This window comes from Tyto alba, unplaced genomic scaffold (assembly GCF_018691265.1).
Source record: "Tyto alba isolate M040663 unplaced genomic scaffold, T.alba_DEE_v4.0 Super-Scaffold_2, whole genome shotgun sequence".
NCBI classification, from domain to species: Eukaryota; Metazoa; Chordata; class Aves; order Strigiformes; family Tytonidae; genus Tyto; species Tyto alba.
Window position 1 is genome coordinate 17353000 of NW_024881282.1, and position 112932 is coordinate 17465931.

The 112932-nt window shown below is 38.9% G+C and overlaps 1 protein-coding gene across 3 annotated transcripts; it reads right to left on the bottom strand.

Moving 5' to 3' along the window:
• Positions 1-10109: 10109 nt before the first annotated feature.
• On the bottom strand, positions 10110-89449 carry CWF19L2 (CWF19 like cell cycle control factor 2). Of its 3 annotated transcripts, XM_042792176.1 has the most exons (21): positions 89339-89440; positions 88052-88232; positions 86152-86267; positions 84716-84754; positions 75737-75847; positions 74909-75025; positions 73396-73503; positions 70896-71015; positions 69254-69347; positions 67998-68113; positions 65704-66422; positions 59912-60005; positions 56877-56966; positions 44078-44203; positions 42677-42814; positions 28332-28544; positions 26064-26180; positions 23136-23291; positions 21668-21748; positions 18608-18709; positions 10110-17732 (listed from the first exon to the last, which is right to left on the bottom strand). In XM_042792176.1, the coding sequence occupies exons 4-21, from the start codon at positions 84722-84724 to the stop codon at positions 17592-17594; spliced, it is 2652 nt and encodes an 883-aa protein (XP_042648110.1). In that variant the 5' UTR covers positions 84725-84754; positions 86152-86267; positions 88052-88232; positions 89339-89440; the 3' UTR covers positions 10110-17591. The 3 variants fall into 3 exon arrangements, with proteins under 3 accessions (XP_042648110.1, XP_042648112.1, XP_042648113.1); XM_042792178.1 differs by lacking the exon at positions 88052-88232 and having other exon boundaries at positions 89339-89434; XM_042792179.1 differs by lacking the exons at positions 84716-84754; positions 86152-86267; positions 88052-88232 and having other exon boundaries at positions 89339-89449.
• Between the last annotated feature and the right edge of the window lie 23483 nt (positions 89450-112932).

Sequence of the window (112932 nt, forward strand, 5' to 3'; positions counted from 1 at the left end):
CCTGGGCCCACCTTACCCCATATGCAGGTCTCTTCCTACCCACTGGTTCACCCAGCTTCATGCTCACTAGTGAAACATACATTCACTTACAGGCTCATCTCACAGGCACCCCACACCCACCGGCCCCTCAAATATCAGCACAGGCTCTCAGTCCAAATAACATCCATGTCCAGACCCCAGGACCCTTCCCCAGTCACCAACTCAGACCTTGAGTCTTTCCAGAGGCAGGTTTCCTCCAGCTAGTCTAGTTCGGTTTGCTCGGCAAATATATGCACACAGGATTAAATTTACCATGGAAATATTAACGCACTCAGGTTTTTCCATTTAGGTGTCTCATATACGAGCTGGTCTCTCCAGTTGCTGACAGCTAGACCCCCAGGCCCTGGGACTCACAGCCCCTTCTCCAGCTGCCGGCACTTAGACCTCACAGCTCTCACACACAACATAGCAAGATTACAAAGAAAGAATGGTTCAGGAGAGGATCTAATAAGAAGATAGGATGGATGTGGTGGTCAGGTGCAGGGCTCAGTCCAGCTGGCCCAATTTATCCCTCCTTCTGTCCATTGCCTTATGCTTGTTCCTCACCCGTCCAGATCAGACCCCATCTCCTAAACTTCCTGTAATAAATTTTACATAACCCTACAAACCTCTCCTTATATCCCATAATAAACTTCACATAGGCCCATAAGCCCCTCTCAGATATCCAACAACACTCACAATAATCATGTTTTCCTTCTTTATCAGTCAGAAATCTGAGCTTGATATCTTCAAGGCTGTGCCAGAGTAGTTCCTTTACTGGCCCACTGATCAGCGACCAAAGCGTTCTGGTCTTCACTGCATTGGATTGGCTTGTGTTCCAATAGCTGTCTCTGTCTCACCAAAGGAGAAACCATAGTTTCTAAGTATAGAGCTTTTGATTGAGGTAGTTGAAAGGTGTTATGTACATGCCAATACTTCTTATGCTCAAATCTGAAAGAATAGAACACCCACAACAATAATGTTAAATACAAATACCCATAATCACGGCTGTAGCGTAACAGGGAAAGTTATATTTTTGTACCTCAGTCTCCAATCTCTAAATAAGAGGCTAATAGTCCTTCCTTTCCCACAGATGATGATGTATTTGGGTCAGAAACAGGTCTTGTTCTGTATATTTAGAGCATTTCTTGTCTGATCCTGTTAGAGACCCGAGTAGCAATAAAATAATTTATTTTTTATTCTGTTCTTCCAAGTCACTTTTGTTTCATCGAAGAAATAACTATTAGACAATAAAATAACCATGCTAACAGAAAATTGAATTAGGAGTTTGAAATCTATACAATCAGGAAGGAGCAAACTAAGACAGAAACATCACTGCATATCATTTCTGAAGTCCTGAGCAGTTCCACCAGAATAAAGTTTTCAAACAACAAAAACAAAACAACAAAACCCCAGGATACATAAACATTCCCCTTTTATAATTGCAATTGCAGTGGCAGTCAAGATTCAAATAACAACTATATAACCTTCCCAAACTTAGTGAAATATCTGGGCTACTTCTTGCTCAGGGAACTTTGGAGGACAGATGCCACATCCTGGGCTGTTCAGTCTGGAGCCAGGGGCTCTTCTCAGTTCCTGAAATAGCGATTAAATAGAAGAGAGATTGTTTTGAAAATGTAGGCAGTCATGAATCCATAGCCAAACTCCTGGCCTATACAGCTGTATGTTATTTTTTAAAAATCTTCTATATCTTGCTGTATTTTTATATACTACTAAACTGCTGCAGCTGATATACCAAAAACATCTTCCAGAAGTGTTTATTTTTGTTTACTATGTTTTGTTTCTTGCAGTGCATCCAGAAATATGAAACACAAGGAACACCAGATCCTCCAACAATACATAACCTATCTGAAATAGTAGGTCCACTGTCAGCATCAGACTCCAGAGGTCCACACCAGCAACATATCTGATGACTTGGCTGAAAATGCTGTATTACCCATAATGGCGTGAAGCAAGAGTTGTTACGTGTTCAGAGGCCTGTACCAGGGAAAGCAACAAAAATCCACCTGAAGTCATTAAACAAAATGGTTAGTAAAAGACAGCAGGAGTTAAAGACAGGAGGGCTTAAAGATGAAGAAGCTGCTGTTGTAACCTAGGCAATACACAGCACCATTTGTGCAAAAAGCACGTGAGAACTGGAGCTCAGCAGAACACAACTGACGTGTTAAAATTTGGCCTAATTAGGGGGAAAAAAAAGACACAAAAAAGTATGCTGCTCTTCCCATGTTCTTTTCATTAAGTCCAGGGAGACAAGGAGGGACATGACTGCTTCTGTACAATCTACATCCTTCATTCTTTTCTATCATCTCTGGTATGTCATCATCTTGTTTTTATGTGAAAGGCTGCAGAACTACACTCCTGTAGCATCACATGCTGCTACACATAGTGCCTCATCCCATCTTGAGCAAAACAGTCTTTTGAGGTCTTTTGTCTCAACTGGGGATTTGAACACAAGTTCAAAACAATTGCCTTTCTGCCAAAATTACCTCCTTGCTGTTCTTCGCATTTTCAGGGTTGTGCTGAGGCTTTACAAATTACACATCCTAAACCTAACAACTACATGACATTTAACAACATTGTAGGAATCATCTAGATCCCAGTGCAATATAAGACCAAAGAGATGGATTGACTAGTGGAATGAACCAACATTTTCAGGGTTTCATTATCCTCATAGGTTGCTTATGAAAGTATCACACGCAAGTTACAGAAGCATTGAAATTCCACGTATATCATATCTATTGGTTTCTCTGTAGACCACTTAAAGAAAAAAGTAGTCTTGAGAAATTTTCAAAATACTTTTTTTTTTTTTTCTTTTTCTTACTTGTGTATATCACCCTTAGATGTTACCTGCTTTCTTCCCAGTTCCAAGGTAAAGGTTAGAAGAATATAGGTCCCTGGGTTCTCGTCAGTCTGCTTTTTGAAATATGTTTTTCTTCTGCAAGTCCTCTGGGATGTTGCTCAATGCCTTTGACCTCTGAAATATAACCACTAGTTTATGTGAAAACTTACCCGCAGTTTTTAGGGACTGGCCTCAGTTAAGACCCTGCTGCTTCAGAAAGAGGAGTCCTCAGTTCTCCCCACAGTCCCCATCTCTCATTAGAACATTAAACTGTATTAACAAACATTAAACATTCAATGCATGAAACATATGAAAGTCTCCCATCTTTAATAAGGCACAATTTGGCTAATATCTTAGAACAAGAAAATTCAATACTATTATGATGGCTGCTGCGAGACTCACAGAAGAAATGTTTTATTCTATAGGATATAAAGCTCCTTTACAGGAGAAAAAAATCATGACGATAGTTTTCTGCATAGAGATAGAGGCTACAGTCCAGCCTTGCGGAATTCAAGTTTCTACAATGCAGGTGTCTCCATGTGAGGCAGGTATCCAACCTCCCGCTACAGCCCATGGAGCGCCAGTCAGGTCACAGCTTGGAGTCCACTGGCTTATCCCAAAACCAACACCCACACTCAGTGGGCTGAATCACTCTCGCAGCTCCACTCACTGTACCAACCGTAACAGAAGTTTAGACATCTTCCCTATACTAGTGTTAAACTACTTCCCTAAATTTAAGGTGAGATATATTCTACTCCTTGCATCTCACCACTGAATAATGAAAAGCCCACACTTTTTTCTGCATTTCTTAGTGAAACTGCAGAATTAAGTTCCAATAAAATTCTGAAGGTTATAGAAGAAACAAAGGCTGAGGGTAACTTGCCAGCATGGATAACACTGTTTTCATTGGCTTTGCAGAGGAGGAAAGGTAAAATGTTCAACATAAAAACTGGACTTGAGAGATATAAAGGGTCTTGGTTGAAATGCATCTACAACCCACAACTGCATATCAGGTTCTCTTCCAGAGAATGCTGATGGACATTTGAAAGAAGTTTATTTCCACATACGGACAGTGCATGTACAAAGTTTCAAGCAGTTCTGTGATTTAGTTGGGAGCAAACAGACAACTACTGAGGTATTCAGACCTTCACTGTCTCTCACTGATGCCTGCCTTGGAAAGAATACATAAATTGTTTCAGTACTGGAGCAATTTCTCCTCTCTGAGGTCCTGTCCCAACAGAAGGAAGAAAGATATTTGAAGATACAGACACAGAACTGCAGCCTGTTTTTTGAATTCCCAAGGGCCATTTTTCTGTGATATTACAAAGCTCGTCAAAAGTGACAAGAAAGTACTGTAGGACTCCTGTCTGTCTGTGGTAGCTATTAAGCATAAACTAACTGTCACAGGTGAGATTTCTTTGTATTTAATTTTTCAACAGTGCTAGAGCACTGTGGAAGGAAAGAGAAAAAAATTGTAAAAATGAAGTCACTTGAATATATTCTTTTGGAAACAGATGTGGATTACTTGGCTATAGGGAGAAGGCATACAGATGACTTTCAGGATCTGAACATTTTGCTTCTTGCAGCAGGAATTTAGGACTAAAAAAGGAGCCTCAGGACCACAAGAGGGTGCAAAATTACCCAGCACAAAGAGCAGGATTTGTGCACTTCAAAACAACCTTCCTGCTGCACAAATCACCAAGAGGATAGTGAAAATTATACTATTTTTCTTGGCAGTAAAGCTCCACCTGAAAGAACTTTTTCACACATTAATTTTATTTGGACTACATAATGACAGAAATCTCAAAGTACAAATACTGCAAGCTTTGCTCAGAGGGAAAGGTAACTTTTTAAAGAACTGTTAAGTTTCCCACAGAGTGAATGTAAAATAAATGTATTCTTTTCACAAGTTTGCTTAATTTCTTTTTTTTTTTTTTTTTTTTTTTTTTTTTAAGTAAATGTCCTTGATAAAAGGAACAAAGCTATGGGTCATAGGTCTAGGTGAATTTATACATGCTGTAACATTATATTATACTTGAAAATCTCTGTAAATATTTATTAGTCTGCAGTAGTAGTATTTTCACATCTCTCCCAAATACTCCAAGCCTTCCAGATAGTTTATTGCCAATTTTTCAGATTGGTATGCATGCAAGTTAGCAAACATTCTGTTTTATCTCTTCTTTCCTTATTCCTGATGACTATTTTCTCCTTTGAAAACTTAATTGTGTTTAGCATCTGGTCAAAACTAATCTTTTTTACAAAGTTAGAAGCCAAAATTACTTCATCTATCTTTTGCACCATCAGTTATTTCCTGTTCTTCTTGACTCAGCAATGATGCCATGATTTCATTGCCTTCCTCTCAGCATAGGTGTAGAAGCTTCTCTCCTTGTCTTTTATGAGCCTACAAGTCACTAGATCCATTTCACATCTTAGCCCTTCTGATTTCATCCCTACACATTCCTATTATGTCCTTACATAGATCTCTAATAATTTTCCTTTCCATAATTTAGAAGTGGATTATCATCACCCCCACACACACACTGATTGTTGTCCTGTACTGACCACATCTGAGCAGGAGGTACTGCACAGTGTTAAGTGGAAACCCCCACAAGCTCTTATCTTTCTGTGGGTCATTACTCATTAGCAAAATGGGAGTGAAAAGTATTAATTTTCCTCTATTCTGAGTTTTTTTTGGCTAGAGCTTGAACTCCTTATGACATGGGTGGCCTAGTTATGTGACTGGGCAACAACCAGCACGACAGCCAGTTTGGTCTGCAGCATGCTGATAGCAATAAAATATTCATAAATTCTAAACCTTAATGTATTTATTGTATTTGAGAAACAGTTTCAAAATGCCAATGCTAATACTATCCCTTTCCCATTATAATGAGTAGAAAAACATATCAAACAGAGACCGGTGACAGTATGTTTTTGTTAACAGTTCTCAATCTTCACTGCAGCCTGCAGATACCCAACTTTTCTAAGCAATCAAATATTCCAAAGTTCAAACACTATGAATATTTGCTAACTTTAAACTTCAAGATCAGCTTGTTCAAATTTAAAAGATTCTTTCCCATCTCCAAATTCTGTCTACACATCTTTGTATTCACTACTTTAAACAATAACCCATCAGGCAGACATCCTTCATAAGGATCAACCCCCTCTTTATGACTACTTGTTGCATTGGCCATTCATGGCTAACAGAGAGAAACACAGTCAACTTCTGGCCAATACAAGCAAGAAGCTGGGAGTAGGTCTTCAAATATACAGATCTGTGCCCCAGCATGGCAGTAAGAAGGATTTTACCAAGAAACATGACTGCTCATTACCTTTACCACAAAACGGGATCTTTACAGCTTCAAAGAGCTGGAGAGAGAATGAATCCCACCAGTGACTATCACTGGGGACTATGAATCAGTGGTAGAGTCAGACCTTGATATCTCCAAACAAAATAAAGCTCTGGATTAATTAATTTTTTTAATCAAATAATTGAAATGAATCGAAATTTTCTGCCAGGCATGCTGTCAAACTGACAAAGTGACTCAGCAAGCAAAATAATTGGTCTGTAATGTGATTATATTTGGGGATTCAGGTTGGGGTTTAGACATGCTGTTAACAACTAATCTGAAATAACAGATTTAACGCAAAATTGTCAGGCCTGCAGTTTTAAAAGGTCCTGCTGTCTGTCATTAAACAAGCAGGAACACAGTGCAAAAAATAATTGGCTGCTGTGTCACCACACTAGAGCTTCATTAGAAAATATCTTTAATAAGCTGATCCAGATGTGGAACATTTGTCCCTGAGAAGGTGAGAGTGATCACATTTAGATTACTTCCCCAGACCTGTCCTCTTGCACAACACCCTTTCTTCAGAAGAGGGAGACAATCAATAACCACACACCTCATCTCCAACAAACAGATCCTGTCCCCAGGATCCCCACCTATTAGGAAAGGGAACAGCACAGGTTTCCAAGGACTCCCCAGGACCAGGCAGTACCAGTCTACTTAACTAAGAGGAATTAACACACAGAGATGCTAAGCGTGACACCACACGGGAGAAGCATTCTTGTTGGCACCCTCAAATCAGCAGACACACTACAGGCAATGTACCTGCGGGGGGGTGTGTGTGTGTGGAAAAAAAACACAAAAAAAAACCCGAAACCCACACAATGAAAATTGCATAGCCAGAAATATTCTGTGACCCTAAAACACATTAACCAGAAGTTGTACAATGACTGTGTTACTCAAATAGGTTAATTTAAGAAAATTAAACATCACATTTCTATTGCCCTAAATAATACAGCTGTATGGGCAAAACACTACAGGACTGGTAGTGACAAAACTGAGGAATCACCTGATTATAAAAGCAAAGGAAACTATATCAGCAGTAGAGAAAGCAAGATTTCTTTTAACAAAAGCATTTATTAAGAAAATTTGTATTGTTATTAGCAAAACCCTTGTTAATAAAATGGTCTTTCATGAAGAGGACAATTCATTTCTGGATGTTTAAGGTTGCTGACCTTTTTTTCCCCCAAAGTAGTCATACTGAATTTAGCCTCATTTGATGTAAAACAGATTCCTGGATTACTTTGTCACTTTCCCATGAAACACCGAAGCAAGGCTACAGGAAGAGTTGGGATGTTCTTTACCTTTAAGTGACACTGGAAACCCTTACAAATGCTTTTTTGCCCCCATATTCATGGCTAGCTGTAGCCTGACTTCTTGCCTTTTTATAGCACGAGTCATACTCTACTCCCAAGTAGCATCAGTTCCTGTTACTGGGGGGAAAAAAAAAAACAAAAAAACAAAAAAACTATTTTAATTTGTTTCAACTGCAATTGTTTATAGCTTTTCTGGATCTCTGCTAATCACATTTTGTTTAGACTTACAAATCTGAGTAAGTGGCCTGTAGTGTGGACACTCAAGACCAATCCTTGTAGATCAGTCCCCTGAAATAGGTGACAAAAATATCCCCTTCCTAATCCTACACTCCCGTGACAAAATAACTGAACTGTCAAGCAAAGGAGGTGCGCAGATTCCCTAGAAATCACAGGCCATGGGCAACGAGGGATTCTGAGGGTGATTTAGTGAACTTCACTGCTCCAAATCAGAGGCACCCCACCTATGCCATTCCAAAAAATGCTCTTCAGCCTGTTCTCAAAACCTCCAGATCCCAGAGCTGTGGAGCCCAGGCAAGGTATGCCCTAGCTGAAGATGTCACACACATTCATATATTCTACTATAATATATCCTAGGCAAATGAAGGAAGGTGCAACTACTGTCAGCATTACTTGTCTGGGTTATAACAGGGCATGTAGCTGCAATATGGATGCATTTTGTTCATCTTTCAGCATCTTGCTTCCAGCTCTTCTGAGTTTTTTCCAAGGAAAAAGAAAATCTATTTTTCAGAGTCCCGAGTCTCCTTGAATGCAAACATGTACCATACTAATTTCATTCTGTTTCTGCCTTTTGTGCTTCTCCCTGTAGAGCCTTGCAGACTAAGGTTGCAGACAAGTGGGAAGGCAACATTATCACTCATGTCTGGTCTCCAACACAAATAAAGTCAGGATTCTGCCACCAGATGGCCAAACACCTCACAAATTAGCTTATTCCTTCTAGTTTAGAAGAAACCCTTATCATCATCTTATATTTTCATATCTCTGATACCTTAAAAGTAGGTATTGTTTAAATTCCAGCAATTCATGGAAACTAAATATAATAAACAGACTTGAAGACAGGTGGGAGGAGTATCCTCACTGCACAGCAAACTCATTCCTATTAATGCTGTGCAACTCTTCTGTGAAGCAAGAGCAAGAAAATGGTGGAGTCCTCACAACCCACTTGCATTTTGCCTCCTCCCATGATTAAAAGACAATCCAGGCTTTCTAGCACTGCTGTTTTGTTAGGCAGGGACTCACTGACCTTTTAAAAGTTAATTATTTAATATACCAGAATCATATTACTGTTCTCAGCTACCTGTATTCCTGTTTGATTTGTATAAAAACAGACTAAGGAAGACAACTGCACCGTTTAACTGCAAGACTGAACTTGTTTTTCATTAGCAGAGAGGAAGACAACAAAATTATCAGACACAGCAGTTCCCACCAAGATTTGATTTGGAAGCTTTGCACAAAAGCTAAAAATAGAAGACAGTGCAGTCATAAATCACTTAAAATAGTGTTCGTGGACAAGGAGCACTTCAAGGAGGGTGTGATCAACTGCAGTGAATGGAATCTCGGGGGTGCACAGGGAACTGAGAGCAGAGATGACCTTCTGGGCGCTCTCAGCAACCCAAAGCCCCAGCGCCAGGTTGGGGCAGGGGATGTGCAGAGGCATGGGGGCAAATTCACTCGGTTCAAAGGGACAGCAGTTTCACAGCTGTCAGAGGGAGCTATGTTGGACAAAGCCTTCAGACATACGAAGCTAATATTTGTAAAGAGCTGTGAAGGTGAAAGTCCTGAGGATCAAGATTTTCTTGGAGGGATTCACTCTTTTATTCACTTTTAAACAAAGTTTTTAAAATGTTTGATATATAAAATGCTATTTATCTACGCAGTCTTCCAGACAGCTATATACAGAGACAAGACCTACTCACACAGATGTGAGCTGTATTCCATATCATCTGTTCCTGTTCTGATACTGGCCAAAATATTTTTGCTATAAAGGGAAAATAACCTAAAAGCTTCCCACCAAAGATTACATATCAGGAAAAGTGGAGAGCTGGTTCACAGAAATCTCTCAAGAAGCATGTGCTGTTTGCAGAAAGAGATAATAGCTAAATTCTCTGTCCATTCTCTACCTTCAAAAGCATATTAAGTTGTTTAGGGCATTTAAAATCCTGAATCTATGTTGTAATTACAGATAACATTTTCCCCAGAGCTCTCAGGAACAGCCAGCAGTATATGCTTTTATTCAACCAACCTGCTTGGAAATCACTGCAAGTACTCCATGGCACATAATTTCAAAGAAGTTTCTCAAAACTTCTGCTGAGTGGTGGTCCTCTCACTATCTGCCAATAGCAAAGGGCAAAGAAAGTAGGTAATTTACTCCACAACCTGTATGGGCCAAACTAGAACCCAACCTCAAGTTTACCAGACATGGTTTATTTGGGCAGTCACTTTCCACTCACTCTAAATGAAGTTAGCTAAAAATACTAAATATGGGAAAACCACATTAATTTTCAACACATAATAAGCAACAAGAGAGAATTACTGAGAACATCAGCCACAAAGTTTAATTCAGTAAGTTGTTTTAATAAAGCTGAGACATTTAGCCAAAATGCATTGATTTCTTTGCTGACAGACTGAGGTTTAGTGCTCTGATCACTTCCGACTACAAGATGAAAAAACAGGCAAAAGAAACCTCCGATTTCTGACTGTAAAATCACTATTTGACATAGAGGCATCTCGCAACATTGGAAAGATTCCTTGCATCCACGCGGAACAAAGGCAAATACTATACAGGGATAGCCACACTGATGGCTAAACTTCCATTAAGCACTTCTCTTGGCTAAGAGAGTCAGGGACTTTTGCCAAACTTAAACTGCTTTTACATTATAAAATAATAGTGGGTATTGGTCCCTAACCAACACAGTCACTAGAGCCTAGTGAATGATTCAATTAACCCATCAGGTCACCTACAGCAGTGTAAGAGGAATCACCCTCTAAGGCTCCATTAACTTTATTGACTAGGCCAACACTGAATATCATGTGAACTTAGACACGCATCTCACAGTGGGATACATAGAAGTGTTTTAACATTGTGCTGAATCCCACCTGCAGTGTGTAAAAAAGATTTCTTCCCATTTCAATAATATCCACGAACAGCAATAGCTGGAAATGGAAAAAAATGTTGCTTTGCAGCAAAGGGGCACTCGCTTAAGTCTGAGAGAGAGAATCTAGCACATCCTAAACCTGCTGAAATGTAGAGACAGTCTTTAAAGAGAGAAAAACAGCTCAGTGATTAGAGATTTACCACCTTATCTTCTAATCCTATACAATTACCAGAGAGTCAAACATGGTACCAGTCTGAGTAGAACCTGACATTAAGTCTTCTGTATCCTGTATCTGTGTTGGTTTTGGCTAGTATGGAGTTAGGTTTTTTCACAGCAGCTCTTATAGTTCTGTGTTTTAGATGTGACAAAACCCATGCTGATAAACCACTAGTGTTTCAGCTATTGCTGAGCAGTGTTTTCACAGCGTCAAGGCCTTCTCTGTTTCTTCCTCTGCCTCTCCAGTAAATAGACTGGGGGTGCACAAGAGGTTGGGAGATGACACAGCCAGGTATATGGCCTGAATGGGAATGGTATTACAAGAATGTCTGATTTTCAGCCCATTTTTTCCCCAATGAAACACAGAATACAAGCCTAGAGTTCATTTCCACCTCACCTTTCCCAGATGATACTGGTTTCGGACTCTTCTAAAGCCACCCTTCCTATTTCTTTTTCTATTTGTGATGTCTACAGCACTCACACCCACAGCAAGAATAATAGTATAAGAAGTTGCAGTAAGTCCATCAGCAACAGCAAAAGTGATAGCATGGAAACAGTTTAGCCAGTGTACACAAATATTGCAGGGCACACAAGGATGTGGCATCATTCTGTAGTCACCGCAATACAGTATTGATGCTTAATTTTGTAGATGACTCAAGGGGCTGTAAAACAACAAAAAAAATGTTTAAAAGCAGAAGTAAAATTCAGAAGTATCTCAGAAAAATGTAAAAAAACAGTCTATGGAAAGAAAACAAAGTCAAAAAAGACAAGAGCAAGAACCTAGGCTTGGGCAAAAAATATTCCGTTATAATAGCAAACTGTTGACTTGAGAGCCAGAGAGGATCTGAAGATTGCAGGAAGTCATGGGCTTTGCCATATCATACTCCTCTGATCTGCGTTGATGAGAGGGAATGAGTAGGAGGATATTCCATCAAGAATGGCAGCAACCCTTTCACATCAGCCACACTGGTAACACCTCACTGAGATATCCTATCCATTCCTGAGACTTGTGCCAGAGCACAAAAGAATAGAAAAAACAACCTCCAGGATGACATTGAAAGAATATACACAGTTTAACCTGAGCACAGTTTAATCTTCTGTTTAACCTGAAGACTACAATTTGTAAAGACAACTTAATGCAGTCTTCAAACATGCAAAAGGAACCTCCAGAGAATGAAAGAAACTACAAGGCATACACCTGGAGTTGGCTATAAAAAGCATCTAGAGCAATGAAAGATCAGCTGGCATCCTCAAATGAAGCCTTGTAAACCTGTGACAACAGCAATGGGGAAGCTGTACAGTGACAATGTGCATTTATGTCACATTAAATACATGTCAGATCCGTTAGCTGTTCGTATCTTGTCTTACAAATGCTACTCCAAGCAATTTTCACATAAAGTATCAGAATTAAGGACTTAAAATCACAGCAGAAAGAGCTGGGGGAGACTTTGAAAAGTCTTCTTCTCCTGTCTCAAGATCAAACTCTACCTACCTATCATTCCAGATCAATGGGTGACCAGTAGTTGTGCATAAATGACAAAAAAATCTTGAATAAAAATATTGTCCTCCAAGACGCTGGTCTGTGAAGAATGCCTTCAACTTTACTATAAAAAGTTATTTATGCTTGTGTTGTTTGCTAAATTCATTTTTACTGCATGTGTGCTCTAGGGTACTTCCTTTGCAAAAGCTAAAAATTTTAGAAGAATCAATTGATGGACTTTCAACTCTAAGACAGAACTTAAAGCAGGTTCATCAGAGCCATTTCAGGCCACCAACTGCCCTCAGACCACACATACAATGGCACATGAAGCTTGGGCACTGGCAAATTAACTTTTTACATCTACCCACACATCAAGAGCTCAGACTGTGCTTTCTCTAAAGTAATCAACACACTCCTTTTGTGTTGTGTGATGTCGCTCCAGGCTCTCCATGTACAGCGCTTAGGTCACACCTAGGAGGCAGAACACCAGGGAGGGTAAAGATGCTTGTAGTTAAAGATGTCTTGTACTTATAGTCATTTAAAATATAGTTCTAGTACTTCACAGACACTTACCATAAGCCTCAGAATAAACAGAGATAGCAGGGCAGTTGTGCAAGACTGATCACCGAGCAGGATACTGCGTTTAAAACTGCAGCTTCATCAACTTGTACAATGGTAGATAACTCTTTTCCAAAGACAGTCTCTTTTCCTGGGACAGTCCTGGGGCTGTATTACTAGTTTTGAAATCTGGGACCCAAGAAAAGCTTAAATGTTCTTTTAGAACCAGCTTCCAGTGGTTCTTAACTTGGGGGCTAAAATTTACACCAACTTCCCTGTAAAGGGTGCAGCAGCATGACCTTCTTGAAAGAAACTTGTTACCTTTCTTTCTCACTTTTAACAACATAAATGCAACATCTAGAAAAGTAATATCACCACACAGCTACATCAATATGCACACAAGACTTATGATCTCAACAAGCTTGGATTTCTGAAGTTTGTTCCTTCATACTGGATTAGATTGTCTTGATTTGTGAGGGCTAAAAATGGCACTTCTAGCTAGAACATTATGGAAATTGTTTCTGAAACAGCTATGCTTAAAGTAAGATTATAGCAGCCTGTGCCTCCACATCTTTTCATTCAGTAGCCCAGCTGGAATTAGAAAGAGAAAACATGCTTTAATGATAAAAATACAGATGCAGAAGACAGGAAATGCTGAAAAAATTTTGATCAAATACAGAACCCTTAAGGGACCCATCAAAACGTTTCTTCTTTCACAGACTGCAAGAGATTTGTGATCTCCTGACATAAGAGTTACTATTTATTTTAACATGTTATTTTCCAATCAGAATTTTTATGAAATTTAAAACAAGTTGGTTGAATTCAATATGTAAAATCCCACTAAAACACATCTGATTATGACTCTAGGAGTAACTCATTGATTGGATTCATGAACAAACTGAAAAAAATAAACCCAAATACCCCTAAGATTGAATGTTGCTATATTGACTTTTAGCAAAGCAACGAAAATCTATGCTGTTCTCTTCCCGGTATTTTAACAAAAACAAAGCAACAATTCAGCACTGTTACAGCCAAACTGCACTAAATGCAGCATCTCACAGTCTTACTCCAAAGGAAAACACAAAAGGAGAAGGCAAAAAAAGCAAGTGGAATATAGACATAAATGAGAACTACCTATCTGGAAGAACACCAATAACTGGCAGAAAGCCTTGTTTTTCATTTTAGCTGAGTTTACCTCCATTTACATCAACCACATTTTACATTACCTCAGTTTACATCAACAGATGACTTCAGGCAATCTCCCTGACATCAACCAATCACTGGTTATGCATAAGAATAACGATACTGTGGCAGCTTTTGCACTTCATTTTGTAGCTAATGGTGTGATACAAATTCACAGTGCTTTCCTCCAATTTGAGCAAAAATAATAACTTCAAACCGTGGGTCCTTAATATGAAGACAATTGCCTCATGCTTCAGACAGCTTTCTACAGCAACTGCATGGGCCTGGGGAATAGGAGGTTGAATAATACAGCTTGAGAAAAAGTGAAGAGGAAAGTGAATGTCTCACAGGAGCCTGTTTAGTTCACTTTCCCCAAGACAGACCCAGGCTGGGAATCTTCAAGGTATCAAGGCCTGGGGCAGATGATCTGCTTCACTACAGCATCCATTCTGGTTCTCTCTAGAGAACTTAGTGGCAAACATAATTGAATGAAAAGTTCTGGAGTCTGAGTTCTGGCTCAAACCGTACCCAGGGGTTGATGGAGCAGCAGTAACGGTGCTGTGCTGGTGCAGCACACCTTCCCTGAAACCGCTGGAAGACCTAGAATGCAGGTGAGAGGCACAACAGTTTCAGCATAGCAAGGAAATACGAAGGAGGGAAGTACTACAAGTTGGAAAAAGCTGACTTGATAGCAGGGAAACATTGTATTTTATGCCAGGCACTGAGCAGAAGAGTAGCAGCACATATTACATGTAAGAATCTTTCTGCTACACAGGGGAGGACATGAATATGTTCTAACACCTGTTAAATGACACACATAGATTCACTTGAGAAGTCCTTTTTCCTCCCTGGTTACACAAGAGTACAGAGGAGCACATCTACAGCAATGTATGAAATCGAGCTTTCAACCCTTGTTCTCCCTAAAGACACCTGAATTTACATTTTCCACCCCTTAGTACCAAAGAATTTGGGTATTGGGTATTCTTGTGGATGAAGGAGGTTTATTTAAAATATTTTAGTTTTTGTAAGTGTGAGGACTGGTCTAAGCACACCATGCCTTCCACACAAATGTCCTAACAAGCTGGTGTTCACCTTCATGGCCTTACAGATATTTATGAAGAGGAACAGCTTAACCTGAAGATACACATCTGGCCTGTGACCAATTACAACAGGATACTATTCTAAGTGTATGTGGTAACCACAGTTTTCCATTCTGAAAACTTATAGTAAGGTAAGACACATTTTCCTGGACCACTAGCTTGAGATTGCTACCCTTACTCCATATTTGAGTCCTTTCTGGTTCAAAGAATATCAGTAGTTTTGCTGAAATCAGAATAATAAAATATGCACAGACCATGAGTTGGAAAAAAACATTTTTCTATATACAAGTTAGATATCCTTTGTGAAACACAGCACTTCCCTTGAGGAACACGAATTTTGAAGGAAGTGATATAATTCAGAAAAATTGCATCTCCAGCACAGCACTGAATAAAGACTTTTTTCACAGCTTTAAAAGACAGACACTTCTGCTGCTTCCTGGCTATCTTCCAGGGGGGCAGAGGGGACTGGAGCCAACATACACTTTCAGAGAAAACAATTATTAAGTCATGCTTTATACCAGCAAACACCGCACTTTACCTAAACTTGCTTCAGTGTTACCACAATCTAAGCAACTACTAGCAGCTACTATTTCAAGTCCTATTTTCTCTGTAATCTCCCTAGTAGTCTACAGAAGATCAAAAATTACTGGAGAACAGCAGAACTGGCCCTTTTATCCACGGCTTGCTGGTGAAAAATAGTACAGATCAGACATTAAATCACTAGAATTATCATGACATCTTATTTTTAAGTTATCTCTCTGGCAGTGACACAAATCTACAAAGATCCTACAGAAAATCATTTCCAGCACAGTAGATTTCTACTTCTACCAGCCTTATTTGCCAAAATGGAGGAAAAAAAAAAAAAAAAAAAAAACAACAAAACAGTACTAGCTCTTCAGGAAAGTTGCAAAAGACCACCAAGGGACTAGAAATGAACACTTATTCAACTGTGTAATATTTAGTGATTAATTTCTTAATCAGTTCACAATGGTTAACAGAGCTGTACAGGGCAATGGTACAGAGGAACAGGAAGCGCGTTGAGACACTTACACAGTGCCTTAACCTCTCCTGTGCTCAGGACCTTCCACTTGCCTGTTGGAGCCTCTCCCTGTAGCACTGCAGCCCTTTGTCTGTAAGTCTGCACCCTTTCCCTTACGCACTGGGAGGATGGTGTGGCAATGTTTTCATCCGTGTCCTGTCCTTGTCCTGTTCTAGCTCTGCACCTGCTATGTCAGGTTTCTCATGGAAAGTGATTGACACTAATGTGAAAGTCATCCTTTTTTTTCCCCTCACGCCTTCCCACCCCCACTTTGTACCTTTTTAGACAAAAGAAAAAACAAAACCTAGTGAATAACACAGTAGATAGATAGTAGTCCTTTAAAGAGCAGACAGGTATTTCCCAGTGACATCCATACAAAAAGCTTAATAATCAATGAATGTGCAGCTCTTGCCTCTGATCAGAGCGTGTTCCAATCAGCACTAACAGCATCACAAGCAGGAACAACCAGCAGGGAGTTTGAGCAGATCCTGATGAAAATTACATAGTTATTATTGTAAAAATATTATGGTGGGTGGGATTCCCAGGACAGAAGAGTCACCTGGGGAGATCCCTGTGGTGATTTTCTTCTTTGCTGGCCATTGGAGAGTGTTTTTCCTTAAGACTCTTCCATCCTCCTCTCTTTTGATTTTTGGTTTTTATTGTCATCAGAAGTAACTGTTACCATTAAAGCTGTCATTTGCCACCAGCTATGGACTGTCTCATCATCCCTTCTGCAACAGGTCAGCTTGAAAAATACTACTTCACGTTGAAATAAAGTGCAAAAGACTGCATTAATTCTTGTGCGGGGTGGGGGTGGGGGGGGCAGCAGCAGGTTTATCAATCACGTCCTACGTGAATGTTTATATTACTTCAGTGACCTCAAGTTAAAGAACACAAGGACTCAAAATCATAAAACGACTTTCCATACAGCTTCCTTCTGCAAGTGTCTTTGGATTAATCAAAATGTTCTTAAAATGTATACCATTTTCTACAAAAAATGGTAATTAAGCACTAGCTGTATGCTAAATACAATATAAAAAAATCAGTTGCCTCAAAGATTATAAAAACTCCATAAACAGAAGCTACAGCTTGAAGAACTCCAATAGCCACACGGATATTATTCTTTTGGATCAGATAAAAAATGGAAAACTAAAAGCACTGTACAATTCTGGTTTGTCAGACTTGCAAGTTCATGTGATCTACAGTGTCCAAACCAGAAACGGGTAATCAGCAATTAAACAATATCCTTGGTTTTAAAGTATATTCATAATACAAAACACACTGGTGTTATGTGTTATTCTTAACATATGAAATATCATTTAATATAATTTACGGCTTATATAGTCTTTGACTGCAGGGCTGTATTCATTCTTTCTTTTTGGTAAAGTCATATGGTTTCCACCACTGTGCAAACTGCAACACTTTCTTCCTCTGATCCTCAAAGTTCTGTCTGATTCCTTTTCTCCAAAGCCGTGGTTCCAAGTCCAGCATGCCACCAATAATTTCCTTTGCAAGTAGAAGAAAGATAATGATAAATGTAAAATTACCTTAACATCATTTTACCATAGAATAAAGAAATATATGTTTTCAAATTATGAGAATATTTGTCACTGTTTTCTTCAAGTGCTAGTTACTAAAATTTGAAATTCTGAAAAACATACCAATTCAAAATTTAGGACTGTAGTTGTTAGATAGTTACCTCGGCAAAATTCTTTTAAGTACAGCATAGCACTCCACTACATAAATATCCTAACATTGCAAGATTGTTAATATATTAGTACATTTATGACTAAGAAGAGAAAAGTTCAGAAAAAAGAAAGCTGCCCACTTTGCTCTTAACTCCTTTGGAAGTAAGTTATATTTCACCCCAATCACTCTCAGTGTTTTTGCAATATTGACTCTTTCAATAAATGACAGCCGTGACATAATAAAGAAAGGAAAAAATTATTGCAGCTCTTCCTGTATATTCACTCTCTATGCCACACAGAGTAATTTAACCACACAAGTATTTTACTAGGAGTCATCTGTGAGTCTGTGTGTGTATGCACCCTAACTGATAAAAGCAGAAGTCAGTGTACTTATATAAGAATACTATGGCCATGAAAACTCCTAAATAGATACAACTATTTTCCATCTATTAGATTATATGTCAAATATCTAGAGTTCCTACTAATACAAAAGAAACATGGATCTGAGCATCAACCAGTGAAGAAATCAACTACTCCTTTATTCAACAAGCCAAGTTATAATGACTTGCCAAGAAGTCAGCTAATAAACTGGGATAAGGTACATCAAAGCGACTGTTCTGGCAGCATCTTTCAATTATTTAAATTTTACAAAACGGAGTGTAAATAGTAAATTGATCTTTTACATGACAATACCTTTCCAAAGTAATGAGGGAACTCGTGCTGATCTTCAATGACATGAGCAAATCCTCCTTGAAGGCCAAAGTCCACAGAAAAGTATGGCAATCCTTTAGGAACCTATACACGCAAAACCACTTTTTTAGATGTTTAACAGACTGTAGGCATTTAGTTAACCTCCCCACAACTTAATGAATTTCCAAGTGTTTTTACAGTTAATAGCCTCACATTTTATTTTAAACCACCTCTCAAATCAAGATTGTGTAGTATAAAATTGCAACAGAGAAACAGTAAAATAAACAGGCAAGGGGAAAGAACAACACACAACAGCTAGATAAAAAGACGCTGAAAACTGAAAAGATGATTACTGAACCTCCAGAGACCGCTGCTGCAGGACCAGGTAAGAGACAGGGAGGGACCAGGCAGCAGCAGGCACACTGAGCAAATGCCTTCCTGACTCCACACCTCTGAATTACATGGGTTGAGTACAAATTTTAAGACAATCACCAAAAAGTTGCATTTATTAAAGATAAGGGGTTGTTTGATAACAGGAAATATTTACCCAGTGGAAACACTGACACTCAGGGGGAAGGGGGAACACCTCTATAGGGAATACACTACCAAAAAACCCCACTACATGACTGGAAGTTATCATTAACTTGCCGAACTGGTTAATTTAATAATTTAGTCAGCCTACAGAGCAGACACTGATTATCCTGCCACTAGGAAAGACCCTTCAGTCTGACAGAGTAAGAAGTGGATTCATTTATTGCTACAGCATTGAAAGTAATTTCTGCTGTTTCACTGCAAGAAGTTATTTTCCACTCTTTTAATTGTTGAGGATGTTCCTGTACAGATAAGATTTACAAAGCCCCAAATTCACAAGCATTTCCTCTGCTACAGTCCAAATGACTGTGCAATTTTCACAAGGCATGTTTCATAAATTGCTTGAAAATTCACTCTAAAAATAATTAAGATTTAACACAGAGGGGCAATGTAGCATAGCAAGAAACATAAAACATTTTAAATGAACTAAAAAAAATCCTTAAGTAAGAAAAAAATGGGTTGGCAGGCAACACCTTAAGAAAAATGTCAACTTTATCTTATTTGTTCCTAGCAACGTATCGGTGTCTGGCTGGGATGGAGTGCATTCTTGTCACAGCAGCCCATGTGGTGCTGAGTTTTGGACTGGCGACTAAACCAGTGTTGATAACATGCCAGTGTGCTGGCTATTGCTGAACAGTGCTTGCTGAGAGCTCAGCTCTCCTGGATGTGTCCCCTCCCAGCCCACTGCCCACCCCAGCTCCCTCGCTGCGGGGAGCAGAGGGACAAGCAGAGAGGGCCTTGATGCTGTGCAAAGGCTGGATGCTTAGGCTCTGTCTCTGGACCCCAGTTCCAATTTCTGCATACAATCTGCCCATTAGATGATGTCTCAGCCCTGTCTGACCTTCCTTCCACGCACCACCATCTCCAAATACAACCCTCCAACTTCTCATACCTCAGAGCTCAGTCTCTGAACACCCTCATATCTTCCTGAAGGCTAAAGGCATTCTTCTACCCTAAAATAATGTTAAAATCACACAACTGTGAAGCAATTTACATTCAGATGAATTCTACTAATGTAAAGAAGTGTTGTGACTTAATCTGAAAACTGGCCTACTTTCAAATGGGTATAATAGTCACAAAAATGCATGGTTAAGGAGGTTCTTAAAAAAAAAAAATCAAATGTCCTGATGTCCTACTATGTGCCAAGAAAATTATAATTATTTGTGACAGTTCTTGGTTTTCCCTGTTCTGAAACACTAATAAGCAGAAGATATCCAAAACATACCTATTTTGTTTTCTGTTTACGTCCACCTTAAGTTTAAAGTCTTCCCTAAGTCCTTGCTACAAATTAATTGACTTCCTTCTTGTTTGCACCCATTAGTGCTAGTGAACAACTAAGTACTATCTTCTTTAAAACAATCTCCCATATACAGAAAACTACCATCACATGCTATTTCAGTCTTTTCTTTCCTAGATTGCATAACCCCTAAAATGGTTTCTATAATTAAGTTTTCTAACCTATGCTCTCCTCTTCTGTAACTGTCTTAAAACACTGCTGCCAAATTCAGACACAAATTTTCCAGGTGAAGCCTCACCACTTTGAATAAGGTGACCCATAACTGACTCCCATTACATTTATATGACATTTCAGCTTATGTGGCAGAATAAATTTCTTCTTTTTGATACATTTGCTATCACTGTTGGTTTAGTTCAAGAGTTATTACAATATACAAAAACTCTCCTACTATACAACCACCCAATCCCTTATTCTTCAGCATTTTATTTCCCTCGTTGTCATGTCAGCACTTCATGTCTCATTATTAAAACCCATCTCCTCTTTCCCATATATTAGGATTTTTTTTTAGTGCAAAGGTGCTATATTTACTAAAAGACACTTAAAAAATTAAGTATTATTACTACATAGTAGTAAACTACTTGCGGTAAAGTCTATATACCACACATCTTTCACTTTAATATTAAAAGATGGAAAAATCTTTGAACCCAACAGTTCCAGCGTTATTCCTTTGACATCTGTATTTACAAAGACGTTTCAGTTTAGTATCCAGGAGACAAATAAAGTACTGTTCCCTTGTTTTAGAAAAAAAAAAAAAAAAAAGACATAAAGCTATTTCTGTTTTCACTTCATAAACTTAGCAACAGAAAAGGCTGTTCTAGGTCAATGAAAAAGACACCTCATATCTTATCCCGGGAAGTAATTTGCAAATCTTTGATCTAACTTAATTCTTAAAGTTAATCAAGAAAATTATGCTGGTACATGTCCTCAAAGTGCCAGCTTTGTTCTCAACCAATGCTTGCAGCTCAGCCCGCCAATTGTTGAAATAAATAGGGATCTTTTCCCTAATGTCAGTTAGGAGTTCTGTCAGACTCTTAATTCTCATCATACCTATGCCATCTCCTGACGCACTAATCTAATTGTGTTCCCTTTCTTCTCTCTTTGAAACAGTTAATAATGAAAAAAAGATAAGAAACACTTGCTGAGAAACAAAGTGTTCAATACATCTCATTACTTACAGATTTCCGAATATCTTTTGAAGAAAGATCAATTAATTTCTTATTCATGGACCACTCTTCATCGGACTCCATTATAGCTTTCTGTAAAATTATTTTATGTAAATGTGAAAGCAGACCTTCATATACCAAACAAAGAACTAACTTTTCAATGTTGTGAAGTACATTGCACTGCAAGTACCATTTCTTAACAAAGTAACTATTTTTGGCAACCTTTCCAATTTCCACAACTTACATACTTTATACAGGCATTGTATAATATCTTCAAACTTACTTAATTCTACTGCTTTTTTGTTTTGGTTTGGTTTTTTTGTTTTGTTTTGTTTTTTAATTTAACTTTTGCCTGACACAAATTTTCTCTAACACATTTCAACTAAGAGGTTACATTCTCTCTTTACTAAGCTCATAAAAAAACTTTAATGAATTCATTATGCTATATTAGGTTTTTTTAAGTACTAAGAGGAAAATCCAGCTTAGAAGGCTGACTGTGCTTAAAAATCTTTAAAAGTGCCTCTGTATCCTCCACAAGATAGCAGTGGGTATAGTGTATTTTAAGTGCCTTTTAAATTTCATTTGCTGTGTTTTTTAATGGTGGAAACTTCTGAAAGTAAGTTTATGCAAATTACATTGCATTAAATCTTATACTTCATCTTTCGTTTAGTATTCAGACAAAACACAAGTTTTACCATCACTTGAAGCATAGGAATGAAATCAACCAGGTGGAGAGTTACAAATGTGGTAAGTTACTGCACTACTCTTCATCATATGGACTGCTCCACTTCATCAGAAACCAATCACATTACTTCCAGAAAACAAAAATAATATTTCAAAGAACAAATAAAATAATTTTCTTATAAAAGGCAAATCATGACCCAGCTGCTGAAAGCCAAAAGGCCTCAGTACCAGGTAAAAGCTTCAGTGAGTCTCTCTTTACAGAGTCAAGGGAAAGACACCACAAAAGCTATAGAAGAACGTCTATCATGCTGTCTAACATTCATCAGAGACCTAAAACACATGTAAAATTTGGGCTTACTGAAATAAAATGGGGATGAAACATTATAAATTGTTATTTCTTAAAACAGTTGGCATTATTTTCTCATTTTATGCTTGCCAAGACACATGTACAGGGTTTTAAGTTTATACTACAGGACTAAGTAAGAATTATTGCAATCCTTACAGAACTTCAAGAAACTACAATTCTTTCATCATCTTCCAGGATTTGTTAGTGCAGTCAGACTTAAGGCAACTGTGCAGTGACATACAGCTCTTCTACTGACTACATGAAAAAGAGAATTATCTCACAGGGCTTGTTTCAGGATCAAGTAATATGATCAAAGAATGGATCAAGAAATAGGATCAAAGAACCCATCTTTTCAAAACCAGTACTTGAATGTCAAAAAAAAGTTTTCCAGAAATAGAGGAATTATGATAAATACATTCAAATGACCTAAAGAAAACCATTTTCATGTACCTTAAAGTAGATTGGAGCCATATGTCCTACTTCTTTCGGAAGAGGAATGCATTCATATACCATGTGATATCGTTTCTTCATACTCATGTTTGTTTCTAGGAACACACAGTCCAAATCTTTAGCTTCAAACATTTTCACCAATGCATTTCGGAACATCTGTTTAAAGAAAAAAAAAAAAGTGTAATTTGAATTAACTTTTCAAAGCTTTCAGATATAATAATTTATATTATTTCAGTAACATAATCATAATAAACTCATAATAAATTGGATAACAGCAGCAATCGTATTAGGAAAATTCTGTATTATTCAACAATTTAATACGAGCTACAGTTCTTATGATAGAAACATAGGAAATCTAGAAAACTATACTGAATTATGCATTATAACTAACAGTTCATACTTAGTTTTAGTAAATACCACATATTTTTACAGTGGAAATTAAAACTGCGTTGAATTCCATAACTGCTCCATAAAACAACATGGCTTTAACAGTTGGTCTCAAACTTGCAGTTTTTAAGAAGGTAATGTCTTGGCTTGTGCTGACTATAGATACCATTATCCTTTCACTACTCCTTTCAATTATACAGTTTAATTAAATAAATAAAACTACAATTCCACTAGGCATGCTTGACCTTGAAGGAAAATATTAACATTGCCTCAAAAGAAAGCCATGGCTATAACCACCATCTTCACTGTACGGAAGCTGATCAAATGTAATGCTTAATACATCTGGCCTCAACGTACACTTAACAGTTCTTCTTCATAGGGATTAGGTGCTGCACCTATTCAAAGTGTATTTCAATTTATAATTCTGCTAGCTCCAGTGTCAGGGCCTTGCATACATTCAAGAGCTTCTTCTACCTGCTGGGGCTCTGGCTGCCCACGCAGGTGGTCAGCTCTGACATGCTGCAGCTGTAACTTGGGATCAAACACAGCAGAAAGAGCTGGGGAAAAACACTGTAAGAAGTGGGGGCCTGGACCCCCATCACTGAGGAACTGCAGGTAAATTCAGGCCTTTTGGTTCTTGCCTGAGCTAAGTTTCAGGGATGCCTGTGTCTAGCTGTGTACCTGGCACATCTTGGCCCTGCCTTGCTGACTTTTCCTTAAAGTTAAGACACCACTGCAGACTTGCCTGGTCATCACTGGGCCATGGCTGACCCTGCCTACCATCATGGGACCTGCTCTCTTCTCCTGGCTTGGGTAACATGGGACTGCATCTTGTCAGTGAGGTGAATTCCCCCACCTGCCTTGCCCATCAACCTTCTACCCTTGACTTGCCTTCCTCTGGAGCAGCCCGCTCTTGCTGCTCCCTGACTCTTGGCAGTTGGTATTTGCATCCAAAAAAACAAAAAAGCATCATTCTGTAGCTTACAATGTAGATGCTGAACTAAATTATCAAGCACAATGTATGATTTCTGAGACTCATTCAGACTCATTTTCAAATGCACAAAAGAGATGTCTTTGTGACAGGGTGAATTGTTTCAGAAAGTATCTCAAGATCTTGAAAATTGCTTTTTAAAAATGAAGATTTTTTTATTATACATGCTCCCTATATCATTTCCACCGTGTAAGCCAAGAAATCACTGAAACTGTATAAGCTTCACAGACTGTAGGTATCATAGCTCTATAACTCACATAACTCTTAGGTTGTCCTAATGCTTAGAAGTACAAATACCACCATTAAAAGGCTAATCTCATCTAAAGGTTTAAGATTCCCTATCTTAATGTAAATAGAGAGTTGATGAATCAAACAATCATAGGCAAATACACATATTCATAAATATCAGCAAATACTTAAGTAAATCAGATAAAAAACAAATCACTAACAGGTTTTCAATGCAATGGGACTAGAAATTGAGCTCTTCTCCCCACCCCTTCGTCATCTTGCAGAGTGTGAATCAAAATAAAAGTCTAAGAAACTTGGCCAAATATATATTAACCAGGTATTTAAGCTCTCAGAGGAGGCCCTTGTGCCCTGAGTTTTTCCTCACAAATAAGCTCCTCCATGCTGTCACAAGAAAATGCTGCCATCATCCCCCTAACAGAACTGATGAAACACAGCTATAAGATATTGCCCAGTGAATACATCATTGCACCATGACTGATATGGGACTTTACTGTTCAGAGTGACAGGCAACTCTGAATTAATAGCTCGGTGTCTTCTCCCCCTCACCCCTGCCCCCAGACCTCTACTTCCAAAATACACCAAAGGCAAGACCAATGTTACTTAAACCATTTCATACTCATGAATTAACATGTCTTTAAATATAAACAACAAAGCCTTTCTGTAGTCTGAAATAGTCTACAGTATTTTGACCTAAAAGGTTGCAAGTTGTTTTTCCCTTCAAATAATCCTGATGGAGGGGGAAGGAGAGGGGAGAGGCAGGGATTGACAATCACAGTCAATCTCTTTGGCAAGAGCTTGTTACATTCCTCCCTTGATTTTCCTTTTCCAATGAAAACAAAACTCAAAACCTTCAAAATGTCTTCATAAGAGAGTTGGAAAGAATGACCCACCATGCTTGGCACTTTATGATAATAATTCTTCTCAAAAAAAATAGGAAATTGGATTCTAACAGGGACCTCACTGATTTGAAGAAGAACGAGATAGTCCTCTCTCAGTTGACATTCACCCAATAACCTCGTTTCAAAGACCTCCAACAACAGAGGTTCTGCAGCATTCCAGGAAACTTTCTCTAGTGCTTATAAATGGGAACTTTTCTTTGGTGTTTACCCTGCGTCTCCCTTTCACAATATCTGACCACTAATTTTCATCCATAATGCAAGAATGTTCTACCTCTTAGTGCAATCAGAAAAAAGCTGCCAGATTGGAAATTATGAAAATAGGTACTTATGACAAGTATATTATTATTCAAAACGACATTATTTTACAAAACTGTTAAAACATGACAGAGTTTCTCAGCTGACCTGAATTTCTTCCCAGATGTCTTCATCCAACAGAGTGGCTGCAGTATGGTGCTGGAGAGGGGCAATCAGGCAGTGACCTTCAGTAAGGGACTGGTTGCTTGGTAGAGACAAGTATACCTATAAGAAGTGAACAAAAACTGAAGTGCCCATTTTTCTAGCATTAAAAGTCTTCCTGTTGCTGATGCTAAGAAATACATTGTTTGCTAAATTCAAACCGATAGAAGCCATTACCTTTCAGTTACAGCAAGGTACTAGTAATTTTAGCGTTTTTAAAAAGGTCCCATTATCCATCATTAGCTCTAATGAACAAGTAGTAACTAGAAAACAGTTTCACAAACAAGGCAGTAATATCAGCCTTACAGACCAACTGGTATCCTGTTATGAAAACACACTGTTTAGTTCATAACAACACTTTTTTTTTTAATATAGATATATATCTGTATGTGTTTTAATAAATTATATATATATATATATAATGCATGCAGATATAGATATATCTCTGTATATTATCTGTTAGATGTATGAACACATATATGTACACAGAATCACTGGCTCGATGTCCAAGTGGAGAGCAGTGACAAGTGGCATTCCTTCAGGGTTAGTGTTGGGACTGGCACTGTTTAACATCTTTGTTGGCAGCATGGACAGTGGGATTGAGTGCACCCTCATCAAGTTTGCCAACAACACCAAGCTGTGTGGTGTGGTGACACGCTGGAGGGAAGGGATGCCATCCAGAGGGACCCTAAGAAGCTTGAGAGGTGGGCCTGTGCAAACCTCACAAAGTTCAACAAGGCCAAGTGCAAGGCCCTGCCCATGGTTCAAGTCAATCTCAAGCACAAATATAGGCTGGGTGATGACTGGATTGAGAGCAGCACTGCGGAGAAGGATCTGGGGGGTGTTGGTTGATGAGAAGCTCAACATGACCCAGCAATGTGTGTTTGCAGCCCAGAAAGCCAACCATGTCCTGGGCTGCATCAAATGAAGTGTGACCAGCAGGTCGTGGGAGGGGATTCTCCCCCTTTATTCTGCTCTCCTGAGACCCCACCCAGAGTACTGTGTTCAGTCCTGGGGTCCGCAACATAAGAAGGACACGGATCTGCTCGAGGAGATCCAGGGGAGGCCACAAAGATGACCAAGGAGCTAGAGCACCTCCCTTATGAAGACAGGCTGAGAGGGTTGGGGTTGCTCAGTCTAGAGAAGAAAAGGCTCCAGGGAGACCTTATAGCAGTCTTCCAGTACTTAAAGGGGGACAACAGGAAAGATGGGGAGGGACTCTTTATCAGGGGGTGTAGAGGTAGGATGGGGGTTAATGGTTTTAAACTGAAAGAGGGTAGATTTAGACTAGGTATAAGGAAGAAATTCTTTCCTGTGAGGGTGGTGAACACTGGAACAAGTTGCCCAGAGAGGTTGTGGCTGTCCCCTCCCTGGAAGTGTTCCACATGAGGGTGGACGGGGATTTGAGCAACATGATCTAGTGAAAGGGGTCCCTGCCCATGGTGGGGGGCTGGAATGAGATGATATTTGAGGTCTCTTCCAACTCAAACGATTCTATGATTCTATACACAGATATATACACACAGATATACATCTGTTTGCATTTTTTATATCTATCTATCTAAGAAAAATCCAATGTAGCATAACACATATCTATGTATTTAATTCCTTGGCCTACAAAAAGTCTCAAATCAAACTAAAACCATCAATAATAAATTAAAACTTTGGAGAAAGAATGACAAAAAAGCCTATACTGAAGCATTTCAGGTATTATAAATCCAAATATTTATATAACTTTTAAAAGCATTAATAGAAACAGGAAAGTTCCCTGAACCAAACTTCTGCCTATTTGAAAGCATTTTAGGTTTTAAAATGGAATTCTCCACTTAATTTTCTTTTCTATCATTGAGATACAATTCTTTACAAGTTCAAATTTCCTTCAGTGCAGTGTGATTTAGTTTTCCACAAATCCACCTACAGACTAATCTCTGCACTCAGGTCTTTCATTATGGCTCCTATCTCCCACAAATCCACATATGTGAAGTTCTGATATCAAAGATTACCTTTAAAATTCATGTCAGATTTATATCTTTTTCTCTCTCACCCCTGAGGAATTTGTGAAATCTATTGGAAGGGCAAGGAAAATAAGATACAGAAAAATAAATCATTTCATAGAAGCAATTTAATTCTTAATCTTAGGTACTCTAACATCAACACTGCCTTCCTTTATTTCTTTTTTATTTTTACATTTGTGTTAAATTGTTATTTTCTTACCTTGGTGCCAATTGCAATAATAAGATGTTTAGAAAGTTCACTGCTATCAAAGCAGTATGGGCACTTTTCCATTCGTGCAGCAAGCTGCTGGTGCTCATGTCTTGCTTTTCTTCTTTGTATTTCTTCCTCTCCCCCACTGTGCGCTCTTTTGGCTGCTTTGGAAACAAACATGTCATCCAGAGTGTAGTAGTCTCTGTCAGTTTTTTCCATGAGCTGAAAAGATATACAGAAAAATTGCATGTATATATAAATAAACAAGAAAAAGTACTTAGCTCTTTGTAATATCCTTTATTGAGGAAAGCATAAAGTACAGAAGCAGTAGCATTGACTCCTTCCACATGGTATCTGCAGCACATGCAACCATCAGGGTCATCTCCCATATTAAAATAAAGATGTGTGACAGCAATGAGAAAAGTGCATTGCTATATTCCATCTCAAGTTAAGAGCTAGGTATTTCAATATTACATTGACATAACTTCAGCTTTAAATAGGCACACAGTTTTTTAAATGATATATTATCATAAACTTTACTTCCATCTTCTCTCTCCTCCTCTCCCATTACAACTATCACTATCCATTGAATCATCTCTTGTGAAATAACTAGACCATGACTCTGCACCTCATATTACATTCTGTGAAAACATGCCAACAGCTATTCTTACCAAGTAAACAGTACTAAGTCGTTTTGTGAAGAAAAGAGTCTTTGTCTTCAATATTTAGACTTTCTTCAGTGCAACTGTTGCTAGACATGGACAACGAACATAACTAGCACATTATCAGAAACAAGGCTGAATGATCCACAGGTTTTTTGTTTGCTCAATAATTACTACATTCTAGTTAAACGTGCCACATTTAAAAGGAAACTCTGAAAATACTAAATTTGTTATGAAGACATGCATGAGGGTCAGCGGCATGTTACAGGATCTTAACAGTGAAAACCCTACTTGTGTTTAGTTTAGTAGTGGAAATTCCTGGTTTGTTATGCATGACCTCTTTTAAATAATAGTACTTTTCAAAACACCTTAAAAATACTCTACAGATCTTCTTGTGATGAAATAAATATTCATCTTATTAAACAGGTTGTATGATGCCTTTCTTCAACAGTGAATGAAGTGCTGTATACTACGAGACATCTGGGACCCAAAACAGAATGATCACCTAAAAAGCAGTAAACTTTATTAAAGCGATGTCTGAAGACCAGATTTGGTTTCTCCTGGTACAGTCATGACCAACAGAAGATCACTACACTTCAAATGGTAATTCAGTAAGACCAAAAAGAAATGATGTTGCTGTTCTTCAGGAATTGTATTTTTCTGCATCATGTTCAACACAATATGCAAAAATATTCAGAATTCAATGACTCAAACCAAAGAGTAGGTCTGAAGCAATATAAAATCGAACGCATGACCTTAAGTGGAGTCAGTGAAAACAAGCACAATTCAGGAGACTTAAAAAATAAGCTACATATGCAACAAAAAAAGGACAAGGAAGAAACAAAACTAATCAACCAGCCATTAGCAGAAGTTAGAGTCACACAAAAGAATGGTGAGAAATATTCTCCAGAGAGTTCACCTGAGAGTTGTTCTAGTGCTTCCTGGAAATGCAATGGTAGTATTTTAGGATTTAAATTTAAGTCCTCAAAGTGAAGGCAAATGGTGGAAAAGATTAAGTAATACCTTCACGTCCAGTATTACTAAACAGGATATATATATGTCATAGAATTGTGTGCATACATTATCCATTCAATGTAAGCTCCTAGTGCAGCCTGGATCCCACCTAAGTTCTGTGCATCAGACTCGAGTAAGTCTGTGGAGTCTTAAACAAAATTTTGTATTTTTCCTGGAAATAAAAACATGTGTAGGAGAGTTCTTCACACAGTTAGAAGCCATGGGAGCCAGGCACCACTGCACTTCTGGTTTAAGATGTAGTATGTGCTGGTCAACAGAATCAGATGAAGCACATTGGGGAAGGAAGTAAAATAGACATAAGATTACTTTGGAGAAGTAAAGGAACAAGAAAAGGTAGGTAGTAATGCTGCATTTTGGAGAGAGAAGCCATAGTAAAGGGATATTTAGAGAAGGAGTATTCACAGATCAGGTTCAGACTACCTCTACCACAGAGTCTCTACCAGCAACAAAATTATAGATCCCATTGCAATACTAATGAATAACAGAAAATAATAAGGAATGCAAGGCAATTCAAGAAACAAATACCCCAGCTTCAAAGGCATTAAATAAGTGTTTGAGATATGCAGGGTCAAAGAAAAAAAAAAGTTATTTTAAACATTTCAACCTGCTGGTGCAATAAAAAAAAGCCTAGTCATTAATAATTCATGCCCTATTGGATGCTGTTCAAGCACTATACTCTTCCTTTTGCTGAATTAAGACAAGGACATAGTGGAAAAATGAGCGGTTATTTTTTTAACTCATTATCATACTTTTAAGAAGTTTACAAAACTTTTATTCAAATTGTAAATCTAGCGCATCAATGCGAGTGCCATTATCTTGTAGTTCTGAGACAAAGAGACCAAGTTACAGATGATCACCCTGTCCCTGAATATTCATTTCCTGCTGTGTTTTATCACATCCTTTAGATGACTTTTAAAGAGTGCTAAAAGGGGACGTATTTTCATCTCTAAAAACAACAGCCATGAAAGGAATAAGAATTTCTTTGCAACTCCCCTATTGCCATAGTGTCCTTCCATCATACCTAAAAACAGTTCAGGAAGTAAAAGAAACCTAAAACCAGAAAAAAATATCATCAAGAAAGAATTGTGTACTCCTGCTGAAAGAAGGTATGATACGAATATAAGTGGGAAAATCCATTCAACAATGTTTTCTGCCTTAAAAACAAAGAAAAAAAACACTAATGATATTTTGTCTGCAATATTGGAATAGTAGTAATGAACATCAATAACACATTCATTACCCATAACAGTGAAAAAGAAAAAACACTCTTTCTTAAGGGCGTAATTCCTTAAATACGATTATCCCTTCAATCCTGCAAATACAAATGTCAATGTGTCAGAACTGAAATAAAATGTAGCTGCTAACATGGCAGACTAGAGAGTACTCTTCATCTGCTACTCTAAATACTGGCCTTTTTGAAAATTTGCTTGGGAAAAAAAATGGAAATTGTATTTCAAAAAATGTATACTCTTACTTTTACAATAAGGTGCCCAGTGTGTTCTGCCAATCGCATTATTTGTCTATAATGAAATCTCTCAAAAAAAGTAAAGGGGAATTAAATGAAAAAGAAGAAAGTGTTCTCCAAAATGCCAGATAGAACGCAAGTAATCATTTAAAAACTGGTTTCTTTCACACAAATCTTCTTCCAAGACAGAGCTAGTACAAATCCAGAGAAAGAATTATGCTGATGTATTAAGAGTTACTGTAAAGCTGCTGTTCTGCAACAGCTGAAGCATCACACCTGGTAAACTAGAAAGTCAATGCATTCCGGAGGTGTGCATTTAGTTCCCTCACCATGCCTGATACTACTCAGTATTACCCTTGCTGTATTTCAGGGGCTGCCCAGAGATCAGAAACAAACAGGAAGACACTTTGATAGATCAGTTTTACATTGGGATGTCCTACAAAATGTCATTAACTGCCTAACGTTAATATATGAAATTCAGACATCTATAAAGGCAATGCACCTCAAGTCCTTGTTTCTACCAGACACTGGCCAAAACCAACAGCTGACCTGAACTGGCATGCTTATAACACAGGTCATCTCCACAGTCCCTCATCTTCTCTTTCCCATTTCACTTTTTTGTTCTGGGGTCATCTGCCACATTCTTCCTTTGCATGCACCCTCTAAATTCCAACTTTCCCTTCTCTTTTGGCAAGCACTGATTAACCAGAGAACACACAGGCAGCTTTAGAACTCTTAGAATCAGGCAAAATGACATAGCCTCTTATACCTCTTAGCATAATTGTGCAACTGTGAAACTTTTACCATCCATCTGACAGGGGATCTATTTTCCACAACCAGGATGCAGTTTTGGTTTAACCAACAGAGACAGCATCACAGTTTTGCTTATCCTGGCCAAGAAATGCCTGTAATACACAAACACTCAAACAGCAGTCAGGGAAGGCATCCAAACTTCTCTCAGGAGCAGATAAAAATCACCCTTTGGGCTCTCATTTGGACAGCTCAAATACAGTGCAAATGTGGCCAAAACCCAAGAAAAGGAGATCTCTAATCGTTCAGCACAGGAATTCAGAAAGAGATCAGCATCTGACTATGCATAAATGAGAATGATTTGAGAGGGGAAAAATTAGTGTTGTATTTGCTGATGAAATCCTTAACTTGATAATTACCATGAATATATTACATGAATAATTTCATTATATAAAATTCTGTTCATAAAACAATTGATGTCTTTATTCAGTTTTTTTGTGTTACTGAGCCATCAGGCACCTTGGCACGGGGCTACCCCCTAAACTCCTGTAGATCCATTCAAGGCACACTCCAGGGTCAGCCTCATTTTTCTGCCAACATGTGTTCAGATCACTGGAACAGTATCTCATCGCTTAGTTTTAAACTGATTCTGTTTTTCTTATTCCAGAGTAAAATCCCTGGAGTCTTATATACTGCTGGCTGCCTACGCACTATACCTGAAATGGGCTGCATGTTGTGTCTCTCATCTCTCTTTCCACTGCTATTATTTGGTCTTTGGGTGCGCCCTTTGAGAATAAAGCCCTACTAAAGAATTTAATATCATTGTGATACTGAAAGGAAACATCAAGAGACAGAACTCCTCATCATCGGGAATTATTCTTATATAATACCCTGAGTACACCTTTTTCCCACCTTTTCAAATTTTCTCTTAAATTTGGGGATGAAACAGGAAATTCCATTAAACACAATTAGCACAGTAACAAAATATACCTGCATCTTTCTAGTGTGGGTTACTTCCAGCTTTCTTGTAATCTTACTTTTCTGTATATTTTCTTGTTCCATTTTCTATGCAAACTATTGAATTTCCGCTTCTCCTCTTTCCTTGCTAACACAATCACAGTTAAAGGTACTTCCGTATAAGCTAATAAAAGTACATCTGCTCAGAAAATTTGTGAAAAAAAGTCTATAGATTGTATAAAACATCAGTTTGGTTTTAAATTGTCATAGCAACACTGACGTCTAACTTTAAATGACAGAGTTAATATTTGTGAAATGTTGTATTCATAATATATTTTGGGAAGCTGCAGTAAAGAAGAATAAACTATTATTTTAGAATATAAACCTGAGTGACATATGAACACATCTCATCACATTTAGTCAGCATTTAGCATCTATTGTTTACAAAATTACCTCTGAAAACAGTCTTTCTGATCTCCAATAGCATTTGCTTAAACTAAATCAAAGCAGAATTTTACCATGTTAACTTTACTACAACTCCAATCTCCCTACAAGCAGAGACATCTGAATTTGTAGGTTTAATTCAACATATAATTCAGCATACAGGCATTTCCCAAACCTATCATCCCAGTTAAATAAACAATATTTGAAACACATAGTATCAGAGGATTTAAAGATATCAACACACAGTCTTTTTCAGGCCTGTGTCACTGACAGAAAAGTATTACAAATCATGTTGATGAGCAAGGTTGTTCAGGACTACCTTTGAGCAGCAAAAGTTGAGCAATAAACAGCAGAGTACTGCTCATTGGTTAGGGATTGTGCTCCTTTTTCTTTCAGTTATTTGAAATGAAAACTGTAGATTTTCTGTAATTAGTTATTAGGACAGATAAAATTTTATATGCAAGTCAATGAAACTAAACTTAAGACAAACAAAACACCTTCAGCCACAGAATTCTGCTATTAAGTGTGATCAGCATTTAACTTTACAGTTATTCCTGGCCATAATTTTAATGCCTAGGAAAGACTTTCTTGCACAAGTCTTCATTTGCAACATATCTTTTAATTTTAACGTAATTCAGAAGGAATGCCAAATGCTTATGCAGACATTTAATATGGGCTGCATTTACACAGTTCCTCCTGTTCCCAGCTTTTCTTTCCTAATCCAGCTGTCGCTGCTGTTGATGTGTTTCCACATGCACTGACAGCTTTAACATTGTGTCCACACAACATACACAGAAAGTTGTTTAGTGCATTGAACTGAAATGTAGCAAAACACAGAACAATGTTGTCTGAAGTTATTTTCTCTTGGGTTTTCACATTATTTATTTACAGCAAATCATGCAGATGCTTAGATCTTTAAGTGTAAAACTCAACAGTGCATCACAGCTTTGTTATTTGTCAGCTTTATCATATCTATTAAATACTGTGTTAGAACGGCTTTACTATGTGAAGAAAGAGAAGAAAAAGGTTTATTACATAACAGTAGCAGCAGCAACATTCTGCATTTTTCACTTTAGTTTTTAAAGTGTTTCTAGACTAATATTTTGGCTGATGGTGATGCAAATGCAAAAATGTGCAACAGGTAGGTTTGCACAGCAAGTGAAAATGATAAGGCTGAAAGCAATTTTCCATTTTACAGACTTTAGAACCAAGGAAAGACAACATACAAATTCCCTTTTTGCAAACATGTAATACCAGCATACCTCTTTACTAAATCAGTAAATGAAGGTCAGCATTTCTAACGTAGTTCTGTATTTTTCACTCTTTAAATTCATGTTATGGATTATTGCAGAGATTTTTAAATAAAACAAGTTTATGGACAAAATTTAAGTGGTCTGATGAACAATACAAATTAATCTTTCTCACTTTCTTTTAGTAAAAAGTAATCAAAAAGAAAAAATAATGCGTTAGTAGAATTTATGTGTACAAATAGAAAGTAATTTCTATTGAGGTAATGTTCTAGAAATCAGTCTCTATACACCCACAAGCGTCTATTGATGTTAGTGAAAGGATTACATAAGTCTTAACTGCATGAATTTGGGAAAACTGAACTACCTAGAACAGTCTAGGGCAGAAGGATCTACAGACAGGGTACTTAAAGCTGTCAGTAGTGAAAACCTAAAATTTCACACATATTTTGTACTCTAAAACTGGGGGAGGGGGGGGATCATTTTCCAAATATTTTGTTAACTTCTTGTATCCTATAGTCATGCTTCTGTAGCAGTAAGAACCCAATCTGCTTTCCAAGCTGAAGAAAGTAAAAAGTAGAAATACAGTAACTTCAGTGTTTTTTTTCTTCAGGTGTAACAGTGAAATATGAAAGAATCAGACTTTAAGACCTGCTTCTTTCCATATATCAAAGAGATTAGTGTTGGGGTTTTAATTTTAGTTTGAAAAAAAAGCTTTTTCACCACTGAAAATTAAAGATTGCTTTTTCATGATATTCATAAATTTGACAAAATAGCATGCATGGGATGGCCGTGGGAGAGGTTGTATTTCAAACTGTCTGATAACCGCCGTCCCCATCAGCCTGCTTCAAACAGAAACCAAAAAGCAACAGGAGGTAGGAGCCTCAAGTACAACAGGGTTGTATTAGAACCCTGACTAGAAAAAGAAGAATGGGAAATAGGGAAATGGTAAAATGGAATTTGCTTTTCATATAAATTTCAAACATAGGCTCAAACAGACAAAGAGATGGTAGATTCGCTCCATCTGATCTCATGAAGCTCTTGAGAAAAGCAAACTTTACAAGTGGGAAAAAAAACTTACAAGGACAAGTACGGCTTGACCACAACAGATGTTTAGTCTGTGAATGTGAGTCACACTTGACATAACATTATATAGACCTTAATTTGCCAATGGGATTAGACAGGTTTCATGGATAAAGATTTTGGGTCTACATATTGACATTTCTTCCAAGTCCCATTTAAGAAAGCAAATCCTTTTATCAATTATATCTTTCTAATTCAATAGCCCCATCTCCCTTTACAAATCTACAATTATGTCATTATCTTCAGAGATTCATAACAACTAGCCTGTATATAATTTGAAATACCATTAAAACACTAAATATCGGGAAAGTAACATTTATGTAGAGTAGAGCATCTGGCTGTGTAAAAACAGGAAAATATGCTGGTCTGTCTTTCTCAGTCCATTCCATTTGCGAGAGCAGAGCCCATTTCCTCCACCTTCAACAGCCATGCGGCTGGAATTTTCTATTTGGCAAAGTCTGGGAAAGTGATAAAAGCCCTGGGAAAATACATGAAGGAAAGAAGAGTGCTGTAGTCAATATGCTTAACAGTAACTACAGCTGGCCACAGCCACAATTGCACAGGGAATTACACTGCTGGCTCGTCCAACACATCACGGGAGTAGGAACAAACTTGCTGCACAAGACTGAGGTGATGAAGACCTCAGAGGAGTTAAAAGGTGGCAATAAGGGTGATCCCACTGCATAACCAAAGAGTTGTAAGGACTGGAGAGCCACCTTGCTGCCAAACAATGAACAGTCACCACACTGAACAAGATATAAACAATGTGAAAAAATATAATCTGACCATAAAATGGAAGATCTAAACAAAAAAAAGTCAGACATATTTGACCACATTATGGCAGAAGAAGCTTCTTAAGCTTGTAGTCTAACTTTTCTTATTACTTGGCTGAGCAGCCAGCAATTAAGACAACTAACAAATGCAAGAGATTAAAAAAAAAAATAATAATTTTATTAACTCAAACAAATCTTGGTTTGTTTTCCATTCAGCTGAAAAGAGGCATCCAACTGAACCTAAGGATGAGCCATCCATCAAACATCTGTTTTCCTGCAAATTATGTTGGCATCAGATTTGACATTAGAACTTACAGAAGCCAAAACACCACTGTAATGAGAAGCAACTGTACAGCAGAGATCCTTATAGGAAGGTTGTGGTAAAAATACACACTATATTTCATTCTTCAAAAGCAATTGCCTTGTCTGTAGTGGAAAACTGCTTCTATCCCAGTAGCCACTCCTAGGAAATCACAACCACCACTCAACAAAAGCAGTTTGGGCTGATGAGGTGAAAAAAATTATTCAACAGAAGTTAAGGGATAGGATCTCCTCCCATCCTAGGCAGGATATCATTTATAGACTTTCAGCAATTTCCTCCCACTACTCTTCTGAAAGATGAAACATTCAAATATCTTCAAAACCTAAATGTGACATTGCATGGGACTGGAGAACTTCAGTACCATGAATTAAAATCTGGACAACTAAAAATCCATTGCAACAGTAATTGACAAAAACATCTACTTTGAGCACATGCTCCAGCACACTTAGCTAGTTAATAAATAATATGGCTCAATCTTAAAAGATTAGTCAAGAGCTAGATATTAATTCAAGAGATTTGTTCTAATAAAATAATGACAATGTAGTGCATCTTTGCCTAGTAACAGAAAACAAATACAGTACATAGCGTCTGACTCAAAGCTTATTGAAGTCAGTAGGAACTTCACAGCCTTCTCAAACTAAAATAAAGCAGTTGCATAAGCCAGGAAACAGTCCATTATTGTAACATTATTAAGAACAAAACAAAACAAAACGAAACAAACAAATAAAGGAGAAAGAAGCTTTTAGAATGGTTTTTAAATGAAACATACTGAACTCAGCTGCTTGCTCCTAACATGGTGTGACCATTTTATGTTAAAAAAATCAATCTCCAGCAATGGCTAAAACATATAGGGAAAAGCACAAAGCATGCAGTTAGAACTGACACTTCTGCTACACACTTGCAGCTCTCAGCATTTCACAATGGAAAGCCAAAAGCCTACCTCCCTGTTTAATGTTTACCAATTAAATTGTACTTCACAAAGTCACTGTATCTTTCTTCCTCCCACTCACAATTAAGGCCTCCACAGCATCTCACTCTCTATAGTACAAGTTCTACAATTTCCCTCTTCACTGGGAGAAAAAATAAACAAAAAAAAAACCAAAGCAACCAAACAAACAAAAAAACCCAACACCACCACAAATCTAACCCTTCCTTTGTGTTAAACTGTGCTCTGTGACTTCACATATAAGAAACAAAAAGAGTTGTTTTCTGTTAAACTTTTATGCTAATTGTGTGTTCTAGTCTACCAGCTGCCTTCTCCTCACCCCAGGCTGAAGAACTATTGCTTATTAAGGTTTTCTTCAAATGGCCACCATTCTGTGCCTTTGACCACAGGGCATGCTTTATGAGCTTGGATAGCGTTCAAGCTGTAAGTGCACCATGGATGCACTATAGTAGCCTTGTATGTCTTCACTGGGTCCTAAATTCCCTTTTTTCACAACCTCCAAAATTCTGTTTCTCTTTTTAATCACACCAACACTGTGACGATGTTTGCAGACTCACAACGACTCTCAAATCAAGCAGTAACAGCCTCTTGTGGTATATGCACAGTTACGGCTTCTTCATTCAGCTTCATGATTTCCGTCATCTTGCATTCATCAACCGACTTTCATTTGAATTTATTGCCTCGATACATGTGGTGGGTTCTCTTTCTCCTTATTTGAGAGGTCTATAGCATAATCTCCTGTGTCTGAGCTCGACATCTTAATTGCTTTTATATTCACAATGTCTTTCAGACAGCATTCAAAATAGGACAGATGACTCACACCCCTAAAATACATGCGTCTCTCTAGTGACTCTCTAAAGTGAATCTTAAGAATCAGTTCAGATACAAGTTTCACAATGTTAGAAAAAACCCAGATTTGTATTTTGAAATTCTACAACTTATAATTTAGTGACCAGTGTATTTGACAGTCCTGAATAACTATGTAATGATAACAAATTATTAGATCATCAAGTATCCCTTCCTCCAGATGGTTTATGTATGTGTTGAACAAAAGAGATTCCTGATGAATCCACTGTTAACCTTCTTTTATAATAAAAAATAACCTTTTACTCCTGCTTTCTGTTTTCGTTTTTAAGATTGCCATCTTCCATTCCTCAGGATGAATAAAAATTACACTCAGCAGTTCATAGTTCAGCATGTCACACCTGACTTCTTTCAGACCATTTAAGTGAGGACCACTCAGTTTCAGTCATTTGCTACTATTCATCTCAAACTCAAGCTTCTTTTAAAATAATGCATTTGAGCTATAAATTTGAGCTAAAATTCATTTTACTGACACTGTTACCTTGAGACAGTTTTTCACTTATTCCCTGTAAATAATGGCTCATGCAAATGAATCGCTCTGACCTCATTTATAGAGGATATTAATGCAATTAGTTCATTAGCTCTTCTGGCATGCACTTATCTTTCATAAATGCTCTAATTATACCTTGATCAGGTTTTTTCAACACCACATTCCTGCAGGCTTCTTGCTTCCAATGAGATTAACGCCTAGTTTTATGCTTTTAGAAAACTCAAAATAATTACTTAAAGTAATTCCCTCAAGATAATTTTTTAATCTTTCTTATCAAAGCTTATTTCTAAGCCTGCTAGGCTCATGCTCTTTTCCATTCTCCTTACTTGGACATGACAAGTACTTTTTAAATAATGGTTGGGTTTTGGATTTGATTTTTGTTTTAAATTCCAGAAACTCTTTATTCTTCTGTTTACCCGCCCTGGGATTTATTCTTAAATAAAAACAATTAAATAAATTTTTATCCCATTTTGGGAGGATGTTCAGTCCCTTAGAATGTTTTCATCAGTGGCATACATGTGCAATGAGCACCGAGTACTAGAGAATCCCTCAATCTGTAAGCATTTTCTCTTTATGTACTTATTCTAAACTCTCACTAGACTAATTTCTTCAAAATTGCCTCTTTATATAAGTTAAAGACTATACTGCATTCTCCTCTGCTATATGGATGCAGAAGTTCAGTTGCCAAAATTCACCTTTTTTCGTACAGAATCTTTATTTTTAAAAGTTACATACTGAACCAGGCTATTTCTGCACCATTCCTAAATGGATCAAATTTCCCCATTGTTCCAGAAATCCTTACACTATAAGTAACTAAAATCTTTGAGGAATTGGCTGCAGGTACAAGAATGCTAATCAAAGATATTACGCATACAGAACTTGTTTTTCTATTTTCTTCAAAGTCAGTAATTATAGCTCGTGCCTTTCAGCAATAGGTACAGATGATAGAATGAGAGATGTAAGGAAGACAGAAAGGAAGTAACAGGAGATACTCAGTCCAGTCCCCAATTAATATAACTATCCATAAATGTAAAACTGAAATACCATGTAAGGAGGTACCATATAAACTTCCAAATTACTAAAGACCAGAAAAGTACATAAAGGCTGAATCACTGGAAATGTGACCTGTCCTTATACTCCTCCTAAGCAGTCACTGCTGGACACAGAATAGTGAGCTGAGTGAATCTCTCATATAGCTACTCTTGCATTAAATGTCTCAGTCATCAAGAACTTGGAAAATTCACAGCATTTCAAAATTGAATAGAAAAAAAGAACAGAACAAAAAAAATACAAAGAAAAATTATGAGAATTTTCCCTTTGAAGATTTACAAAACTAAATAATATAAGAATCTTTGATCTCCCTTCAAGTTTGCTCATCTTCCTTGCATCAATAATTACTTAATACAATGTCAAAAACTTAATATAATGTCAAGAAACTTGAAATCAATGAAGATATGAATACACAAACAGTATTTTCCACAAAGTTTAGAAATTTGAGGGGAAAGCCATGTAGATAACTGTATGAATGCACATGGGTTTCTCAGAAAAGTCCAAATGGCCTCTGAGTTTGGAAACAACAAAGCACAAAAATTTTTCTCTTTGAGAGCACTTTCCCCTAGGCCTTCATAGGGACGCTGCAAACATTTGCTATCACCAAACTCTGGAAGCTCAAAAATTAGCCTGCTTTTATTTTCACATCTCTAAAAAGAATCAGAGCACAAAAAGCAATCCTGTAAACTGCTCCGTGGAAGCCGTATTGAAAACATCTTAATAAACACAAGATAAATTGAACACATTGATAATAATTTCAGAAAGACATGCTAATATTGATTTACAGACTCACCTTCAATGCCCAGATTTCAGTCAAAGACTTTTTAAATTCCATTCCACTTATGTTTTAATACAGACATTGATACACACAAAAGCACCATTTTTCAGAAAGGTTAACTTTTCTAAAGAAAATACTTAATGGAGACAAGACAACACAAGCTGAATAAGGTCCTTAAGAAAATGGCAACCATTTCTCTTCGTTATACTTATTATCATATAATGTGCACAGTACAAAGTTTTGTGTCCTTACATGTTTAATTGCTTGTTAATGTTTGCATGATATATGCTAGCTAATTATATTTAATACCTTGCACTATTACACTTTTTGAAGTTTCAGGGCTTTTTTTTGGAAGGAAAGGTAAAGAAGGAAATCAGAGACTGGCAACAAGATGTGTTTATTTAACTGGACTCCAAGGGCATCATTTTTTTGAGTAAGCCAGGGGAAGAGAATGAGAACTTCTACTGGAACCAGCTAAATGAGAAGATGCATAAACCACACCAAGTTCTGATAAACTCTCCAGAACAACTTCCTGACAGATGTTTTATAGCAGCAGGCTAAATATTTTTTTACTGGGCACTACCATGGCTTTTCCAAGTCTAAGTACCACCTGAAGGAGGAGAGCTTTAAAAAGAAGAAAAAACAAAACAACAAAACAAAACCAAACCTACTCTCCAGGATCTAGATCTGGTTTGCCTTCTCGATAAATGGAAAACCAAATTTTGTCTGTGATGATACCAATTCCATGCCAAGAAACTTTTTCAAAACCTGCTCAGTGGTGCACAATGTACTGGAGCAGTAACCTAGTAAAATTTGAAGCATGCTAAAGAAACTGTGTGCCCTAGCTACTGGAAATCATCTCTGTCAAAAGCTTCTATATCAAGCACAGAAAGTATCCTTTATTACTCAGTTTAGATGACAGAAATTAAACATTCCATTTGCACTGCAGTACCTGTCTGTGAGCTAGCTACTCTTTTAAGTGGAATCACTCATGAAACCATAATGTATAAATCTGTGTGGCCCGTGAGCATAAATGATCTCATTATGCAGGATATACTGATGGTATTTCAGGTAGTTTGCTTCAAATCTCATTGATTCTTGTAACTTCTAAATGGAAGATACATTCTAAACACTAAAGAAATGCTGGTTTTATTTGTCACTAATTTGGGGGAAAATCTGCTCTGTTGGGGCTAAGTAACCCGGTATAACACACTTTAAGAGTTCACCTCAAAAATATCAGATTCTACAGGCAGAAGAGCAGCACAATCTTCTGTAGGAAGGAACTGAATGCACACATTTCCTGCATGCTGCAGGTTTCCATTACTTCAATAAAGCCTACAAGAACCATCTTAGAGACTTCATTATTATTCAAGACAATCAGAATTTTCAACCAAAAGCAAGATACCTACAGCACTGAGGCCTCATGTCCTCACTTGTATTTCTAACAATAAAATGCTTAATTATAAATCCATACACAGGACTCCTTACCTTTGATGCCATACGCATGAACAGTGAGTTTTGATCCTCTGCTGTTCTCATCTTCTCATTTTTGACCAAATCCTTGAGGTTCATACTATCATCATCCTGAAAATACCTTACTCTTTCTTTATCTATATGAGTAGGGACCTGGAAACAAACATGTTGAAAATAAACATTAACCTAGTGAGAAAGATCAACTATAAAATTCAGATCCTAATAGTTTCAACAAGTTTAAACAATTACGAATCAAGCTAAGCACACTAGAAAAAACTGGGCTTGCTGCTTCATTTGACCTATGGAAAAGAACACCTTCCCCTTTCTTCAACTGCATCAGTACATGTAAATAAAAATATAATCTCTTCCCACAATCACTAAACCCTTTATATCCTTAAGCTATCGGACCTACAACATTACCACTCGGGAAAGTTGTACAGTAATTCACTGAAACAGTTAATCAGTTCACAAAAATGGAAAACTCCAAGTAGTAATCTATTTTTTTACAGAAGATTTTGAATCGTCAAGTCACAGACTACTGAAACACAGCAAACACAGATAGTACTGAAAACTTGTTTAACTCTGGTGCATCTGCTGGGAAATGTTGCCATCGCAGACAGAGCGCACAAGAGAACAGTTTGTTCTTTAGAGCAGGACTAAACTAAATCCTGAAGGAGCATAGGGAATGGTCATTAGCAAAAAGCAAGATATCATTTTCCAAAATGGAAACAACAGGAGGATAACAAGCAATTCTTCACCCTCCCATGCCTTTCACTCCTCCATAGCACTGTTACAAACTGATCTGTTCTACTAATGAAGAACATGTTTGCTAGAAATACGAGGTATTGTCATCTCCTCTTATCCCAAGAAGATTGAAATATTAGTTTATTTACTGCTGCAAGAAATTGTCCTAAGAATAAAACACTGCTCCAGCCCCCAAGCTTCCCTCTGTTCCACAAAGCACTTTGTTACAAAGATTAGGTCGTAATTTTTATTATCAGCAGTAGTAGTATTTTTTATCAGAAAAAACGAGAAGGAAAATTAGCTTGAAAACCTGAGTATCTCAGTAAAATCTTTCTTCTCTGGGAAACATGCACCTCTGCTAATCTTCATTATTTACATAACTTTATGTAGTATAAATTACTTGGCTAAGAGACTATGATAACTTGAAAAACTTACTTTTCCTTGAATGTGCATTTAAATAAGCCCTACAGTGATCCCTAGGGAAACGCAGTCTGAAAATAAACTTAATATATGCTTAATAAATATGTACTCTAACACTTAATTACAATCAACTTCTGAAAAGAACTTTTTAACTACCTATTGACATTCTGATAAGACACTCAGTTATGGCACCATAAAACTACAAAAATCACTTCAGAATTACAATTTAGTACTCACATTTGTAAAACTTACCATTGGTCTCTTCCTTCGTCCTCCTTTTGGCCCCTGTGGTTCAGCTGGTGCAGTCACAGGCCATGCCCTTCCACTTCGATCTGTTCTGACAAGGACCACTTCTTCATCTTCTTGATGGCTTGAAGTCTATGTCAGGTTTTAAGATGTATTTTAGAACAGACAAAACCAAAAGGAACAAGTAATCCACACTAAATAAATGTTTAAAATCCTAAACACTAAATAACATTTTTTTTTACATTTTATGTGTTCATTATAATTGAAAGTAGACAGTAATACCTTACACAGTGAATTCTTTTCCAACTTCAAAAAGAACAGAATACTAAAAATATATTCAGCTAGTTAAGTGCAGCATTAACAAGTCCTTTCCAAAAAGAACCAGGTGTGTATTCTTGGATCTTTATATGAAAGCTTCAACCCCAGAAATACAAAGTTTCTGAAGACTTAAATAGATAATATTGAATTAACATACACCATCACCATTATAAGGGTGTGGTCCTGAAAACCACCTGAAAAGCTGCAGCATGTTACCACTTCTGGGCTTTTTGTGGACTGTAGGTGTTGGGGGGGTTTTTGTGTGTATTTGGTGTACGTTTTTTTCTTTCAAAACTTGGCTAACTAACTAGGCAAAAACCTTAGCTACTGCTTTTCAACATGTTTCAATAGATCTGACTTTTGTTTCCTACACCACCAGTACAGACCACTGTATACTGAAATTTTTTAAAATCCTGATTCTAAGATATGCAGAATAGGAAATACAAACAGCTCAACACAAGTATCTCTCTCTATGATGAAGAAGAAACAGATGAGTAGATGCACACTGACTAATCAGGTCAAATTAAATTTTAGAATGAGGCAGAAATGGCAACATTTAAATCATGTTTGTGTGCTGAAATATGTGGAAACAAAACCAAGCATTTACCTGATATATACCAAATAAGTCATTTGCTTTTGGACGGCAAGCACAGCCAGTCTCAAATGAACTATACTTGTGCTTAATTACTGCTTCTACATACCAAAAGAAATTTTGGAATCGTGAGAAGGTTATCTTCTAAACCTGACTAAACCAAGGTTTTGAGGTGCTGGAGATACGAGGTGAGAAGCACACACAGGACAGAACAAGGGAAGCTTTCACACACTTAGACTTGGTCCTCACAGTGGAACAGAACCACCAGTTCATCTGCTGGAAGAGTAACACAGTAAAGCACAAGCAATCCAGATTTCAAATGCACTGAAGACAAGTACTGACACAAATGCTGAATAAACTGATGAGGTGTGTTGCTCTACTGAGTTTTTTACTCAAATTTAAAAAAACAGCCTAATCATGGACATGGAAGTCAGCAGCTGCCTTGTCTGCAGCAATCATGAGATAACAGCTTAAGATTCTAAGGGAAGCAAGGAAGGCAAGTAACAGAACAAAGAAAAACCCCTGGATTATAGTAAAATGGATTTCAGATTATTCAGGTATCTACCTGACTAGATCTCATGAGAGATGGTCATGAATGACAAGGGTGCCCAAGAGAGTTGGTTGATCTTCAAGGACAACCTCCATAGAAGATGAGAAGGGTCCATCTGATCTGCTGTTTGGCTAAATGGGAAACTTCTAACAAAGCTCAAAAACAAAAAGGAAGTTTATAGAAGGTGGGATCTGAGACAAGTTACCCAGGAAGACCACCTAAGCACTTTCCAGGAATGCAGGGATAGAAATAGAAAAACCACAGCTGAAGCTGAAACTAGCGAGAGGTGCAAAGAACAAAAAGCAAGATTATCTGAGCATACCAGATGTCCTCCTACAAGCAAGGACAACACAGGTCCCATGCTGAGAGAAGACAGACCTAGTGACAAAGAACACTGAAAGAGGCTAAGACACTCAATACCTTGCCAGTCTTTACCAGCAAGGTCTGCTCTTGGGCTTCTCAGGCCCCAGTGACTAGCAGTAGTGTTTGGAGGACAGGAGTACTACTTGCAGGAAAGAAGAATCAACTTAAGGATCACTTAAACAAACTGGAAATATGCTAGCTTATGGATCTAGATGGGATGCATGTATTACACTGGACAAGAGGTCTCTCCCTATCACATCTGAAGAGTAGCAGTGATCAGTGGATGTCCCTGGAAAAAGATAAATGTATACAGTCACCTTCAAAAAGGTGAAGCAGCAGCACCTGGAGAAAAACAGGATGACCACCCTCACTTCAGTCCAAAAAAAATTACAGAACAAGTCCTTATGGAAGCCCCTTCCAAGCACAAGAACAGCAGCAAGATGATCAGGAACAGCCAACATGGATTTGCAAATGGCAAGTCATGCCTGATAAATCTGCCCTCTGCAGTGAAATGACTGGTTCAGTGCACAAGAAAAGTACCAGGGGTGTTGTTTACCTTGAAGTTTGCAAGGTTTTCAATACAGTCTCATAGTATTTTTGTTGCCAAATTGGAGGAATGTGGAGACTGCAAGATGGGTGGAAAATTGTCTGGATTATCAGGCTCAAAGAGTAGTTGTCAATACTTCAAAGTCTAACTGGCAGTCCTCATAGTTTAACTAGCACATTGTTACAGATGTCATTCCTCAGGAGTTGATCTCTATCAGCACAACTTCACTTCAACACCCTGGACAACATAACAGAATGTGCTCTCAGCAAGTCTGCCAAGACACCAAATAGGTGGGATGGGGACACAGCTGAGAGGCTTAAGGGTAGGGTTGCCATTCAGAGGGAGCTCAACAACCTGAAATAATAGGCTGGCAGGAACCTCAAACAAATGCTAAGTCTTGCACCTGAGGACAAACTCATACATTGGCAAAGGCTGAAGACAAGAAAGGGGGCAATACTGTGGAAAAAAGACAGCATGTCAAAAACCAAGTTTGAGCACCAGATAATCACAACCTGAGCTGTGTTTTCTATCTCTTAGATTATACAAAGTAATGAGAATTCTAGAGGCCAAAGTGGTAGACTTAATCATGCACACCAATATACAACCCTGCAAAAAAGTAATTTTCAAAAGATCCCATAAACTAGTAAGATTACAGAAGGAAATGGGCAACTGAAACAAGACTAAAGCATTCATTCTCCCAAAACTGCTCTAGCTCTGGGCAAAATACATTTGAAAAACATTATGAAATAACTCTTATTTTTTAAATGATATAAATATATAGCCTTGAAACATGGCTGAATGAAATAATCATTTTGTCAAATACTATAAAATGTATATATGAAGTTATCATTTTCCCTCTCTGTATAACTAAACAGAAACTAACTTCTTATAAATGTATTTTCAGATCAACATCTTTTGTACTATCAACTAGAAGTTTTTCAGCAATTTTCTACTCCATATTTTAATATTTAACGTAGTTACAGATACAAAACCATCTTTAAGAAGACATCCTGTATTCTTTATGTAGAACATAACACAACTGCTTATTTACAATGGATGTAGAGCTTTGCAAGCCTCCACACTGCCCTTGCTTTACTTGTAATCAACAGGTGTCAGTAAGCAGACCATTCTCCATAGCAAGACTAAGGTTTGGATCTCACAGCAAGATGAAATTAAAATGGTCACAGGTCAGTAACAGCAGTCCACTGTAAAAAACTTATATCTTTGTTCTTGATTTCTAATAGCAGAAAAAAATAGGATTAATAGCAACATGAAGAAAGGAAGCAAGAGCAAACTTCTACCTCAGTTAAAAATTTAGTATTTCAAGAATGACTCAGTAAACATAGTAATAAGCATCACTACTACAACTTCAAAAGGTATGAAGCCAATACAGAAATAGGATTAAAAAATGGTTTTACAAGATCAGAAAGTAGGTCTGCCATAATCCAGACCCTGTGCTTAACAGTGAGGAGAAGCATTAAAAAAAACCAAACAAAAAAACCTCCCAAACTAAAAAAGATCAAACCAAACAAAAACTCTAAAACATAGCTCCTATTGATAAGAGACAACATTAATTATTAGAAAAGGATTAGGTACTTAGATAACTACTAATTGTTTGGTCTCTAGACTTTCTTCCCCCAGTCAGTGAGTGACACAGGTTAACAACGTGTTATATAAAAACCAATTTCATCTCACTGATATAAAATTGGTTGCTCTTTAAATTCAACAATTCTTTGTTCTTACATTCTGAAAAAGGTTATTTTAGCTAAACTGTTTATTAATCAGAATAAGTAGTATGACCTTCTTACACTTCTCTTTATATTGAATGCCTTCAATAATCCCTGCATTCAAAAATCTTTGTTTGCTCTCAGTACTTATTTTCTTAGAGTATCTCTGAGGGCAATCAGAATAACATCTCGTGACTAGAATGGACATGCACACAACCCTCAAATCAAATTCAGTAAGAGTCGCACTGCCAGCCTGCAGAAGTAAGATTGGAACTAGTAATGTGTAACTTACAACAGCTTGTACTGTCCAGCAATGTGCCTACTAATGGGGAAGCTAAAGCGATTAAGTCTAACTTAATAATACTGGATGTCAGGAAGCCACATAACCTTGTGAATACAACTTTTAAAAAAGGTCTAAAGATGTAGTTTGATATTTAGAATCGTTAGCTACACTTTGAAATGGTTTGTCACTTAACCATATCATCAGTGAGCCACTGTAGGTATGGGATATAAGAAAATTTCTAAAAATGTAACGACTACATGGTTTGTTTCTATAGCAAGAACATCTGATACAAGACATATATACTTAGGTCATAAAAAAGTAAAGTACTGCAGCTTGTTGGTTCGTAAGTCCACAAATTCCTGTTTCATCTTACCAAAGACAGAAATGTAACATACAACTGAGAGGGTGATAACGCACAAGTTTGGCATTTATAAATAAAATAGTATTTACTTAAGTAACTATAAACATTTAGTAACAATAAAATTTTAAAAATACAGTAAAAATACTGAAAAAGTTTCAAAAATATTCAGGCCTCAATATTCACTATTTAGAAGAGATTTACCCTAGCTCTGTGTTGTGATTTATTATTAAAGGAGTGTATGTAGAAAAGGGTCTTCAAATAAAAAAGCAGAGGAAGAATGTGGACAATCAGATATTGCAGAACAAAGATTCAACTCCGCATCCTTTTAAGCTTCTTCTATTCATGTATATCCACACCCTCGAGCCATTATCACTGTTGCTACTTTGGAAGACATTTGAAGAAAGCTAAAGACTGAAAAAGCGAAGAGCCTATTACATCTTCTTACCTAGACAGTCAGAACAGGATGATAAAGCTAATACAGGCATTGGCAGTGGCACTTCCACTCCAGACACTGGTGGAGAACCCCACTGTCCACAGTCATCAGTGCAGCACCCGTGAAGTACCTCTGTAAAAATCTCATTCATAAAACTTTGCAAGCCATGCTGCTAGCTGAAAGCATCTCGTTATCCAGATGTACTGTCCCAAAGCCAAAAGTCTTCATTCCTTTTAGAAAGAGAGGTGCATAGTTTAATTGCTCCTCTTAAAAAGCCTTTTCCTATAAAATGTTTCTGGTTTATGTTGGTAGCAGTGGCTAATGAGACCTAACATTTAATTACACTACAGACCAGGTGGTCCAACAGTCATTGTTGATTAAATTGTCCTTTCAAAACCTCATTTTGACCACAGCAATTACGCTTCATTGCTTAAAGATATAAAATATAGTTAATTTATGGTTCACACTTTTATAAATGGTTTTACACATAAACTATCTAAATTCAAAAAGGTTTAATATTGTATATTTACCAAAGCTGTGCGAGGACCAAAAGAAGCACCAGTGAGGTTCTACCTTTCCATTTCAGACTGGAAGTATCTACTGCACCAGAACGGCTTTCCAGAAATATTTTTGCTTTTGTTTTTTTCTTGGGGCTGGGGGGTGGGGGTGTGTGTGTCAGATTTGTTAAGAAAACCAGAATGTACTCTGAAGAAACACTGAAAGGGTAGATACAGCAATATAAATATGCAAAAATTCAACACCATATTAGGAGAAAAACAAAGCTAGAAAAAATGGCAACATCAGCTACAAGTGCGGCACGGCACTTTGATCTGGCTTTTGCTTCCAGTGTCAAAGTATACTCCAAAGCTTTATCCGCTCTGCCCTTTTATACTTGTTACATGTACTAAAACTAGTAAGATATTTTACATCATTTCGTTACCAATACAATTTCTCCGGTACTTTTTAATTGCAAAAAACAGTGTCCTATAAATTAGATTCAGGAACTTCAGCTACTTTGTCTTAATCTGGTTTTGTCTTCTAAATAATTGTGTAATCTTCTCTTACTGACATCAACAACAATGTTCAGGAAATACACTCACCAGAAGCTGCATATACTTATTTTTAAAAAATATGCACTAATGATATTAAAGCTGTTCTGCAAAAGCGTGCCCACTTTACTATTCCCTGTTCCAGTTAAAGCTAGTCAACTCTTTGTATGGTAAACACAAACTTTTCCTGAAGAAAGAATAGCACAGCCATCCTGCAGACACGACTGAAGTTTGATGGAGCAGCAGCAATTAGAAATTATGATGAGCCGAAAACATCTGAGAGTAAACAGGCCAAGAGCCATCTGTTGCTGTATCTCCCCACCATCTGAAGTTCCAAATGAAATCACAGATTTTTATTGTGCATTTAGCAATGATCATCAATCCCCAACATTCTAGTTTTTATACAAGTGTCACAGCTGTATTGTCCTGACAGGCAGTTTTAAATATTTTTTTTAATGATTCTTTATATATCATATGTCTAAAAGCATTAAATACAACTGTATTCAATTTTTGCATTGGATATGTCACAATGAAAGGCCACTCAACCATGTGTTATTAAAACATATTACAGGAAAATTTTGACAACTGAGTATTTTTATTGCAGAAAAGTATCTGTGTTTATAGTTTCAATTCCCAAACCTAAAATTAAACATGCTGGTACACCTGCAATTTTGAATGTTAATTTTCAGGGTGATTTGGTTTGGGGTTTTTTTGTTTGGTGTTGGGCTTGGGCCAAAAAAGCCCAAAAGAAAAAAAATAAACACACATCAGAAGCACCAACTATTTTTCTTCTTTCTTTCACTTCCTATTCCAAAGTATTAATCACTATCTAAATTCTACATGTATACACACATATACACAAACACAAATGCAAAAACACACATAAACACACCACTTTACTTTTAGATAACTGGTTCTTTTTCAAAAGAATCACTCATTTTCAAGCTATTTTTGAAAAGGCCAATCTTGAAAACACATTAAAAATAAAGAAACAATCTAATTTTTCCCTGTCATCATTACAGGAACCAACAGATTATTATTTCAGGTTTGTTCCACAACTGATTCATCTCAGCTGCTCCTAATGTCATATGGTTTACTTGTCTCAGGATAATAACTGTGCTGTGAATAATTTCTCTGATTAAAGATCCAGCATGTTCCATCCCGACTCTCTTAATGCAGAACTATAGGTAATGGTAGGCAATGGAGGTTTTTTATCATAAATAGGATTTGAGGTATAAACCAAGCTGTTGTATTCAATTTTCTTTCTGAAAAACATTATTACTGCTTCAAAAAAATAAAAAAAAAAAAAAAAGTAATTTATACTGAGCTAGGTTCCCCAGAATTCTCTCTCAGCCTGGAGTCCAATGCATCTCATGGATCTAAATCAAGCATCAGAACTTCAATATACCAAAATTTGTGTTCGGATGTAGTTTATAAGAGGTGGTCTTGGAAACCTAATCATATTTACACTCAGGAAGAATAATTAAATAAAAACAACAGAAGCATTTGAACTACATGAAGCTCTTGATATTATGAAGGTTTTTCACTAAAAGACAAGCCCAACTCATACTATAGAACTATCTAAATTAACTTTCCTTTACACTATAAATCTTCTCTGCCTGAGATGCACAAGCAGTGGACTGGAAAGTGTTACTCTTACAGTCTCAACAGGTAGCCTAAAAAAAGTTTTCTCCTTTAAAGCACCATCATGTCAGTCAGATACCTACTGTGAAGTGAAATACAGTGCCTACCAAAATTGAAGACTATTGCTATACAGGTATTTTTCATGCCCAAGAGGCTTCACAGAAGCACTACATTCCCTCCATTAGAAAAACTTTAGATTTTTTCTCAGTTTTTTCTCTCTATCTTGAGGAATATATATATATACACCTCTATCTTGTGGAAAAAATATATATATATTTATATATTCTATGTGTGTGTGCATATATCCCAATCTCTGTTTTATTCCTTATGCTTTAAATATATTTATTAATCATACTTGACTGAAGGCTTCATAGAAAATTCAGTTATTCAAATGAAGAATTGCTATGCTCAAATCATGTTTTCCTTACAACTTCCCAAATGCATGACAGAAAAGACTTTATTTGTTTCTCTCTACTTTTTCAGAACTTCACTCTTCTTTTAAATACTCTACAATAGTATATCCTCTACTATGTTATTTTGCTTAAAGTACCGCCTTCTACCCTTCATTCAATTTTGTATTGATTTTGTATTTTAAACACAATTCATCATTATTAAGAACTGTCTCTAGCAATTGCTCAGCAGAGACTACTTTCTGTTTCCTGAATACCGATTAAGTGTTACAGAACACAACAGACTTAGGGTTGAGAAGCTTTTTTTCTTATAAGCTATACTTAATTTGAAATTGAAAACCGTTTTAAAAGATGCATACACTTAATACTTCATTCATCCACCATCATAAACTGAGTCTAAATTTAAAACGCAAGATAACAGGTACTCATATGCCTTCAAGAGGAATACATATAAAAACTAACCTCTTAAAAAAAAAAAAAACCAAACAAAAAAACAAACAAAAATCACACAAGTTTTATTGAAAAATTCGTATCTCAAATCAGGCAAAATAATTTCATTTCTAAGGCTACTCAAAAGCCACAAAAAATTTAAGAACAACTTAACTAATAAATTTTCATCTTTTCTGCACTTTGGACACATGGAAGGCTAGCAATTGAAAACAAATCAAATGTTAGACAGGCAAAACGAGGGCTGCTAGTGCATAAAAGAAATGCTTCAATACTGCTGAAAAATGGTTTAAGTCAAAGTTAGTATTTTTCTTTTCCAATATCAAGATAATCCAAACATGTTTTAGCCTATACTGATTTTAAGCTGGGATACCTCCATAAGCAGAAAGCCTATAACATTATTTGTGGGTGTTGACTTCCTTTAATAGAAACATTGTACTAGCTACCAAGAACAAAGAAGAAAATTTAAAAAATTAAAAAGAAAAAAGGACAACAATAACACTTCTCTTCCTCAATGTAATTTTTTGCTATAAAATCACCAAAGTGGGCTTACTCAGGATGCAGCTATGGACTTCTCTTTTGCTTCACTATCTTCTACAGTTTTCCTGCTATTCTAGGTTCAGAAAAATGCATGCATTCATGCTTTCTGGCTTCTTTCTGATGGAAATCTCTACTTGAAACATCTACGTGCACCACAAATAGCAGGTCTTAAAACTACAGATGACTTTGGCGAAAATGAAAACTAGTAACAAAATCATCTTACCAGGATCTGTACACTTGGTGAAATACATCAGCTGATAAACATAAGGTTTTTAAACACCAGACATCAGTGTTTGAAAATTATACTTCAAAACCACATTTTTGGGGTTGCTTGGGGTAGAATTATTGTCTAAATCAAACAAACTATAAAAGCTAGATTTGCCTTTATTCTCACTTACAAACAAACAAATAAATAAATAAAACCAGAATTTAAGCTACCACTTCACAGTCCCTTCAGTCTGTAACTTCTTGATCGCTTTAAGGCGGAATAAAACAGCACCACTGTCGAAATAATTGATCTTGTCCTCAATACAAACCCCAGTCGCCCATACACACGCCTTTATACTAGCACAAGTCTTCATTCAGTTACACAGTGAACTGCATTGGGAAATTGATCCATGTTCAATTAATCAAGAAGGAAAAAAACCCTCCTAGGGAGATGCATTCAGAATTGCCTTCACTGCTTCCTAATTTATCTCCCCGGTTCTCCCAACAGAAGTGGAAATAAGGCAAAGCCATGGTTTGGGACCTTTCAGCATGACACTGGCCATGCTGCTCCAAGGAACCAGAGACAGGCCTACGTGAAACAAAGCGCTTCATGCTTGTTAACTGGTAGCAGAGGCAAAGCTATCAAATTTGGGATCAGTGGGACATCCATGTGGAAAACCACTTCTGTGGAAGCTGCTTCGGGTATTGTACTTGCAATACATCTGGCTGAACTGACTGAGGCTATCACTCGGGTGGTCAACGTTATAGAAAGGTTCATTCATACAGTATCAGATACAGCTTCACAAATCAGCCTCATGTTATGAGACAGTTTCTGAACATCTGGGCTGTTCAGACACATCCACAGCCAGCCCAGCATTCACAGGAGTACCCAACACATTCTGCTTATACCCCAGTAACCCAAATAAATTTAAAGCTGTAAAACCAGTAAGATTACTCTGGCAACTATCACAAGGATAGGACTTAGGACAGAGCAACTGTCAGCTTTGCTGGACTGCTCAGACTCAAAAGCCATGTAATACAGACTAGGAGTAACCATGAAATAGGCACAGGCAAGGCGTATTCATAAAGACAAGACAGCAAGCCTCTAAAATGTACAGGAAGACCTTCACCTTCTGGAAAGCAAGCCCTAGCAGTAATTAAAACTCGAATGACATAAAATAAACCTGAAGGTTTTTGCCATGGTTTGGGGAGTCTGCCAATTTACCACAAGCCTAAGAAGTTGAGCAACTTTACAGCAAGTTGTAAAAAGGTTGATACTGTTCTGATATGATGCAGTTCAAGAGCTAACCTTTGCAGAACTACAAACATCAACCCTGTTGTATCTGTAAGGGACTATTTGCACGGTCAAACCATGGAAAGGCCAAAACAGCAGGACTGTCAACAGTCCTGGTTCCCACAAACTAAAGTTTGTTTCTGCAAGACAGATGGACTCTAACATGAAAATAAGCATTCTGAGGTGAACAGACCTAAAAACCAAGCTCCTACATCTGGAATTATGTAAGAAGCTGAACCTGAGCTTCAGATAAAGTCAACATAAAACTTGTGAGAGTAGACATTCTGCATCCAAGATACCTCAAAGAGGAAAGAGTCCTGTTTTTAAATCCCTTCGATCATCCAAAGCAGCTTCTATCAGTCACAACACTAAGGTGGTCAGTGGGGCTTAGTCAAGCTCCCGCAGGAGAGGAAGAAAAAGATAGGACAGACTAGAAGCATTCACAACTTTTTCCACCGTGTTTAAAGGGAATGCAGGACAAGGCGTGGACATGCCCTGTAAGTCTCCAGACCCAGCCCGAGCAAATAAGCACACAAGAGTACAAAACTGAATATGGACAGTCACACAAAAGATAAAAGAAAATTCATAATTATCTTATAGCATATTCATGAATAGAAATTACTAACTCAATCCCTTTGAGGCTTTAGAACAGCAAGATGGTATTTTCCAATTAGCCAAGTCTATAATACATCTTTCTTTTTCAGTAAAGACTGAAAGTCCTCCTGGACTACTCATGCATTTTTCAGATGCCAGTCCAGAGATAGATTAGGACCCATGTCAAGCCAGAAGGATGTAGACTGGTTTTTATCAGTTTATCCTTCTGAATCCTCAAACTCGTGCATTGATGAGTTTCACATTTCTACACACAGGAAGATCACTTGGTAGAAGCACAAGCTGTGAGATCAATTGCCCTCAGGATGAAGAGGGCTAGAAAGAGAGGCCTCATGCTAAATATGTTTTCACTTGTTTTTTTTAAATTATCTTTCCTTTCTGAAAATTCAAGTAGTGGTACATTTGCAATGACTACATGCTGTTAGTTCTAAAAATCCTTTAATTAGAAAATTAAAATAAAAATCAAACTACGGTCAAGACTAAGGCTGAGAAAAATTGTTATTCATGACTCAATTTCTAGGCAGCAGGTCTTTATCAACATTTCTGAGGACCTCCCATAATATGCCCTCAATTTTAAAATCTGAATGAATTTCTTCCTGTGTAATTACATAACTCCAATCTGCTTTATTGGGATTTTTTGTATATACATGAAAAACATGCCTAAGAATTGTACTGCAACAAAGCAGAGTCTACCTATACAGAGCTTTTGCACTCTTAAATTCTTGTTATTTCAAGGTCTGAGACTTTAAATTTTACTACTACTGTTACAATATAGTCAGCAAGAGGCCACACATTAATTTCCAGTTCAGTCTGTCTTCTGAAGACTGGAGAAATACTAGTCAATGTATGAGGTCTGAGATTGAGCCTTTTCAAAACAAGTATTAGTGGCTTTTCAAACTCATATTGACTTGCAGCTGAATTTTCACTGTGGAATTGGGGTCAAATTGAACAAGAGTATTAGTTTTTGCCTGAAAGTCTCCTCTCTATCATGAGGACAGAGCTCATAAATGAAAATATTGACTCTGTTTCTTTGTAGCTGTATCAAAGTTGGTATGGAAGAAGATTGTTATCCATTTCTTGAATACCAGCCTTTAAAAAGAACATTTGAAGTGCCAGCTTCTTCAGAGACATCAGTTATGTAACAGCCAGCACAGTCAACAACATGACACATACCACTTTTATTTTTAATGGAAGATATGTATCATTGCGGAGAAAACATTACCAGCAAAAAATCCTATGGAAGTTGCTAAAGTACAGTGGAGAAAGTTTTGTTTACCACCAAAAAGTACATTTCATTTTGAACAGTAACTCACCTGAAGTCAAACCTTGTAATTTTCCCAAGTACATTTCATGTTCTCTATAATTCAGCTGCTACCTGTATTATACCACTGTATTAGCACAAAGAAAAGAAGAATAATTTCCCCTTACCTCTCTGCCAGACTTCGCTGTAATCTGTCTTTGAGTCTCTCTCAATTTGCGAGCATTGTCAAGTTCAGCTTGAAGTTCTGAAGCCAACTCCTTCAAAGAAAGTGGTACTATTCCATTAGTTTAACCATTTTAAACTTTTATAGACCTTTATATCAGAATTACTATTTATTCCATTTCTTCATGTTTTGATAAATTTTTTTAAACTCTAATGACACAAAAGACTAATGAAAATATGTCAATATCATTCACACAAATCTTTACTGGAGATAAAATTCTAAAAAATTATCAGAACAGAGGCATCTGAAGTACAAACACATACATTGTCAGAAAAATACCAGGAAAAAATATGCTTAAACATTATTCAGTTATGTTAATAAATGCCTTGTATAGCTAAGCATAGATACTACTTCATGTATAGGAAGCTAAATAAGGAAGTCGGAACACAGGAAGTGTATCACCTTTACACGTTACGCTACATATCCTTTTATTTATTTATATATATATATACACACACACACATATATACACATGCATGCAAGGGGTCTAGGGAAATATCTCTGAGACAATTTTGCTATGTTGTTTCACATTGCTTAATATCGCATGTCCAACTTTGGCATTTAGGACCTTCCTTTGGGTATTAAAATGGACAATAGGTGGAAAATGAGAACTGTTTACAGTCTTGTGTAAATTGTTTTTGGTGCTCCTGCTCTCTCATCCCTCTTTATTAAAAAAATACAAGCATTTTAGAATATCTCGGTTTGCTGAGAATTGTCAGGTGACAACCTATCAACCTATAAGAAATACAACCATTCATACTCTGGCCACTTTGCCAGTTTCATTGATTGGACTTCATGCCTATACTTGATGCCCCAAAATTTAGTCAGTTAATCAACACCAGGCAGCAAGTCAGTAACAAAAATAGAATTCATCTGTCCCACAAGGTCAACCTTGAGCTCTGGCCACCAGGACATGCTGTTACATAGCCATCTGTTTTGGTGTGTGGGGATGAACTTGTTAAAACAAGCTTCATTTTCAATGAGGCCAGAGAAAGTCCATGAAAAAATATTTAAAGAGCAACAAAGCAAAAATTAGTTATTTTTTAATTTATACAGTGGTTGGGTGTTCTTTTTTTAACTAAGGTAATTCAGAGTGCATATGTAGAAAAATGTATATATAAAATTAACAGTAAAATTGTAATGATGGCTTCTGCTACATTATTTCAGTCAAAACAAAACAAAATGGTAGAATAATAAAAGAATCACACTCTCCCCACAGAGCACCTGTATATAGTTATTCAAATTACTCTTATTCCATTACTGGCAGGTTGAAAAGAAAAAAAAAAAAAAACAAAAAAAACAAAACCACACACACACTTGTGCCCAAACTTTTATTTGGACAATGCTATTGAAGCTGAGCAGTAGGGGGAAAAAAATTTTACAAATTTTTGCTGCTCTCTGCAAGAATTTTTGGAAAACTTTCACTTCCCCAGTTCTTTACAGCAACTAGTGTAGAGATAGCCTCAATCATTTTCCCCTGTAGGAAAATGTCTTAAAATAATATCTTACATGACTAACACCAGTCCTTCACAAACCTATCATATAAATACATTCATGAAGATACTTCTTCCTCCTAGTGTATTTTTTTTATATACTCACTAGGTAAACTATAAATTAAAACATGGAGGCCATCTATTTAAATCATTAACACTCATTATATCTTAGTAGAAAATACACTGCTTGAAGCTACTTCAAATTCACTTTTGAAGTTGATAAGACTTCAAAAGGACAGGATTTCTAGAAAAAGTGTATTTGTTCAAACTTTATAAAGCTACATACACACATCTGTCTAAACTCTCTGGAAAAAGAGTTCATACTATAAAATCAGTTTGCATAGAAAGTATTTATAATATAGACACTTTCTCCTAACTAAATTATATGATAGGGGCTTTGACGAAGACTAACAACATGTCCTAATCTAGCAATAAATTCGTATAGTAAACATGCTAAAACTTCCCACAAATCAAAAAATCAATAGCTATCAGGAAGTATTAATTTGGCACTTGAAGTCATAACATGTCTTATTTTTTACTTCTTACTGATGCAGATTTTGGTGCAAATACTCTGTCACAAGAGGCAAGGTAAACAGGTGCACTAAAAATTAATAATTTTTTAAAAAAAAAAGGTCCATAGCAATAGGATTCACTTCTAAAAAATGTTACTTATATCCTTCAAAAAATTTCAGCAATACTTCAAGAGCAGCTATTCAGAGTAAGCACTTGTAAAACATATCTTAAAAACTATGATTACAGACTTGTTACAAGTGAAATTTCCAAGCAGCACTACTGAATGCAATTAACTCACTATAGCCATACTTGAACATAATTAAAAAAAAAAATACACTTCCCAAAAGAGTGAAATTCTTGATATTTCAGGCTGTCTCTTAAAGCAATGTTAATCACGCTGCTGTTTATCTCAGCTCCATGGATCCAATCTCATTCAGAGCAGGCATTTTGTGGATCTGACCACACAAGGCATTACATAATTGTTCTCATTGCAGAGCTGGATGCAATGGCCTATGCGGTTCCTCTTAGTTTTAGATTTCTGCATCATAATTAATAAGTATGCTTATCAGCAGAGCTATGGACCACAACCATCAACTTGTGACAAAGTTAATGAAATAAAAAAAGCTCTAGACACTGTCTACCTTTAACACAGACCAGGAGCTTCGCAGTTTTCACCTGCTCTCTGCTTAATAAAAAGACTTTAAATCCCATAAAAAAGGCAGAGAACAACTGGTTTTTGGATATGCTGCCTAGCCTACAAAACCTGGGGACCTGAATCCTCTATTCTAGTCTATGAAGCACTGCATTTAAGCAGAAGTTACAGTAAAAGCAGTATCTTCAAATCCTACCTGATCAAATTTTGCAGGACTGTATTTGCTTGAATCAATACCTTTTTTTTAAAAAAAACAACTAAATCACTGTAAGCTTTAAAGAAAAACTGCAGTAAATCATGATAATTTTCCAAAAACATTACCATGTCTCCCATGATTTCTGCTTTCACAATCCTTGCTCCCAGTCTGTTCATCTCCTCTTCACTAAGGACCCGAGGCGGCTCATCTGATATATACCTGTAAAACACCAGCAGCACTAAACCCATAGAAAAACAATGCAGTATTCACCTGTGTAATTAAGTTTTATATGCCTGCTGTATTGGTACATATGCTCCTATTATCAAAAGAATTGATAACAACACATTATAAAAATATATTTGCAGTCAGAAGTTGCCAAGAACTCTGAAAAGGCTCAAATAAAATTTTTACTTTTGAGATCAACTAAAATGAAAAGTACTATCTATGAACATTTTCTCATTGTGAAAAAACAGTCAAGAGCCAGTAGCAGGTATAAGCAGACAAAAAACAAGGAAAGGAAGAACAGAAAGTATAATTTAAACCCACTCTGTGGTTCTCCTTTCTGGCTTTAGTCATGCTTCTCAGCTCCAGAAAAATCACCCATTTCCCAGTTTTTCTGCTGTATGCCAAATGGCTTTCCATCTCTTGAAAACTACTTATATATATGCCCATACTTACCTGCTCACAGTACAATCTTTGCTTCTACAGATGTTACAGCTGATATGGTAGAGTTTCCATGGAAAATTAACTGGTATAGTTTTTAAAATATGAAGTCTCCCTAGAGAAGCTACATCTAGTAATAAATAGTATTGTATCTTAATTTTGATATTAAAAGCTCAGTGTATGAGTTCTTCTGATAATAAATAAGGTCTCTAAGAATTATTTCGAAGAGGCATCAAACAAGTTTGGCTCTTTTAGTCTCTTTAGTCTAGAGAAAAGACTAGAACCAACTAACTCTAAAAGTAAAATACATAACACAAAAAAGAAATAAGAATACAGTTATGATATTGGTTGCTGCTATTAAAAGAGAGAGAAATCACTCACTACTCAATATGGTTAAACCCTGTAGGATTTGAAGAATGGGAGAACTCTGAAGATGGTGTTGTCTTTAACTGCCAGACCTCCCCAGCCCTGAGGAAAATTTAAAAATTTACTTTTTTCAGTTTTGAAGATGCCCAATCCAAACCCCCAAAAACTCAGCATAAATATTTACACTAACTTCACCAGAAACAGAACCCTCAAAGGTAAAGTTCTCACTTCTCCTTAACCTATATTTTTCAAAATAAGGCAGATTTTCAGTAACGGGAGCAAGAGGTGTTTATTACTTCATACACACTATTTTTAAGCAGTGCTAGCACTTGAATCAGTCTGAACTTTTTGAGTCTTGAGACATTGTGTTGATTTGCTTTTTATCTTGTCTCAAATTAAACTCTGAAGCAGTCACATTATTAAGTGTGATTTTCAGCAAACACTAGCTGGATGGACTTTTCCTCTGGGGAGATCCCTTGGATATCCAATCAGCACTTTTAATTAACCTGTGTCATAACTGTCCAAAACACTTTGATTTATAGGCTGAAAAAACTCTCTCAGTGTTTAAGAAGGGATAAAACTTAAAAGGTACATTGTCAGCATGAAAGATGAGGAACTGAACCTGAAATAACACCCATTAATCCAAGCCTTCACATCAATGAAGATATACTTTTTGTGACTGACACCACTGAAAGAGTACATGTATTACAAGACTTGAAACTTTAGAAAGAAAAAGCAGCATCTTATATTTTTTTCCCAACAGATAACTACCACACATATCCAAACCTGAAATGTTCCAAAGGCAGAATTTTCTACAAAATTCTACAAAAAAAGGACAATTCTCACTGAAGGAAACAGGAAGACAGGTCACACGTTATCTTAAAACACACACAAACTTAAGAGTTAAGAGTCAGCTTAAAAGAACTTGGAAATAACTAAATCAATAAGCAGAGGCTATACTGTTTTCCAGGCCTAAGTAATCTCCACTTTACTAATAATTCAGCTCAGTAATTGTATTGACTAAGAAATACAATTAAAATTTCAAAGAAAATGCACAATTGGGTTTAATGGTACTAAACCATAAAACACACACAAAAGAAAATAGCAGCTAAATAGTTTCTACGCTTAGTTCTTTTTTGTGAGGAAAAGAATTATGTTTTCTATCACAATTGAGTTCTATGAACTTGAATAAGCAAACCACTTCCATATACAATCTACTTCCTCAAAATCTGCAGCTCTCTCCAGTTACAATTAGCATTGCACTTACTACATGTGGTAACCAAAAGCTAAAAGGTAAAGTTTTTATACTTGCAATAAATAAAAGTGAATCACCATTATTTAAAAAAAAAAAAAAAAACAAAAACAAAAAAAAAACACAACACAAAACCGAACCCAACGAAACTGTAAAGGAGTAGTTGCTTCTCAAGAGAATAAAAATGAGGCAATGGTATCACTAACTTTTACTCAGTAATTACATGCTTTACTAGGTCTGGCTGGGAGTTAGTTTATGGTCTTCATAGCAGCCTGCATGGTGCTGTGCTTTGGACTTAACTGGTGACAGGGCTGATAACACGCCAGTGTTTTGGCTGTTGCTGAACAGTGCTTACACAGCCTCAAGGCTTCCTCTGTTTCTCACTCTGCACCCCCAGCAAGTAGGCTGGGGTGGACAAGAGGCTGGGAGGGGACACAGCCAGGACAGCCCACTCGAACTGGCCAAAGGGCTGCTCCGTGCCACATAACATCATGCTCAGCAATAAAAGCTGGGGAGTGCAGTTTTTCCAAAGTAGCTGCTGCTCAGAGATTGGTTGGGCATCAGTCTGCTCCTGGGAGGTGGCGAGTGACTGATTGCCTTTGCTTCACTTGTTAAACTGTCTTTATCTAATACATGAGTATTTCTCCCTTTTGCTCTTCTGATTCCCTCTGCAGGAGGGAGAATGAGCAAGCACCTGGGGACACTCTTAGCTGCTTGCTGGGGTTAAGACACCACACATGCAAAGCAACACCCAGCGCCACACTACCCCAACAAAAACACAAAAAAAAAACAAAAAAACAAACAAACAAACAAACAAAAAAAAAAACAACAACAAAACTACAAACAAACAAGGTGCAGTGTCTTCACATGGTCTCTCTCACTCACTCTCTGAGTTTTGGACAATCCTCAGTCCAAACCAGTGATACTCGTGAACTAAGATTATAAGAAAATAGATATTTGTGGAATAGAATTATTAAGATCATTTTAAGCTGTTTTAACCATTTAAGCATTGTGTTGCAGAACAAATACTGATCTTTTGAGTAATAGTTAGAGTAACTGTAGGATGAGCAGGCCAGCTTTGGAGGACAAGATACACATGACCACAGGACTGAGTTTGTGCAGAAATAAGGGTCAACTGGCCGACACGGTGAAGAAGACTACAAGCCTTCATCTAAAGACCCCCAAAAGGACCACCTTAAGACTCCAACAGACATGCACAAGAGACATTAGCATATGCTAACGAGTTCCCAGAAAAGTTATGAATATGATAAAAATATTATTGAAATGCAAGGAATATGTATGATTAAAGTAGTATAAATGCTTGTTGACTCCATTTCCACACACACAAACTAGGAGGAGCTATCCCCTGTGTGTCCGGCACTGGAATACAGAATGACTGCTTCCTAAAACTCCAAAATTGAGTCTCAGAGAGTGAATTAATTACCACTTTCCAGTAACACCAGTAGTTCTCTACAGTTACATAAAGTATACTGGATATCAGAACTTCTATTTGGCATCAGCTGTATGACACTGCTGTTAGATCTTGCTTTCTCCTTCTGGAAGTCATGGAAGAAACAAAACTAAGAATGAAGGCAGACATACTAAAGGATTATATGTCATTTACACAGATTATTTGCTGCTAATCAGTGAAGTATTTCATTTTTTTTAAAAAGTGCATGATATTTAACATGAAGGATAAGACTCTAACCATGCATAATCATGCCCTTTTACATGCACAAAAATGCTCCTTAACAGGGCAGCTGTACATTTTCACAGAGTCTGTGCCTGAAGGACAATGCAGATGCCATCTCCCAACCCACCACAGCATCCCTCCATACTTGAATACCTACATTTCCTTATGGAAACCAATGCACTACACCAGGCAGGCAGAGAACAACTATGGATTGTTCAGACCTTGTACCTGAACAAAGTCATGAACAAACCAGGACTCAAGAGCTGAGGAAGTCTCATAGGCTGCAGGTCAGACACACTGTGAATCATTACAATCAGAAGTTTACAAAGTATATGTAAGTGGCAAACCACAGGCACTTCAGGGCAATAACTATTTGGGCAGTATCTACAAAAACAAACAGGATCACTAAATTCCAATGCCTAATGTCTCATACCCCACAGCTTTAATGCTACAAGATCTTTTTTTCAGAGTAAGTAAAACTCTAAAAATCTATTTCTCATTTTCCAGCAAAATAACACCTAGGCAAATACTAAAATAAACAATAAAACAAGAGATGACAAACACTTATGAGTGAGACTTCCCATAGCACATCCAAACTATTTATGCCAGAATTGGGAACTACTCATGCTGTGATATGTATTCAAACTCATGATTTTTTTTTTTTTTAAATAAATAAATTAGATTAAGTGAATATCATGCAAACAATTTCTCTTCCTGCTATCAAAGGAAATGAAAATTGAATTGATTCCTTCAAAGTAGAAATATAGCAAATAAAATCTGGAAAAAATACCCAATCTATACAATATAAAAAATTGTGTAGACTAAGCTGCCTGTTTCTGGTTAGTCACGCAGCATTCATTTAGTGTAGAAATTTTCTTCGCAAATACAAAGTGAGATACCTGCAAGTACTACATGTAGGAACAGTTATAAATAAAATAAATACCTTTAAGATAGTCTTGTCATTAGAATACTTGTAAGGTTTAATTGTTGGAAATTCATAACCCCCCTATTAAAAGGTTATTTTCTGCAAATAACTGACAGAACCATATAAGAAAGAAAGAATTACACTTGATCATATTTCATCAAATGTTGTTTCCAACTAAATCATTTCATCCTTCTTACATATTCGAACCAAGAAAATTTACTTCTTCAGCTTTTCCAAGCAATTACATAACACCATCCTGATTCTAAAATACTTTTGCACATGCCTACTTACTATTGGGAAGATCTGAAGGAAAGCATTCACAGCAATAAACACACTACTCCTATCACTGGAAGAACCAGCAAGCTGGTAATACTAGAGAACAGGTGGCCTCGAGTAGAGCAAAAGTTCAGTTGTCTACAACTTACTTTTCTGACCACCTCCCCTTGATAGTCTGTTGTCTTTCTCTAATGCAAGTCAGACAAACTGAAATTCCTACCACATATTAGCTTGCATATCCCTTCACACTCCTTTTTTCCTATTTTCCACAGAAAATGAACCTTTCGAATCAATACCTTCTATTATTTTTCATATGCTACTACTTTAGCATATGAGTTCATCTCACAGGTGACAAACCTATCCCTGCTGTATTATTTCAGTTTTTAGTCAGCATTTTCTAACATTTCAAGTTTGTCTTTTATAAATTCAACAACAGTTAAGATACTGTTTTTCAGGTTTTTTGTCTAGAGTCCAATTTTACTGCAGTGTGAACTAACATTAGAAAGAAGCAGAAAATAATATATAGCATTAGCAGTTCTCAAATATGCCGAGGAGACAGGACGAGTAGGGGGTTACTTATACAGCTGTTCATTTTAGCTGCCCCTAGCTGGGCTAGCTGCCTCCTCCTAACTAAAGAGATCTGATATGAACAGATCAGTCACAAATTAAGACAATATTTCCAGTGTACATTGCCATGAAAAATACTGCAAATAAAAGACAAGTAAAGATGCTTGCAAAATACCTAGAACACGATGCTTTACTGTCAGATAAGGTTTGTTTCTTCTCAGGGATATCATTTGGGTACTCCTGTCGCGACTTCATTTTTTCATCAATTGGAGTTCTTCCCCAACTACTGTCATCCATTTGTTTCCTAGCACCTGATGACTTCTGATCAGACATTAATTTCTCCCTGTTATCTTCTGTGTGTGTTTTGTTCCACAGTGCAGTATCCTCACTAGGTTTTTGGAAACGGCTGCTCAAAGAGCTATGAACTGGCAGTTTGGAAGAGGACTGCTGTGACTTGTAGTCTCCAGGCGTACTATAAGATGATAAATCATCTTCAGAGGGTTTCAGAAATTTGTGTTTCATGTTGCTTAGAGATGAACTCTTCTCCTGACTTCGTTTTTCATCGGAGTGTTTTTCTGCTTTGGAGCTGTACCCTCTCAATACCGAGTCCGTGCTACTGTGTCCACGTTCTTGGTCCTCTCTTGACACATCCCTTTTGTAACCTCTGTCTTCTCGTGCCCATCCCCTGCCATACTTCTCCCTAGTATAGTCCCCAAACATGTTCCTGTTTCTATCATCTTCACCTCGTGTCTGCTTTTTCATATGCTGTTCTTTCCTCTCTTTCTCACTTTCTGAATAGTCAGTTTTCTTCCATCTGCCACTTGTATAGTAGTTTTCCTTTCTGGATGCAACTTTTTCAGCTTCTTCTAATCGTGACTGAAATACCTCCATTGACTATAAGAAAGAATAAAAAAAGTCATAGTGCTTTTAAGATCATGGGATGTTGTGAAGTTCCCTACAAAGTATTACGTGACAGGCACCATTCTGTGAAAATGAGTCACTGTGCAAAGGGCAGGGCATGAGCCATGAAGTGGAAAGGAAGACCAGTATGAAAAAGGGAACTTCCAACTTCATGTCTAAGATGATCTGTTGGGAAGGCTTTCTGATCCCTTCTCTTAGACTATTTCTAACTTTCATCCTGTGACTCTAGAGTGCTAAAACACTTCTGGGAACAGGGACCAGAGACTCTGAACTGTCTCCTCCTGGAAACCTGGAGATTAAAGGCTTGAACTAGGGAGAAAGGCTTCCTCCTTACTTACGAACTTTGAATTTATGCTCACCAGAGGCTCAGCTTCTATAGAACCAATGGATGTTCCCAGTAAACCATTTTACAATCTAGTTAAACTCTTAAAACACAGGAGAGTGGGTTCAAAATCTTTAGCTTGAAAGAGGCTTTGAAACCCTGTCTCTGGCTTTCTCAACAAATATTCTATCTATTAGGCAATCATGCAAAATGTGGACAGTTCCTCCTCCCTCTTTTGAGCTGAATTAAAAGCCACCAATCACAGGGGGGTTTTTTGGGTGTTGTTTGTTTTTGTTTGGTTGGTTGGTTTGGTTTGTTTTTTTTGCTCAAAACATTACATACTGAAGCATATCAGGCAGGGATCTCTTTCAATCACTATCCTGTACTTCAGCAGCCAGAGTGGTTCATGCTGTTTGAACTCTAGTTTCTTGAGAAAGATTCTTAAAAATAATACATTTTACAATCACTGCTACTGATTAATTTCTACCAGCTCTGACCATGTTGGTTTCATCATTCAAGAGTGACTACAATTCAGTTCAAAGACAATAGTATGAAGTCATACTGTCTTATCCAAGATTTTCACAACTAAACCAGCCTAATCAAAAAACTCACAGAAAACTCAAATGTAATGCTATGGCCAAGATTTAACTCACCACACCTTTGACCAATGCTTTTAAAGAATATAGTAAGTAGAGGGGACAGAGTTTATGGCAAACTATTTTATTACAAATAAATTCTGAAGACTTTTAAACCCTCCAGAAGCAAGCCGTTTTCTCAATATATCTGGACTGAGCATATCACAAGTGGGCAGAAGATTCACATTCGGTAAAATTCGACACAACTCTCCAAATTATCTTTGCATTATTACTGTCCGCAACATGCATTATTATCCGCTCCATGCAAAGGAATTAAATGTATTTTCTAGTATACATCATGATTTTGGAAGCACTCAAGTACTTTAACTGTGATCATTTGAACCTCCTGATGTAGAAAAGCATTTAAAATTTGCTAGAGGATCCCATAAAGTGAAAAATATTTAACAAAAAATATGTAAAATGCTGGGTGGCTTTAAACTCTTCATCACTTGAGAGAAGCTTCAGAGGCTGTTTTTTCCTGCTTCTTTCCTTATGTCTTACATTACACATTAAGTATTTGTGCCTTTACATGAAAGTAACCTTTTCCAAGCATCTATTAGTATGAAAAAAAACTTAATTGAAGATCCTTACCCCATATCTCTCAACTACAATTTCCTCAAAATTTCGTTTCTCTCTCTCAGCCTGCTCCTTCATCCTTCGGTATGATTTTTGTAACCAACTTAATCCAGCATCTTCTACCGCTGTAACTAAAGCAGAAAACAGTAAGAGGTCATAGTTTTGTATCTCAATAGTTATTCCTACTTAACCTTACTGTGTATGTGACATTAAACCTTCACCTAAAATTAATATAAAAATTGAAGGGATGCAAAACAAAAAATAGAAAGAATATAATAATACAATTACATGTTTCTATAAGTTAATGCTGGATATACCTCAGTAATACCACTGATTTAATCTAAGCTTCTCCATTTTATCATAGAACACAACAAGCAGTTTCCAAGACAGCAGTGGCATATGAGAAGTTGGGGTTTTTTTTATGAAATTAAAGAGCCTTTTTATTGTTTCCACTTTCTGTGTCCATTCTTTGGCATACCTCTTACATACAAACAAGTGTATTCCCCTTCTTAGGAAATGAATGAGCAACTCATTGCTTTCCATTTGAGAAGCTAGCAGAGGTCTTAACATTCAGGATACAAACTGTCTGATGCCTGTCACTTCTTACAGATTGCTGATCTCTGTGACTCATAAATGTGGGCATGAGGCTAATGATTTGCAGGACAGACTGTCCACAGGGAAAGGTTCCCAAAGAGAAAAGCCAGGAACCCCACTGTTCCCTGTTGACAGAATACAAGGACCCTTCTTCTCACATAATAAATGCTTCATGACATTATGAAAAACATTTTTCTAACTGCTCTTGATAGAAATAGGCAGGATAACCCTAGGGTAAGGAAAGAAGTTAAAAGGTTACAGAAACAATATTTTTCACAAACTGCATCTGTAATGCCCTTCATTTTAATGTGACTCAGACTTCTGTGGTTGAATATTTTAAAACTATAATTTCGGTAATGGAATGAAAGGAACCAAATGAGATGACAACAGTTTATCTTGTCTTGGTTAAATCATGCTTTCCTCTAATTAGTTCAAATTGGAGAATTTCTGTAAAGATATTGAAGGTCAAACCACTCAAGATTAAAAACCAGTGAAGAGAAATTCTGCAAAACAACCTCCTATGATATTAACCCAATATTCACTACTGAATTTTCATACAATTTTACTTTCTTACATGTTATTCATAATCCCTTTACATCAACGTTTATAGCAATTTATTAGCAACACAGAGACCAGAAACTGGAGACAAAAATTTGTGATGATTAATAAAGTTTTACCTTTCTTAACTGAAGCTCCTTCATCCTTGTCTGGTGGCAAACCTGTACCACCATCTTTCCAATAGGGATTGAGCTCTCTTGCAGACAGCATGGCCTAAAACAGAGATCATTTTAATATATATATAGCATATGGTTTGTATTTTCTAGAATATTTGATAAATTTTGAGGCTTGTGTGGGAATAGAACAGCTTACTCATAACTTGTGCTATCTAAAGACAGGTAGAAATAAACATAACTCTCCATCCTGACTCAAAGTTCTCAAATGTGCTTAGTTGACTTCCTTATTATACAGAAGCAATTTTACTGTTTGACTGCATTGCCAGTGTAGCAGTAATAGGCACTTGCGTCTGAAGCACTGCTGTTATGGGGGCTCTTAGTTTTACCTCATGTTACTGCTTTTCACCCCCAAACTCGATTGCTTATTGTGATTCTGTCAAGTGACTTCTCTGGAAGCAGGCAAGGAAGTCCACTGGAGAAAAGTGTTGATTAGGCATTCCAGCACTGACAAAACTTTGAATTTGTCTGTTATATTGTCAACTCATCACCACCACTGGTATGCTGTATGCACCTGTTGTACATATTGTTTTGGATATCAAAGAACGGACTGACATTCTGGTGTAGAAAACACAAAAGTATAAACCTGCATGGAAAGCAAGTGGTTGAGTGGGAGAGTCTACAAAAAAACATACTCTTCTAGGATCAAAAATACATATAAGTTGTCATTAACCATATTAATACATGCTGACATTCTAGTGATTTAAGATCTCCACATTAAATGGTTCTTCAACAGTTCAGAAAAAATGTTCAGCAAAAAAATTTTGTGGGGAAAATGCAAAAAGATTAATCCCTTGTCAAAAGACAATAACTGAAGTGTCGGATACTATACAGTAAGTCTGGTCAATCTGGTTCCTAGACACAACACAACTAGCTGGAAAGCCTAACAGCCACAAATGGCCTACTGTGAGATATAAGGACAAGTAAACATTAGATAATGATCAGCAACTATGTTTTCAGGTCAGACTACATTGCATTTTAGGATCTGAAAGAACAACTGAGGCAGCCAGGAACTGTATGTATACAGAACTAATTTAATGATGGCAACCCCATTCCCCAGCCAGACCCTGAATCCACCCATGTGTTCATGCACAACTGTGGCATGAAAGTAACAGCAACTGCTCTGAATTCTTTCTTCAGGAAAAAACAACCTTGGCACTCCGTGCTTTAATAGAGTAACTTAGGTAAGCTTTTAGCACACAAAACAATAGTGCTGCTTTCACACACACCATGGGGAAGACGACCAGACCAACAGTCTGTCACTGTTATTAAGTAAAACATCTCAGAAGCACTTCCAATATTATTGAACTTAGTACTAACAAAACTGGCTTTCTCCTTACCTAGAAGATAGTTTAAAGGCTCTTCTCCACAAGATAAGCCTGCTGTATGAACAATTCCCATCCCTAACAGAACAAGTAACTGACTTAGAACAAATAACTAATTTAATTAAAATCACTATCACACAACACATCAGGCATTAATTTAAAAACTATACAAAGACTTACATATTTGAACCAACTCATTGGTTCATTCATCACAAAAAATCTAGTAAGATGAAGAAAAAAGTTGATACATTAATTCTTCCTACCTGCTCAAGTTCTTGAGCTTTCTGTCGTTCCAATATTTTTTCTTTGTGTCTTTCACCTTTGACAGCTGCTGCTGACATGGTTTTCAATGACATGAAGTCTAAATTCATCCATTCTTCTCTCTTTAAAATAAACACAAAGGGTCAGAGTTGATACTTCCAACAAAAACATGGCTTAGGTACAAATCAAACCAGTGCAACTACTGACAAATGTTACTTACAGCAAACAGAACAGATTTTACAAACACTTATGAAATAATTTAATGAAAAGCAAATATGATTTTAAGAACCCCAATCTTTCAATTTTTTAATATTCACTTACACAAATTTCATAAATGTCTTTCTGTAATTTGAAACACATCTTTACAATGCATTTAAGACACTAATAAACATGCAAACTGTACAGACTGATTATTATTTGCTTAAATGAACACTGTACATCTAGACCAATTCCTTTTAATCTTGCTTATTCTGACTTCATGACCTCTTACATCTTGTCCAGGATATTCAAAATCTGCAATCACTAACTGCGCATAGTTCATGCCTCAGATATCTAGGCACTAACTACACCCTCAAATTAAAAAGTTACACATCTAAATTCTGTTAACTGTATCCACAGTAACAGGTAGAAAACTGCATTTACAAAACCTAAGCTGGCCCAAAGCCATTTCAAAAATGAGGACTCCTTTCTAAAGAAAAGCAGCATATAAAAAGCCTAGATATACCTACTCCTTTATACACACAAAACCTGAAGCCTCAAAAGAAAGCAGTGACATACACAATGTAAACAACTACTCTACAAAAAGAAGTATTTGGAACACTTCTGTGGATAAACAATGAAAATAACAAGACTACACCTATTTTAAAACATGTCCTTGCAGAAGTCCTTCAGATCTTCAGTAGAGTCCGAGACTGAGTTGTCAATCTGAATAGATGCTTCCTCTATTATTTAAATAACACTTCCTCTATTATTTAAAATCTGTATTAGGTAACAACCCAGAGAGTTTCAGTGGTGAAACATGGCCTTCCAATTCTCAGATCTCTTCCAAAAAAGAGAAGGAACCAAAAAATAATCTATCTTTAAGTGATTCAATAGTATCTATGCCCACATTAGCAAAAAACATGGATCAACAGAAATGGATGTGCATGGGACCTCTGGAGGTCATCTGGTCCAACCCCCCTGCTCAAGCAGGGCCACCTAGAGCCAGTTGCTCAGGACCATGTCCAGACAGCTTGTTAATATATGCAAGGTCCTGCACATCAGTCAAGGCAATCCCATACACAAACACAGGCTGAGCAATGAGGAAGGCATGAGCAACAAGCAGCCCTGAAGAGAAGGACTTGGGGGAGTTAGCAGCTGGAAAACTGAACATGACCCAGCAATGTGCGCTCGAAGCCCAGAAAGCCAACCATATCCTGGGCTGCATAAAGAGGCACGACAAGGTCAAGGGAGATGATTTTTCACCTCTACTCCACTCTCACAAGACCCCACCTGGAGTACTGCGTCCAGCTCTTGGGCCCCAACATAAGGAGGGCACAATCCTGTTGGAGCGAGTCCAGAAAAGGGTCAAGGATGATCAGGGGGCTGAAGCACCTCTCCTCTAACAGGCTGAGAGAATTGGGATTGTTCAGCCTGGAGAAGAGAAGGCTCTGGGCAGGTCTTATAGCAGTCTTCCAGTACTTAAAGGGGGCCTACAGGAAAGATGGGGAGGGACTTTCTATTGGGAAGTATAGTGATAGGACAAGGGGCAATGGTTTTAAACTCAAAGAGGGTAGATTTAGGTTAGCTATAAGGAAGAAATTCTTTCCTGTGAGGGTGGTGAGTCAGTGGAACAGGTTGCCCAGAAAAGTTGTGGCTATCCCCTCCCTGGAAGTGTTTAAGGCCAGGGTGGATGGGGCTGTGAGCAACCTGATCTAGGGGAAAGTGTCCCTGCCCATGGCAGGGGAGTTGGACATAAATGATCATTAAGGTCCCTTCCAACCCAAACCATTTTATGATTCTATGATTCTCCAGAATACACACTGCTTACTGGGCAGAGAATTCATCTAGGAAGATCACAAAGAGGCATTGATTCCATAAATACTGTTGCTGAGAAGTTCCATACTTCTCTTTCTTACATCTGTCTAACCACCACAGAAGCAAAAATTCATTCAACTGTAAAATAGACACCAAAATTATACAGAAAAAAAATACCATTTCTAGTCATGTTTTTTAAACTGACCTCTTTAAGAAAACCAAGCTAAGTTGCTAGAGACTTAAAACACAGTGAAAGGAATTAGTGCTAGGCAACTTTAAGCATAGTGCCTTATTAAATACTAATCAACTATTAGGAGGAGAAGTCTTCCAATAAACGAAATGTAACATTTACCTAGCTAAACAAAGACACTGTTCTGTAAAATAGGTTTTGTTCAACACATTGCAAAAGAGCTGTCAAGAAACCTAGGCACGTTTCACATTTGGTCATGCTGAATTTATTTCTGGAGTAGTTATCAGACTGCTCACCTGCAGGGAGGGTTCTTTCACAGCATCTGATTGCTTGTTGACCTTCCAAGCTTCTTCTGTGTTATCCGACTGTGACACATTTGACTCAACCCATTCAACAGAGGAATCCTAAAAATAGAGTTTAATGTAAAGAAGAAGAAGAATGCCTTAACATAGTATTAGAAGTTGATAAAATGCAATACTTACCAAGTACATCAATAATCAAAATTGATCTTGATTAGCATTATTAATATAATACTTTTTATTATTTTGCAATATTGATAATAAAAATAGAATATTGATATTCTCATAAGAGATTGTTCATGATTGGAACATTTCTCATACTTGAGCATATTACTTTACATAACACTAGTTCATACTAGCGGTTTATTAGCATTACACTGCTAAAGTTAAAACTATCAGAATAAAAACAAAATCAAAATAAATTGTTTTTATGGCATTACAAAAACAAAATTTTAAGAAAATCTAGATTAATTACTAAGTATGTTTTACATCAAAAAGTAAAATCAGTAACAGTACAATATAAAGCCCAATACATGCTATCTCCTCCTATTTTCATATTCAACTTCCCACACTTGCACTTGCTAACAGTCTACTGAGATTTTATACTTGAAGTAAAGAGGGCTCCGTTGAACAGTTTCTTTGCTATTTACATGAACCTGTCATGGGAATAATGGACTTTGGATTGAAGGTATAAGCCAAGATTGTGTTGTATCCTAGGCCTCACTGTTGTGATCTGAGGGGTTTTTATGACTCCCATGGGAAATGTGAGACATTTGTGCCTTAGATGACTTCCCACATTGAAAAGCACAGTTAACCTCTGATATCAGTCCCTGGAAAATAAATCCCATCGTACTGCATGTTCCTTCCCTCAATAAAAGGGACTCTCGGAAAAGAAAAAAAATCACAGCACTACCTGACTTGCACCAAAACGCTAGGAGGATGTTTTACACAACATGGTCAAAAAGCAGCACCTAGACTTCTAATGGAGTCTCTGTACTGTCTTGCCAAAGTACCCCTCAATGTCAAGGCATCTGTCTACAGATTCAAATGCACAAGTTTCAGCCTTCCTTCAGACTGATGTACAACTCCCATGCTGTTGGGAGTTTCCATGAACATCCATGGAAGAAGGCAGCAGTAATTCATGCTTAAAATCAAAGTCAAGTATTTGCAATTTTAGACACATTATTCTACCTTATATCACTAACTACAGGGAACCTATGAATTTTTCCACTACTAGATTTCAATTTCTCTCTGCTGAAAAACTATAAATCCCTTAGCTTGTAATGAGTGAATTCAATATTATAAAAGTCTCAAGCATTCACATAACAACATCTTTTAAATTTATTAAATACTCTATATATTAAAAAGAAAAACTTTGCCACAGTTCTTCCCAACAGAAGATGGTAAGAATGAGTCTTAAATTTTACTAACCATGTGTACCCACAGAGACTAAAACAGTTCAAGTTTTAAAAATTTAAGCATTTGAGGCATTTTAAAGTTTCTTGCTTACCGAAGAACTATCAAGTAAGTCATCCTTCTTTTCAGATTTTTGTTTCTTATTTTTCTTCTTTTCTTTCTTAGCTTTTTTTGAATGCTTATCCTTTTTCTTTTTCTGCACAGAATGTCCCTACAAGTAAACATTTGTAAATAAGATCCAGTAAGCCAAATCACCCACATACAAGAAATACAATCACAAGCTACTTACCGAATCACACTGAAAAAAGTAAAACACACAGTTGGACATAGCTACATTTTACTTCTACTACCCTATCTCTCTTCTGTTGGTGAGGGCAGAGAGGGCATGCCTCACATCCATAATCAATTTTTCCTCCCTCTCTCAGTATCTTTTTCACTGTAACTAAGGCACTATAACTATACATAGAATATCTTCTACATTACATTTATTTGGGTCAAATCTATTTCCTCAGGAATCACTGCATCATCAACATACATCTGTTCTTTGTTGAAATATCTGCACAGATTTCTTCACTAAAAGGATGCGATATTCGGAGGTTCCATTAGGACTTCTCCTGTGAATGACTACAAAAGGGACTGCTACAAAGCCTTGGACCCTCCACATTTCTTCCCATGGGACTATTCTTGTCTGGCAGGGCTTGTTCTTCTGCATTTGGTAGATGTAAAAGCTGGAATTGAATGACATACATTTTAACTCTTTCTGAGTATAAGATTATTTCCACTTATAAAAAGCTAGTATCAAAGCATAAAATTCAGAAATCAGGAGGTCTTTAAAGATTGTTTTAAAGCTCTCCAAGCCTTCTGTTCATACAAACATGCTGTAAAGCTAACAACACAATTCAGTGATTTACAGTTCTGCCACCTTTTCCACTTGTTCCACGCGTTCATTCACATCATCAAGCAACCACGTATCTTCACCTCGTAGATGCTTTAGCAGCTTGTGCCTCTGCTCCTTTTGATAACTAATTTTGGCCTAAGACAAACAGAGAAGAAGAATAACCAGGCAGAGTTCAGAAGCATTTGCTTACAGACGCACCTCTGTAAACCACACTGACACAACCATACACAATGTTGAGAACTGTGCTTGAGAACTTTTCCTTGTAGAGGACTGCAATAAAAATACTTTTGGATTATGTGTTAAAGTGGAAACTCAGTTAAAACACATTATGCACCCTTCTCCTTCAAGCAACAGCTTTGCAGCTCTGATTTTATCCTATCATCCTGAACGAGGGTGACACAAAGGCATTCAACTTCCGTTCTTTATTCTTAGAAGTCTTGTGTTCTTACAGCCTTTATGAGCTGCATATGATACGATATAGTGGAATTCTGATTTTCTATTTCAAAAAATTCCCTGGGCAATTACCCAACTGCAAACCACAGCTCCCTATCTGTTAACTTGAGAAGTTAGCAAGCCTGTCTTTGTGCACATTCAATTTTGAAAATATCTCAGCCAGGTGCAAAACTTGGAACTGCAGAAGTCCACTCTCTCAAGGAGTATACAGATATGCTTAGCATTTTGGGATGCAGAATGTTTTTCTGATTATGGAGATAAAACTAAAAATACTTTTATTACTACTTCTGATAAAATAGTAACCACTACAGGCAGTTTCAATTCCTGAAAAGGATTTTTATAAACCTTATCAATTAAATAACAACCTTTTCAGCCTTTGAAGTTCCCTCTATTACTTTCAGGAGAAACATGACTTTCACAAATAAGTTTACTTAAATATAACTTGCCATTAGAAACCTGAGATAAGTTATTTTGTATTATTACAACTCTAATTTTGTGTGAGATAACCCTTGAAAGTTTGAGCTTGCTTTTGGTTGTTTGTTTGGGGTTTAGTGGTTTTTTTTAGATAACTAAAGTCAAAGCAAAAACTAAAGGTGGAGTTTTGTTTTGATCCTGAAACACCAAGTTTTACCAGAAAGTGTATTCAACCATAAACCAAGGAATTGCATACAAATTTTGAAAAGACCAGTATTTAAAAAATAAAATATCTCAGGAAATTAGACAATCAGTCTTTCCTCCTGGTCAGCTATTAGTGCTCTGTAACAAACTCCAGATACAAGCCTGTGCACTACACAAGACAGTAACCTTCCTACCGTGGGCCAGTTTCTCTTTTTTTGATACAGCCAAGAAGAAAATCTGCATCTTTTGTACTGATAGAAAACAAGGTTTGCAGGAGGATGACCAGCATACCGTAAGGGGTCAATGAACACAAATACATGCTAAAAATAAGATTAAAAGGGTTTTTTTAAAAAAACCTAACTCATGAGATAGGAGTGTTGTTGTATTTTTTAACATTGTCATTAACAATATTGAAAGTGGCACAAAGAACAACAACAAAAAAAATCAAAATACTACACGTGTGCAAACAAAGCAACCTTTTAAACCTTCATTGCCTACTTCCTTAAAAGCCCCAGGTGATACTTTCTAATGCACTTAAATGCAAGCAAAGCAAGGCTGCGACCCAGAATTCTTTGTTTTAAAAGAAGGGACTTTGCAAAACAAAAACACCAAAAAAATAGTTTAAGTCAGCTTGGATAAAGAAACCAAGACAGGGACTTCCATCTGTAGAATCAATCTGAGAGTCTACAAGGGTGAATGCTGCATCTTAAAATTCAAAAGGCAGGGGTAAAGAAATAACGAGTTAAGAGCACATTGAGACATTTATTCCAATATCAAAAGAGTTTTTCAGTTTATAAATAAACAAAGCCACAAAAGAATAAACAGGACTATAATTCAGTGAGAGTAAAATAGCTGTTCAACATAACGTAGGGTCACCAAAACCACCCAGGACTCCAAAAAATTAAGTTATGTTTCCTGCTACCTCTCCATAATCCAGATCACTCACTGGTGGCCACCTTGAGACATCTATCCATCTGGGCCAATACCCTTGAAAGTTCATGTGGAAATCACTGAATGGTATTTTCTGTTCTAGTCCATACAGACAATGATGGCCCTTCTGCTATTCACATGACTAAAAGAACGTAACTAAGCATGCCACATTCATGGTCAAGTGAAGGGTAATAATGTCAGCTATGCACCTCACAAACTGTCTACAAGCCACACATACACAACCCTTAAGCTTACAACTGGACAAAGATGAAACAGTGGAGATAAAGGGAACTTGAATATACTTCTAGATGGGAAAAGCACTACAAAAACAGACTCCAAACTTGTTCCATGTATAATTGTGGAGCAAACATGTTGGCAAGGTTTAGACTGGGAAAAGGACAGGCTTTCTGCATACTCCATTTCACATTTGGTTAAGAAAGACCTGCAGCTGGAATCAACAGTTCCCTTCCACCCTTTCAGCAGCTCTTGGGTATATAAATCTATAAGCATCTCAAATAAAGGCCAATCAAGATCAGCTTGTCGACATGTCTTCATTTAATAGGCTCTCTGCCTGTCTAGGAAGATTCAGCCTCCTACATTTCTCTATAATAACAGGTATATTCTAATTAATATTACTATTTCCTACATGTTATCAAAGTTACAAATATGCATTGCATAAAATGAAGTTAACATTATAAATAAGGTACAAAAGGAGCTTTTATACTTTTTATTAGATCTAAGAATAAATAGAAAAAATACAGCCAAATATTTAGGTAATTGAGATACATGATCCTAATAAAAGAGGTGGATCATCATTTTGGCTGAAGTATACAAGTGCATAATCAGAACGCAGAATGACTAGAAATCATCATCAAACTGCAGACTGATGTCTCCAGAATACTAAATGAAACAGGATTGGGCAAGATGAATCTGTAGAGGCAGTACAACCAGACTGCTAAAAAGAGAGAGAAAGACACAAAAACATCAGGTGAAAGTTTGTTTCTTCTTAGAGAAAGATAGAAAATATAGAAGATTCTTAACAATATCTGAATGTAAAATAAAAAGAAAGCTGCCTAGAAATCTAAAAAGATAAAATAAGTTGTATTTTCACCTAAATTATCATTTTAACACAAGACTAGGGTTAGCAGCAATACCCTCTGATCCTTTCTATCTCTAAAAACTATCTGGCTCCCTCTACCATCAAATTAAAATATTAATTTTTATTGTTGGTGAAGGCTTTCCCCTCACACACACACATACAATTATTTCAAGTAGGGGAGAGGAAGAAAATCAGTCAACACTACTTTATTAGCTTCAAACCTTAGCTTTCTCTTCTATTAGTCTTTTATAATGACACAGGGCTTACTACCATCTTATAAAATGTCGAAAAGGAATAAATACAAGTTAAATCCCCTGTCACACTTACCATTCTGTGCTGTAAAGTTCAACTGTAACAGTTTCACATCTCTCAACCCACAGGAGCTCAAGCATTTAATTCACATTAAGGTTTGTTAATAGTTTATGATACCACAAAAATATCCAACAATTTATCCTTTCCCCTTTACAAATGAATACTTAACATTAGGTGCATTTTAGGTCAGCACTGCAATATTTTTAAGTTTTTTCTCCATAAATACATTACGAAAGTACCTGTTTCAGCGTAATGCATTAATTATGGAAATGACTGTTCATGCTACACATGAACACAGAGGACCATTACAAGCAACAATCTGTCAAGAAGGGCAAGCATCATGCTACATTACATACTTATGCAACACCCTAATAAAGTTGCTCATAGTCTCTTTTGCAACAAGCACGGGTGAAGTACGATGCTGGCAAAGTACTCTGAAAGGTCTGTTGGTAAGGTGCTATAAAAATAATTACAGCACTATGTTAGCAAGGTTTGCCAGGGTGAACAGAGCCAAACTGTTGTCTTTACCACAAGCAGGCCAAAGGGCCTTGGATTTTACAGCCCTATCTGAACAAGGAAGGAAATCAAGGTCAGGGAAAGTGCTTTCTGGTTTTCTTTAGTTAGGTCATTAAGGCCAGCCTGTATGGCTGCTGACAACAGTATATTCTAAATGAAGAATAAAACGCTCCAGACAGCCTATAATATGCTGCAGACACAATCACCAAAAGCTGTAAAAATTACACCATGCTACCCGAGGAAGAAGCAGAAAAGATGAAAGACACTGCAAATGGCCAAGGTCTAGGTTGCACAATAAATGGAGGTTGTTACACAACAGCATCCCAAAGATGTCCAGAAGGGATGGAGGGATGTCACCTAGGGAAGCTAAAACACTTCCTCTCCAGCTCACAAAAATCCCGACCAACACTCTTTCCTGACCCCAACTCCGTTTACCGTTTCAGTGCTCACCAAGGCCAGAGAAAATTTTCCAGAGACCACACAATTTCTGATCTTTAACTGTGGCCAACCTCTAGTTCTTCAGATAATAATTACCACCATTCAGTAGCCAACCTCCCCATCCAAAAGAAGAAAAATTCCCTTTTTCTCTAACAAGCAATCAGAAGAAACTCTACAGCACAACACCAGATCAATAGAATGTGACAAAATCATCCAACACAGAGCAACAGCTAAGCTGCTCTAATGGCTGCCTGTCACCCAAGGGCAGGGCTCCATTCCCCTACCTCTCCTCTCCGTACTCCCCCTCACATGTTCCACCATCTTCCCTGCAGAAGCCTGTCCCAGCACTCCAGCCTCAGGGGAAGCCACCTGAGGGACACCATCCTGACACAAAATGAATCCCGCCAATGGGTGCAGCTTCCCGCAGATCAAGCTTCCGAGCTGCCCCTCTGGCAAAGTCATCAAGGCTACCAGTTTAAGCAAAAGGAACGAGGGAAAAAATGTGCACTTTGGGGAAGATGAAGTGTGGGGAAAAAAAACTCCTTTCAGCAACAGCTTTTTGTTCAAGACAAGTTCAAAAGATCTAACACCTAGTCCAGTCCTTCAAAAATCAACATAAGGCACCCAAAATCTAAACAACCTTTTCTTTCTAATTTCCAGATGACCTCACTTCCTTTCATACAAACCATTCCACTCATTTACCAGTTCCAATATTCAGCTATCAGAAAGGTTGCTGTGGCCTGTATTACCATCCCAGCTTCCATCATCCTAAAGCTCAGGGCTGGAGAGCCCTGGTCATACGAGTGCTTACCTTCAGGGAACCTGAACATACCCCTCCTTGCTGTTCCGATGCTTTTATACCAATTCTCTATCTGAATAACACACTTATTTTCATGAATGCTTAGACCATTCTTCTACCCTCGATATTCTGATTATTGTTATATCCACAAAGTTTTCCCAAGGAGGACAGCAGTGGAAACACAAGAAAGAGCTTAGCTTTCACCCAACTTGCCAAATCACAACTGGTCAGAGTGCTACCTGCACCTCCACCTCCTCCAGACACAGCTGTGCCAGCTGAAAATGTCACCACTCTTTGTCATTCTCACCTGCCAAAAGGCACAGAAGACAAGTCACTGAAATGACCATCACTTAAAATAATTTAAGCTTCTTGTCATCAATAATCATTACAGAACAGTCAGACATGATTTAAAGACCAGACTGTAGGAGGTGTCAACCTTCACTCAGAAGCATCTGCGAGGCAGTAACTGTTTCTGCTGGTACAGCTGCACACAACAGATGAACAGATGCACTGCAGTAGCTACTACTGCTAGGAAACTGTAGGCAGATGCTTCACATTAGTGTAGGACCTCTCCACTTCTGTGGCAGAGCAAGCTCTAAAGGGAGGACTTACAGAATGTAATAATGATGACATCTGTCTTCATCACTCACCTTCTAAAATGACCTGTCTGTTAAATCAAAGATGTTGATTACAAAAATGTATATAGAGGTGCTTTGTCAAAAATCTGAAAACCTTCTGTGAAAAGGCATTATTCATTTCTCAGTGCTGTTACTCTCCTAATATCACTCAAAGATTTAAGTGAGTATAGTAATATTGATATGCTTATTCCCTTCAACAGACAGTCAGGGATGTAGCACTTCATAAAGGCTTTAAAAGAGAAAGAACAAAAAGGAGGTGCTTAGTATTACAGCACAGAAGCAACTTCCAACAAATAACAGCTCTATAACCCCTAACAGTCATATGTTTTGCTATTAATTTCTGTGTAAGGAGAAATTTCTGTAATTTTCCACTGAAAACTGAAGTGTAAAATACTGATGAAGCATTCCATCACCTCGGCAAATATTAATCACTGCAACAACCCAATAGTTAGGCTTTTATGAGGAAATACCTGATCATACTTCACCAGGAAAAGCTGCTGATTTCTCAGCTTGTTTAGAACTCAAATACAGTGAACTCTGATACTGTTACACATTGGGGTTTTTAAGTTTTAGGTTGTATTTTCAAAGAAAATAAATCAAAAAATGTAAACCAAAAATAAAGGTAGAGGTCTAAGTCAAAAGCATCAAACAAGATGTGTCCAAAAGTAATGGTTTGCACATCTGAAAACATTTTTTTCAGAAACCTAAGTAAGTAAAACTAAACACACAATTTATTCTTTGTGGAATTAACCTGTCTCAAGGTATCATTTTATTTATACTGTTCCAAGAATATATCCTATTCGTTTGAAATACTGAGTGAGGTCTTTCTTACTACACTGAACTCTTTTTTTTTTTTTTTTTTTTTAAATCAGTATGTACTGCTATCAAGAAAAACTTGTAATCTCAGTAAGACAGGATTTTCTGCACAAGGAATGGTCAAATCACATCACCCTCAGTGACCAAAGAGTGAAAGACTCAGATTACACAAAAAAAAACCCAAGTAACAGAAGAGTAACCCTGAAGTGCAGAAATACCATGTCATAGGACAGATAGAAGAATAATTCAAAATTTAATTACTGCTAGTTTTTACCAAAAAAAGCAGAATTCATGTCTAAGAAAAGTATACATCCCTGCACTTACCAAAACACCCATCAGAATATTTTCTTGTTCTAAACTTGCAAACTAAAACAGCAGTGTCATGAACTACTGCACTCATCAAAACAAGACACTATTTCTGGAGCCTAATAACAATTTGCACATCAACACTTAATTATTTGATTAGTGATCATTATCATAAACATTACCAGCTGCTGGGTTCTACCAGTGCAGTTGGGAGGACAGACTGCACAAAAGAATACAGTTCCCAAATTTAAAACAGAAATCTCAATTAATGAGCTGGATTGTATTTTAGTTCTTCAAAAGAAGTGTAAGTTCATAACCAGCAAAAAACATGAAATAGTAAATAAATTAACTAACAGCAACATCTTCTATTCAGCTTCTTTTAAATGTAAAAGCTACTAAAGAAATCTATTCTACTTCTATAACTGTTTCAAAATCTACTATATTTTTGATCTCTTGATTATTGCAGATATAGAATCTGCAACAGTGAACTAATCAGATTCTTCTACCGAGCTCAGTGATTTGGAAAGAATTACTTCCAAAGAGATAGTGAAGGTTGTCTCAGACTCCTCACTGTACTAACCCTCAAGACCAGAGTTAAAGAGTTCCCTTTTATCTTAGCCCAAACTACATATCCTATAGAACAAAAGACAGACTAATCATTTCCAGTATTTCATAACAAAAAGTTTCTTAAGGTGAGTTGGTTGAACATATCATCTTTCCAGAAACAGAACTACTGAAGTACAGTCATCTCTGTAAACTTCTTGGATTATCAGAAGCAAAGCCCTACGCAGTTTCCCAAGTGTCTTTACCAAGGCAAAAAGCAGGAGCTTCCAAGATTGCAATCACCGAGTGTCATGACCCACATTTGGAAAGTCCCTGTGCATCTCTTTTTCTGCCTTTGCAAGCAAGTCAGTCAAAATGCATAGATAAAGCCTTGCAGTATTTTTCTCCCAGTTGTGTTCCATCACTATAGCAGCAGGCCATCTAACCATAATCAGAGTAACCTAACTAAAGCAGAGAAAGTCAATACACTTAAGACATTAATCCATTCTTACTTACTCATAGTATCAATAACATACATATTTTAATGGGCAGATGAACATCTTTAGGAGTCCATAAGCATCAAAAATACTTCATTTTCTTCAAACGAGGACTGGTTTTCCTTCCCCAATAAGAAGTAGGGAAGCAAAAATAGCCTACCAACCAATTTGTCATTTGGAAGCTTTTTCCTGCATAAAATTTCAGGCAGAGTACTCCCAAGGGGAGGTTACTTTTTTCATTTGTCTGTTTTCTGCTTTCTTCTTTTTCTGAATGGTCAGAGGAAAAGAAAGATTTTTCAAACCTGCTTGTGATAAAACCTGGTTTTTTCTTAATAAACTCTCTTTTGAATTAAGTTCAAAACATAACAAAAAAAAAAAAAAAGGAGTTCAAACTTAGCTAAGTACTGACTATTTCTAGATGTGGGATACTTAATGGGAACAACATCAATTACTTAAAATAAGTACAGAAGATTTAACCACTCTATCAAATGCTGTTTTAAATGGTACTATGTCACCACGTCTGAAGTACTAGTATATATTACATATATATCTGTATTTTATATAGGATATCCACATATATATTCATCTCCAGGCTTTGCAAGTTACAGTGTGTCTCAACTTCAAGGAAGACAGAAATGTTATTCTGTCAGCACAAAAGTGGCAGCAAGTCAGTTCCACTTCTGAAAAGCAGACAGCAGAGGACTGACATGGCAACTACAACATCCTCGTGCTTCCATGTTACAAAATGATGGGTTGGTTTTGCACAAAAATAAGAGTAGCTACATGAGAAGTCTTAAAAATTTCACCATTTTACATAGCTTAGTGTTAGGTTACTCGGTCCATAAATGGGAAGATGCGATAAGTTTTTTTAGAGAAATTTAGGGAAGAAACTCTTTATCAGCCAAAACAAGGATAAAGGAAGCTCTATAGCCTCCTTTGTCCCACACTGACTTAAATAGGATAAAATGTTTATTATACAGTTTTGATAACATTCTAAAACTCTGGTACAGAAAGGGCAGTGGGAGGGCAACTACCAACCTTCAACATGTCGTCTCCTTACTTCAACTTTACTTCTTACTGCAAGGAAAAGAAATAGTTCAAGGACATACGTATGATGATGATCACAGAAATTCCACAAGCAACAGCAATGAAAAACATCTGATCATTAATGTACATTTCAGTGCTACCCAATGCACCCAAAATAACCTCTGAAAGTCATGGAGTCTGGCTCAGCTTTAGGTTGCTTGGAAGTGGAGAGGTAACACCGTGGAAAAATAACACAGACTCCAGAATGTGCACTTCCAGTAAGAAGCTAAAAAGTCGTATTGCAAAAGTTTCTCAATGGCCACATAGGGACCAAGCACCTCTAATGGTTAAATCCTGTAGAAAACAGTGTCACTTTCTCAAGACCCCTTCCTACACCCCACAACAAAATGGACTTGTAAAACCATAGTGCCTAGTATTTCACAAATTATACTTCATCCTGCTTCCCCATATTGAATTTCTCAGTGCTCTGTCCTTCTCAAAACTGAGAATCTGTGCTAGTATCCCATCTGAAACATGTCCTGTAGTGTCCAGGGAAGCTGGTAAAAGTAGATACAGGGTTAAGCCCAAAATGACACATCTCCAGAATACTCCTGTATCCTCCAGCAATTTGAGGCTCAGCAGCTTTTCAGTCAATAACTTTCAACATATATTTTTGCTTTTAGGCTATTCTTGTCTGGATAGAAGTGTCAGTAATTGCAACATGCTATACAAGAGGCCCTACAAATTCTCTGTGCATCATCTGATTTCTTTTGCCTGCGCTGAGACAGCTATCTGCAAAACCCTTAATACCACCTAGTTCTTGTGTTGAAAGAAACAGCAGATAGCAATTCTGTACTCCCTTCTCCATATCACCTATGATTTTACAGAACTTTCTCACATTAACTTTTTTCAGCCTATTTTTCCCCATCTCAAAACCTTTAGTCTCCTTGGACAGTCTGTACCAGGATAATTTCTGACACATTTCTTCCCACCCTCTCCAAGGCTATTCTATTCTCCTTGAGATGCTGGGACCAGGAATGCATACACTATTTGATATTATACAGAAATCAGTAATATGTCTGTGTAACCATTTCTTTTATTTTTTGCTCCTTCCCCAGTAACTGCTAGCACTTGATTAGTTTTTGTCTGAGCATCTCTGTAGTGCTATTATCACCCCAGTTGTTAGTCTTGAGTGGTAAAATGTCAACTCTGAGCCACTGTTGTATACAGAAAATTAGGGTTACCTTCCCCCAGGAAATTAGGGTTGTGCATTTGGTTTTATTTAGGGTTGCACAAAAGTTGCAGATATGTTTTTAAGATTTCCATCTAGGAATAATTTGTATTCATGGAATTTAAAAAACATGCTGAACAATACAAGGATGGTCTGTTTCTTGTTCAATGAAAAGAAAAAGAAATCACAAAATTCAACACAGATCCTATATACATACCTTGTAATACAGCACATCTTATCGATAAGAAAACATAGCAGATTTAGTTTCTTTCTAAAACCTCCAAACCAATTTTTCTAATCTTCTTCAATAAGGCTGATGAGCAGCATCTAAACCTACAAGAATGTATTAATACTGAGAGTTAGGACCTATGAAGCTACATTACCATCGAAGACCTCTTGAGACATATCCTAACAGTAAGAAGCATGATCTCTTCCGTGTAGGCTTTCTAACACCAACTCAAACTCTCCCAAAACCAACTTCCGCCCCTTTTCCCCACACATCCTCTGTACAAACAATTGTTCTCATCATCAACTTCAACCTTTTCTCTATGAGAGTAGCTTTGGCTCATTGCTGTAGCGTTTCTGCAACACTACTGGAACCAAACCTCCCTTCTCAGATTTACTGCCTCCCTGACTGAGACTTACCTAAACATGAGGAGAGGTTAAATACAAATTCATTGACTTTTCTACAGATTGCAGCATATTTAATACCACAATCCAGTTTCTATAAAAACATCACAAAAGTCTTTAATGCTACATCTCTTACTTCAGATTTTATTTTAGAGATATTAACAAAAAAAAAAAAAAAAACAAGTAAAAACCATCCACAAATATTTGGAAAGAAGAAGTTATATCAAATTTTTGAAACAACATGCTCACAGAACACTTTTTCTTTCATGTTAAACAGTTGATGCAAACAGAAGCAAATAAGAGGAAACAGATTATTTAATAAACTACTTCAGTAACGCCCGACCCTGTAAAAAGCTTTTACAAAAAGTAACCATTTATCCATGTTTTTTATTCAGGCTGGCAGCCTGTCACAAGTGGGGTCCCCCCAAAATCAATCCTGGGCCCCACACTACTCAGCATCTTCATAAAAGATCTGGATGATGGGACTGAAAGCACCCTCACCAAGTCTGCTGATGACAACAAACTGGGTGGTGAGGTAGACATGTCAGAAGGGCACGACATCTTACAGAGACACCTGGAGAGGCTGGAAGAGCGGGCTAGCAAGAACTGTACAAAGTTTAACAAAGACAAGTGCAGGGTCCTGCCCCTGGAACGACATAACCCAAGAGCCCAGTATGGGTCTGGACCCGTGTGGCTGGGGAGCAGCCTTGCTGGAAGGGACCTGGAGGTCCTGGTGGACAATAAGCTGCACAGGGGTCAGCACTGCAGCAACAAAGGGAAATCAGATCCTGACCTGCATCCATTGGGGCATTACTAGCAGACACAGAGACATGATCATTCCACTCAGAACTTGTCAGGCCATGCCTGGAGTACTGTGTCCAGTTCTGGTCCGCACAATTCAAGACAGACACAGACAGACTGGATAGGGTCCAAAGGAGAGCCACAAAGATGATCAAGAAGAACCTGCCCTGTGTATAAAGGTTGAAGGAGTTAGGTCTTTCTCCCTGAAGAAGAGATGTCTAAGGGGGGACCTCATCACGGTGTTCCAGTACTTAAAGGACACCTATAAAGAAGGCAGATGCTCTCTCTTCACAAGGAAAGGACAAGGGATAGAATCCCCATCACTGGAGATTTTCAAGATGCATCTGAACAGAGCACTAGATAACGTCATCTAGGCTCCCTTTCCCACAAAAGGTTGGCCCAGGTGATCTTTCAAGGTCCTTCCAAGCAGGGGTGTTCTGTGATTCTAAGAAAGTGGCATTGCCTCTGACAGCTTGCTATACAAGTGGCACCAACTGAGAAGAAAAGGTAAAGTAGGATAATGGTGTCCTACATAAGTTTCAATTCCCGTTAAGAGTATTTTCTGAACATCCAAGAGGTTGAACTGAGCAAAGGCACTCTTAAATGTATCATACAGCAGTTCAAATAGAGCAAAAGACATTTTAACAACAGCAACAAACTTTTGCAGGATAGTATGATTCACTTACTAAGTTAAAGGAATTGTCTTTCAGCTGCTTGTCAAACGGGGAAGCACACAGTGCAGCAGGATCACCCCAGGTTTGTGAAGTCACTAAAGGGAACTTCTGTTGCCTAGAAATGGTTCCACAACTGTGCAAGGGAGACACCCACACAATATACTACCTGAAGTCCTCTGTCTTCCCACTTTGCCTTGAAAAAAGACATCACTACCGTGTAAGCCTTAGGCTATCCAGACCATCTTCCCATTACTTTTTTTTTCTGAAAATATGTTTGCCCAATAAGATTTGGATGCTGCTTATTTTGGCCTTCCTTCTTTAAAGAGCCCATCATCACAACCTCATATTTTTTTCCATACCCTGTTCTCCTTTTACACTTCTCTTTCCATACAGTTATCACCTACTCCTTAAACTTCAAAACAAGTCATGACATCTAATTGATGTGCCATTTACTATTTTATCATTCACTCTACCTACAAGTTACAACAAGAATCAGCAGCTTACTGCACAAGTACCAAACAGGGCATACAGGCAGGCTCTGAATAAAATGCATCAGGATTAGCAAAGTCTCCAAGTCACAACAGCACTACTAAAGCATCGGAGTGGGAGCCTCTGAATTGTTGGCTAAAACTACAAGAAGATACAACCAAGCAGGTAACATCCTGGCTCCATAAAAACAGGCTCTCCCACGTCTGTTCAAGATATTACAAGTTACTACTACTCCATGACCAGAGTGTTGTAATGGAGGGATACTAACTCCTTGAGGAAGGCCAGGAAGACAAGGAGAAGCAGTTGACTTTTATGTCTCATTTAAGGAAAGGTTGAAAGCAGGGACTGTTTAGCCGAGAGAAGGCCCGGGAGTGCAGGTGGTGTCATCTTATCAATGCATACAAATACCTGAAGAGAGCATAAAGATCGACCCTGGCTCTTTCCAAAGGTGTAAGCACAGAAACAGTTAATAAGTGAAGTACCAAGCAGATCAACGCCACAAGTGGCATAACACACGAACTCGGCTGGCCGCCACTCAAAACTCCGCTTCCGGTTGCTTTCTGCCACTGCCGATAACCCTTCGGGGCAGAAGGGGCTCTCCCCAGGGCCCACCCAACCCCAGCTGCCGCCGGCGGACCCATGGGCGGGGGCCGAGGCGAGGGCCGCCGCCGGGAGCGCACCGACCCCGCGCACGACGAGATCACCCAAACACCCTGCCGGGGGGAGACCGGGCCGGGCGAGACCGGACCGGACCGGACCGGGCCGGGCCGGGCCGGGCCGGGCCAGGCCAGGCCAGGCCGGGCAGCCCACCTGCGCCAGCAGCGCCTGCCGCTGCTCCCTGCGCGCCGCCGAGCTCCCTTCGCTCTCCAACCCGGACACCGTCACCCGCACCCACCGGAAACCAACCACCACGCAGCTGCCGTACGGCAGCCCCGCCGTACGGCAAGCCCGGAAGACTGTCGTAAACGGCGTCCCGGGCAACGGCGGGCTGAGCGGGGCGGGACAGGGCCGAGAGGGGCGGGGCGGGGCTGAGAGGGCAGGGGGCGGGGCGGGGCTGAGGGGGCGGGGCGGGGCTAGGGGGCGGGGCGGGGTGCGGAGGCGGTCCCCGGTCCGTCGGGGCGCCAGCTCTGAGCCGCTCTGGTGCCGCCAGCGTCCGGCTGTAACGCCCTCGGTCTCCTGACAGAGTTCCCCCAGCTTCTCTCATAGCTTCAGAATTACAGTCAGCCCACGGAAGGCTTTCCGTGGCCTCTTGGCCGCCGCCTGTGCTGCCTGACACAGAGGACCGCGACGTCCCGGGATGGGGCCGCTGACCCCTGGGCTCCCCGCTCCCGCCTGGCCCGAATTACCTTGCGTGAGCCCCGGCCTCCTCTTCGGAACCAACGTTAATGAGAAGTGAACAAGGGAAGCGTGGCCTGACCAATGCTCACACGCTTCAACTGTTTGTCCAGCTGTTTGACAGGGCTGCTACATCTCAAGTGAAGCAAATGTTTATCTGAGACATAATTTATTTGGAATGAGATCGGAGCATTATTAATATGCCCGACATCAAACATGTTCACAGTTGCTAAGTAATAACATTATTTAGGTAAAGGTCTGAGGAGAGTGCTTGGGTAAATTGTTAGCTGTGTGCATGGGACAGCATGTTTTCAAAGTGATAACTGTAATTTAATCATCATCTCCGTGGTGGTAGTAAATGTGTAAATTGCATTTGCATCTTTGCTCAATTTATGCTTTGTCAGTGAGCAACATCTCAAGAAAGACCTGTTGTAGATCACTGGTAGAGGATGGTAACCGATAGAGCGTCACAGGCACAGGCTGGAAAAGCAGCACGTGAACCCTCTTTGGAGAGCCACTTACAAAGCAAATGGACACAAAAGAAGTTCCAGCAGGATTGAGTAGTACTATGCTCAGTCCTTAGCTATGTGCAGCAAAGTACAGTGGTTGAGGGAGGAGAGGTAAGAAAAGCATGTGGTTGGCCCAGTAAGGAAAACCTCTTCTCTGATCATGACGTGCTCTTCTTACTGACAGACTGGTTTCCTTCCATCCCAGTGTTACCGCTTGCTCCAGGCAGCCAGCAGCGCATCTCAGATGAGTGCTACCTAATTCACTCAGCACACAGCCGGGCATATCGGCCTAATAGATTTATATTAAATCTAAGCAGCAAATTGATAATCCATGAGCTGACCCAACTGGTTGTGACAATCAGTTTAGGAAGTATTCGGAAGAGCTGCCTGAGGACAGAGAGCCTGGCAACTGTGGCAGAGCGTGGACAGTGACAGCCATGGACGATGTCTTCCTCCAGTATGGGAGTGAGAACAGGGAATGTGTTTTCTACAGCTGGAATTTACAGCCAAAGAAGAGAACTCAAAGCAGGGTGTGAACTTTTGCAGTATTTGGTGGTGTTCTTGATATCTGTGACCCTCTACATAATATACATCATATTAGGCAGTACTGTAAATTTTAATTTAAAAACACATTTCCAGTACTCCTGTTTTTAGGAGAGAAAGCATGATGCAAATACACTGTAGAATCTCAAAAAATTAATAACAATAAAAACTAGAAAGCTATTTTGTAAATACGATCATTCTGCTGTTGGGGTTTCTGAGATCTGACTTTAATTTTGAAGTCGGCAGTTAGGGAAAGGATGCCATCATTTAATCTTACTTCCTCTCATCATCCAAGAAAAGGATTTTCTCAGAGGAAGCAGCAAAAACAAAAGTTTAGTCTTATTTCTTTCAAGTTATTAATATGTCTGAGGGCTCCTCACATGCTCAGAAATCTCTAGTGAGCGTATAGAACAAGTCCTTGCTATACCACTTTTAATGGTCAGCTGGGCACCTCTGTTTAGTCATCTCATTCTCAGTGCCAAAATTAAGCACACTAATAAAACAGTAATGTTTCAGAGATACTGATCTTTGCTGAACTCCTACAGGGAGGCACAGACCTTGCAGAGTGAATTATTATTTCCCATTTAATGGCACATTTCACGCTTTCTCTGAAAGAAGCTGGTAATTCTCCAACTGACCTGTGTTATAAACCTCTATGCTGCTAACCTTCATTGCTTGCCTTCAGCGCTCTGTTTGATATTTTATTTTTATATGAAAAAGGTTGGAAAAAATCCTCTCCGCTGATTGTGATCCTGTGCAGTTTTCTTTAAGCAAAAGGCAATGATTCACTAGGGAAAAGGGGTTCTTTAGGAATATGAAAATCTTTTTCCACAGTGCTGTTGGGGAGAGTTTCTTACCTCAATTTTAACAACACATTCTGAAGTCTTCATATTTGTCCTGGGTTTGAGTGGTGGGGTTTTTTGGTAGCAGGGGAGGGGGCTATAGGGGCGGCCCCCTGTAAGAAGCTTCTCAAAGCTCCCCCAGCTCCAAGTCAGCTCCACCTCTGCACCAAAACTGAACCAATCGAATGCTCCTCTGCGATAATGTATTTAAGAAGGGACATGGTGACGGGCAGTGGGACTGGTGAGGAGGAGTTGCTGCAGCTGCGTGAACATCAAGGTCAGTGGAGGAATGGAGGAAGAAAGGAGGGGGGAGGTGTGCCGGAGCAGAGACCCCCCTGTATCCTGTGGTGAGATGGCAGGACAGCCCCCCCGCTGCCACCCATAGAGATCTACGGTGGAGCAGAAACTGATTTATGGCCTGTGTGTTTCACATGGTTGATCAAGGTGTCTGTGCCCAAAGAAGGCCGGGGTCTTGTGGGAAAAGGTAGACCCCGCTGTTGTAGTTCAGCGCTGGGAGGATTGCAGCATGCGGGGGTGTCCCACGCTGGAGCAGCTCAGGAAGGGCTGCAGCCCGTGGGAGAGACTCCAGTCGGAGAAGTTTGGTATCCCACGTCAGAGCAGTGTAGGGAAACTCTGTGGCCCATGGGAGGGACTCATGTTGGAGAAAGCTTATGGAGGACTGTCTCCTGTGAGAGGGGGACCATGATGGAGCAGGGGAAAGAAGTTCCAGAAGCTCCCCCCACTGAAGATGGAAGAAGCAGCAGCACTGACTGCACCCCCCATTCCCTGCCCCTGTGCCACTGGGGGAGGAGGTAGAGATATCGGGAGCAGAGCTGAGCCTGGGAAGAAGGGAGGGGTGGAGGGAAGGTCTTCAATATGTGGCAATGCTTCTCGCTGACCTACTTTGTTAAATGTTGGTGGTGGTGTCTGTAATAAATCTGTTCTTTTTTTCTTCCCCTAACAAGTCTGCCTTTTGCCCGTGACCATAATGGGTGATCTGCCCCTCCTGGTCCTATCTTGAATCCCAAGCCTGGCTCATCTGCCCCTTCTCATCACTAGAAGAGAAGGGAGGACTGAGCAACTGCGTGGTGTTTGGCTGTCAACCAGGCTCAAACCACGACAATATTAAAGAAGAACAATATGCAGTAGGATGCTGGCGGAGGACAGAGAGGGGGTACATCCAAGTGAAAATGTATTTAGTTTCAGTTAATTCTCACTCTGTTTATTTTTAAAACCACCTGGTTTTGAGTTGGCATTGGTACTGCTGAGCAGTCATTTACATTCAGTTCTGAGGGATGACTTAGACTGGGCTGGGAAATTTCAATGGCTTGTCTAAGAAATAAAAATGTCAGTCCTTGGAGGAAGTACAGGGGAAAACAAAAAACAACAACAACAACAACAACAACAACAAATGATGCAATTATGGGGAAAAGCATATTTCTTTTATAGAAATTTCATTATGTTTCCTCAGGATAAAATTAAAGCAACTGTTTCTAAACTCAGTGCCATAAAATGATAGAACACCTTGCCCCAAAATCAATGCAGTAGCAATGCCTAGGTTATTAGTTGCTCACGCCTGAATTGTGCAATGAGCAACTGAATTGAAAAAACAGACAACTTTCTACTGTCCATCAGAAAGAGTGCTCCTGGCAGCAGCAAAAGAGCCCCTGTGACATTGAGGATCCTGACAGCCTGCCTTGGAAAGGAGAGCTCATCTTGCAATGAAAACAAATGAGGAGACTGGTAGATCGAAGAATGATTCACCCGTTGTTCCATATTCAATAGCAAATTGTGTGTTGTCTGCCCCTGAGCAATAGTTATTTTTTTAATTTGCTCAGCTACTTTGAAAACAAGTGATCTCTTCAGCTGTAGTTCAGCAGACCAGGGGGATGGGGTTTAGAAACATCCATTTTCCTTCCTCCTACCCCAGCTTCATGACTGTAATAAAGAGAATCATTCATCTGGGAAATTCCCATAAATGTTTTGTAAGGAAGCTGTTACACATGTGAAATGATAACTCATTCAGTTAATTTCTTGTAGGGCTTTTACACGCTTTTTTTTTCCTTCGAGAAGTTGAAAACAAAGACTTTTATCCGATGGGAAGCTCACAGCAGTGGTAACACCCTTCCAGTCCTTGATTTACTGAGTCCGGTAAAACACCTTTTTATAAGTCATTTCTTTGTCAGAAATGGGTAAGTCTTTTCTGGTGCCTGATCAACTTGGAGAGGTTCAGATGGACATGTCAGGGAGCTTCAAATCAGCTGCTTTCAAAATGAGACATAAATACAGACTCAGTTCACCTGGCTGGGGCAGGAATTAAAACCATGGGGCTTTGCTTTATCTGTCCTTATTCCTCAGACCAATGAAATAACTCGAACAGTCTCGGGCAGAACTTCAATGCAGTGCAACGGGTTGGTTTTGGTTCTAAAGTGAGATTAAAGCATATTTTAGCTTTTTAAAGGTAGGTCTGTTCCAGAAGCCAGGTTGTAGCCTAGTCCCACAGACAGTTATATCAGCCCATTAGTTACAAGAGCAGCGATACCTTAAGCTGATATTGTGGTTCAGAGAAACCACAACCTTTGGCTGCTCCAGAGACCTTGGGGCTGTCTTTGCCTCTTTCTCCTGCAGTGCTGTTGCTCAGTCCAATGCACACTCACGTGGGCAGCACCCAGCAAACTAAAGCTGCTGCAAGATTCCCAGCTGGCCTCCGCATGTGGAGTATCGTAGGAAAGTCTCCTCCTTTCATTGCAATAAAGAAACAAAAAACATATGGTGATGGGAGCATGTCTTTCTCTAATTAAATGAGAACACTCACAAAAAAATTGTTGATACCAGTGAGGTCTTGCTCCATGGAAAGGGCTCCAAGGCACTACAGCACTGTAATGATGATTGTAAAGAGCATTTGACTGCCATGGAGAGTGTCCATAATTGTCTCTTTTTGCAGCAACTTGAACAATTTACTTCTCTCCAATTTTCACCCCACAATTCCTGAAATTACTTTTCATTTTATTTTATAGTACTGTGTAAAGAAGGAAGGGTAATTTCATATCCAATTCTTGTCTCAGCCCTTGACCCAGCAATAGCTGTAAATACTGAGTAATGTGCCTGACATCCCAAGCCACCATCTTTGTCACTGTTCTTGACAGCAAACCCTCCGAGGAGTGTAACACTACCAGTTTGTCTTGCTGCTCACCTCATTTCCAAGCACAAATGCCCCTCCAGGCGCCTGTCACTGCAAACACACTAGTAACACCAAGCAAGCATATCTTCAAGCATGTGTCATGGTGCTGGATACCACCACGTCAGAGAAGAGACCATACAGTGGGAAGACCTTGGGTTTCTTTCAGTGTGTGCTTTGGCCTCCTCTGTCCTAGGAGTTTCAGAGTGGGGAAGACCAAACATAGGACCTTTCATAGTCAAGATCCACTCAGTATTTCTCTGTGATGCGGTTTCAAGCTCTCACCCTGCCTGTCAGAAGCATCCTAGGGAGCTGCTGACACAGGCAGAGATGCACACAACCCTGCAGGGAACCCTGCCTGGATGGTGGATTCAGAAAGGGATTTGTCATACGGGAATAATGCTTTATAAGGCCTTTATACTTTACAAAGCCAAGCACATATTAGACAGGGTAGATGGGTGAGAAGTGATTTCCCTGTATTTTTTCCTGCCTGTTCCCCCAGGAGACTACCTGGTATGTCGGCCTGGCCAAGTGGATTGCCTCAGCTGAGAGAATTATTTGGGAAGAGCAGAGGTAAGGCAAGAGCTTTGGCCATCCTAACAATGCTCCTACTAGGGATCCTGGTGTGATAAATGTAACTGTGGCCTGCAAGAGGGCTTTGTGTCTTTCAGGTTTGGTAACAGAAATGAGAACAGGAACTGTGCCATAGGTTGTAGAACTGTGTTTATTTCATCTGCAAGATATCAACAGAAAGATACAGATTGATCACAGTAATTCCTCTAAGTCAAAGCATACAGATAGGCTAAATCTTCATAATCAGCATTGCTTCATTAAAATGAATTGGTGCAAATGCGTTTCAGTGCAGATCACCGTCTAATTTACATCCTTGCCACATACAGCCTGAGACCCAAGAAAAGTGCATGATAAATAAACATGCTTTTTTTTTAGTGTACTCTTAATAGCACTGCCTCAGAAAGAAGGGTTAGAGACCTTTTCTGGTAAAAACATGAAACAAAACTTGAAGCCCATGTTCCAAAATGTGCCTTCTATACACTGACACAAGAACCATTCATGCGAGGAAGGGTTTAACTTTAATGAATGGTGTGGTAAATCACTGCTTTCACTAAACATGTTTGCAATGCAGAATAAGGTGAAATAGGCTAGAGATATCTTAGTATGCATTTCAGTCTCCTTTCATTTAATTTTAATTGAATACAGACAATATGATGATCAGACTCCCTTAGAAACTTAGTTTCTTTGTCTGAGGCTTTAATTAATCTAGATGAGAAGAAGACCATGTTACTTTGTGAGGAAGCAGAGGGGACAGTACTGTAACAGTTTTCCTCTGGTCTGCATCGCTGTGAAACCAGGGGCAGGGTTCCTGTACCCCTCCCTGATCTTAGGTACCACCAGAAGTGCTGGCTGCTCTTAGCCAGGTAGGAACCTCAATGGTGACCAGGATTCCTCTGGCCTCCACCATAGAGGCTTGTAATAGGCACTACCTTTAGGCCCACATGCAGTGTTAAAAGCTGCAGATGACTGCCTTCTCTTCCCAGTGCCGTAGAAGGTCTTAAACCAAACCAACTACCAGAACCAGATTCCTTTTAATGCTCCATCTGAGGCTCTCTCTGGAAATCCCAGTTCACAAAGGCCAGAGTAGAGAGCGCTGATACTGGAGGAGAGTCTAATTTATTTCTCATGAATTAAAAAATATATTAGACTTGTGTGCTGGTTACGGCTGGGATAGAGTTAATTTTCCTCATAGTAGCTGGTATGTGGCTATGTTTTGGATTTGTGCTGGAAACAGTGTTGATGAGATGTTTTCATTATTGCTGAGCAGTGCACACACAGAGTCAAGACCTTTTCTGCTCCTCACCCCACCCCTCCAGTGAGCAGGCTGGGGGGTGCACAAGGAACTGGGAGGGAAAACCCCAAGGTCAGCTGTCCCCAACTGACCAAAGGGATGTCCCACACCATATGATGTCATGCTCAGCATATAAATCTGGGGAAGGAAGAAGGAAGAGAGGGAAGTTTGACGTTATGGAGTTTCATCTTTCCAAGTAACAGTTACACATGATGGAGCCCTGCTTTCCTGGAGATGGCTGAGCACCTGCCTGCCCATGGGAAGTGGTGAATTAATTCCTTGGTTTGCTTTTCTTGCACGTGCAGCTTTTGCTTTACCTATTAAGCTGTCTTTATCTCAACCCACGTTCTCTTGCCCCATCCCACTCAGGGGAGTGAGTGAGTGGCTGTGTGGAGCTCAGTTGCTGGATGGGGTTAAACCATGACAGCTGGTTGGAGGACTCAAAAATATTTCTTATGCTCTGAATATGGATGCTAGTTTCCAGTGTCTTTGCCATAATTCAACTTCAAGGCAATTTGAGAGGAAGCAATTTGGAGGAATACAGGGAACCAAACAGTTGGGCCAGATGAAATATCGCCTCTCATTCTGGTGGCCTGGTGAGAGGCAGTGATGAATTCTAAATAAAACATCCTCTCATCCTGAGGATATAGGATGCAAAGTGAGGAAAGTGAGATGTGAAGTGAGTACATGCAGCAGAAATCACTAGAGTTGCTATAAAAAAATGAGATAGGAAGCACTCCTTGAAGAAATGATGTTCTCTTGAAGGGCATAACCCTTCAAGAAAAGGATCATGCTAGAAACTGGTTCTTACAGTAAATTAAAACCAGCATTGCCCTAGTTACCAGACAGGCTATTTACTAAAGGGCTTTATGTCAAAATTTCCCAGTCTGAGATGCGTAAAAAGAATCTATTTTTCAGGAACCAAAAACTGCTCTCAGGAAATTCATATAGACTTGAACCTCATTTGTTAAATTCTAAGAGTAATTTCTTTATGCTCTGTGGAAGTCAGGTCTTTGGTCATGCTTCCTCCTCTGTGGATACTTAAGACAGAAAGAGGCTTCAAGGATTCACCCTGAAAGTGAGCAGCATTTGGCCAGTGTCGAGGCTTGTGAGTACTCCCCCTTCCCAGAGGAGTGCAGACCTCATGATGAGACAGCTTGTTCTTTGAGGCTTGAGGGTTCACATCTCCTCTTCCTTCACATGAAGTCCTTCCCAGGATGGCCAATATCCTTTTAAAAGCCAGAGCTAGGTTTAAAAAGAGCCACAAAAGGACATGGCTAGATGTAAAAAAAATGCAGATATGCAGAAGACTGCATAATGTCATGCAGTGAGGTGCAAATAATCTAAGGACAGTATTTGAATGGGAAATATAAAGTATTAGGATTTTCGAGGGACAGAGGTATGGCATTACTTGTGAGTCAAGGGATTATTTCAGTATTGGTATATTAGGAAATCTGATGTGGGTGAGAGTTTAGAAGCCATGATGCCAGAGAGAAGAGAGATATACATTAATGAAGATGAAAAGATGGACAGCGCACACAAACAAGGCCTCAGAAAGGGATGTTGTGCACAGAAGATTGATTTGGAAAGGAAGAAAAAGGAAAAAAACAGCAGATTTGTATTGCTAGATTTAGAGAGAACAAAAGAATGTATGAAGACCATATACTTTGCAAATCACTTTTGGAAACTAAGCAAGAGACAAGGGGAAAAAGGAGAATGAACCACCTCTTCTCTGTTTCTCATCCCTGCCATCTTTAACTAGAAGAATAAAGCAGTGTGAAAAGCTTGGGAGCTTTGAAAAAGGAAAACTGAAGGCAAGGTTTGCCTTCCAATAGCAAGAGAGCAGGATTCACTGTAATTGTTCTAACAGAGCTCTAGATATTGTCAGGCTGCTACTTGAATGATTGGCAGAGAGCTGCAGCATACTGTAAAGGATTCTGTTTCCCCGAGATGAAAGCTTTAGCAATTCCTTGGTTAAAATTTATATTTTGAACTCATCCATGGGCATGAGAAGTCTGACATTAGGGACTGATGTGTGTTTCAGCAGTTAAATGTGATGAGAAATGTGCTTCTCCATCTTCTGCTCTGCACAAGGCATCAAAGAGGAGACAGGATGGCTCGGCAATAGACTATGAGCTATTTTTAATGTTAATAATTTCTAAACTCCGTCTAGGCCTTGGAATCACTATTTCAGTTTTCATCTAGACTCTGAACAAGACATCACATGAAGCAGCACAAAATCATTTACAAAAATATATATTTCACACTAACTTATTCTAGTGTCTTCTGCTTTGGTTCAGTAGTTTTCCTTTTAATTTAAATTTCAGTAGGAATATAAGACAAAGACATAGCAAAGAATAAATACATCAGTAACGCTGATTGTTGTGATAGAGGATTGATTTTATTTTTCAGATAAAGGGCATTAGTTTTACAACAAAGGTAAGTTTGTCATCATGTTAGAGCATGATGGCAATGATAATACAGAGTGTTTCTTCATTGGAAGGAGAAATTTAATTACTAATATTGCAATGACACATCTGTCCAACTTCTTTGCTTGTGAATTGGAAATTTCTTGCCTTTGCTTTGTAAAATCAAAGGAAAAACTACTGCTGCCATTGGGGGTTGCTGTTTTGTAATGGTAAAGCATAGGCATAACCTGCTTAAGGGGGAGAGACAAGTTTCACGGCAGAGAGCTGTCTCTGTGTCTGATCCAGTCAGTGCCCAGATGTACCTCCATAAAGCTGCCTGTATGGAGGTGCTGCCTACCGTGAGGTCCTGGTGCCCAGTAGTGGCTTGCTGCAAGTACAGAAGTACAACAGGGATACTGCAGCCTTAACCCATGCCTTCGTTTGAACAAATAAAAACCAAATGATATTTTGTGAAAGGTCTTAATTTTCCTTGCAGCCCATCATTTTACTTATGACTGTTATCCCCTGTTACATTAGCTCAGCTATCTATTAACCACAGCAACCTATGCACATGCAAAAACTTCCCATTAAAATAAAAGCAAACAACAAATCCATAGCTTCAGTGACCAAATGCATTCATACAAATGACTATAATCTGGGCAACTTGCTGGAGTAAGAGAACTGGGGCTTAGATGGCCCACACAGAAATTATATTGATATTTCACTATAGTTCAGATATCACCTCACCTAGTTACTCCCATATATTCATACTACTCACATGCAGGCTGAATAATCTAATGAATTGGGGTGACCACTGGGCAAGTTGCTTATTGCACAGTCTAAAACTAGGCTTTTCTTTCCTCCTAATTTCAGCCCAGTAAGGAGTAACACTGAGGCAGGGGTGGCTCTTACCTTGGGAGCAGTGGGGTCCATCTCCACCAGAACTTCAAAGACCTCAGTAAAACCTTTTGGAGTCTTATTTACCTCTTGCATCAAGTGCAGATAGTGCAAATTTGAGCACCGGGCCAACTGACGCATGGATGCCCCTGCACAGTAGCCCGTAACATCAGGGGGTCCCTGCCAGCTATAAAGCATGAGAGCTGCCTCTGCACAAGTGGGTGCATCAGAGCTCTAAATTAAAGAGTAGAGCTCTTTCCCCCTTTACTGGGAAAGCGAGATACAGGCATTTTCTGAGAAGGTGTGAAGGAAGAAGCTCAAGGAGAGCACTACTGAAGGGCTCCCTTCAGTGCCCAGAAAAAGACAACGTCATAAGAAGTGGTTTGAAGTAAAGCAGGGATCAGATGGGCCTAGAGGAGCCTGTCCCTCTCATCAAGGGTCCTACATGCACAGACACACGCACACTGAGCAAGAACAGGAGCTCCCCGGGAAGTCTTAGATGCAGAAAGCTGGTATTGCTGGCTGTTGCATCACATACATTGGGGTTTTTTCTCACTTCCAGGACTCCTTATGACCTCCTTTATCCTTCATTTAACATCGGTTCACTAAACATCCCAAAGGCCTTGAAAACAATGGAGAAACAGGATGTGACAAAGAGAGGGTCAGCAGGGGAACTTAAAGATAGTGTCAAGACAGTGAAAGTGAGAAGATGGGAAGATAACCTCTGCAGTAGCACACTGGATATAGGTACCTAACCAGATATACATGTGGTACGATTACATTGCTGAGGCCAAAGGAAAGTAAATATTGCAGCAAGCAAGCCATAAAAACCTACAGCTGGAGAAAGGCTAACAAACTTGTGTTTTAGCCACAGTGAGTTCTGTCTGCCAGATGGTGAGGGGAAAGAACCATGAACTCATTCAAATACATGCACAATTAGAAATGCAGGAAACTCCAGAAGGAAAAGCATCACAGGAGCAAGGAGAGGACAAGATTTCAAAAGAAGAAATTCTCGGGCGTTCTCAGAGGTCAAATGGATATCAGTGAAGGTAAGGCTTCAAAATTTTAGCTAAGAAAACGTCTTAATTTTGTAACTGACAGGAGATGTATTGAATATTTTGTACAAAATTAAGTCAGTCAGAGAAATAATACTGTAAAGTTCCTATTTGTCTGATAGCTATTCAGAGAGTTTTGCTGTTGAGCCGAAATGCAGGCATCAACATCAATGTCTTTTAAAGTCAGGTGAGCTGGCTCAGCCTAGAAATCTGTATCTAGCTTGTGGATGAGAGCACCATCAGGCTCTTGCCTGCATTCAACAAGCATCTCTGTAGCAAATATCTGGTGAGGAGACAGGCAAGAGAAGGAAAATTATTAATTTGTGGTCACTTGAGATGTCAGGTATGGTCTTTCGGAACAATTTGGACAAACCCATGCAATTCTGATGTTGTCCCAGGAGGACACGTATTAGTTAATGCAGGACCAGTTATTTACATAATAAATTAGGGTCCAAATGTTGCTGTTGTCAGTGTAATCACTTCATATAAAGCACATTAAGAAATATAAAGAGATTTGCAGTGATGAATGAAATGTCTTTCCTTCTTTCCCCCTCAATAAATTATAGAAAACCATAGTGACACACAGAAAGTAATAATGACAAGAAATCCTTAATTGTTGCAGCAAGAAGAATACAGAAAACAAAGCACACTGGAGACAGTAACTATTAATCTTCTTTAGTATTTCTAGACAAATCTTTACCACTTTTCCTTTGCAAATTTCTGTCGTATTTACAGGTGTAACATATCTGAACTGTAATTCTGAAACTAAAACTTGTCCAGATTCTGCTAAATCTGAAAATCTTGTAATGTATGGAAAATGCTATCATTTTAAATCTCTCATAACGTAAGTGTTTGGGATGGCTCCCCATTCACCCAGTATTTCCTATACTGCCAAGGGAATACTTTGTACAATTCAGAACATTTGCTCTATTCAATGACAGCTGCATGACATTAATTTCTGGCACATGGTTCCCCAAATGTGCTCATTGCCATTCACGTTATATAGAGCATGTCTGAGCTTTTCTCAGGAGAGATTTACCTACACATCTGACTTTCTGTATCATTTTCAGAAGTTCTCTTCATCCTGTATGCACACCATCAGCTTGCTATCACTCAGACTGATTGCTGTTTTTCTAGCCCATATTTAATCTCTATGATAGACATTTACTTTAATTGTTCCCACTGGGATCATGCCATTTAACTGATCATTGTTAGTCTCCACCCTCTGCTGCTATGCTCTATTGAAATTAAGCTATATTTCTATTCACCAAGCCCTTCTGTATAATGAGTACCTACAATCTCTCTGCTCTTCCATCTCTTAGTATATTAAAGCAACTTCCTGACTACACTGCCTTATGCCTCTTAAAGACTGAAATCTGAGTTAGTTACCTTATATCCAGTATAAACATGGATGTGATAGAAATAACTATCTCAGTCAAAAGCCAGTAGCAAGATGCACACTTTAATCTTATTTGTACATATGAAGCACTTCTATATTTGTGTTTATATGGACTGTCAAGGGAAGGAGATGCCCAGATCTGGCATAAGAACAGAACGTCACCATTTCCCAAGGCATGAAGAAAGACAGAAGAACAAATATTAAAAGTCAGGGAAATGAAAAAGATTAAAGTCCAGTGAATAAAGAGAGGGAGATTATTTCAATAGAGACCAAAGTAAGTCCCAAATGAGATTTGGGGCATAAAAGTTAGCGGTGTTCTTTATGTTTTTTTTCCTCAAAATGAAAACTCAGAACTCTAGTGGTCCATGGCCACGTGGGGGAGGTAAACACTTCTAAGATAAAAGGACAGAAATCTTTCAGGTTTGAGTTTGGGAAAGTACATCAAATGTGGTGTCTTTGTTCTTGCATGAACGCCCTAATTGTTTAGATTCTATAAATACTTAACATTTGTTTTTCCCTTAACGCTGTTTAAGTTAAGGGTGCCTTCAGTGTATATAGCTAACATCAAGTTATTACACTCCATCCTAGTCTTCAGACAGGAGAACAGGATCATTTTCCCAATGCTAGCCACCCTTTAGGATATATAGCAGTGTAACAGAACGTGCTTCTGCTGAGCTGCATGGATTACTTCAGGGACTGGTAATACAAAGGCTTCCATGGAAGAAGCCTTTTACTAAAAGTCAGCACTAGCAAAAAGACCTCTTTGGCCTGCATCAGAGTTAGTGGAGAAATGCCTACAGAATTTATGGTATCACAACTTTTGAAAAAAGAATATCTGAAAAAAGTTTTAAGTTATTTGGACGAAGCCCCGAGTATTTTGCTCTAACATTGAATTTGAGCCTGGTTTGAGCAGTAGGTTGGACTACATGGCTCTAGAAGTCCCCTCCAACCTGATTCTTTTGATGGTTTTATGTCTGACCCTCAGGCACTTTGTAACAGCCCCCTTGAGCCATTTGCACTGTTTTGCCGTTTCTACCTTCCCAGCTACAGAAGTTTCTTTCCTGCCTCTGACTCAGAGTTTTCATCTTCATCTCCTTTTCAACCCCTACCTCCTCCCTTTGTTACACCATGTTGGGCAAGAAGAGACTGGTAGCATAGGCTCAACATTGCTCTTCATGCCCTGACCAACAGCTTCCTCCTTTCCAATCTCAGACTTGCAGCTTTTCAAGCATGAAGTCCCCATTACACTTAGAACATTTTAGATCTTTCTACCTCAACAGCTCCATTGCTCATCAATTTTTGAGGGAGCTGCTGCAGCCACCTTATTTAAACACACTTACCAACTCTTAACCTCTTTCTTGTCATCATTCCTTCTACCCAGGCCTACTTTGCTCTTTCATATTCTCCCAGAACAGGAACCTCACTACTAACAGCATATGAAACAATTTCTCCACCGGTTCCTCTTCCAAATAATTTTTTCTGTAGGGTCTATCAATCAGTTCCCCCCTTTCCCACCTTTCTTTACTTTCTCTACCGTCCCCCATAGACAGCTGATCAAGCGACACCCAACTTTACAAGCTTACTGTTTTATATAGGAAACTGGGCATGCCTTTCAACATACCAGGGATCCACTGAAGCAAGCAGCTGCAATGCAAAGTGCTAAATCTAGATCAGTTGATGGCATCCAGATGCTATGACTTTTGTCATAGCATGTTGTAAACACAGTGGTAAGAGTTGTCAGGAATATTCCAGGGATGTTGCCAGTGAAGTTCCAGCTGACTGGAAAAGGGGAAACATAACCCCCTTTAAAAAGGGGATAAAAGACAACCTGGGGAACTACAGGCCAGACAGTCTCACCTCTGTGCCCGGCAAGATCATGGAGTGGATCCTCCTGGAAACTATGCTAGGGCACATGGAAAACAGGGAGGTGATTGGTGACAGCCAACATGGCTTCACTACGGGCAAATCGTGTCTGAAAAATTTGGTGGCCTTCTACAACTGGGTTACAGCAATGGTGGATAAAAGAAGAGCAACCAATGACATTTACCTGGACTTGTTCAAAGCACATGACACTGTCCTGCACAACATCCTCATCTCTAAATTAGAGAGACATGGATTTGATGGATGGATCACTTGGTGGATAAGGAATTGGCTGGATGGTCACACTTGAAGAGTTGCTCAATGTCCAAGTAGAGGTGGGGTTGGGACTGACTGTTTAACATCTTTGTTGGTGACATGGACAGTGGGATTGAGTGCACCCTCAGCATGTTTGCCGATGACACCAAGCTGTGTGGTGTGTTCAACACACTGGAGGGAAAGGATGCCATCCAGAGGGACCCTAAGAAGCTTGAGAGGTGGGCCTGTGCAAACCTCACAAAGTTCAACAAGGCCAAGTGCAAGGTCCTGCATGTGGGTCAAGGCAATCCCAAGCACAAATACAGGCTGGGTGATGAGTGGATTGAGAGCAGCCCTGAGGAGAAGGACATGGGGGTATTAGCAGATGGAAAACTATGAGCCAGCAATATGAGCTCACAGCCCAGAAAGCCAGCCATGTCCTGGGCTGCATCAAAAGAAGCCTGGTCAGCAGGTCGTCGGAGGGGATTCTTCCCCTCTACTCCACTTCCATGAGATCCCACCTTGAGTACCTCCCTTATGAGGACAGGCTGAGAGAGTTGGGGTTTTTCAGCCTAGAGAAGAGAAGGCTCCAAGGAGATCTTCTAGTCATCTTCCAGGACTTAATGGAGGCCTAAAGGAAGAATGGGGAGGAACTTCTTATCAGAGAGTGTAGTGATAGGATGAGGGATAATGGTTTTAAACTGAAAGCAGGTAGATTTAGATTAGATAGAAGGAAGAAATTCTTTCCTGTGAGGATGGTGAGACACTGGCACAGGTTGCCCAGAGAAGCTGTGGCTGCCTCCTCCCTGAAGGTGTTCAAGGCCAGGTTGGACTGGGCTTTGAGCAGCCTGATCTAGTGGAAGGTGCCCCTGCTCATGGCAGGGGGTTGGAACTAATTGATCTTTAAGGTCCCTTCCAACCCAAACCATTCTCTGATTCTATGTTTTCTCTAACCACTTAAGAAAGAGATATGCACACAAACACCCACTGCAAATTTTTTACCATATGCTACAAAACATTAGTCTGTATTTTATGAGGTAAACACAGAGTTCTTTGCCATCTCCATTGTTTCTGGTAATAACAGGGAGGGCTTGGGGAACACGACACCATACGAATTCTAATCTCTTTTTATAAACTATTTGTGCGTCCAACCACTGTCCTGGTGGTTTTACTCTGTGCAAAGCAGCACCTCTGTGTCTGTTTAAAGGAGACAGTAACTGATGGCCATCAGCTGTCACACAGACCAGACCTGGATAAATGGGATGAAATGGAGGGAAAGCAATTTTGTTCCAGCTTTCCTGTGATGGAACAGGAATAACAGAGATGCCTCAAAACCAAAATGAAGAATCCAAGTCATAATGGGAGAATCTGTAATCACAGAAAGGTTGAGGTTGGAAGGCACCTTCAAAGATCATCTAGTCTAAGCCCCTAGCATAGGCAGGGACACCTTCCACTAGATCAGGTTGCTCAGAGCCCCTTCCAACCTGACTTTGAATACAATTCAGTCTCAGATCAGGAATAGGGAATGGGGGATGTGTTTGTCCAGCACAGCAGGCTGTTTCTGTCTGCACAGTAACATATCTGTTTCCGTTGAGTAGAAAACCATGTGAACCTTTCCTGTCAGAGGACATTTCAGAGGACTTGGCCCTTAATTCTGAAAATGTGCTGTCACAGTGAAATGATCTGTTGCCAAGAAAAAGACTTGTATTTTTCTTTCTGTTCCTCACATAATTCAATATAATATGCGAAGAAGCCTTCGCAAAGTCTGTAGCTCTGTCATCTGAACTACCACATGTCCCTGCAGAAAAACAAACTATGAAGACCAGGTCCTCAACCAGCTGCCCCAAGAGACACAGTACAATCCTGTGGCAAATGGCCACACTTCCTAAAGAGATATGAGAGAGCTGAATTCAGTTTGTGTTTTGACCCTGTACTTGGGAGACAGACATCTAACTTAATGCCATGTGGGACATCTCTCTCCCTGTGGGATTTTCAGCTGTTTTGCTTCTGGGGTTAAATCAGGCAGAAGGGGACTGGCAGCCCACTGTGGATGGCAGTCTTGGGCAGAAGACAGTGCCAGGCTGGGTCTCAAACCTATCTGCCAGATTTAGCACAAGGATTAGTGTGGCAGCTGCCTGGTTAAGTGAGATCCTACGCTTGCCCAGGAAGCTGGTCCACCTCCTGTATGTGCTGGCTGTGCAAACACAGAGCTGCTTCGTGGCTTGGTGATTTTAGGGCCAGGGGAGAGCTTGCTTACAGCCCCACCACAAATCAATCTCCTCAGCCTAGAAGGAACTTGGAGGCACACAGGTCCAGCCTGGTGGCATCCAAGCTGACGCTAAATGTTTAGACAAAGTACTGGGTACAGTTCCCTGCACCAAGGGCTATCACAGGTATTTACACACACAGGAAGTTAGAAAGACCCAGGTAAAACCAGAAATTATTGGCTTTATCTTTGTGAATTGATTTCAGAGAAAGATGCTTTTAGCAATATTACAAGTGGCCATTTATTTCTACAGCTTTTAAGTCTGGATATCTTTTCACATGAGAAAAGTGTAAGGATGAGTGGCAGGATGAAATTGCAGTAAGCTGTACCACTTCGCATGGTACGTGGCACCCGTGTTCACCTGCTCCAGAGGCTTGGGATGTGACAGCAAGTGACAATAAGGAGAGAGAAGCAGACAAAGAAGGTGTCACCTCTTCCCTCCTACTGCTCCATGATATTTCTCCTTCCCTTCCCTGACTTCAGAACAATTTTCTTCAAACCCTGGTCCTGTGCTGGACTGCCAGCACCTGTCCCCTGTGGCAGGGAAGGACCTTTGCAGGGAATCAGACCACGAACAGTGTGAGAAGCTCCTGGCCCCACTCTGCTGCTCCCTGCTCTGTCCTCTCCCTGCTGCAGCGAATAGCCAGCGTGGCCATGCCGGCAGCACAGACACTGGAAGAGCATCGGTCTGAAGGAAGGGAAATGGAGACACAGAGAGAGCAGTGAGGGAACCACATGGGTGAGCAGTTTGCTGACAAGGGTCAGGGGAAAAATAACAAGACAAAATTGGAGATTAGTTGCGGTCATGGAGTTACAGAACAATTTGGATTAGAAGGGACCTTGGGAGCTCACATAGTCCAACTACAAAGTGGAACGAATCTTGAAGTTCAACCAAGTGGCTCAGGCCTTTGCCCAGCTGAATTTTCAAAATCTCCAAGGACAGAGATTGCACAAGCTCTCTGGGCCACATCCCAAGGCTAACACGTGTTCAGCTCATTGTCAACCAGCAACGCAGCTTTTCTGCAGAAAAGCCACCTAGCCAGTCAGTCCCTCAGCTGTACCAATGGAAGGGGTTGTTTTGCCCCAAGAACTGGACTTTGCATTTGTCTTTGCTAAACTTGACCGGATCCTGTTGGGCATACTTGTTCATGACCCCCTAACACCAGGGAACAAAGCAACTCAAGTACTGAAGTCAGGCGACGCAGCGGTAGCGAGGGTTGTCTTTCCAAATTCCGCTGCTCTGGAAGTTATTTCCCTTTTACACCTGAAGGTCAGTCCTCCCCTTCCCAAAACATGAAAAGGATTCCCACTGATAGCATCACACCACTTCCCTGACCATCCCTCTTGGACATCTAGGCCATAAGCTCAGTCTTTAAAATATTCCAGCAAAATCAAAGATGCAATCCTGCATGCAAGTCCTTCTGCCTCAAGAGTCACTCTCAGACCACTGAGCTAACAGACCCTGCTGGAAGCCTCTCTCTACAAGCTGCTTCATTTCCAGAGAATCCCACCAGTCCTGTCCCATCCCTGCACAGCTAGAAAGTGAGCAAACACCCCTCTCAACCACCCGACTGAGCAGAGACAGAAGCACCACAAGAATAATGACTACATTTCTGTATCTCCATCCGCACACACCCCAGCACTGTGATCTTCCCTGTGGCACCGCGCAGACCGGGCAACTCCCCAGCAAGTTCAGAAGAGTGCAGCTCGCCATGCATGTTCCTGTGAGTCCTCCTCCTCGTCAGTGCTTAAACAGAAAACACTAAAGTGAAGCAAATCCACAGAGCCCTCATACCCACGCCCTTTCCTTCTGTCAGTTTTGAAATACGATGTGCTCTTTCTTCCAATGCCTTTATTTCATAGCCACTCCAGAGCCCAAATGTGCTTCCTGGGGCCTTTTACTCGGCCACCTCTGAGTCTGATACGAAACAAAAGCTGGTCTAAGGACCTGTGACCCCAAGGAACAAGCTGTCCTGTTAGCAAGTGTGTGCTGCACCTTGATTCCTAGCAACATGGAAATAGGGAAGATGGAGACAGATCCAAAATAGCGCGCATCTAAAATTACAATAAGAAAACTTCCCATGCCTTGTAGGCCAGAGTGTTTGCATGAGGGACTTGCAGTTCTGCTTTGTGTATTTGCATCACTAAGCAGCTCTTCACCTACCTCCTATCTACATTTCAAAGCTGTGCCCAAGCCTCAGGACATGGCCCTTTCTCAAGACATCCACATCACAGCTCCATGGGAATAAGACCTTCCAGTGGTCCACTTGTATTTTCACCATGTGCGATTCCATAGAAGTACATACCAGGAGACAGGAGACCAAGCTCCTGTCAAGAGATTCACAGACCTCTTGACCCCATATACTCATCCTCATCTAGAAGTACACTCTGCCTATTTACTGCCCCTTGTGTTGATACCATGCCTCCGAACTGGAGGGAGCACAGCAGGATATGCAGGATTGTAAATTCAGCTCTTGAGCTCAGTAACCTACAAGTTTATCACAGAAGAATTTTAGGGGAATCTGAATTTCTGTGATTCACCTGAGCCACAGACAGCTGCAGCCATGGCTGTCCCCATAAGAACAAATAACCCAACACCAAAGCAGGTGTCTTCAGCCTCTCCGAAGCTCAGAGATACCTTCAGCTCTTCTGGATCAAATCATGAATCAGTCATAGCATGGACAAATGCAAGAGACCCGTCTCTGTTCAGGCTAGAGGGATGAACCCCATATCAGTAGCTAGGCCTGATTTGGACCCATCATGCAGGTGCAGTATAGTGTCATTTTGCCCTGAAGATCCTTTATTTTCAACATGAACTACTGCTGGCTTCTCCCTGCATCAGCATCAAACTACCATTCTGTCTGTCAAACCCTCACTAAAATATTGGCCCTTTGAACAAGTCTGCAATGTGTCTGAGACAAGAATGAATCATCCTCAGCTCTAGACATTTTGTTCCTGTACCTCTCAAACCACCCTGAGTACATAAATAAGGAGAAAAGACCTTGACCTAAATATCTGCATCTCTTGTACAGATTAATTGCTTTGTCTGCTAAGAGCAGACTGATGGTCTGCAGGATTAAAGGCTGAATACTTGTCAGATTCTTCTGAACTGCACCTCTTCCTAAATCCTCATCCTGCTTCGACATTTCCTACCATGCAATAGCTCTTCCAGAAGAAATTGGAACGCTGTTTGCTAACACAGCAGTGTGTTAATTCTCTATCTTGATGGTTTGTAATTCAGCTGTCACTTAATAAAAAAAGCTCACTATTAACAAGTCAATACACTTATTAAAAAATAAGGAGATGTTAGGCAAAGCAAAAGCTTGGAAGGGGGTCAAGTGCTATCTCCTGCCATCTGGACCCTCCTCAGTACAGATCTGCATGGGTCCACAGAATAACCCTGAGCTGAGGCAATCTCATCTGTCTCAGGCCTCTTTCCTCCTACAAATCACGTATCTCATGTATTTTTTCTCCATGCAGCCATCTCAAACAGAGTTTTCCACATAGCTGAGAGATGGGATCTGCAGCTTCAGAGAAGACACATCTCAGTCTGCCTTTGCTGGTGAGGAACACACCTGTGGAACCAAACCCTATGTGAAATACAGTTGCAGAGGAGGAGCCAGCTGCACTCACACTACACAAACACGAAGAGCACATGCCTCAGAGAATGTACAAAATAAGGCAGAAGGAAATAGGGCTACAGAAGAGGGGAACAAGGAGTCACCCAGCTGTGGGACAGGCAGTAACTACTGATAGCACACTGCTCTAGGATTTTCTAGGCATCACTGCAAAGGAGAGAAACAGAGGACAAGATAGCACATATCATTAACCATACTGAAGACAAGGCAGAAAAGTTAACCAAACACCATTTTTGGAATTTGCAGAAATATGGACCCCAATAACTAGGGAAATTTGTGGACTGCACATTGAGACCCCTCCCAGATTCACACAACATGAGAAAAAACAGACTAACCAGCAAGTCCAATGGCTGAAGCATGGATTGCCATGGGGGAGGGTACTTGTGATTTTTCTGCATTAGCTTCTTATTTTCATGCTTGATAAACAAGGAATTTACTTAAAGTTTTTTGTATTGTTTCTTGCACGTGGTAATGGCATTTTTTTACAACATGCAGAACTTCACTAAACATATCCACAAATATTTCATCACAGATTTCAATAAAATCACGTTGGAAATTGTTATGCATACAAAAATAAAGTTCTTGACAAACTCCACTAAAAATAGAGAAACAGTTATGAAAAAAACCAAACACTAAGCAGAAAAAAAAAAAAAAAACAAACAGGCAAGTAGCAAACTTGAGACTTCTGTTGCTCAGTAAAGACCTAAAAATTCCCTTAGAACATTTATTTGGAAGCTTCACCAGAAATAGGTTATCAAGTAGATTTTGATGCTTTGATCAAGGACTGACATGTAAATCTATCAAGAATTCTTCCATCATATTAAAACTGTTAAAGTTGTTCCAAAACAGGGGAAATTGCCTTTCCCACTGTATTCTCCTCTATACTGACTTTGTATAGCCTTGAGCAGTACAAGAGCCCATCTTCTGCTTACTCTGCTGAGGCCAGTCCTTCCCGCTCTCTGAAGAGAAGCTGTGGTCCCCATGCAGCTTTCTGGGGACTCCATCAGCAAAGCAATACAGTCAGCATGTTGTCCTTTGCCATCTGCTGTCCTACGCCTCTCCCTGCTAAGCTTAAATTGAGCACTGCCAGGGAAATCCAGCCTCCCTGAGGCCTGGGGGTTTTGTCACAGGCTTACTGCACCAGGACATCAGTCTGAGGGACCTCTATGAAGTTAAGAGAAGCCCTCGGTGCTTTGCAGGTTTCATTTTTTGTCTGCCCCAGGGACAACAAATCACATCATTGTGTACTTAGCATTAAGCCCACACATGCTCTGAAGCACTTGTTTTGCCAGGGCAGGACAGTGCAACAATCAACAGACAGGTCTGTCTGATGCAGGATCAGGGTGGGTGGCCTGGTGGTCCCTGGAACAGGAGGTTGGGAACAAGGGGGACAGTGACCTCCAAAACAGCCACCTCTGGTCACACCACCAGACGTTTGCTTGCATGTGCTCAGAGTTAAATCAAGGATCATATCTGGGCCAGAGCAGAAATTCCCACCTCCCTACTCCTGGGCGCTCTGAGGCACTCGGACTGGGACCTGGGGGAGGACTGCTGCAGGAGAGGCACTGGCATTCACAGCACAGACCATACCCACATGGAGCTCTGCTTTCCCTTTAGCTTTGATACTGCAAATGAATAACCATTTAAGCACATTTGTTATTTAAATAAGACCAAAAAAGGAACATAATTATTATGAAAACCACTGCACTATGAAACCTGTAACATTTAAATCCAACTGTTGACCTTAAAGAGTTTCAGCTCATTACACTTCCAGGAGGTAAAAAAGGAGTGAGCAAGTACTGAAGAGGGCAGCTGTGGTGGCACATAATTCTGTGTTGTAATGAACTCCTCAATAAACCTCTGTGATACATTTTGTTAACATCTACCTGCTGTCCACCCTTGTCATATTCTCCTTCACCACTTGATTCCTCTCCAAGCATCTGAAGAGACTGCCTGACTTTAATCAAAGAAGTATTTCCTAATGTTCAGAGAATGTCAGAGTCCTTTCAACTTTTCTAATGTCTTTGAAGAGCTGACGTGCTCCTGGGACCAGCCTCCAGCTCACAGCCCTCAGGAATGCCAGGAAAACTCCCTTTGGTAATGAGTTTTGTACTGCACGTTTAACCCACTCATCAGCATTGCCCAAGCCGGTGTTCTCTGTGCCAGAACCTCCTTCGAGAACCAGGACCAGCTGAGACCCATCACCACTGGGCTGCCTGAGACAGGGAGACCAACACTTTCTGCTCTGGGTCAGGGTGGAATGGATGGGAAATGCTGCTGTGACTTCACTAAAAGCAGTTGGCTGGAAGGAATACCTTCCAGCAGGAATACTGATGATATTCAAAGGCTGATTGC

Coding starts and splice junctions, on each gene's coding strand:
- CWF19L2 (XM_042792176.1), bottom strand. Junction 69,348..70,895: donor AAGCTCAAGAACTTGAGCAG/GTAGGAAGAATT, acceptor TCTCTGTTTTAG/GCCATGCTGTCTGCAAGAGA. Junction 68,114..69,253: donor AGGAGCTTCAGTTAAGAAAG/GTAAAACTTTAT, acceptor TTTCTGCTTTAG/TTACAGCGGTAGAAGATGCT.